We start from the raw sequence: 118,784 nt of genomic DNA, 5'->3' as shown, positions 1-118,784 counted from the left end.
CTGTTTGAATGACTGCTTCTTGGTCTATGAACAGATTCTGTGTGGGCACAATTAAGTGTTCTGGGATTCCTACTCTTCAAAATGTTATCCATAATTTGTTATGACCCACACAGTTGACTACCTTTGCACAGTCAATAAAACTCAGGTAAACATCCTTCTGGTATTCTCTGCTTTCAGCCAGGATCCATCTGACATCAGCAATGATATCCCTGGTTCCATGTCCTCTTCTGAATCCAGCTTGAATTTCTGGCAGTTCCCTGTCGATGGACTGCTGCAGCCGTTTTTGAATGGTCTTCAAGATAATGATATTAACGCTCTTGATCAATAATTTCCACATTCTGTTGGATGACCTTTCAGTGAGCACCAATGACCTTTGACCAGACGAGTTGCGGGATGACAGCAAGGACAGCATAAACGAAGAAAGCAAAAGGTCATTACAAAGACAGGAAAGAAAGAAAAGATCGAAATGGACGTGAGAAGAGACTATGAAACTTGCTCACGAATGTCGAGGAGCTAAAGCAAAAGGAAGAAATGATGAAGTAAAGGAACTGAACAGAAGATTTCAAAGGGCAGCTGGAAAAGACAAAGTAAAGTATTATAATGACATGTGCAAAGAGCTGGAGATAGAAAATCGAAAGGGAAGAACACACTCGGTGTTTCTCAAGCTGAAAGAACAGGAGAAAAAATTCAAGCCTCGAGATGCGATACTGAAGGACTCTACAGGGAAAATATGGAGCACTGGTGGTGGAGTGGTTAAGAGCTACAGCAAGCTATGGCTGCTAACCAAAAAGGTCAGCAGTTCGAATCCACCCGTTGCTCCTTGGAAACCCTACAGGGCAGTTCAACTCTGTCCTATAGGGTCGCTATGAGTCAAAACTGACTTGATGGCTCCTAAGAACAACAACAACAACAACATGGGCAAAATGTTGAATGATGCAGGAAGCATCAAAAGAAGATGGAAGGAATACACAGGGTCCATGTACCAAAAAGAATTCAACGACATACAACTATTTCAGGAGGTAGTAGAAGATCAAGAACCCATGGTACTGAAGGAAGAAGTCCAAGCTGTACTGCAGGCATTGTCGGAAAACAAGACTCCAGGAACTGAAGGAATACCAACTAGATGTTTCAACAAATGGATGCAATGCTGGAAGCGTTAACTCAGCTTTGCCAATAAGTTTGGAAGACAGCTACCTGGCCAACTGACTGGAAGAGATCCTACAGCCCAGGAAACCCTATGGGGCAGTTCTACTCTGTCACATAGGGTCGCTAGTAGTTGGAATCAACTTGACTGGCACCTAACAACAACAGATTAGCCCCACCCACGCATCTAAGGCCAGGCGATCTACTTCTGAAAATCAGCCAGTGAAAACTCTATGGATCACAACCCATCACAACCAACTGTGAGGATGGCATATGACCAGGCAGCACTGCTGTGCATGGTGTTGCCATGAGTCGGGCCAACTTCACAGCAGCTAACAATGGAGAGTGCTTATCTTCCACTCCCCACGTTTCCACAGACTGAGGGGACTTCCATGGAGTTGGGGGCTCTCGTGGTCTCTCACTCATACTTTAGGGCAGAAGGACCAGTCCTTGATAGGTCAGGCTGGAAGAAGAACTGAGCATGCTCTTTGGAGAAGCCTGGCCTCAGGAGACAGGTTTCCTCAGAAGCTCAAGTTTCAGGCATCTCAAGGGCTTAGATCCTCACCAAGGCCCCAGAGTGGGCTGGTAATGTGTTCACAGAGGCATACATTGCTGCAAATTTTACAACAGTCACATGTTTAAACTGCAGCCAGTTAAGACCACCATTTTCTTTGACTAAGGAGCCCTGGTGGCGCACTAGTTAAGTGCTAGGCTGCTAACCAAAAGATTGGTGGTTTGAACCCACCTGCAGCTCCAGGGGAGAAAGACCTGGTGATCTGTGTCCATAAAATTGCAGCCAAGCAAACCCTGTGGGGCAGTTCTACTCTGTCACGTGGGGGTTGCTTTGAGTCGGAATCTATTCAATGGCACCATAACCACAGCGATGTCTGTCTTATCAGGGACATTGGAGAGCCCATGGTCATGCTTGGGAGCTGGGTTACAGCAAGTTGAGTTGGGTTTAGTGGGATATTTTTGGGGTTCACACTGAGTACCGCTGTGTGTAGTTAAGTTACTGCTGGCCAGCCCAGTGTACACATGGCTTCTAGGAATACTCTGCCACCTACTGGTCAACTCACCCAGCATCAGGACACAAACGTGCAGGGCCAGCGGTTATCATGACACAAACGGTTCCCATGGCAACCAGCACCAGAAGTGTATGGGTACTGAGGAGTTGAGTATTGAAATGGACAGAGCCAGAAGCTCGTCTACGGAAAATCTCCCAAACACCAGATGCATGAAATTTTAAGTGAAGAAATATTAGAAGAAAAATATTTCAAAGGTGTGTCAGGCAATTCATTCACAAAGATGGATTTTTCATTTTGTGGGATTTGTTAGATTTAAAAATATATATAATTTGTTGATTTCTTCTCTGTTTAATCATACTTTTTGCAATTCTTTGCTTTTTATAAAGAACCTTTTCCCCCCCAGTGTACAAGTTCCAGGACCCACAGAAGTTGGGTCTCCCCGGCTTCTCCTTCCCTGCTGTGCATGAGCAGTGTCCCAAGGGTGAGGGCCTGGGATTGGGTCTCCACATCTGGGTGACTGGATGGATAAGTTTAATTCAGGGTTGAGTTAATTGAATTGTGGTGTTGGCAAAGAATACTGAATATACCGTGCATTGCCAAAAGAATGAACAAATCTCTCTTGGAACAAGTACAGGCAGAACGCTCCTTAGAAGCAAGGATGGCGAGCCTATATCTCACATACTTTGGACATGTTATCAGGAGGGATCAATCCCTGGAGAAGGACGTCATGCTTGGTAAAGCTGAGGGTCAGCCAAAGAGAGGAAGACCCTCAACGAGACGGACCGACACAGTGGCTCCAACAATGGGCTCAAGCGTAACAGCGATTGTGAGGATGGTGCAGGAACAGGCAGTGTTGTGTTCTGTTGTGTATGGGGTTGCTATGCATCAGAACAGACTCAACAGCACCTAACAACAACAGCAATTCTAGCAGCAAGACCTAGAGTGCTGGGAGTATAAAAAGGGGCCTGGTCTTGTCTGGGAGTCCCTGGGTCGTGCAAACTGTGAACATGCTTGGCTGACAACTAAAAGGTTGGAGGTTGGAGTCCATGCAAAGATGCCTTGGAAGAAAGAAAAATCAGTCAAGGAAAACCCTGCAGAGCACAGTTCTACTCCGACACACACGGGGTCACCATGAGTCCGAATTAACTTGACGCCCACCAGCCTGATGGTGCAAACAGTCAACATGCTGGCTGCTAACTGAAAGGTTAGACATTTGAGATCACCTAGAGGAGCCTCAGAAGAAAGGCCTGACAGTCTACTTCCAAAAAAATCCGCCACCGAAAACCCTACAGAGTGTGGTTCTACTCCGACACACATGGGGTCACCATGAGTTCAAGTCAACTGATTGGCGAGTTTTTTTGTTTTTGGTCTTGTCTGGGGGAAGGGATCAGAGAAGGCTTTATGAAGATGTGACCCCTGAATTGAGATGTGAAAATGGGCAGGAGCTAAGGAGGCCGACAGGGTGCGGAGGGGGCAAGGGTGTCTCAGGGAGAAGGACATCACGTGCAAAGGCCCCGTGGTAAGCAGGGGTATGGCCCATGGGAGGAAACGAGAGACAGCAGTGAGGCTGGGTAGTGTGAGGGTTGGGGGCAGGAGCTGGGCTGCAGGGAGGCTGATGCCAGATCTCACAGGGCCTATGGGCCATGCTAAAGACTGTGTTTTCAACCCTAATATCAATGGGATGCCACCAGAGAGGGTCACAGATTTGTGTGTTAGAAAGATCTCCTCGCTGCAGTGTGGTGAACAGATTAGAGGTGGGTGGGGCAGGTCGGAGGGATGAGTGGGACCAGTGAAGAGACTTCTGCACCAGCAGGATCAGCACCGCTCTCGTCAGGGGTTGCAGAGAAAATACAGTACGAGCCAGATACCAGGCTGGCTGGGAGACTCCTAAGAGAGTTTACTGACCTTGTGTTTGGATTGAATTGCATCTTCCAAAAATATGGGTTGGAATCCTAAATCTTTTACCTGTGGACATAATCCCAATTGGGAATGGGGTTTCCTTTGTTATGTTAATAAGGCCGTATCAGTGTAGGATGTGTCTTAGATCTAATTACTTTTGAGAAATAAAAAGAGAAGATTGGGCACGCAAATGGAGGAAAGATAGATGCCACGTGGAGACTGCCAAGGAACTCCGAGAAGGAAGCTAGAGAAGCTGAGACAAGAATCTTCCCCCAGAGCCAACAGGGTCTTATCCTAGTTCTGTTCTTTAAAACCATATAATTTGCTACCCTGTTACCACAGCACTAGGGAATTGTTACACTGTTGTAGTTGTGGTTGAGAGGACTTGGACTCATGGCGACCCCACCTGTGTGGAATAGAACCACACTTCATACGGTTTTCAAGGCTGTGACCTTTTGGAAGCAGATAGCCAGGCTTTACTTCTGAGGAGTCCCTGGGTGGGTTTTGAATATCAACCTTTTAGCTAGTAGCCCCGTGCTTAACCATCTGGTCCACTCGAGGACTCCTGCTAGCTGAGATGTCTTATAAACCCCAGGGCATCATCCTAGAGTCTCAAGTTCAGGCCAGTGTGTTTTCATATTAGAATTAATTCACTAAGCCCCTCATTATAGGCCATCCCTTTCCAGCTCTACTTCCTTCCATTGCCGTAACAACCACATTCCATAATAAGAACTAGGAGACGTAACCAAAAGGCGGGGAGACTTGAGATTTGTCGTGGGGCCTCATTGCTGATCTCATTCTTTCCCCTGGCCCTGGGTGTGCTGCGTTCATGTTGCCGTCCAGCCGATTCTGACTCACGGCGACTCCACGCGAGTTGGGGTAGAACTGTGCTCCATGGGATTTTCAATGGCTGATTTTTTGGAAGTAGATCGCCAGGCCTTTCTTCCAAGGTGCTTCTGGGTGGTCTGGGAACTCCAGCCTTTCTCCAAGAGCATGTTAACTGTTTGCACCACCCAGGGATTCCTCATCAGCTTCAGGGTGTCACACAGTCTGTGCCAGGACACTGCTGAGCACCGTGCATCTTCTGGATAGCCATGCTTGATTTTAATCAGGGAGACAATTCTAGTAGGAGTCAGTCACCTCTATGCTCCTGATCCTAATTAGAAGTGTCAATTTGTGATGGAAAAAAAAAAAAAATCAGCCCACAAGTGTTTATTTATGTGCCCCTAATGTGGCCAGACGCAGTGGGTTTTTTTTAACGTGGCCAGCACAACAGTTGGAATGAGGGTGGGAAGGGTACAGCTGCATGTGACACAGTCCCTTTGCTAAGGAGGTTATACTGAAGCAAAGCCAGTACCCATCCAACAGCCACCACGGCCAGAATCTGCTCAGCCCGGAAGCTGTGGGCAGGCTGAGGCGGTCAGGGTGACTTGGGAGGACAGGGGCCTGGGCTGGGCCTCGTGGTCTTTAAGTGTACTGAGACCCAGCTGCTGTCGAGTCAGCTCCCACCCATGGCGACCCCATGGGTTTCAGAGTAGAACTGAGCTCTGTAGGGATTTCAACAGCTGACTTTTCAAATGTCAGTCTCCAGGTCTTTCTTCCTAGGTGCCTCTGGGTGAACTCGAGCCTCCAGCCTTTTGGTTAGTAGCCAAGCGTGCTAACCACTCGCATTACCTAGCGACTCCGTTAAATCTACACTCACCAGTTACTCTCAGGGTAACTGGCCAGTCCTGGTATTGCCAGAGGGGGTGTCTGCATTTACAACACCCGTGACACCAAATCAGACATTCCCAATGAAGGAGTCATCCCTCTGGGCTGAGGACACCACGTGACAAAATAAAAGAGATTTCTGTGCAAACCAGATTCCGAAGGTATTGTACAAAAGAAGTGGTCACTTTTTAAAAAGACGACTCTGCTGAAGAATGGAATGTTTTATTTAGCCACAAGAGGGCGCTGTCGGTTCATTTGGGGGAAGCTGACTGGGGAGGAATTAGGGATTAGCAACGGGTAACCGTTAATGCTAAAAAATGGCATAAGTATTGCGGATTATTTTTTCTGTTAAGGAGCCTCTTCATTCCTGAATAAGAGAGTCTAGCTTAGGTTTCAAGAAATAAAAATTCAGGCCACAAATGGTCCAGAAAATCCCCGAGACAAAGGCCCCAACAGCTACGGAGCCAACCTTGTCCTGGGAATTTGTGGAAGGAGTGGGCTGGATTTGCCCAGGACATGCACGCTCAGACCCACGCTCCTCAACTGCGGGGTGTCCCCAGGGGGACAGGCGTCAAGGTCTGGGGACTTTTGCGGCTGTCACAATTTGGGGGTGCTCTGGTGGGTGGAGGCCAGGGACGCTGCTCAACACCCCACAATGCACAGGGCGGTGGTCCCTCATCTCTGCTGCAAAGAACTATCTGCCGAAAAGGTCCACAGTGCTGAGGACAAGAACCCCTGGTTTAGAAGCAAAAAGCAATTTTCTCTATGGGGAGGAAAGGCCGCTCCTGGCAGTGGTTTAACACGTGCGGCTGGGCTGGAAGCTTCTAGATGTTCTCACCATCCACTGGGAACCTCTGGCGGGGGCGGGGGGGATGGCTATGTGATGGAAGAGCTCACTCCCCTCCAAGGTCAAGTCCAAGGGCTGGGCCAGACCTCTCTCCAAGAACTTCAAGTGCTCCCAAGAGGAAAGCCTGCTACAGGTGCCATTATGGGTCTCTGGGTTCTCAGGCCCCAGGGTGTGGTCAGGACAGACGTTCAGGCCAGGGGTTCCTGGTCCCTGTCAGAGCTATTGGCCCTGAGATTCAGCCCCATAGTGGCCAGGCCTCAGCTACTGGATGAGCCAAGCAACGGAGAATGCTAAAGACGGGAATCCACTTGGTCAGGACAGGTAGGCAATGGCCATGCTGCGTGAGACAGTGGGGGTGACCAAGTGGCAGAGACAAAGGCCTGGAGACCATTCACTGGCCCTGGGGAGCTTCATGGAGAAGCCTGGAGAGCAGAGAGGTCCCAAGGCTGTAACCAGGACACCTGCAAAGGCAATGGGGTCAGCACCGCTCGGGGAGGGAGGTCCGGGCAGTGTCAGGACAAGGCGTTGTTGGGTGCCGTGGAGTCGATACTGACTCGTGGTCACCCCATGTGACAGAGGAGGGCTGTCCCACAGGGTTTACAAGGCTGTAATTGTTACGGGAGCAGATGGCCACATCTTTCTCCTGAGAAGCAGCTGGTGGGTTGGAACTGCCAACCTTTTGGTTAGCAGCTGAGCACTTAACCTCTGCGCCACCAGGGTTCAACATTAGTGGAGCGGAAACACAGGCCAGGGAAGCCCAACGAGATAAGAATGTGTTTCCAGGCAAAAAAAAATTTTCTCAGGGGAAGGGCAATCATACTTCTGCTTTTTGAGGCTCTCTGACACCCATGGCCCATCCACCCTCACGACACCCTGTCAGGCCCGCAGGGAGATCCCATCTTCACGAGGACGCCAGGGCTCCCATGTCCCCCCCCTGGTCTCCCGCATGGCTGGGGAGCAGGTGTGGGCTGGGGCCTTCAGAGTCTCAGCCAGGAGCCTCGACTGCTCCCCGTCACCGCCCGACCGGCCATAAACTACCAATTGCTTCTTTTCTTCAGCATCTTGTTTGCATCCTCAGCGTCTGCAGTGTCACCGTCTTGCTCACTCAGCCGTTTGCTGCTGCAGACACGGAAGACATGTCAGTTAGGACCTGTGGGGTCAGTCCCGACCACGTCTGCCCTGGTGCAGTCACTGGTCAACTGATCTGTGCTGGGCCCCTGAGAAGGCAGCGACAAGCCAGCAAAAGTTTTCTTTTTTAACTTTTTAAATTTATTTTTTGTACTGCAGTGAGATATATCCAACAGAACGTTTGTCATTTCAACCCTTTTCACATGTGTAATTCGGTGACATTAACGACGGTCGTCATGGTGTACAATCATCACCGCTGTTTCCAACTGCTCTCACCCCCTTCATGGAAACTCGTGGCCCCTCCCCTCCCACTCACCCCTGTAACCACGAGCGAACTTTGGTCTCTACGCATTTGCCTGTTCTAGAGATTTCCTGTAAGTGGGATCAGGGACGCCTTGGCTGGGCCTTACGTCTGTGATACCTGTCCTCTTGTGTCTGGCTTTTATTTCGCTCAGCACGGTGTTTTCAAGGTTCATCCACATCATAGCCTGTATCAGGACTTTCTTTCTTTTTTCTAGCTGAACGATAGTCCAGTGGCTTTCATTTTGATGTGGGTTGTTCAATAAATAAATAAATAAAGTTCCTCATTTCCCCGTGTTGGGTGGGAGAGCACCTAAATGCCATGAGACTAAAGGCATGTATGGCCACGTGACTGGGGTGCCCAGGGCTGACCTCCCCATTTTAAATCCCACAGCATCTTTAGCCAGCGGCTGCCCTGGTGGGAGAGGGGTTTGTCCGACTGGTCAGGCACGGAGCCCATCTAACCAAAATTAGATGTTAATCATAACAGTGGTGATAGGAGGAAAGGCCTGGCAATCTCCTTCCAAAAATCAGCCAGTGGAGACCCTATGGATCATAATGGTGCAGTCAACAACCGATCATAAGGATGGTGCAGGACCACGCAGGGTTTCGTTCTGTTGTGCACAGGGCCGCCACGAGTGGGGAGCCGACTTGATGGCAGCTAACAACAACAACTACTAAATAGTAATACTAACACAGTATTTCCCACTAACATCAGGGTTTACAGTTGCCGTGCCCCGTTACAGCCATCATTCCTTGGACCCTTGCACTAAATGGCCCTGAGAGAAGGGCTGGCCTTCCTGGCCAGGTATGGACACACGGCAGGTGAGCAGGAAGCCGGGGACCCCCTCATACCTGAGTGGTCCTGTAATGTGGCCCCCAGAAGCAGGGTCTTCGTCATTGGGCACCCCCGGCTCCCCTCTCTCCCGGGGAAGAGGCTTCTTTCTTTTGGTCCTCAGGGGCTTCTCTGCAGAGGACAGATGAAACCAGACACCGGTGCTGACTGTAGGCTAGGGGCACCTTGGCTGGGCCTCACTCCAACCTGGCTGGCATCTGGGCATCCTCTGTAGGGCCTCATGCCCATTTAATCTACCAGGAAACTGAGGCCCAGGGAGGTGCAGTGCTTTGCTAAGCCCACACAGCTAGAAGTGGTGGAGCTGGGATTGGAACTCTGGTCTCTCAGATCCCCCTCCCATTGTCTTACTACTACACCCAGCTGCCTTTAAGCCTCACAAGGCAGGAGGAAGCTGAGAACACAGTGCGGGAGCTACGCTTCTACTTTATTAGAGCTCTGCGTTTTCCCACCACTGTACTAGCCGTCATCTCGTTACACCTAACCTGTTGCCGTTGAGTCGATTCCGACTCATAGTGACCCTATAGGACAGAGTAGAACTGCCCCATAGGGTTTCCAAGGAATGCCTGGTGAATTTAAACTGCCAGCCTTTTGGTCAGCAGCCATAGCTCTTAGCCACTATGCCACCAGGGTTTCCATCATTCCACTAGCACCACTCTTTTCCTATACTGGCATCCTGGGGTCAGGTTTGGGCCACATTGGGGACAGCTGGTCACCCTGGTGGCAGAACTTGGATGAGGCACTTGGATTTAAAACTTCGGCCCCTTGCGGGGAGTGCAGGCTATTCCAAAGTGATAGATGGAGGACGAGCCAGGAAAATGGACACTGTGATGTCACTGAGGTTGTCACTGTTGGTCGAGGGGCTGAGAACAAGGACACTGTGATGTCACTGAGGTTGTCACTGTTGGTGGAGGGGCTGAGAACAAGGACACTGATGTCACTGAGGTTGTCACTGTTGGTCGAGGGGCTGAGAACAAGGACACTGTGATGTCACTGAGGTTGTCACTGTTGGTGGAGGGGCTGAGAACAAGGACACTGTGATGTCACTGAGGTTGTCACTGTTGGTGGAGGGGCTGAGAACAAGGACACTGTGATGTCACTGAGGTTGTCACTGTTGGTGGAGGGGCTGAGAACAAGGACACTGTGATGTCACTGAGGTTGTCACTGTTGGTCGAGGGGCTGAGAACAAGGACACTGTGATGTCACTGAGGTTGTCACTGTTGGTGGAGGGGCTGAGAACAAGGACACTGATGTCACTGAGGTTGTCACTGTTGGTGGAGGGGCTGAGAATAAGGACACTGTGATGTCACTGAGGTTGTCACTGTTGGTGGAGGGGCTGAGAACAAGGACACTGTGATGTCACTGAGGTTGTCAATGTTGGTGGAGGGGCTGAGAACAAGGACACTGATGTCACTGAGGTTGTCACTGTTGGTGGAGGGGCCAGGAACAAGGACACTGTGATGTCACTGAGGTTGTCAATGTTGGTGGAGGGGCCAGGAACAAGGACACTGTGATGTCACTGAGGTTGTCACTGTTGGGGGAGGGGCTAGGAACAAGGACACTGTGATATCAGTAAGGTTGTCGCTGGGGGAGGAGCCAGGAACAAGGACGCTGTGGTGTCACTGAGGTGGTCACTGTCAGGGAGGACGACGTGTCCCCACTTTACAGCTGAGAATACAGAGTCAGGGACGAGACACAGCTGGGAGGGGCCAAGCAAGGACTCGGAATTACCAACAGACTGGGGTTTAGACAGCCAGGGCCTGGGGTGTCCTTCCTGAGCCTGCTCACTACGGACAGGGATGCGGGGCCCAGCACCAGCTGCTTGACTACCACGCCCTTGCGTTCTGAGCCCGGAGCGCCTCCCTGCAGACGACGCCTTCTGAGACTTACCCAACAGCCCCCGCTTACTTGAGGACGAGTTGCTTTCAGCTAGGGGCACCCGGGCCAGTGCAGCCAGCTCCATGATGAAGCTCTGTTCGGCTTCCTGAGTGCAAAAGGGAGAGGGTCAGCTGGGCCCCCATCGCCCTTCTCCATCCCTCCACACCTCCCCACCAGAAGGAAATCTGACACCTCTGAGGATGGCCTAGGGACCACTCCAGGCTTGGAGGATCAATCACCATGAAGCATCTAGAAAGGGCTGGGCAGGGCAGAGACATGAGGGAGGGAGGGAGGGAGCTAACATTTACGGGCTCCTGCCAGACAACTGGCTCTCCTCACTCACACTGGTCATGGGCCCCCTTTTACAGATGAAAACACTGAGGTCGGAGGCTGAGGACCTGCTGGGGCCCTGGAGGTGGAAGCAGCAGAGCCAGGATCTCAACACTTCTGTTGGCTCCAGAACCTGAGATCTTAACTGCCACACCACAGTTCGACTGGACAGACCTGGATTCCAAACCTGTGGGTCCATGTCTTGTTAGCTGCGTGACACTGTCTCTAAGCCCGTTTCCCCACTGTAACTGGGACAATAACAGTAACCTCCTCCTAGGTTGTCGGCGGATGACATTGGACACTGCATGTGAAGCTCTCAGCCCAGTGACTGTTTCTAACAGCCCCTTAATAAACAAATGTTAACTAGGAGCCCTGGTGGTGCAGTGGTTAAGTGGTTGGCGGCTAACCAAACGGTTGGCGGTTTGAATCCACCAGCTGCTCCTTAGAAACCGTGTGGGGCAGTTCTACTCTGTCCTATAGGTTTGCTATGAGTCTGCATCGACTTGATGGCAACAGGTGTACGACTACTCTGGAGTCCCTGCGTGGCACAAACGGCTAAGGCGCTCGGCTGCTAACAGAGATTAGAGGTTTGAGCTCACCAGAGGCGTCTTGGAAGAAAGGCTTGGTAATCTACTTCTAAAAGGTCACAGCCTTGAAAACCTTATGGAGCACAGTCCTGTTCTCCGACGCAGGGTTGCCAAGATTCAACAGCAGCTGGCTTTTATAATCACTACATTCTTATACATATTCTTACGTATATTCATATATATATCTCGGAGCCCTGGTGGCACAGTGATTAAAAGCTCGGCTGCTAACCCAAAGGTCGGCAGTTTGAATCCACCAGCTGCTCCTTGGAAACCCTATGGGGTAGCTCTATCCTGCCCTATAGGGCTGCTATGAGTTAGAATCAACTCAACAGCATCGGGTTTGGTTTTTTGGTTTTATATTCTTTTATGACCGCCACCACTGGTGGTGACTACTCCCAAGGGCCCAACACTCTGTGAAATGCTTATATTCCGGGATATTTGATTTTTCCTTTAACGGCAGCCACTTTGCTTGACTGCCTCCCCTTACAAGCTCAGTAACAAGATGTTTCCGGGACGAACTATCCACTACACATAACGAGATCAGATCTGCCTGTATGTTCCAGAAAAAGTGCAAACTTCAGTTACCACCAAAAAACCAGCTGCCACTGAGTCAATTCTGACTCATGGGGACCCCATGGGTGTCACAGTAGAACCTCGATCCACAGGGTTTTCAATGTTGATCTTTTGGAAGGAGACTGCCAGGCCTTTCTTCTGAGGTGCTCAGGGTGGGCTTAATCCACCAACCTTTCGGTTAGTCACCCAGTGCTTAATCATTTGCACCATGCAGGGATCCATTGGTCACCAATGCTGCCTAAAGGCACTGCCCTCACCTCAGGCACCACCTGCGGCGAGAGCCACACACAGGGAAATAGTTGTCTCCCTTCCAGCTGAATCGACAGGAACTGGTCAGCTGCTGTGGGCCTGGCCCCAGCCGGGTGCAGCGGACACCCAGGGACTCAGCACAGGGCCTCGCTGCCTGCCTTCCAGGTGTTAACGGTCCAAGCTGACGGCCACCAGCCGGTGAGACTCAGCAGGCAATGAGGGACGTGCAGGGACCAGGGGGCCTGGGGAAGGGCTGGCGGTACGAGCCACGAGGTTGGGTGCCTTACTTCTCCTCTTCTTTCCCATGCCTCGTACCTGAAGCTGGGTCTCCAGCTGGCCTTCCAGGAGGTCCATGGCTCTGGCCCTTTGCTTCCCGGCATCTAGGCGTAGCTGCTGATGCACGGCGAACTGGGCCAGGAACCTTTTCTGCTGTGACAACATCCTGGGGGAGGGAGGAAGGCAGTCAGTGCCACCCATGCTGGCAGGTCAATCAGAGTCCCAGCACCAATCTTTGTGCAGGGCTTGCCAAGTTGTGACAACTAGACACGTGAGAGTTGAAACCGACTTGACCGCAATGGGTTAGATGCATTTGGGGGCCCTGGTGGCACAGTGGTTAAGAGCTAGGTTGCTAACCAAAAGGTCGGTAGTTTGAATTCACGAGCTGCTCCTTGGAAACCCTCTTGGGCAGCTCTACTCTGTTCTGTAGGGTTGCTAGGAGTGAGAATCGACTTGACAATAGGTTTCATGGATTTTTAGACACATTAGAGCCCTTGGAGCCATCGAGGAGGATGGCTGTCTTGGGCATGATTTATCGCAGCCATAGGCTGCAGACACAGCACGCGTCCCCCTCACCAGTAGGCTGACTCAGCATAATGGTGGACGCCGACTGATGAGTGTTTGGGAGTTTGCAGAGCTTCCACGTGCATGGTTTTTCATCTGATCCCAGGTGGCTCGGTGACATCAGCAGGACAGGGAGCAGAAAAGTCAGGGAGGAGGGAGAGGCTCCGAGGGACAGCCCTGAGGTTGCCCCGCTGCAAAGTGGCTGAGCAGCCAGCACATCTAGACCCCCTTGGCCTCCCAGGCCTGTCTCCTGTGAGAACAACATCATTCTCTTGGGAGAACACCATTACCCTAGGTCACTCCCTGTAAACAACCGGCACCCATGCCTCACCCCAGGCTCTGGCTCTGAGGCACCCAAAATCAGAACAAGAGGAGAGGTGCCATATCCTGGGCTGTGAGCACCACACCACAGCCGGCAGAGTGGGGAGGGGATGGCCTCTGGGGCTTCCACACTAGGCAGGGAGACGGGCAGTAACAGATAGCAAGCGCAGGTGCCAGACGCGGATCCGTGCAGCAGAGACGTGAGGGGACCCACACAAAGGTCATGAGCTCACCTCTGGTGGATGGCCTGGGGGGCGTCATGGGCTCCGTCTGCCATCTTGGCCCCCGATGAACGGTCACTGAGTTCTTGCTTTTTCCTCACCTTGAAGTTTTCCACTCTCTCACCTAGACCCATTGGACACACAACCATCAGGGGTGTGGATGAAGGACCAACTCTGCGCTGGGCCTGGGCGGGTGCTGGGGGCATGGGGGTGGGTAAGGCACACTGTTCTCCAAGAGGACACTGTCGCCTTCTCACCAGCATGCGGAATTCCACCCTTGGGAAGGGGATTCTGTGTGTATGTGTGAGGGGTGTGTGTGTGATGTGTATGTGTATGTGCGAGGTGTGTGTGTATGTGTGAGGTGTGTGTGTGATGTATGTGTATGTGTGTCGTATGTGTTTGTGAATGTGTGTATGCTGCATATGTGTGAGGTGTATGTGTGGTGTGTGTGGTAGTATGTAGTGTGTATGTTATGTGTGTGGTGAGAGATGTGTGTGCATGGTGTATGTGGTATATCTGTGAAGTGTATCTGTGCGTGTGTAGTGTGCATGGTGTGAGGAATGCGTATACGATGTGTGTGTGGTATGTGGTATATGTGTGTTGTGTGTGTACGGTGTATGTGGTATATGCGTGGTGCATATTTGTGAGTGTGTGGTGTGAGGAACGTGTATACAATGTGCGTGTGTAGTATGTGTGTGGTCTGTATGTGTGGTGTGTATGGTGTGAGGTGTGTGTGTGTGTGGTGTGTGTGTGTGTATGATTTAATTGAACACAGGCCTTGGTTTCCCCAGTATAGGGGAATAACAAAGGAGGCAGCTAAGCTCAGTTGAGAGAAATAACATTCACAGAAGACCACCCCAAGGACCTGTTGCCTGACCATTCTCTTGAAGGCCATTCCAACCCCAATCCTTGGAAAATCCAGTCAAACTCCATCAAAGAGCACAGAATTCCACACTGTTCTGAAGCTCCCAGATGTTGGGAAGGATATTACAAGGAGTGGCCTTCAAAAAATTGACTTTTTCATATTATTATGTACATATTATTGCTGGAATTGGGGATATTGTCCGTTCCTTCATTTGGGGTGGCCTTTTGTTAAAACCCATGTGTTATGGATTTAATTGTGTCTCCTCGAAAATATGAGTGGAAATCCTAACCCCTATACCCTGTGGATATAATTCCATTTGGGAATAGCATTTTCTTTGTTATGTTCATGAGGTCCCATCAGTGTAGGGTGGGTCCTAAACCTAATCACTTCTGAGATATAAGAAGAAGTCTAGACACAGAGATAAGGAAGCACACACTGGGGAAGACAGACGCCATGTGACAGAAGACAGAACCGAGGAACCCATGGGCTCCAGAAGCTGCAGGAGACAAGGGCTACTCCCCAGAGCCGACAAAGAGAGAGCCTTCCCCTAGAGCCAGTGCCTTAAATTTGGAATGCTAGCCTCCTGAACTATGAAAAAATAAATTTCTGTTCATTAAAGCCATCCCCTTGTGGTATTTCTGTTACAGCAGCACTAGATAACTAAGACATTGCTATATGCATGTATTTTTATAAGTGTCCCAAAAGCCCTTTGTTGGACAGAGCAGCAGACAAATAAAAACGTTAAAAAAAAAAAATTAGATTTCAAAAAATGGAATTAGAAAACCCTGAAATTCTACCCAGCCCCAAACTGAACTCAGCGTTTGCTCATCTCTCCCTGGGTTCCCCCCCGCGGCAGGTGCCCTACTCTGCAGGGTCCTCAGCTGCTGCAGTCTCCTCTCCTCGTGGTCTTGCATCACCTTCTCAACCTGCTGGTAGTACACCTGCACCAGTCGACTGACACCTGCGCTGGTCACATAGACGCTCTCTACGGCCGCCTCCATCAGTGATGTCTGTGGGGAGGACAGAAGGACTGTGACTCAGCAGAGAAACCATGTACGGGAGCACAGACTGACCCCTGTCTCCTCTTGCCCCGATTCATACCTTCCACTCCGCTTACCAAACTTGCTTGGCCAGAGAGCAGGCCAAGAGGCCATGGTTGGCTTAAAGCAGTCATGACAATCTTATTTCACCTGCTCTAGGAAACAAATCTGAACTTAGCAAAAGGAGACTTTATTCAAGAGATGATTGCAAGCCTGGAAGCTATTGCTCTCAGATAATCTTTAAACCTTAAACTGAAGCCTTCTTTGTACCAAAAATCAGCTTATCTTAATTAGCAGAGTACATCTTCTTTGAGCACTGTGTTCTTTTAAAGAATTATCTATTCCAAGTCAAATTGGCAATGGCAACTCGAAAGGTTAGATGAGCTTAGGGGGCAGTGGGTTTAAGTCAATGGTGGTAGGATAATGTGGAAAAGGACAGCAAGAATGGTAGCACAACCTGAAGAATGTAATCAATGTCGCTAGAGTGAACATGCAGAAATTGTTGAATGGTGTACCTTTGGCTGTATATACTTTTACCAAAAAAAAAAAAAAAAAAAAAAATTAAAAAAAAAGGTGATTACAAGACAGAGTCGGGGGAAAGACTATAGCAATAGGGAGAACACTCTGACTTTAAGATCGGCAATTGTCCCAAAGGTTATTTAAAAAGGGTTTTTCTTTTACAGAAATGACAATAAACTAGACTCGGAGAACCAGGTGTGGGAAAGTGGGATGAGAGGGGGGTGTGATGGCACAGTAAATCAGAGAATGTTTTTGGCTGAGTCCAGCTCATCCTCCAGGAGGGGCCCTGAAGGGAGGGTTGTATGTTGGCTCAGGCTGAGGGTGGCTGAAGTTCAGGGACCTGGGGGCAGGAGGGAAGTTTGGTTGACAAGCATTTTGTTCTGATTGATCAGTGGGGACAAGCTGTCCAGCTAATCATTTATGGGACCAAGAATGGGAATTGGGGCCCTGGGGGGTACAGGGGTTAAGAGTTCAGCTGCCAACTAAACAATTGGCAGTGCAAATCTACCAGCTGTTCCTTGTAAACCCTACAGGGAGGTTCTACTCTGTCCTATAGGGTCGCTATGAGTCGGAATTGACTTGACAGCAATGGGTTTGGTTTTTTTCACTTGGGTTTGGCTCAGGAGCCCTGGTGGCACAGTGGTTAAGCTCTAAGCTGCTAACTGGAAGGTTAGCGTTCAAATCCACCAGCTTCTCCGCAGTAGAAAGATGTGGCAGTCTGGTTAGGTAAATATTTACAGCCTTGGAAACCATATGGGGCAGTTCTACTCTGTCCTATAGGGATGCTTGCTATGAATCGGGATTGACTTGATGCAACAGGTTTGCTTTGGTTTTGGGTCTGGCCTGGGAGGAGGGAGGCAGCTCAGGCGAGCAGGACATGTTGGTTGTGGAGAAGGCCTGAGCTCCCATTCTGTCTCTTCCACCCACTAGCTGGAAGGCTGTAAATAGGTCTTTTGTCCAATCATGAGGCTCAGTTTTCCCAACTGTACAATGGGAACAAAAATTAGCCTTAATTGTGCAAGGACAGTAGTGAGACTCCCGTGAGATAAGGTGGACCAAAGCTGCTACAACTTAGAAGTGCACTGAGACACATATCAACCCTATGCACAAGAGAATGAAACACTGTCGGTCCAGCGCCATCCTCACAGTCATTACTGTGTTTGAGTCCATCGTTGCAGCCACTGTGTCAGTCCATCTTGTTGAGGATCTTCCTCTCTTTCACTGACTTTCTACTTTACCAAGCAAGATGTCCTCCAGGGATTGATCCCTCCTGACAACATGTCCAAAGAATGTGAAGTCTTGCCACCCTCACTTCCAAGGAGCATTCTGATTGTACTTCTTCTAAGACAGATTTGTTCATTCTGCTGGCAGTCCACGGTATATTCGATATTCTGCACCAACACCATAACTCAAAAGCATCAATTCTTCTTCGGTCTTCCTTATTCAATGTCCAGCTTTTGCATGCATATGTTGTTGTTGTTTTAGGTACTTCCTATAGTGACCCCGTGTACAACAGAATGAAACACTGCCTGGTCCTGCGCCATCCCCACAATTGTTGTTATGCTTGAGCCCATTGTTGCAGCCACTGTGTCAATCCATCTCATTGAGGGTCTTCCTTTTATTTGGCTGACCCTCTTCTTTACCAACCATGATGTCCTTCTCCAGGGACTGGGCCCTCTTAATAACATGTCCAAAGTATGTGAGATGAAGTCTCACCATCCTCACTTCTAAGGAGCACTCCGGCTGCACTTCTTCCAAGACAGATTTGTTCATTCTTCTGGCAGTCCATGGTATATTCAGTATTTTTTGCCAATACCATAATTTAAAAAAAATAAATAGGCATCAATTATTCTTCAATCTTCTTTATTCATTGTCCAGCTTTTGCATGCATGTGAGGCTATTGAAAAGACCATGGCTTGGATCAGGCACCCATTACTAGTATTGATTTTCTCATTATTATTTACCATTACTGTAAATACAAAGAGTAAACCACTGCCTATTCAGGCCAAGCCGAAGCTGGCTGCCGTTCTCAGCCCTTAGGGTCAATTCCATAAAGCCTCAGAGTCTCAGCAGAGGTGGCTGGTGTCAGGGACAGTACATGCCTCTCTGGGACAGGGGCTTGGGTTTGAATCCCGGCTTTGCTGCTGACTTGTCATGTGACTCTGAGCCAAACCACATTCCTCTAAGAGCTGTGACAGACGAAGCCAGTGTTTGGAACACATCTACCACAGTGCCTGGCACACAGCAGACAGAAACCTGCCATCCGCTATGAGCGGTGGTCACAGCTCTACGAGGGAGGCAGTCCCAGCTTGTTCTTATTAGTTGCCATCGAGTCAACTCTGACTCATGGCAACCTCAGGTACTACAGAATAAGACACGGCCCAGTCCCGTGCCGTCCTCATGGTCCCTGGCACGTCTGAGTCCACTGCTGCCTCTCAACCCGGAGAGCTCGCCTTTCAGCGCTACATCAGGTAATACTCTGTTGTGATCCACAGAGTTTTCATTGGCTAATTACCAGAAGTAGATCTCCAGTCTTCCTTCCTGATCTGTCCTAGTCTGGAAGCTCTGCTGAAACCTGGCCACCATGAGTGACCCTGCTGATATTTGAAAGACTGGTGGCATAGCTTCCAGCATCATAACAACATGCAAGCCACCCCAGTACAACAAGCTGACAGATGGGTGACAGAGTCCCACCTTACAGGTGCAGAAAGTGAGGCCTGGAGAAGTGAAGTCAACTCTGCAAGGCCACAGGCTCCCAGTGAAGGGGCAGCAAGAATCAGACCTGGTGTGCTGACCCCTAGGTGCTGCTCTTGCCTGCCCCCCACCCCCCCGCCACTTCACCCCAATCCCTCTTGCCACTCGGGTTCCCCAGGGACAGGTGGGCAGGTACCTTGAAGTCTTCCCTGTCCTTGGTCCGGCTCCTGGTGGCCGTGTTCCGTGCGTGTCCCAGCAGCGCCTGCCCCACGGCACGCTCTGTGTGCTGCTGCAGGAGCCGCCCGGCTTCCCGGGCCTCGGCCAGGAGCTGCTGGCGCAGCTGCAGCCGCATCTGCTGGGCCTCGTCCTCCAGCCTGCCGGCTTCCTCCAGGACGCGTGCCTCCTAGAGAGGAACGGGAGGCAGGGAGGGGCGTGGAGAAGCGCCGGCCAGGAGTTGTTGGCCTTGCCCCGGCCCCAGGAAGGTGTGGGAGGGGTGGGGAAAGGCAGAAAAGGGGCTTGCTATAACCAACAACGGATGAGCCTCAGTGTCTGTTGAAGGCTCCCCAAAAGCATTTATTGAGCACCAATTGTGTGCCCGGTGCCATCAGTGGTCCATCACATGTATAACAAGTTGCTAGAAGGCCATGAGGCCTGGACAATAGGACCAATGAGGGCACAGAGGCTCAGAGAAGTGACTTTCCAAAAGTCACACAGTGGAGACAGGGTTCAAAGCCAGGTCTGAGTCTAAGAGTAGTCTGGCGACATCAGGAAGCCAGGGCAGGGCACACAGGGCCTGGGGTTGCCTTTCTGTGGAGGAGGAAGGAGTCTGAGACGGGGTGAAGGAGCAACCAGAGCCACGGCAGAGCACGCTTTCCTGGGCAGAGCTGAGGAGAGGGTGAGCCTGTCCCTCGCCAGAGAGTTGAACACTGGCTGCCCCTGTAGCCTGGTGCCTCTGTGCAGACATGGAGCCAGCCTGCTTGGGTTTAAATCCCAGCTCCCCAATTTACAAACTCTTTCTTCAGATCAGATAAAACCTTCAAACAGATTAACGAGTTGCCGCTGAGTCCCCTCTGACTCATGGCGACCCCATGCATGTCCGAGTAGAACTGTGCTCCACAGGGCTTTTAATGGCTGATTTTGGGAAGATCACCGGACACTCTTGGGTGGATTTGAACCTCCAAACTTTCAGTTACCAGCCCATCTCGTTAACCAATTGCACCTCCCATGGATGCCTCAAACATGTTGCTGTTGTTAGCTGCCATCCGGTGGATTCCAACTCATGGCGGCCCATGTGCGTCAGGGTAGAGCTGTTCCACAGGGTTTTCAAGGCTGGGACCTTTCAGAAGCAGATCACCAGGACTGTCTTCCGAGGTGCCTCTGGGTGCCTTTGAGCTGCCAACCTTTTGGCTAGTAGTCAAGCGTTTAATCATTTGTACCACCCAGGGCTTCAAAACATTACAGGGGCCCTTACCACCCCCAGCCCCTGATATCAACTGTACCTATCTCCTATGAATTTTCTATTATAATTCTATCACTCACTTAGAGCCCTTCGGTACACTGGGTGGTCCCCTGTGGGGTGTCTCCACCCTGCAACAACACTGGGGAATAGGACTTTGGGTGTTGGCCAATGTGGTTGGGGCCGGGTGAAGGGGCATGGCCTGTCTGGGGTGCGGGCACAGCAGAGGCACCGTCCTAACACACCAAGGCTTTCAGCAGCTGCCACTGGTGCTCGTCCAGGCACTGGGAGGAGCCCTGCTCCAGGGCGTGCTGCTCGCGAAGCTCCTGGAGGAGGCTCTTCTTCCCAGACAGCCTCATCTGGGCCAGGGTGGTGATGGCGCTGCTGCGGAGTGCCAGCCTGCGGAGCGCCGAGCACAGGAGCAGGTCATGGCTCTGCAGGACACACCGCGTGGACCTTCGGGGAAGTGGGAGGAGGAGAGGCATCAGTCTCTTGGACTCACTAAGCTAGGAGAAACTCCCCAAACTGTCGTGCCCACAGGGGTCCTTTCTAAGAGGGACGTAGTTTGGAATCATCCCTTCCTCTTCTGTCTCTCTGTTATGGATTAAATTGTGTCCTCCTCAAAATATATGCTGGAATTCTGGCCCCTATACTTGTGGATGCAATTCCTTTGGGAACAGGGTTTTCTTTGCTATGTTAATGAGGCTGTATCAGTACAGGGAGTGTCTTAAGCCAATCATCTTTGAGATATAAAAGAAGCAGATTAGGCACAGAAGCAAGGATGCACAAATGGCGAAAGACTGATGCCATGTGGAGATCTCAAGAAACTGAGGAAGAGAAGCCAAAAGAGACAAGGATTTTCCCCTAAAGTGGACACAGAGCACCTTCCCCTACAGCCAGCACCCTGAATTCAGAATTCTAGCATCTAAATTTTAAGAATTGGTCAATGCTCAACCATTTTGGGAGGTGACATATGACCAGGAACTAATGGTACTGAAGGAAGAAGTCCAAGCTGCACTGAAGGCACTAGTGAAAAGCAAGGCCCCAGGAATTGATGGAATACCAACTGAGATGTTTCAACAAATGGACACAGCGCTGGAAGTGCTTACTCGTCTATGCCAAGAAATTTGGAAGACAGCTACCTGGCCAACTGACTGGAAGAGATCCATATTTATGCCTATTTCCAAGAAAGGTGATCTAACTGAATGTGGAAATTACTGAACAATATCATTAATAGCACGTGCAAGCAAAATTTTGCTGAAGATCATTCAAAAGTGGCTGCAGCAGTATTTCGACAGGAAACTGCCGGAAATTCAGGCCTGATTCAGAACAGGACGTGGAAACAGGGATGGATCCTGGCTGAAAGCAGAGAATACCGGAAAGATGTTTACCTGTGTTTTATTGACTATGCAAAGGCATTCGACTGTGTGGACCATAACAAATTATGGGTTACGTTTCGGAGAATGGGAATCCCAGAACACTTAACTGTGCTCTTGAGGAATCTGTACATAGATCAAGGGGCAGTTGTTTGAACAGAACAAGGGCATACTGCATGGTTTAAAGCCAGAAAAGGTGTGTGTCAGGGTTGTATCCTTTCACCATACCTACTGAATCTGTATGCTGAGCAAATAATCTGAGAAGCTAGACTCTATGAAGAAGAACGGGGCATCAGGATTGGAGGAAGACTCATTAACAACCTGCGTTATGCAGATGATACAACCTTGTTTGCTGAAAGTGAAGAGGATTTGAAGCCCTTACTGATGAAGATCAAAGACCACAGCCTTCAGTATGGATTACACCTCAACATAAAGAAAACAAAAGTCCTCACAAGTGGACCAACAAGCAACATCACGATAATAAAAAAAAAGACTGAGGTTGTCAAGGATTTCATTTTACTTGGATCCACAATCAACCGCCATGGAAGCAGCAGTCAAGAAATCAAAAGACGGATTGCATTGGGTAAATCGACTGCAAAAGACTTCTTTAAAGTTTGAAAAAGCAAAGATATCACCTTGAGGACTAAGGTGCAATTGACTCAAGCCATCGTGGTTTCAAACGCCTCATATGCACAGGGAAGCTGGACAATGAACGAGGAAGAGCGAAGAAGAACGGGTCTTCGAATTGGGGTGTTGGAGAAGAATACTGACTATACCATGGACTGCCAAAAGAACAAACAAACCTGTCTTGGAAGAAGTACAACCAGAATCCTCCTTAGAAGCAAAGATGGCGAGGCTATATCTCACATACTTTGGACATGTTCTTAGGAGGAATTGGTCACTGGAGAAGGACATCATACTTGGTCAAGTAGAGGGTCAGCAAAAAAGAGGAAGACCCTCAATGAGATGGACTGACACAGCGGCTGCAACAATGGGCACAAGCATAGCAACAATTGTGAGGATGGCGTAGGAACGGGCAGTGTTTTGTTCTGTTGTGTACAAGGTTGCTATAAGTCAGAATCGACTGGACAGCACCTAACAACAACAACAACAAACTGTGAGAAAATAAATTTGTTTTCTAAAGCCACCAACTTGTGGTACTTCTGTTACAGCAGCACCAAGAAACTGAGACATCATCCTCTTAAACACTGGTCTCACCAAAACACAAAACCCATTGCCATGGAGTCAATTCCAACTGATAGTGACCCTATAGGACAGAACAGAACTGCCCCATAGGGTATCCAAGGAGCACCTGGTGGATTTGAACTGCCGACGTTTTGGTTAGAGCTATAGCTCTTAACCACTGTGCCACCAGGGCTCCACTGGTCTCACCAGGGGTTTATAATCAGTCCTTTGCTTTTTTATCTTTTTAACTTTATCATATCCTCTCTCAAGTTTCAAATGCATATTATGTAGCTGCCTACAGTACATATCCATTTGAATTTCTTACATAACTCTCCAAATGCACACATCCAAAATGGAAATTGTGAACTAACCATGCTATTTTTGAGTTCCTATCTCAGTGACTTAAGAATACAAAAACAAAAACCTCAGTCTGCCAGAGAGGTCTGACATTTAGTTTTATAACCTCAGGTATTTGCTGAGAAGCTGAAGGGCTACACAGAGCTTTGGGAGTTTTATGGGATTTACCAGTTGCTGTCAAGTTGATTCCAACTCATGGCAACCTCATGTCTGTCAGAGTAGAACTGTGCACCATAGGGTTTTCAACAGCTGATTTTTTCAGAAGCAGGTCTCCAAGCCTTTCTTCCAAGGTGCATCTGGGGGATTCCAACTGCCAATCTTTTGGTTAGCAGCCGAGTGTGTTAACTGTTTGCATCACTGATTCCTTTATGGGATTCCCAAAACCAAGAACCAAACCCATTGGCATCAATTCTGACTCGTAGTGACACTATAGGACAGAATAGAACTGCCCTATAGGGTTTCTAAGGAGCTGCTGGTGGATTTGAACTGCTGACCTTTGGGTCAGCAGCCAAGCTCTTAATCACTGCACCACCAGGGCCCCTTTACGGGATTAGGGAGACAGAGATCAGAGTTCAGGACCTACCAAGGAGAGAGGACCTTGCAAACATCTCAGGGTTTCACACTGGGATCTCTGAAAGGTCCCATCCTAGGAATTAGGGTGGACCATCTCTTACAAAGGCTTAGCTTTGAATAGCTAAATTCCTAAATGGATGGAGTTGGTCTGCCACTATCTGAACTTCCTCCTAGAAGTAAGATAAATCCTCTCTGGAGGAAGATTTCATCAGTCAAAATCTTATCTCTACAAGATTTCATATACAGTGTTTGTCATTCAATAATCAGACATGTAAACAGAAATGAATTGCCCAAAAATCAACAGAATAAACAACAAAAACATACCCATACCCATAAGATATCAGCTATTGGAATAATCAGATGTGAACTTGAAAATACTTATGATTAATATGTTCAAGAAATTAATTGACGAGATGAAGAATTTCAGCAGGTAACTAAAGTCATCTAATGGAAATTCTAGAAATGAAAACACAGTAACTAAAGAACTCAGTAGATGAATTTAACAGCAGATAAAATATAGCTGAGGAGAGAGAAAGTGAACTGGAAGATAGGTGTTATGGATTGAATTGTGTTCTCCCAAAATGTGCATCAGCTTGGCTAGGCCATGATTCCCAGTATTGTGCAGTTGTCCACCATTTTGTGATCTGATGTGATTTTCCTATGTGTTGTAAATCCTACCTCTATGATGTTAATGAAGCAGGATTAGAGGCAGTTATGTTAATGAGGCAACACTCAATCTACAAGATTAAGTTGTCTCTTACGTCAATGTCTTTTGAGATATAAAAGAGAGAAGTGAGCAGAGAGACAGGGAGACCTCAAAACACCAAGAAATAAGAGCCAGGAGAAGAGCGCATCCTTTGGACCCAGGGTCTCTGTGCTGAGAAGCTCCTAGAACAGGGGAAGATTGATGACAAGGACCTTCCCCAAGAGCTGACAGAGAGACAAAGCTGGCATCCTGAATTCAGACTTCTAGCCTCCTAGAATGTGGGAGAATAAGTTTTTCTTTGTTAAAGCCATCCACTTGTGGTATTTGTTATAACAACACTAAATGACTGAGACAATAGGTCAAAAGAAAATACACAGACTGAGGTATAGAGAATAAAAGAATAAAAATACAAAATAGCATGTAAGAGACATACGGGGCAAGGTGAAAAAGTCTAATATATGTATAATTGGAGGAAAAAATTACTATCCCCATTTCATAGATAAAGAAATTGAGGGTAATAAATCTTAAGTAATCCGCCCAGATTAAGTTTGACTCCAAGTGTGAGCTTTTAACCATGGCATTCCACTACCACTCTACTGGACATTTGTACTTAAAATTTGGTTAGGTCCTCAAAAGCACACAGTGAGGAAGGAGGGTGGTGGTGAATGTGTCTACCTTATAGGTAAGGACATCAAGACTAGAATGGAGTATCATGCAGGACTTTCAGAAAGCTGTACTCACTCTTCACTGAGGCCGGTGAGTCGGTTCAAGACCCCATGGATGATGCTCTCGTGGTCTTCTCGCAGGTGTGTCTGCAGCACAGTGGATAATGCCTGCTCCTCCATCCACAGCTAGACACCAGGGAGAGAGGGCACATTTGGTTAATCCACTGAAGCTCATTTTTATCAACCATTGCTTTGTTGGATTTTGCCTTTTGTTTCTTTTTTTTTTTTTTTAATCATTTTTTCACATCAATTGGTCCCAACCCACTTTGGAGCAAAGAACACCAAAAACACAGGGAAAATATTAGCCCAAGACAAAAGGACCACATAAACCAGACTCCAACAGCCTGAGACCAGAAGAACTAGATGGTGCCCAGCTACCATCAGTGACTGCCCTGACAGGGAACACAACAGAGAGTCCCTGATGGAGTGGGAAAAAAATGTGAAGCAGAACGCAAATTCACGTAAAAAGACCGGACTTAATGGTCTGACTGAGACTGGAGGAACCCCCAAAGCTATGGCCCTTAGATGCTCTGTTAACCCAGGACAAAAACCATTCCCAAAGCTCACTCTTTGGACAAAAATTAGACTGGACTACAAAACATAAAATAATCCTCATGAAGAGTGTGCTTCTTAGTTCAAGCAGATAAGCGAGACCAGATGGGCAGCTCCTGTCTGGAGGTGGGATGAGAAGGTAGGAAGGGACAGGAGCTGGTTGAATGGACACACAAAACCCAAGGTGAAAAGGGGGAGTGTGCTGTCACACTATAGGGACTGCAACTAATGTCACTTAACAATATGTGTATAAATTTTCATATGAGAAAATAACTTGAGCTGTAAACTTTCACCTAAAGCACAACTAAAAAATATAAATATTTTTTGCCCTGAGACCAGAGGAATTAGATGGTGCTTGACTACCACTATCAATCACTATGACTGGGATCACAACAGAGGGTCCCAGAGGGAGCGGCAGAAAAACGTAGAACAAAAATTCAAATTTACAAAAAAGACCAGACTTACTGGTCTGACAGAGAATGGAGGAATCCCAAGGTTACGGTCCTAAGACACCCTTCTGACCTGGAACTGAAGCCATTCCCAGAGACCACCTTCCAGCCAAACAACAGGCAAGCCCAAAAAATACACAGTATACACCCAAGAGGAAGGTGCTCATTAGAACAATCAATTATATGAGATCTAAAGGGCAATATTTGCCCAAAAGCAAAGATGAGAAGGCAGGAAGCAACAGTAAATCAGGACAAAAAGAAACAGGGAAACCAGGGCAGCAATGGGGAGGGTGCTGACACATTGTGGGGAATGAAACCAAGGCCACGAAACACTTCATGGACAAACTATTGAATGGGAACCTAATTTGCTCTGTAAACGTTCACCTAACGCACAATAAAAAAAACTTTTTTTTTTTTTTTTGTAGTAAATATGCTGTTGTTGTTAGGTGCTGTCGACTCGGTTCCGACACATAGCGACCCTATGCACAACAGAACGACACACTGCCCGGTTCTGCGCCATCCTTAAAATCGTTGTAATGCTTGAGCTCATTGTTGCAGCCACTGTGTCAGTGCACCCCGTTGAGGGTCTTCCTCTTTTCTGCTGACCCTGTACTCTGCCAAGCATGATGTCCTTCCCCAGGGACTGATCGATCCCTCCTAACAACATGTCCAAAGTATGTAAGAAGCAGTCTCGCCATCCTTGCTTCTAAGAAGCATTCTGGCTGTTCTTCTTCTAAGACAGATTTGTTTGTTCTTTTGGCAGTCCACGGTATATTCATTATTCTTCGCCAACACCACAATTCAAAGGCTTCAATTCTTCTTCGGTCTTCCTTATTCATTGTCCAGCTTTCACATGTGTATGCGGTGATTGAAAATAGCATGGCTTGGGTCAGGCGCACCTTAGTCTTCAGGGTGACATCTTTGCTTTCAACACTTTGAAGAGGTCCTTTGTAGCTGATTTGCCCAATGCAACGCGTCTTTTGATTTCTTGACTGTTGCTTCCATGGCTGTTGATTGTGGATCCAAGTAAAATGAAATCCTTGACAACTTCAATCTTTTCTCCGTTTATCATGATGTTGCTCATTGGTCCAGTTGTGAGGATTTTTGTTTTCTTTATGTTGAGGTGTAATCCATACTGAAGGCTGTGGTCTTTGATCTTCTTTAGTAAGTGCTTCAAGTCCTCTTCACTTTCAGCAAGCAAGGTTGTGTCATCTGCATAACGCAGGTTGTTAATGAGTCTTCCTTCAATCCTGATGCCCTGTTCATCTTCATATAGTCCAGTTTCTCGGATTATTTGTTCAGCATACAGATTAAATAGGTATGGTGAAAGAATACAACCCTGACGCACACCTTTCCTGACTTTAAACCAATCAGTACCCCCTTGTTCTGTCCGAACTACTGCCTCTTGATCCATGTACAGGTTCTTCATGAGCACAATTAAGTGTTCTGGAATTCCCATTCTTCACAGTGTTATCCGTAGTTTGTTATGATCCACACAGTCAAATGCCTTTGCATAGTCAATACAACACAGGTAAATATCCTTCTGGTGTTCTCCGCTTTCAGCCAGGATCCATCTGACATCAGCAATGATATCCCTGGTTCCACGTCCTTTTCTGAAACCCGCCTGAATTTCTGGCAGTTCCCTGTCGATACACTGCTGCAGCCATTTTTGAATGATATTCAGCAAAATTTTGCTTGCGTGTGATATTAATGATATTGTTCTACAATTTCCACATTTGGTTGGATCATCTTTCTTGGGAATAGGCATAAATATGGATCTCTTCCAGTCAGTTGGCCAGGAAGCTGTCTTCCATATTTCTTGGCATAGACGAGTGAGCACCTCCAGCACTGTATCTGTTTGTTGAAACATCCCAATTGATATTCCATCAATTCCTGGAGCCTTGTTTTTAGCCAATGCCTTCAGAGCAGCTTGGACTTCTTCCTTCAGGACCATTGGTTCCTGATCATATGCCACCTCTTGAAATGGTTGAATATCGACTAATTCTTTTTGGTATAATGACTCTGTGTATTCCTTCCATCTTCTTTTGATGCTTCCTGTGTCATTTAATATTTTCCCCATGGAATCCTTCACTATTGCAACTCGAGGCTTGAATTTTTTCTTCAGTTCTTTCAGCTCGAGAAACGCCAAGCGTGTTCTTCCTTGTGGTTTTCCATCTCCAGCTCTTTGCACATGTCATTATAATACTTTACATTGTCTTCTCGAGAGGCCCTTTGAAATCTTCTGTTCAGTTCTTTTACTTCATCAATTCTTCCTTTTGCTTTAGCTGCTCAACGCTGAAGAGCAAGTTTCAGAGTCTCCTCTGACATCCATCTTGGTCTTTTCTTTCTTTCCTTTCTTTTCAGTGACCTCCTGCTTTCTTCACGTATGATGTCCTTGATGTCATTCTACAACTCGTCTGGTCTACGGTCACTAGTGTTCAATGCATCAAATCTATTCTTGAGATGGTCTCTAAATTCAGGTGGGATATACTCAAGGTCATATTTTGGCTTTCGTGGATTTGCTCTGATTTTCTTCAGCTTCAGCTTGAACTTGCATATGAGCAATTGATGGTCTGTTCCGCAGTCGGCCCCTGGCCTTGTTCTGACTGATGATATTGAGCTTTTCCATCGTCTCTTTCCACAGATGTAGTCAATTTGATTTCTGTGTGTTCCATCTGGTGAGGTCCATGTGCATAGTTGCCGTTTATGTTGGTGAAAGAAGGTATTTGCAATGAAGAAGTCGTTGGTCTTGCAAAATTCTATCATTCGATCTCCGGCACTGTTTCTATCACCAAGGCCATATTTTCCATCTACTGATCCTTCTTCTTTGTTTCCAACTTTCGCATTCCAATCGCCAGTAATTATCAATGCATCTTGATTGCACGTTCGATCAATTCAGACTGTAGCAGCTGATAAAAATCTTCTAGTTTTTCATCTTTGGCCCTGGTGGTTGGTGCGTAAATTTGAATAATAGTCGTGTTAACTGGTCTTCCTTGTAGGCGCATGGATATTATCCTATCACTGACAGTGTTGTACTTCAGGATAGATCTTGAAACGTTCTTTTTGACGATGAATGCAACACTATTCCTCTTCGAGTTGTCATTCCCAGCATAGTAGACTATATGATTGTTCTATTCAAAATGGCCAATGCCAGACCATTTCAGCTCACTAATGCCTAGGATATCGATGTTTATGCATTCCATTTCCAATTTTCCTAGATTCATACTTCGTACATTCCAGGTTCTGATTATTAATGGATGTTTGCAGCTGTTTCTTCTCATTTTGAGTTGTACCATATCAGCAAATGAAGGTCCCGAAAGCTTTACTCCATCCACGTCATTAAAGTCGACTCTACTTTGAGGAGGCAGCTCTTCCCCAGTCATCTTTTGAGTGCCTTCCAACCTGGGGGGCTCATCTTCCAGCGCTATATCAGACAGTGTTCCGCTGCTATTCATAAAGTTTTCACTGGCTAATGCTTTTCAGAAGTAGACTGCCAGTCCTTCTTCCTAGTCTGTCGTAGTCTGGAAGCTCAGCTGAAACCTGTCCTCCATGGGTGACCCTGCTGGTATCTGAATACCGGTGGCATAGCTTCCAGCATCACAGCAACACACAAGCCCCTGCAGTACGGCAAACTGACAGACACATGGGGGGTAGTAAATATATATGTAGCAAAACATTTGCTATTCTGACATTTTTCACAAATAAAGTTCAGTGACATTAACTTATATTCATCATGTTATTCAACCATCACCCTTACCTGTCTCCAAATTTGGCCATCATCTTTAACATCCGTGTCCCCTAAGCACTGAATTACTTTGTCTTGTTCAAAATTTTTTTTTTCTTACCCTGATTTCATTAAAATATTCTCCAAATTTCTTCTCTACCCTGTTTTCATTAACATTTTCTCCTATATTTTCTTGTAAATATTTTGCTATTCACATTTGGTCTTAAGGCATCTAAAACTTATTGTTTATGGTGTGAGGAAGGGATCCCATTTTCTCTAGATAACTAATGGTCCCAACACAGTTTACTGAATTACGTATCAATTTCTTAGTGGACTTTAATGTCACCTTTGTCTTACATAGTTCCTATATATCACACATCTATTTCCAGGCTCTCTATTTTATTCTATTGATCTGTCTGTTATTTCTGCACCAATACACACTGTTGTCATTGATACAGTTTATAACAAGACTGCATAGGTGGTAAGGCAAGCCCTCCTTTAGTCTCTTGTTCAGAACTGCTTGGCTGTTCTTGTTTGTCTTTCCTTTCATATGAATTTTAGGGTAAGTTTGTTAAGCTTAGCAAAAAAGCCCTTTTGGATTTTATTGTAATTAGGTTGAATTTATAGATTTGGAGAGAGTTGCCATCTTTTCAAAATTGAATTTTCCCATCAAGAATGTGGTATTTCTCTCTATTCAAATCATCCTTTATGCTTTTGGTAAGTTTTATAATCTTCTCCGTTAAGCTGTTGCATAGTTTGGTCAGAGTTATTCTTAGGCACCCTATAGTTCTTATTCTGAAGAGGATCATTATTTATGTTATCACTGGGTGTTGCCAGTAGGTAGGAAATCTACTGATTTGGGATATTTATTTTTTTATCCACCAACCTTGCTGAGCTCTTTCTTTTTTTTAAATATAATTTTATTTATTTTTGGTGCTTTTGTTGAGAATATGTACAGCAAAACATACACCAATTCAACAGTTTCTATGTGTACAATTCAGTGACATTGATTATATCCTTCAAGTTCCACGACCATTCTTATACTCTTTTTCCGAGTTGTTCCTCCCCCATTAATATGAATTCAGTGCCCTCTAAGGTTCTTATCTAATCTTTTGAGTTGCTGCTGTCAGTTTGATCTCGTACAGATAGTTCTTAAAAGAGCATAAAAAAGAAAACCAAACTCGTTGCTGTTGAGTCAATTCTGACTCTTAGCAACTCTATAGGACAGAGTAGAACTGCCTCCTAGGGTTTCCAAGGATTGGCTGGTGGATTCAAACTGCCAAACTTTTTGTTAGCAGGTGAGCTCGTAACCACTACACCGAGGCAGATTTTTTTTTTAATAGTTAGGTTAAAAAACTGTTTGATTTTAGGAAGACTTTAGGGGATATTTTTGGTTTAAGGTTTAAAGATTATCTCAGGGCAATAGTTTCAGGGGTTCATCTACCCTTCATGGCTCCAGAAAGTCTGGAGTCCATGAGAATTTGAAAATTTGTTCTGCATTTCCCCCCTTTTGATCACTATCATTCTATGGAATCTTTGATCAAAATGTTCAGTCATTATAGCTGGTCATCATCCAGTTCTTCTGGTCACATGGCAAAGGAGGTAGTTGTTCCTGGAGGCAATTAGCCACATATTCCATATCCTCCTCCTATTCCTGACTCTCCTTCTTCCTCTGTTGTTTCAGGTGAATAGTGACTAATCGTTGTGCCTTGGATGACCACTTGTAAGCTTTTAAGACTCCAGGAACTAGGCAACAAGTTAGGTGATAGAACACAAGCATTAAACATGTTGTTAGGCCAATTAAATGGAATATCCCATGAAACCATGACTCTAAACCTCCAAACCAATGAACCAAATCCCATGAGGTGTTTGGCTGTATGTAAGCAGCCTCAGCAGCTACTCTTCTTTCTGTGCTGTAAATATATCTATCACACAACTTTTGCTGATTCAATTTTTTACAAGTGTACAACTTATTCCAATAATTGGCTGTTCAACTCTACCCTTAGCCAATGCAATTTTTCCATCATGGTTAACACCGCCTTTTCCCCTCCTTCTCGCCCCTGGTAACCACTAATAAACTTTGGTCTCTGTACTTTTGCCTTTTCTCGTCTTTCTATACAAGTGAGGTCATATAATATTTGTCCTTTTGTGACTATTTTACTCAGCATAAAGTCTTTAAGCTCTATTCATATTGTAGCATGTATCAAGAATTCATTTCACCTACTGGCTGAGTAGTATTCCATTGCGTGTATGTATCACATCTTGTTTATCCATTCATATGTTGATGGGCATCTAGGTTGTTTCCACTGCTTGGATATTGTGAATAGCGCTGCAGTGAACACTGGTATACAAGTCTCTTTTTGAGTCTCTGCTTTCAAGTCTTCTGGGCATATACCCAATATTGGAATTGCTGGGTCACATAGTAGTTCTATTTTTAGTATTTTGAGGAAGTGCTATGCTATTTTCCGCAATGGCTCTACCATTTTTCACTTCCACCAGCAATGGATAAGGGTTCTAATTTCCCCCCATCCTCACCAACATTTGTTATTTTATTATTTTTTTTTAATCTTAGCCATCCTAGTGGAAGTGAAATGGTATCTCATTGTGGTTTTGATTTGCCTCTCTCTGTTGGCTAATGACGCTGAGCATCTTTTCATGTGTTTGGTGGCCAGTTGAAAGCCCCTTTGGTGAAATGTCTATTCAAGTCCTTTGCCCATTTTGTGATTGGGCTGTCTTTTTGTTGTTGCTGTTAAGTAGTCGAAGTTTTATACATGTTTTGATTATGAGAGTCTTATTAGAAATATGGTTTCCGAAGATATTCTCCCAGTTGGTAGCTTTTCTTTTCACTCTTTTGGTAAAGTCTTTTTATGAACAGAAGTTTTTAAATTTTATGAGGTCCCATTTATTTATTTTGTCTTTTGCTTTTATATTAGATAATCCATTGTTGAAAGCTAGGCCTGACAGTGTTGCCCCTGCATTTTCTTCTAAGAATTTTATGGTTTTAGTTTGTACACATTTAAGTCCTTAACCCATTTTGAATTTGTTTTCGTGTAGGGTGTGAGGCATGGATCCTGTTTCATTTCTCCGCAGGTGAAAAAATCAATTTTCTCAACGCCATTTATTGAAGAGGCTCTTCTTTTCTCATGGAATGGACTTAGCATCCTTGTCAAAAATTGCTTGACCATAGATATGGGAGTTTATTGCTGGACTCTCAATTCTATTCCATTGGTCTATGTACCTATTGTTATACCAGTACCAGGCTGTTTTGATTACTGTAGCCATATATTATGTTTTAAAATCAGAAAGTGTGAGTCCTCCTACTTTGCTCTTCTCTTTCAACACTGCTTTAGCTATTCAGGGCCTCTTGTCTTTCCATATAAAGTTGAGGATTGTTTTTTCTATTTCTGTAAAGAAGGCTGTTGGAATGTTGATTGGGATTGCATTGAATCTATAGATTGCTTTGGGTAGTACTGACATCTCAACAATATAAGTCTTTCAATCCATGAACATGGAACATCTTTCCATTTATTTACGTCTTCTTTAATCTCAGCAGTGTTTTATACTTTTCATTGTATAACTCCTTCGCATCCCTGGTTAGATTTCTTCCTAGGTATTTTATTCTCTTAGACTGTAAATAGAACTATTACTCTAATTTCTCTTTCATATTTCTCATTGCTGGTGTATAGAAATCCAAATGATTTTTGTTTGTTGACCTTGTACTCTGCAACTATGCTATATTTCCCTGTTAGCTCTAGAAGTTTTCTTGTGGACTCTTTGGCTGTATGTAGGATTATATCATCTGTGAATAGAGATAATTTTATTTCTTCTTTTCCAATCTGGATACCTTTTATTTCTTTTCTTGTCTTATTGCTCTGGCTAGGACTTCAAATACAATATGAATAGAAGTGGTGAGAGTGGGCACAGTTGTTCCAATTTCAAGGGAAAAGTTCTCAGGCTTTCTCCACTAAGCATGATGTTGGCTGTTTGCTTTTCATATATGCCTGAATCATACTGAGGAATTTCCCACCAATTTTCTTTAAGGTTTTCACCAAGAAATGGTGTTGGGTTTTATGCAATGCTTTTTCTGCATCCATAGAGATGATCATGTTGTTCTTTTCCTTTGTTCTACTTATGTGGTCTGTTACACTGATTGATTTTCTAACGCTGAACTATCCCTGCATTCCTGGAATAAAGTCCATTTGATTATGGTGTCTGAGTCTTTTAATATGCTGTTGGATTCTGTTCCCTGGCATTTTGTTGAGGATTTTTACACCTATATTCTTAAGAGATATTGGCCTGTAGTTTTCTTTTCTTGTGGTGTCTTTGGTTTTGGTACCAGGGTTATGGGGGCCTGTCCTGAGAGAGAGACAGAGAGACAGGGACAGAGAGAGAGAAGAGAGAACCCTGCATGGCTGAGAGAGCTGTCCTGCACCGAAGAAGGGAGACTCAGCCGACCTGCTTCCTGACCCTGATCCTGAGTTGTAGCCTGTTGATTCTGAACCTGAACTGTTCCCTGTTACTTCCTTAATAAACCACTTAATTGTGAGTATGGTCTGTGAGTTCTGTGTGGCCATTTCAACAAGTTTTTGAACCCAGCAGAGAAATACAGAGTGCTGTGGGAGGGATGGTTCGTGTCAGAATTGATAAAAAGATTGGAGGGTGGAGGTGTGTGTTGCATTCACTACCTACTAGGCATTTGTGCTCGACTACTAACCTAAAGGTTGACAGAACCCACCCAGCAGCACTGAGGAAGAAAGGCTTGGCGAGCTGCTTCTGTAAAGATTACACCCAAGACAACCCTATGCGGCAGCTCTACTCTATAATACATAAGGTTATCATGAGTCGGAATTAACTGGACAGCAATGGGTTTTTTTTTTTTTTTTTTTTGGTTTCGACATTGCTCCAACTTTTTTACTCATATTATCTCAATCATCCTAAAAACATTATTAAGTCAATACTGTAATCCCCATCCTACAGATGAGGAAACTAAGGCACAGGGAGGCTAAGTAATTTACTCAAGATCACACATTCAACAGTTCATCCAACAATTCATTCAATAAGTATTTGCTGTGCTTATATTATGTGTCAGGCACTGCTCTCAGTGCTTGGGGTATATCAGTGAACAAAACAGGTAAGACTCCCCAACTCAGTGTTTTTAACTTAATCACACCTGCCAAGTTATACGGTTTGCTGTGTAAGGTACCACAGTCACAGGCTCAGGGAATTAGGATGTGGATATATTTCAGGACCCATTATTCTGCCAACCACAAGTAAGCTAGGGAGAAGCCCAGAAACCATCATTTCAATAGTCACATTTTGAGAAACACCATTCTAAGACTTGTTGCAATCATACCATTGGTAACTTCCAGAATTCTTGATAACTTCTCTACGTAACAGGATATGAAATTAACAGGGCCCCTTGTGTAAAAAACTCATGAGTCGGAATCGACTTGACGGCACTGAGGGTTGTGTAAAAGGCTTGGCGATCTGCTTCTGGTAAAGAGGACAGCCAAGAAAACCCTATGGAGCATTTTTACTCTGTGACACATAGCGTTGCCACAAGTCAGAATTGACTCAATGGCAGCGGGTTTGGTTTTTGATTTTTGGTGTAGAAAACCTCGTGGGAAAGGCAGTTCGTAGTCTGGGTGTGTTTTTGATTCGCCATGAATAGTTTTGTGGGTGTTTTTCTTCTCATAACTAAATATTCATCTAAAGCACAGAAAGTTCATTTCTCATTTTTCCATCAACGAGTAAACGTGGTAAGTGGGCGAGAACATGGGTCTCTAAATATGGTAATTCAAAGCAATTGAACCATCAATTATGGCATATATACCTTGAGAAAACAGTCTGGAGTCAGACTTATTTAATCAGTTGATAATGTCATTACCTCTTCTGCTTGCTTCTTGCATGCCAAATCCTCTTGAAAATCTTCCCCACAGATCAACAAAAGTTCACACCAATATACACATCAAATAAGTAAATAACCATAAGAAACCGTAGCTATACATAGTCTGATGTTTGCCTAAATAATTTAAGAATCGTAAGTAGAGCATTTTAGATGAATTGGGGTGTTTGTTTATTCATTTATCAGAAATCAAATTCTGGATATCTTCAGCGTCAAGCAGGAAATCTAAAATGATGATGCTAACAAATGGACACCGTGTGAAATGTCCGGACGTGCAGTATTTCACGGGAGCCCTGCTGGCTGTTTTGATCACTGTTTTTCAGATGCAGAAGCTGGGGTTCCAAGACATTTACCAAGTTGTACAAAATCACAGAATTGCAAGAGGTCGCCAACAGGCTGAAGCTGCTCATCCCATTAATGCGCTTGCTCTGGACTCTGGTTCAAACACAAGGTGAAAGGCCATCCTATAAGACTGCAGTGGTCTCTAAGAGGCCCTCACACCCACTGGGTGCTCCACCCCAGAGACACATTAGATGCCCCTGGGGAGCCTTCTAAACCATGCTGCCAGGTCCCTGCCCATGAATTAACCGGCCTGGGTAAATTCACCAGGCCCAGGGATATCACTGCTGACATCAGGTGGATTCTGGCTGAATACCAGAATACCAGAAAGATGCTCACCTGTGCTTCAGTGACTATGCGAAGGCATTTGACTGTGTGGATTATAACAAATTATGGATAACATTGCGAAGAATGGGAATTCCAGAACACTTAGTTGTGCTCATGAGGAACCTGTACGTAGATCAAGGCAGTTGTTCAGATAGAACAAAGGGATACCGCATGGTTTAAAGTCAGGAAAGGTGTGTGTCAGGGTTGTATCCTTTCACCACACCTATTCAATCTGTATATTGGGCAAATAATCCAAGAAGCTGGACTACTTGAAGAAGAACTGGGCATCAGGATTGGAGGAAGACTCATTAACAACCTGTGTTACGCAGATGACACAACCTTGCTTGTTGAAAGTGAAGACGACTTGAAGCACTTACCGATGAAGATCAAAGACCACAGCCTTCAGTATGGATTACACATCAACATAAAGAAAACAAAAATCCTCACAATTGGACCAACAAGCAACATCATGATAAATGGAGAAAAGGCTGAAGTTGTGAAGGGTTTCACTTCACTTGGATCCATAATTATCACCCATGGAAACAGCAGTCAAGAAATCAAAAGATGAATTGCATTGGGCAAATCTGCTGAAAGAGACCTCTTTAAAGTGTTGAAAAGCAAAGATATCATCTTGAACACTAAGGTGCACCTGACTCAAGCCATGGTGTTCTCAATTGCCTCATATGCACCTGAAAGCTGGATGGTATATATAAGAAAGGCTGAAGAAAACCTGACACCTTTGAATTGTGATGTTGGCGAAGAATATTGAATACACCATGGACTGCCGAAAGAACGAACAAATCTATCTTGGAAGAAGTACAACAAGAATGCTCCTTAGAAGCAAGGATGGCAAGACTACATCTCACATACTTTGGACATGTTGTCAGGAAGGATCAGTCCCTGGAGAACGACGTCATGTTTGGTAAAGTAGAGGATCAGTGAAAAAGAGGAAGACCTTCAGTGAGATGGATTGACAAACGGGCTGCAACAACAGACCCAAGCATAACAAAGATTGTGAGCACAGCACAGGACCCGGCAGTGTTTCGTCTGTTTTACATAGGGTCACTATGAGTCAGAATCGACTCAACGGCACCTAACAACAACAACAACAGGACTTGGTATGAACTGGATGGATTCACTTCATTTAGACCACTTGGAAGAATAAAGGGCCAAGGACTCTGTGATAATTTCTGGAGCCCTGGTGGTGTAGGATTAAGAGCTTGGCTGCTAACCAAAAGGTCGGCAGTTCAAATCCACAGCCACTCCTTAGAAACCCTATGGGGCAGTTCTATTCTGTCCTACAGGGTCGCCATGAGTGATCATTTCTAAAGTTTCCTTATTCTTGTGTGAAATGCTGCAGAGTACTCCTGAGTACTTACACATCCCAGGCACCAGGCTTTGAATAAGGGGATGTAAATAAATATGAAAGAGGTCAAATTGGTGGTTTAACGGTAAAATTCTCGCCTCCCGTGAAGGAGGCCCAGGTCCCATTCCCGGCCGATGCCCCTCATGGCAGCCACCACCCATCTGTCAGTGGCGACTTGTGTGTTGCTGTGACTCTGAAAAAGTTTCAGCGGAGCTTGCAGACTAAGGTGGACTAGGAAGAAAGGCCCAGTGAACTACCGAAAATCAGCCAGCGAGAACCCTGCGGAACACAAGGGTCTGATCTTCAACCAGTCACAGGGATGGTATGGGACGGGGCAGTGGTTTGTTCCACAGTGCGTGGGGTTACAGTGAGTCAGGGGCAGACTCTACAGCTGTGACAACGACAAACATGGAAAAGCAGGGCTGCTGTCCTCAGTGAACTTACAATCAAATGCAGGTGATGCGCACGTTACCTGCGACAGGACAACGTGATGAAGTTTACGGGGGACTGGGATAAACGAGAAGGACTTGGACGGGCAGGAAACTAGGCTGTGTTCCCACCCCATGGCTCCCACTGGCCTCGTGTTTGCACAAAGCCTTCCTCTGTCTCCTTTGTACCTTCTGTTGTTGTCATCATGTGTTGTTGATTCTGACTCAGAGTGACCCCGTGTGACAGAGGTGAACTTCCCCACAGGGTTTTCTAGGCTGTAATCTTTACAGGAGCAGATCGCCAGGTCTTTTCTCCCATGGAGTCATTGGATGGGTTCAAATTGCCAACCTTTGGGTTAGCGGCAGACTGCTTAACCATTGTGCTACCAGGCTCCTTAGCAAACACATAGCAACCAAAAACTACTAAGGGTTACCAGGAGTGGGAGGAAGGGGAGAAGGGGGAGCTTCAGCTTCGAGAGCAGAGAATTTATGTTTGTGTTCACAGTGGGGGAATAATTTGGAAAAAGGTAGCGAGAATGGCTGCACAACTTTAAGAATGTAATCACGTCACTGACTCTTACGTGGAGAAATTGGTGAATTGGTGGATGTTTTTCTGGGTGTATTTTCACCACAACAAGACAAAAAGAAAAGAAGAAAGAAACAGGTTGTTTCTCATAACACGAATCTAGGAGTGGTGCCAGGGCTGGTACGGCACCTCCGCCACGTGATCCCGAGGGCTGTCCAGCTCTGCCCCGCCCTCCCTCAGACGTCAGTCGGCCTCCGCCCCGCCCCCCTTCAGACGTCCGTCGGCCTCCGCCCCGCCCTCCCGCAGACCTCGGCCTCCGCCACGCCCTCCCGCAGACCTCGGTCTCCGCCCCGCCCTCCCGCAGACCTCGGCCTCCGCCCCGCCCTCCTTCAGACGTCAGTCGGCCTCCGCCACGCCCTCCTTCAGAGGTCAGTCGGCCTCCGCCACGCCCTCCTGCAGACCTCAGCCTCCGCCCGCCCTCCCTCAGACGTCGGCCTCCGCCCCGCCCTCCCGCAGACCTCCGCCTCCGCCCCGCCCTCCCTCAGGCGTAGGCCTCCGCCCCGCCCTCCCGCAGACCTCGGCCTCCGCCCCGCCCACCCGCAGCCGTCGGCCTCCGCCCCGCCCTCCTTCACACGTTGGCCTCCGCCCCGCCCTCACTCGCGCGTCGGCCTCCGCCCCGCCCTCCCGCAGACGTCAGCCTCCGCTCCGCCCTCCCGCAGACGTCGGCCTCCGCCCCGCCCTCCCGCAGACGTAGGCCTCCGCTCCGCCCCGCCCGCCTGCACACGTCGGCCTGCCCTCCGCTCTCGTGCAGACCTCGGCCTCCGCCCCGCCCTCCCGCAGACCTCGGCCTCCGCCCCGCCCTCCCGCAGACCTCCGCCTCCGCCCCGCCCTCCCTCAGGCGTCGGCCTCCGCCCCGCCCTCCCGCAGACCTCCGCCTCCGCCCCGCCCTCCCTCAGGCGTCGGCCTCCGCTCCGCCCTCCCGCAGACGTCGGCCTCCGCCCCGCCCTCCCGCAGACGTAGGCCTCCGCTCCGCCCCGCCCGCCTGCACACGTCGGCCTGCCCTCCGCTCTCGTGCAGACCTCGGCCTCCGCCCCGCCCTCCCGCAGACCTCGGCCTCCGCCCCGCCCTCCCGCAGACCTCGGCCTCCGCCCCGCCCTCCCGCAGCCGTCGGCCTCCGCCCCGCCCTCCCGCAGCCGTCGGCCTCCGCCCCGCCCTCCCGCAGACCTCGGCCTCCGCCCCGCCCTCCCGCAGACCTCGGCCTCCGCCCCGCCCTCCCGCAGACCTCGGCCTCCGCTCCGCCCACCCGCAGCCGTCGGCCTCCGCCCCGCCCTCCTTCACACGTCGGCCTCCGCCCCGCCCTCACTCGCGCGTCGGCCTCCGCCCCGCCCTCCCGCAGACGTCGGCCTCCGCCCCGCCCTCCCGCAGACCTCGGCCTCCGCCCCGCCCTCCTTCACACCTCGGCCTCTGCTCTCAGTCTTATGAAGCCTCAGAGTCAAAAGCAGGTTTGTGCCGCTCCAGGCAGGAAGAACAGGCCAGGCCCAGGGAGAGGTTTTCTCCCAGCAAGACTTGGTAGTGCTTGGCTGAGATTCTGCACCTCATCTCCAGGCCAGAGCTGTCTACTCGGCTACTGCGGCTGTAAGGGATACTCGGGTCCGAGCACGTTAGGTTTACAGCCAGGTCTCTGGGTGGCACCAATGCTCTGTGCTCCGCTACTAACCTAAAGGTTGGCAGTTCAAATCCACCCAGTGGTGCCATGGAAGGAAAGCCTGGTAATCTGCCTCCATAAACGTTACAGACAAGGAAACCCTATAAAAAACACAAAACCAAACCCTCTGCTGTTGAGTTGATTCCGACTCATAGTGACCCTACAGGACAGAGTACAACTGCCCCATAGTTTCCAGGGGGTGCCTGGTGGATTTGAACTGCTGACCTTTTGGTTAGCAGCCGTAGCACTTAACCACCAGGGTTTCCGGTCTCCTATACAGTAGCTCTATTCTGACACACGTGGGGTTGCCACGAGTCGGAGTCCCTCGGCAGTAACTGGTAGTGGGTAGCGGGTAAGGGTGGAGGAAGGCACGGAGAAAGGACATGCAGGCAGCTTTGCTGTCTGTCCCATTTGGAAATTTTTTTCTTTAAAGGTATTTAATTTTTTAAATATAAAATTAATGTATATTGTATTTCCTGTTGTTGCTCTGAGGAACCTGGTGGCACAACGAGTAAGTGCTCAGCTGCTAGGCAAAAGGTGGGTGGTTTGAGGCCCCCCAAACAGCTCTGTGGAAGGAAGACGTGGCAATCTGCTGTTGTGAACATTATAGCCTGGGAACCCCTGTGCGGTGTTCTACTCTGTCACCTGGGGTCGCTGAGTCTGAATCCACTCGCCAGCACACAAAAACCACACTGCTGCTGTAACCCATTACCACAAACTTAGTAGTTTAAAATGCTACAAAGTTATTATCTTACAGTTCTGGAGGTCAGAGTCCAGAGCGGGTCTTGTTGTTGTGAGGACGAGTCAACTCCGATTCCTGGTGACCCCATGTAACAAGAGAACTGCCCTGTAGGGTTTTCTAGGCTGTGATCTTTACAGAAGCAGATCTCCAGGTCTTTCTCCCTCAAAGCGTACTAATGTGAGTATCTTTTCACATTTGTGTGTGTGTGCGTGTGTGTGTCTGCGTGCGTTAGATGCCACTAAGTCAGTTTCAACTCATAATGACCCCGTGTACAACACAATGAAACACTGCCTGGTCCTGTGCCATCCTTACAATCGTTGCTAAGTTTGAGCCCATTGTTGCAGTCACTGTGTCAATCCATCTTGTTGAGGGTCTTCCTCTTTTTGGCTGACTCTCTACTTTACCAAGCATGATGTTCTTCTCCAGGGACTGGTCCCTCCTAACTGGCTCTGTATATCGGCTCTGACAGGGCTAAAATCAAGGTGTTAACAGGGCTGCATTCCTCCTAGAGGCTCTGGGGGAGAATCCATTTCCTCGTCTTTTCCAGCTTCTGGGGTCCACCTGCATTCCTTGGCTTGTGGTCTCATCATTCCAACCTCTGCTTCCATCATCACATGGCCTCCTCTGACCCTGACCCTTCCTCTTATAAGGACGCTTGTGATTACATTGAGACCACTGGATAATCCAGAAAGAAATCTCAAAATCTGTAATTAATCACACCCGTAATGTCCGTGTCAGGTAACCCAGTCACTGGTTCCCAGGAGTAGGATGTGGACATCTCTGAGGGACATTATTCCATCTACCACACATCTACATGGCTTTAATCATCAGATAGACTCTCACTGAAAAACCCGAGTCCCATGTGGGCAGCCCTTCCCACCTGAGTCCTTTTCTCTTTGAACCACGTCCCTTTCTGTCACCTTTTTGTTGTCATTTTGTTGACTATTTACTTCCATCATTGTAAATAACATGCTTTGCTGGGCTTCTTTTTTTTTTCTCTTTTATTGTGGAGCCCTGGAAACCCTGGTGGCGTAGTGGTTAAGTGCTACGGCTGCTAACCAAAGGGTCAGCAGTTCAAATACACCAGGCGCTCCTTGGAAACTCTATGGGGCAGTTCTACTCTGTCTATAGGGTCGCTATGAGTCAGAATTGACTCGACAGCACTGGGTTTGGTTTTTGTTTTGTTTTGTTTTGTTTTATTGTGGAGCCCTGGTGGCATGGTGGTTAAGAGCTTGGCTGCTAACCAGAAGGTTGGCAGTTTGAATCCACCAGCCGCTCCTTGGAAACCCTATGGGGCAGTTCTACTCTGTCCTACAGGGTCGCTATGAGTAGGAATTGACTTGACGGCGAGTTTATATCTATATAAAAAAAAAAGAGAAAGAAAGAGTTCTACTCTGCACACATTGGGATGCCTTGAGTTGGAACCGACTCGATGGCAACTAACGACAATATATACGTGTAACAGGAATGTGCTATTTCCACGCTTTTTACATGTACACCTGAGGGCCATTAGTTGCGTTCATCACGTTGTGCAACCATCACCACTGTCCATTTCCGAATTTTTTCATCGCCTTTAACAGAAAGAAGCTCAGTGCCTCCCAAGCAATGACTCCCTGTCCGCACCCATGGCTCTACCTCTGGTAACCAATAGACTTTGATTGCTGCTCTTTCTTGACTGATCAACTTAAGACATTACCTACTGACTTCGTGTCCTGGATGATGAGGGCTCAGCTCTCTCACCCATTCTCTTGGTGGGCTGTTGTCAAAGTTGGCAACAATAATATTTGTAAAATGCCTAGAATAGGGGCTGCGAGATGCTCAGTAAACAAAATCTCCCATGATTCTTCACAAGTTCCAAAAATGCTGACCCCAGACCCTGTTTTACCAAATCCCGTACCTGCTTCTCTTGCTCCTGGACATCTTGGAAGAGTCTCCACTGCTGTTTCCGGAAGCGGTCTGACTTCCCCAGCTGTCGGGCAGCATTCTCCTGGACCTCCTGTCTCAAGTATTCACACTCTGCCTGGGATAGGCCGGTTACACCAGAGAGCGTCTGGAGGAATAGGACGTCCACAAGCTTCTGGAAAGTTCCAACGGTGCTGTGGTACAGTTCCTGAGGCCGAGAACCACACAGTGGGTTAGAGGTCACACTCTCACACTGCGAGGGGTCATGCTCTTTCCTTGGCCCCTCTACCACATGGTGCCCACATGGCACAGCCCTGACCAAAAGACTCTACAGAGGAACCCACACATCTTGGGAAATGCCTCCTACCTGAAGCAAGTTCCAAATCTTCCCTCCTGACCTGCCATGCCATTAACCTCTGGTGTCTCCTCTCAAAGACCATCTCTGGTTCTTCCGTCAGTCACCATCTAGATGACTTTCACAGCCCCTCAGGGGTCTCTCTACCTCCCCTCCATCCACACACTCAGGCCAGTTATGTGTGTGACCACAGATCTTATTATGAGTCTACCCTGCCTCAAACTCCTTTGAAGACCTGCCACCGTCTGTTACGAACTGAATTGTGTACTCCCAAAATATGTGTTGGAATCTGCACCTGTATGTATGACCTTGTTTGGAAATAGGGTTTTTCTTTTGTTATGTTAATGAGGCCTTACCAGTGTAGGGTGGATCCTAAACCTAATCACTTCTGAGCTATAAACAGAGCGAAACAGATGCAGACACACACAATGGGAAGACAGAGGTCACATGAGGACCACCTACAAACCAAGGAACTCCAAGGAACCAAGGAACACCTGGGGCTACCAACAAGGAAGGAATAGATACGGCCGATACCCCAATTTGGGGTCTGTTCTTTAAAGCCACCCATTTGTGGGATTTGTGGTATAGCTGCCCCAGGATTCTAAGATACCATCACAATGAAAATTACCACAGAGCCTGGTGGTCTTTCAGAATGGGGCTCTTGTCCTACCTCATCTCCCATCTTTCTGTTGTCTTCACTCCATCTCCTCCTGCCCCAAGGTGATGGACAGTCTCTTCATAAAGATTATTTCTTTAAGTTGTGGGGGAAAAAAACCCTCACAGATAATAATATAATAAAAACCTGTAACTCCACCACTCAGATACCCTGTGTATAAACTAAAAATATGAAATCTTATAAGTTGGAGTCCCCTATGTTCCTCCAAAATTCAATTCTCCCCCCGCCACCACCCTCCCCAGAGGCACCCATCCCGTGAATTCAGTGCCTGTCTCTCAGCTTGCTTTTTTCTATGCTTTCACGACATGTCATGTCCATCAACATGGCGTTCCAGCTTGGCCATGAGTTTCTCAGAGCGTAGCATTCTTCTGAGTTTGAATTAAATTCAGCTTACATTTATTGAGCACGCTGATTGTGACCTAGATACACTATACTAGATGCCGATCCTCCATATTTCATTAAAAAAAAAAAATTCAATTGTCCCTGTATCATACTGGTTAAGAGCATGAGTCCCAGAGTCTGATGGCCAGGGCCCACTGCCTACAAACTTGTTCAAGTTACTTATCATCTCACTGCTTCAGTTTTCTCATCTGTAAAATGGGGGTGTTTATAACAGAACACCTTCACTGAGTTGGTATAAGGACTGAAAAAGATTATAAAAGAAAGTGCTTTTGACATTGTCTGGCACTGGTTACAATTCCTAATTATTAAAAAGTATAGTTATTTATTACCTGCTGTTTGCCAGGTACTCTGAAAGGCCCTATAGATGCAAAGGTAGTAAGATAAGACTTCACTCTTAAGAAACCTTATGGTAGTCCATTAGAAAGACAATCAAACAACCAATGACCCAGAGGGTAGAAAGTACAAGGAGAGGTAGTAACAGACGAAGGATACCTAGGTCAGGGGCCCAAGACCACTGCAAAAGGTCAGCAGTTTGAACCCCCCGGCCACTCTGAGGGAGTAAGATGTGGCAGTCTGCTTCCATAAAGATTACAGCCTTAGAAGCCCTATGGGGCAGTTTTAGCCTGTCCTGTAGAGTCACTGTGAGTTGGGATCAGCTCGAGAGCAATGGGTCTTTTTTTTTTTTTTTTTTGGTTTGGCCAGCACACATGCTGTTGCTCTCGGCTGCCATCGAGTCAGCCCCCGACTCATGACAACCCCATGCACAACAGGACAAAAAGCTGCCTGGTCCATGATAGGTTGCAGACCAGATCATTGTGCTCCACAGGGTTTTCACTGGCTGATTTTCAGAAGCAGATCACCAGGCCTTTCTTCCTAGTCCATCTTAGTCTGGAAGCTCTGCTGAAACCTGGTCGGCATCATAGCAACACCCAAGCTTCTACTGACAGACTGCTGGTGCCTGCACATGAGATGCACCGGCTGGGATACGAACCCAGGTCTCCCACGTGGGCAGCGAGAATTCTACCACTGAACCACGAATGCTGTCACAGAGCACGTGGTAAGCACTTAATAAATGCTAGCTATCATCATCAGATGGAAGCTGGGAAAGTTGGTGTGTGAATCTCAATAGTTATCTATTATTATTTTCAGGTGCCTGGGTGGCGCAAACGTTAAGTGCTTGACTACTAACTGAAAGGTTGGCGGTTCAAAGTCACCCAGAGGTGCCTCGGGACACAGGCCTGGCAGTGGAGCCACTATGGGGGTACGGACCACACGGGCTGACACTGTCAGATGGGGTGACACCAAAATGTCTATAAAATTTTTGTGCAGTGTTTCAGCAGAAATTTATTATTTTTTTATTAAAATATTCCTGTAGTTAGTTATAACAACAAAAGCATTTTTTGCAAGCTCACCTGACATTTATCGATATATCTACAAGGTTAAAACTCTATGCTAATTTACTTTTTGAACCTTCTAATGCACTCCGTTGCCACTGAGTCAATTCTAACTCATAGTGACCCTATAGGACAGAGCAGAACTGCCCCATAGGGTTTCCAAGGAGCTGCTGGTGGATTCGAACTGCCAACCTTTTGGTTAGCAGCCTGAGCTCTTAGCCACTGCACCACCAGGGCTCTGGTCATCAAATTCCTCCCACAACCACTGCATACACAATACCATGACTAGTGTCACGCCCAAAAGTGGAGTAAAATTGTGTGCATGCGGGACAGGGCCTGGGACACAGCCAGCCAGGCTGTAAGGCAGGTTAACTGTGTGTGTGCTCTGTGAACACACACCCTCCTACACAAACGTGTTAAGTGCCTGCCGAGTATTGGATCATTTAGTCCTTACATTTGATCGTTCCCCTTCCTTTACAGAACAATTTCCTTAATATCACACACAAGCAAAATTTTGCTGAGGATCATTCAAAAACAGCTGCAGCAGCGTATCGACAGAGAACTGCCAGAAATTCAGGCCAGTTTCAGAAGAGGATGTGGAACCAGGGATGTCATTGCTGATCTGAGATGGATCCTGGCTGAAAGCAGAGAATACCAGAAGGATGTTTACCTGTGTTTTATTGACTATGCAAAGGCATTCCACTGTGTAGATCATAACACACTATGGATAACACTGCGAAGAATGGGAATTCCAGAACACTTAATTGTGCTCATGAGGAACCTGTACATAGATCAAGAGGCAGTTGTTTGGACAGAACAAGGGGATACTGATTGGTTTAGAGTCAGGAAAGGTGTGTGTCAGGGTTGTATCCTTTCACCATACCTATTTCATCTGTATGCTGAGCAAATAAGCTGAGAAGCTGGATTTTATAAAGAAGAATGGGGCATCAGGATTGGAGGAAGACTCATTAACAACCTGCGTCATGCAGATGACACAACCTTGCTTACTGAAAGTGAAGAGGACTTGAAGCACTTACTAATGAAGATCAAAGACCACGGCCTTCAGTATGGATTACACCTCAATGTAAAGAAAACAAAAATCCTCACAACTGGACCAATGAGCAGCATCATGGTAAACGGAGAAAAGATTGAAGTTGTCAAGGATTTCATTTTACTTAGATCTACAATCAACAGGCATGGCAACAGCAGTCAAGAAATCAAAAGACGCATTGCATTGGGCAAATCTGCTGCAAAGACCTCTTTAAAGTGTTAAAAAGCAAAAATGTCACCTTGAAGACTAAGGTGTGCCTGACCCAAGCCATGGTGTTTTTGATCGCCTCATATGCATGGGATATGATGAATGGATGATGAATAAGGAAGATGTAAGAAGAAGTGACATCTTTGAATTATGGTGTTGGCAAAGAATATTGAATATACCATGGACTGCCAAAAAGATGAACAAATCTGTCTTGGAAGAAGTACAACCAGAATGCAAGGATGGCAAGACTACATCTCACATACTTTGGACATGTTATCAGGAGGGATCAGTCCCTGGAGAAGGACACCATGCTCGGTAAAGTAGAGGTCAGAGAAAAAGAGGAAGACCCTCAAAGAGATAGATTGACACAGTGGCTGCAACAATGGGCTCAAGCATAAACAATTGTGAGGATGGCGCAGGACAGGGCAGTGTTTCGTTCTGTTGTACACAGGGTTGCTATGAGTCGGAACCGGCTCGACGGCACCTAACAACAACAGTGTGAAGAAAGCTTATTAGCCCCATTTTAACAAAGGAGGAAGCTGAGAGTAGGCCATCGAGAGACCGAAACCCTATAGCTTCTCATAGCCCGTCAGTGCCATTCTAGACTAGCCCCCATCATTTCTGGCCTGGACCATTGCACTGCCTTCCATCTGGTCTCCCGGCTGCCACCAGTGCCCCCTACTGTCCACTCTCTATACCGATACCGGGGATGCTTATAAAACATAACTCATGGCGCTTTCCTACTCAGAACACGCCAGCGACTTCCTGTCTCATTCAGAAGTAAATACAATCATCTTAGGATGGTCTCTAAGGCCCTGCAAGGCTTCTGACCTCATCGCCCAGCCCTCTGCCCTCCTCTCCTGCTCCCTGCTGTCGCCACCAGCAGCCTATGAGAACATGAGCGTCATCCATTGGTTTGCTGCTAAGCCCCAGTGCCTAGAACTTTCAGCAGTATGTGTAGTGCTCAGCAACATTCGTTGAAGGAATGAAAAAACATTCCCAAGGTCACCAGCTGGCCAGGGAGGGAGCTGGGGTCACACTAGGTCCCTGGACCCAGAGCTGGGCTCACACAAGTGGGTCCACGGCCTCCTGGTGAACAGACTGAGTGGTGGGAACCTTCTGAGGATTAAATGATCAAATACTCAGAAAGACCTGAACAAGGATGGGCCACAATCTTGATGTCATCCTCATGCGTGTCGCTGCCCACCTGGGGACATCTCCTCTGCAAACCTGGCTTGGGCATCACTTCCTGAGGCAGCTCCCACCCCTCCTCTTACTCTCAAGTTGTTGTTGGGTGCCACGGAATCAGCTCTGACTCAAGCGACCCACATATAACAGAGCAGGGCAAAGACTTCCAGTCCTGAGCCATCTTCACAACAGTAGGTATGCTTGAGCCCAGTGTTGCAGCCACTCTGTGGCAGCCACCATACTCACAAGTGGGAGTGTGATTACGGGAGCAGCAGGCACTGGGCACCTACTGTGTGCAGAGTGGAAGGGTTATTACGGGAACAGCAGCCACTGGGCACCTACTGTGTGCGGAGTGGGAGTATTATTACAGGAGTAACAGGTACTGGGAATCTACTGTATGCAGAGTAGAAGGGTTATTACGGGAGCAGCAGGCACCGGGCACCTACTGTGTGCAGAGTGGAAGGGTGATTACAGTAGCAGCAGCCACTGGGCACCTACTGTGTGCAGAGTGGGAGTGTTATTACAGTAGAGCAGGCACTGGGCGCCTACTGTTTGCAGAGTGGGAGGGTTATTACAGGAGTGACAGGCACTGGGCACCTACTGTGTGCAGAGTGGGAGTGTTATTACAAGAGTGATAGGCACTGGGCACCTACTGTGTGCCAGCAGTTGCATAAACCCCTCACGTCCACCACCTTGTCCAGGCCTCATGACACTGCTGTGATGGGCAGGGTCCCACACTGTCCCCATCTTACAGAGGGGGAGACTGAGGCCTAGGGAGGACAGCAACAGTCTCCAGGCCTCGCAGTGAGGAAGGGAAGAGCAGAAGCAGTGGGATGTTGAGTCCAGAGTCAACTGCTCCTGGCTCTGTCTACCATGATCACACTCGTAATGACCCTCTCCTAGCTCAGGGAACATGGTTCTGTCTTTTGACAGCGCTGGGTTCTCGGCTGTGTATCTTGTTTGCCATCACGTCCCCGTGGTCCCTTGCCACTTTGGAGGGCCCAGGGGCTCACATCCAGCCTGTGAGCCTTCATCTCCCCATTCCAGAACTGCATGAGGTTGCATGGAGAGAGCACTCAAACCCAGGCCTCCCCATGTCAAGCCCAGCATGCCTTCTGCCTTCATCCCTGTACACAAATGACTCCCACAAACATCAGCCTATTTTTTAGATGTTATGGATTGAATTGTGGAAACTCTGGTGGCGTAATGGTTAAGAGCTACGGCTGCTGACCAAAAGGTCAGCAGTTCAAATCCACCAGCTGCTCCTTGGAAATCCTATGTGGCAGTTCTACTCTGTCCTATAGGGTTGCTATGAGACAGAATCTACTTGATGGCAATGGGTTGGTTTGGGATTGAATTGTCCCCCCCACAATAAGTACTGAAGTCCTGGCACCTATACCTGTGTGTGTGATCATGTTTGAAAACAGGGTTTTCTCTGTTATGTTAATGAAGTCATACCATTGTAGCATGGGTTCTAAACCTAACTCCTTCTGAGTTGTGGGAAGAGCAGAAAAGACAGAGACACATACAGAGGGAAGACACATGCTATGCAAGGCTGGTTAACAAGGAAAGGAATATCAAGGATGGCCAGCAGACACTGAAAACTAAGAAAGAGGCTGTGGAAGGAATCAACATGCCCAAGTCCCTGATTTGGACTTTTAGCCCCTAGAACTGTGAGACAATAAATGCATGCTCTTTAAAGCACCCCAGAAATGGACAGGGCCTCACACGTGACCCAGACCAATCCCCCACATTCCAGTGTGGACAAAGGGGACCATTGAGAGGATATGACTTGACTGTGTCATATGGTCAATGACTGCCAGGGCTGGACCTGAACCTCGGTCCAGGAGGGGCAACGTTCTCACGTACCCTAAGATCCTCAGGCCTCTGTGCAGGCCCTGCCCTGAAGGCCACCCACCTGGCAGAGCACAGCCATGGCCTCTGTTGTTTTCATGTCTTCCTCTTCCTCCAGTTGGCTCCACGTCAGCCTGTGCCTCTCCAGGACCTCATGAAACGCCTGTGGGTAAAACGGGAGCTGAACCCTGTGGGCTTCTGGGTGGAGGTTTACTGACCTTTCTTTCTGGAAAATTCTCTCCACTGACCCTGCCTCTCAGATGGTAAGGTGTTCACCCTGGTTTGTACATAAGGAAACAAGGCACCGAGATGTCAACTGTGGCTGAGGCCTGCACCAGCAATCCTGATTTCCAGGTTTTCCAGGAAACCTACAGACTGTGCCTTGTTAACCCAAACTGGGAATCTCTTAGTATCAGGAGGGGCCACAGGTCACCCCCTCATTCCATCTTTCAGCCACATTCTCCCAACCTCACCCTCAGACGTTGGCTGTGGGGGACCACCGCCCAGACCCTGGAGACCACCTGGAGAAGACCGTGGCCTAGCGTGGTGATAGACACTGGGGGTCACAGGTCAGTGTGGTCAGCAGCCAGTGGGGCCTGGCCTGTCCATGCAGCTGGGCACTGGGAGGAGCCAGACACAGCCCTGTCCTGGGGCCCAGCCATGCAGCAGGGTGCAGGGGCAGACACCAGGAGTGCACTGGACGTTCTGGACGCAGTCAGGGAGCGTGTTATCAGGGGTGTCGAGACCGTGACAGATTCCCCGAAAGAAGGAGCTATGGGGGAAAACTGCCCGTGGGGGCCATGTTCAAGTCGAGTCTGTAAGCACGAGGACAGTCCTCTGGGGCAGATGGGAAGCCAAGGCCATCCAGGCTCAAGGGGTGACAGCAGCAAAGACTGGGAGGTGAAAAGCGGCCAGCTCTGGGGAAAGCTGGACGGGGTCCTACGTGATGGCAAGTTAGCAGGAGCCAGGAACAGACAGAGTGGGCAGGGGTGAAATGAGGCAGAAGGGCGGGATCAGAAATTGGGGGGTCTTAGAGGCAGTGCTAGAGGGTTTGGTTTCCATGCATCCCGCATTCATCCATGCATCCATCCATCTTTCGTTCATTCATCTATTAATTAATTAATTCATTCATCCATTTGTTCCTTCCTTCATTCATCTGTTCATTCATTCATCCATCCACCCATCATTAGTTCATTCATTCATTCATCCATCCATCTGTTCATTCATTCACTCTTCCATCCATTTGTTCATTCATTCAGCCCTTCCCTCCTGCATCCATTGTCCCCTAATGCCAGCGTGTGCCTGGCCTGTGCTGAGGTCCCGAGATGTAGAGACAACTCAGTTATCTTCTCTGCACTGGGGACTCTCACCAAACAATGTGACATACAAGGAGAGGGCCCAGAAACCTTGGAGTAACCAAGAGCTATGTAAGCTTATCTTCCTACTCTTATTTCAAAGGATAAGACAGCTACCCCCTGTCCTTGGCCCTTTCGGACAAATCCCAAGCTCCTCTCCCAGGTGGGGGCTCAGGAAGAAGGCTCCCTAGTGGGGAGGGGCAGGTGGACCAAGGGCTGAAAGGCCTTTCCTCTGTTTTTGGGGGGTCCCCTCCCTTGGCTTCTTACTGGGAGGATGCTGCCACCTCCTCACTAGCCCCAGGGAGGGGTCCCATGCCTGGGCTGAGTCTGGACCTAGACACTGTCCCAGGTGGAGCAGAGACGAGCTGTGCCAAACACTAAGACAGAACAGAGTGTAGAGGAGCAGGCTGCCCCTGACTTGGTCTCGTGGAACCCTAACAGCCCCATGAAGGAGGTACAATCATTCCCATTTCACAGATGAGAAAACCGAGGGGTGAGGGGTTATGCCATGTCCTCAAGGTCACTCAGCTAGTTAACACCAGTCAGCATTCAAACTGCAGAGCCCAAATGCTTGACCAACATGCAAGGTGGCCACGAATAAGTAGTCCCCTCGCCCCCTAGTTCCACCTCCAATTACCAGGGAAAACACACAGAGCAGTAACAGGTTTCTGGATTCTCTGAGATTGACAACCTGCGCTGACACCAGCTAATTTCTTCTCCCTCTGGAGGGTGACATCTGGCTTCCCGTCCTCCTGTGGGTCCCCTTATCCCCTTGTCCTTGTCCCCTTCCCATTCAAGGCCATCTCCCAGTCTTGCCCACTCATCCCAGGTTCAGGGCTGGGGGCTACCTTGCTTCCCTGGGACTTGGCACCTGACCAATGAGGGGCTTGTCCCTGTATGGGTGGGCCTACCCTGCATTCCACGACACGGTTGGTCCCCTCTGGTCCATACAACACGTTGCCGGTGCCACCATACACTGGCCACCTCTGGGGAGCCCCTGCTGTGTGCCAGCCCCACGTGAACCTTTCTCCACAGAAACCCAGGCCTGTATCTTCTGGCTGCTTGTCACAACTGGTGTGACCTTGACTAAGTCACGGGTGCCCTCTAGGTCTCAAGCACCAGCCTGCCCATATCCCAGGCTGGCACAGGAGCAGGAGTGTGGGGGACACCACCTGCGTGTGGACTCTCCCATCTAACTGAGGGTGCTGTTACACTGACCACTAGTTTACAGACGAGGAGATGGGGATGCAGGGACTAAGGGCTTGTCTAAGTCACTTGGCTGGCACGTGGGAGGTGAGGCATTCATCTCATGTCTGATGGGTGTCAAGGCCTCCCTCTTCCCAAGCATGGTAAGCGGACCAAGCCACCACCTAGCACTCCTGCAGGGCTGCACCCAGCGATGGGGCCTCAGCTATGGGCGAGAGTCAGGAGCAGGTCACCTTGAGGAAACCCTCTGCGTCGGCGGCCGGCTGAGCCTCGGCCAGGAAGCTTCTCCGCTCCTTGTCATGGGCCAGCGCAAGTCTGCTGGTGGCCTCCGCCTGGTGGGCCAGCGACGCCCTGACGAGGTCTTTGCCCCGCTGGACAAGCTCTGCAGTTGAAGGAAGCACACAACATCACAGTGCGCTCTTGGGCAAGACTTCCAGTGGCCTCTTCTGCCAGCACTGAAGACTTGGCGAAATGTGGGGCAAACCCCATTGTTATCTCAGTTTTGTCACTGAGGCTGGTGTAGGGAGTCCCTGGCCCCTCAAAGCCCCAGATCCCTCATTATTTGAAGGAACTCCCACTGCCCCTGGGTCCAGGGCTCAGGGTCCCACAAGAGGCTTCAGTTAGCTGCTGTGCAGAGTGTGACCAGGATGTAAATAAGATGTATTTTCCTGGGAAAGATGGAGAGGATATTAATTTTGGACAAAAAAGAGCTCGGGGGAGGGGCTAGGTGGGTGGGTGCAGGTGACCTGAGAGGGCAGACAAGAGTCCAAGTCTGCAGGGGAGACTGGAACATTCTAGACTTGAGTCGAGATTCAAAACCCACAAGGATGAGTGCTATGGATTAAATTTTATCCCCCCAAAATATGTGTCCAAGTCCTAACCACTATACCTGTGACTTTGACCCTGTCTGGAAATCGCGTTTTTTTTTTATGTAAATGAGGTCATATGGAGCAGGATGTGTCCTAAACCTAATCCTTTCTGGGTGGTATCTAACGAAAAGAGCAGAACAGACACAGAGAGAGACACAGGGCAAGACAGACGCCAGTGAAGATACATCTATAGGCAGCCAAGGAATGTCGAGAAACACCCGGGGCTACAGACGCAGAAAGAGACCAGGGGTCTTCCCCAAGAGCCCACAGGAGAGAGAGAGAGAGAGAGAGAGAATGAGAGAGAGAGAGAGAGAGATGCTAGCCCTCCCGATGCCCTGAACTCAGGCTCCCAGCCTCCGGAATGTGAGATACTAAATTTCTGTTGCTTAAAGCCACCCGCTCTGTGGTACTTTGTGACAGTGGCCCTAAGAGGCTAACTGTGCCCTGACAGACCAGGAGCCACAGCCCAGGCACTGTCTCATGGGCCACATGGCTCTACTTCTCCCGACATGTGGAAGTGCTGCCCCCAGCCCAGGCCACCCTGCCTCGGCAGCACTGCAGACCCCAGAAGGACCATGTCCCAGACCAGGGCGCCACAGTCCCGCCCACTCACCCCTGCTGAAGTGCTCGGCCTCCTCCCAGAAGGCCTTGTGCTGCCGGGTCAGCAGCTCCTCCTTCTGCTGCCCGGACAGCTTCCCCTCCACCGTCAGCAGCTCCAGGCTTTGGGAGATGGCGGCCAGCCGGCACCTGGTCTCCTCCTGGATCTGCAGCTTCAGGCACTCAATCATCTTGGCCATGTGCTCCCGTGCCAGGGTCCTCTCCAGGATGTCCTGGGGGGAAACAGAGAGACAGTGAGCTGGGGCATCCCGGTTTGTGCTTGATCATGGTATCTGGTTAGTGCATGACCCTAGAGTTGACAATTGGCTCCAACCCAGGCGTCCCACCTCCTTCTGAGCAGAGTGTGGACAAGTTCACAAAGACCTCCCTCATGAGGACACGGAGAGCTCACACAGCGCTCAGTACATAGTGAGTGCTCTGCAGAGCGTAGCTATGTGGGGCGGAATTCAGTCTCTGCATGCAATTAAAAAGGAAAAGCTTCTTTTTTTACAGTCATCCCCTCCCCATTCCGTCCCTGGGTGGCAAAAATGGTTTGTGCTTGCCTACTAACCAAAGGGTTAGCTGTTTGAACCCGCCCAGCGGCACCATGGAAGAAAGGCCTGGTGATTTGCTTCCATAAAGATCACAGCCAAGAAAACCCTATGGAGCAGTTCTACTCTGTAACACATGAGGTCGCCATGAGTCGGAATTGGCTCAACAGCAACAGGTTTGGTTTGGTTTTCTCCCCCCATTCAAGCTGGACCCTTGGCCTCCACAGTCCTGGAAAAGGATTGCATAGAAAAGCAACACTAGACCAAAAAAACCCAAACCCGTTGCCGTCAAGTCGACTCCGACTCACAGCGACCCTATAGACAGAGTAGAACTGGCCCATATAGTTTCCAAAGAGCAGCTGGGGGATTCGAACTGCCAGCCTTTCTGGTTAGCAGCCGAGCTCTTAATCACTGCGCCACCAGGGCTCCAGGATGCTCTTTAGACAAGTCAGAAGTGATTAGGTTTGGAACACTCCCTACATTGATATGTCCCCAATTAGCATAACAAAGAAAACCCTATTCCCAAAGGGGATTACATCCACAGGTATAAACAGGGGTTAGGATTCCAACACATTTGGGGGGAACACAATTCAATCCATCACAGCGGCCTTTCAGATGTGGACATGGCTCTGTCACCTCCTTACCCCAAACCCTGCACCCACTGTCCTCAACTCAAGGGCAAACTCCTGGGCATGGCTGCCAGGCCTCTCAAGACCAGGCCTGGCTTGGTCCCCAGCCTTATCCCTCCACGCCTCCCTGCTGCTGGCCCCCCACCCCCTGGACACCCTTGCTGCCTCCTTCCCCAGAGCCTTCTCTGATCTCTCTTCCCCCTACTAATTAGCCCCTCCTGCATGCTCCCACTGGCCCCCATGCTTCAGTCCTTGAGGAGGTAACCCCAGAGGAAGTCCTTGGTCTGAAAGTCCTTGAAGGCAGGGCTGTGCCTGGGTCACCCATGTCCCCACTGCCCAGCCTGGCCTGACAGTCACTCAGTTCGCTGAGCTGCACTGGTTCCTGTCCTAACAACGTGGGAACAGGCAAGGATAACGACCCCCTGGGCACAGACAAGAACACTGTGGATTATTCAGGAAGACCACTCCACAACTGATGGTGACTTTGAACCCTCCTTGCTTCAGGCCACAGCTGAAGCAAAAACAAAACAAAACAAAACCCAAATCCATTGCTGTAGAGTGGATTCCGACTCATAGTGACAAGCTGATTCTGACTAAACCCTACGGGGCAGTTCTACTCTGCCTTATAGGGTCGCTATGAGTCAAACGAAATCCACTTTACAGAAACGGGATTTTTTTTTTTTTTTTTTTTGCTTTAACAGTCCACCTGACAATAGTCAGCGTGACCACTAGAGGGCATGAGAGGATAAGCGCTGAGTGCCAGGTGCGGGCAGCAGGAAGGGCAGATCAAAATCCAGGGTGAGTGGCCAGGCTGGGTGGGGTAGGGGAGAAATGAGTGGACCATCCTGGCTGCAGCCACCCCTAACGCAATGCTGTGAGGAAACAAAAGCCAATGCAGGCCCCCACGGCTCAGGAACGAGAGCCCAGTCCATGGGTTCCTGTTCATGGAAAGATGGCGGTGGACAATGGGTTGAGTAGGGACAGGGGGCGAAGGCAGGAACCACCGCTCCTCCCAGCCTGCAGCAGAGTCTTTACAAGTGCCAATTCAAAGCTTTGCTCCACCCCTCGTGGCTGCATGACCTCAGACTCTTTACTTACTCTCACGGGGCCTCAGTTTCCTCAGCTGTAAAACCAGTAAACCAGTTGCCATCAAGTCAATTCTGACTCACGGTGACCCCTTGTGTGTCAAAGTAGAACTGTGCTCCACAGGGCGTCCAATGGCTGATATTTCAGAAGCAGATTTCCAGGGCTTTCTTTCAAGGAGCCTCTGGGTGGACTCAAACCGCCAGCCTTTTGGTTGGTAGCCGAGCAAGTCCACCATTGCACCAGCCAGGGGTTATTATTGTTATCACCTTTCACAGATGGGAGTCCCTGGGTGGTGCAAACAGTAAACACGCTTGGCTGCTAACCAAAAGTTGGAGGTTTGAGTCCACCCAGAGGCACCCTGGAAGAAAGGCCTGGTTACCTACTTCCAAGAAATCAGCCACTGAAAACCCTTTGGAGCGCAGTTCTACTTTGACACACATGGGGTTGCCCTGAGTCAGAATTGACTCTATGGCAACTGTTTTTTTTCTTTTAGTAACACCTCACTGATACCGCTCTCATGAAGATTACGTAAGTTAAAATATACGTTGTCATTATTGTTGTTGTTAATTGCCATCAAGTCAGTTCCAACTCATAGTGACCCCATGTATAACAGAATGAAACACTGCCCGGTCCTGCACCATCCTCATCATCGTTGTTATGCTTAAACCCATTGTTGCAGCCACTGTGTCAATCCATCTCATTGAGGGTCTTCCTCTTTTTCGCTGACCCTCTATTTTACCAAGTATGATGTCCTTCTTCAGAGACTGGTCCCTCCTGACAGCATGTCCGAAGTATTTGAGATGAAGTCTTGCCATCCTTGATTCTAAAGAATATTCTGGTTGTACTTCTTCCAAGACAGATTTGTTTTTTCTTTTGGCAGTCCGATATATTCTTTGCCAACACCACAATTCAAAGGTGTCAGTTCTTCTTCAGTCTTCCTTTTCATCGTTCAGCTTTCACGTGCATAGGAGGTGACTGAAAACACCATGGCTTGGGTCAGGTGTACCTTAGTCTTCAAGGTGACATCTTTGCTTTTCAACACTTTAAAGAGGTCTTTTGCAGCAGATTTGCCCAACGCAATGAATCTTTTGATTTCTTGACTGCTGCTTCCAGGAGTGTTGATTGTGGATCCAAGTAAAATGACATCCTTGACAACTTCAATCTTTTCTCCATTTATCATGTTTCCTATTGGTCTAGTTGTGAGGGTTTTATGTTGAGGTGTAATCCATACTGAAGGCTGTGGTCTTTGATCTTCATCAGTAAGTACCTCGAGTCCTCTTCACTTTCAGCAAGCAAGGTTGTGTCATTTGCATATCATAGGTTGTTAATGAGTCTTCCTCCAATCCTGATGCCTCATTCTTCTTCATATAGTCCAGCTTCTTGGATTATTTGCTTCGCATACAGATTGAAAAGTTATCGTAAAAAGATACAACCCTGACGCACACCTTTCCTGACTTTAAACCAGGCAGTATCCCCTTGTTCTGTTCGAACAACTGCCTCTTGATCTATGTAAAGGTTCCTCACGAGCACAATTAAGTGTTCTGGAATTCCTATTCTTTGCAATGTTATCCATAATTTGTTATGATTCACACAGTCAATGCCTTTGCATACTCAGTAAAACACAGGTAAACATCCTTCTGGCATTCTCTTTCAGCCAAAATCTATCTGACATCAGCAATGATATCCCTCCTTCTGCGTCCTCTTCTGAATCTGGCTTGAATTTCTGGCAGCTCCCTGTCGATGTACTGCTGCAGCCACAAGGTAAGATATATAAAGCATTTAAAATAATAGCTGAACACAGTAGGTGAGCCACAGACGTGGATATTTTCATAATTATCTAGGGCAAGTCCCTATATCCTTCTTGTACATCCCAGGAGACTGATTCTAATGACCTCTTGGGTTCCCTTCCAGTTTCGAGATTCGGAGATGCCATATGACCCATCACAGGTCCAAGTGCCCAGCCAGAACTGCTCAGACTCCAGCCCAAGGCTTTAAACTCCTCTAGAGTTTATCAATAAGGCAATCCAAGACACTGAAGCTTCGTCTGTCCTCTTGGGTACGTACAACACAGGCGGAGCTAACCCATCCCTCCTCTGTCCAACCCTAGATTGTAGCCTGCCATGGCTCGATTCGTGTACCCCAAAAACGACAGGCTCATGTCCTAACCTGGGAACGTGACCTTGTTTGGAAATAGGGTTTTTGAAGATGTTGGCAGTTAGGTTAACGTGAGGTCACACTGGTCCTCATCCCATATGACTGGTATCCTTATAAAGGGGGAGAGACACGGTGACAGGGAGGCGCACATGGTGGCAGAGACTGGAATGAGCCATCCATAAGCCAAGGAATTCCAAGGACTTCGGGGAACCAGTGGAAGCTGGGAGAGAGGCAGGGGACAGACTCCCTCAGAGCCTTCAGAGGGAACCAATCTTGCCAACACCTTGATTTTGAACTTCTAGCCTCCAGAACTGTGGGAGAATAAACCTCTGTTGTCCTAAGACGCTTGGTGTGCAGCCCTCAGGAATCTAACACACAGCCCTTTCCAGGAGTCATTGAAGTCATTACAGAGGCTTGTTCCTGTCGCTTCTGCCTGCTGACATGTGACCTGCAGGGTTCTAACAACTGACGCAGACTGGGTGCTTCCTACCTGCCAGGCTCTGTTACAAACGCTTCACTTTATTATTGATACTTGAACACTCTCAACCCTGTGAGACAGGTGCTATTATCACCCCCATTTTACAGATGATGAAACTGAGTCAGTGAGGTTAAGTAACGTGCCCAAGATCACGCAGCTCAGAAAGGGCAATTCGTGGTATGAGCTCAGGTTTCTGGCTCAAGTTTGCATTCTCAACCTCTGGGATAGGGTTTCCTTAACAGGACAAGGCATACAGTAGGTGCCCACTACCGGCCTAGCAATCTACTTCCAAACACCAGCCACTGGAAACCTGGTGAAGCGCAGTTCTTCACTGACACACATGGGGCCACCATGACTTGCAGTCAACTTGACAGCAGCTGGTTGGCCTGGTAGGAAGGTCCTACGGTTCAAACTGGGTGATTACTTGGAATAAACCATCTTTCTCTTTGGAAGTTATTGGCTAATATTTGGTCAGAGTCACCTAAGGATTTTTTTTTTTTTTTTTGGATCAATCGCCTGCTGACAGCAAAAATAAATAGATATTTAGATAGATAAATAATTAAATAAATAAGAGAGAGCAATGCCTCTCTATGCTGATGGGCATTAACACGTCTCAGGAGCCTTACCATTAATATCCAACTCGGAGGGGCCTGGGAGGAGACTGGGATCTCAGGCCAGGCTCAGCTGTGTCCTCAGACAGGATGGGGTATCGGGACCTGGGCTTAGCTGTCTCCTTAGACAGGATGGGTGCTCAGCTGTGTCCTTAGACAGGATGGGGTCTCAGAGCTAGTGTGTCCTTAGACAGGATGGGAGCTCAGGCCAGGCTCAGCTGTGTCCTTAGACAGGATGGGAGCTCGGGGCCCAGGCTCAGCTGTGTCCTTAGACAGGATGGGATCTCAGAGCCAGGCTCAGCTGTGTCCTTAGACAGGACGGGAGCTCAGGCCAGGCTCAGCTGTGTCCTTAGACAGGATGGGAGCTCGGGGCCCAGGCTCAGCTGTGTCCTTAGACAGGATGGGATCTCAGAGCCAGGCTCAGCTGTGTCCTTAGACAAGACGGGAGCTCAGGCCAGGCTCAGCTGTGTCCTTAGACAGGACGGGGTCTCAGAGCTAGTGTGTCCTTAGACAGGATGCGGTCTCAGGCCAGGCTCAGCTGTGTCCTTAGACAAGACGGGACCTCAGGCCAGGCTCAGCTGTGTCCTTAGACAGGATGGGATCTCAGAGCCAGGCTCAGCTGTGTCCTTAGACAGGATGGGATCTCAGAGCCAGGCTCAGCTGTGTCCTTAGGATGGGGTCTCAGGCCAGGCTCAGCTGTGTCCTTAGGATGGGGTCTCAGGCCAGGCTCAGCTGTGTCCTTAGGATGGGGTCTCAGGCCAGGCTCAGCTGTGTCCTTAGACAAGACGGGAGCTCAGGCCAGGCTCAGCTGTGTCCTTAGACAGGGCAGGAGCTCAGGCCAGGCTCAGCTGTGTCCTTAGACAAGACAGGACCTCAGGCCAGGCTCAGCTGTGTCCTTAGACAGGATGGGAGCTCAGGCCAGGCTCAGCTGTGTCCTTAGACAGGGCAGGAGCTCAGGCCAGGCTCAGCTGTGTCCTTAGACAGGGCAGGAGCTCAGGCCAGGCTCAGCTGTGTCCTTAGACAGGGCAGGAGCTCAGGCCAGGCTCAGCTGTGTCCTTAGACAGGGCAGGAGCTCAGGCCAGGCTCAGCTGTGTCCTTAGACAGGGCAGGAGCTCAGGCCAGGCTCAGCTGTGTCCTTAGACAGGATGCGGTCTCAGGCCAGGCTCAGCTGTGTCCTTAGACAGGGCAGGAGCTCAGGCCAGGCTCAGCTGTGTCCTTAGACAAGACAGGAGCTCAGGCCAGGCTCAGCTGTGTCCTTAGACAAGACAGGAGCTCAGGCCAGGCTCAGCTGTGTCCTTAGACAAGACAGGAGCTCAGGCCAGGCTCAGCTGTGTCCTTAGACAGGGCAGGAGCTCAGGCCAGGCTCAGCTGTGTCCTTAGACAGGACAGGAGCTCAGGCCAGGCTCAGCTGTGTCCTTAGACAGGACAGGAGCTCAGGCCAGGCTCAGCTGTGTCCTTAGACAGGGCAGGAGCTCAGGCCAGGCTCAGCTGTGTCCTTAGACAGGACAGGAGCTCAGGCCAGGCTCAGCTGTGTCCTTAGACAGGACAGGAGCTCAGGCCAGGCTCAGCTGTGTCCTTAGACAGGGCAGGAGCTCAGGCCAGGCTCAGCTGTGTCCTTAGACAGGACGGGAGCTCAGGCCAGGCTCAGCTGTGTCCTTAGACAAGACGGGAGCTCAGGCCAGGCTCAGCTGTGTCCTTAGACAGGACAGGAGCTCAGGCCAGGCTCAGCTGTGTCCTTAGACAGGATGGGAGCTCAGGCCAGGCTCAGCTGTGTCCTTAGACAAGACAGGAGCTCAGGCCAGGCTCAGCTGTGTCCTTAGACAGGGCAGGAGCTCAGGCCAGGCTCAGCTGTGTCCTTAGACAGGACAAGAGCTCAGGCCAGGCTCAGCTGTGTCCTTAGACAAGACAGGCGCTCAGGCCAGGCTCAGCTGTGTCCTTAGACAGGGCAGGAGCTCAGGCCAGGCTCAGCTGTGTCCTTAGACAGGGCAGGAGCTCAGGCCAGGCTCAGCTGTGTCCTTAGACAGGGCAGGAGCTCAGGCCAGGCTCAGCTGTGTCCTTAGACAAGACAGGAGCTCAGGCCAGGCTCAGCTGTGTCCTTAGACAGGGCAGGAGCTCAGGCCAGGCTCAGCTGTGTCCTTAGACAGGGCAGGAGCTCAGGCCAGGCTCAGCTGTGTCCTTAGACAGGACAGGAGCTCAGGCCAGGCTCAGCTGTGTTCTTAGACAGGGCAGGAGCTCAGGCCAGGCTCAGCTGTGTCCTTAGACAGGGCAGGAGCTCAGGCCAGGCTCAGCTGTGTCCTTAGACAGGGCAGGAGCTCAGGCCAGGCTCAGCTGTGTCCTTAGACAAGACAGGAGCTCAGGCCAGGCTCAGCTGTGTCCTTAGACAGGGCAGGAGCTCAGGCCAGGCTCAGCTGTGTCCTTAGACAGGGCAGGAGCTCAGGCCAGGCTCAGCTGTGTCCTTAGACAGGACAGGAGCTCAGGCCAGGCTCAGCTGTGTCCTTAGACAAGACAGGAGCTCAGGCCAGGCTCAGCTGTGTCCTTAGACAGGGCAGGAGCTCAGGCCAGGCTCAGCTGTGTCCTTAGACAAGACAGGAGCTCAGGCCAGGCTCAGCTGTGTCCTTAGACAGGGCAGGAGCTCAGGCCAGGCTCAGCTGTGTCCTTAGACAGGGAAGGAGCTCAGGCCAGGCTCAGCTGTGTCCTTAGACAGGACAGGAGCTCAGGCCAGGCTCAGCTGTGTCCTTAGACAAGACAGGAGCTCAGGCCAGGCTCAGCTGTGTCCTTAGACAGGGCAGGAGCTCAGGCCAGGCTCAGCTGTGTCCTTAGACAAGACAGGAGCTCAGGCCAGGCTCAGCTGTGTCCTTAGACAGGGCAGGAGCTCAGGCCAGGCTCAGCTGTGTCCTTAGACAGGACAGGAGCTCAGGCCAGGCTCAGCTGTGTCCTTAGACAAGACAGGAGCTCAGGCCAGGCTCAGCTGTGTCCTTAGACAAGACGGAAGGAAGCTCAGGCCAGGCTCAGCTGTGTCCTTAGACAGGATGGGAGCTCAGGCCAGGCTCAGCTGTGTCCTTAGACAGGATGGGAGCTCAGGCCAGGCTCAGCTGTGTCCTTAGACAGGATGGGAGCTCACGCCAGGCTCAGCTGTGTCCTTAGACAGGATGGGAGCTCATGCCAGGCTCAGCTGTGTCCTTAGACAAGACGGGAGCTGGGGCCCAGGCTCAGCTTTGTCCTTAGACAAGATGGGAGCTCAGGCCAGGCTCAGCTGTGTCCTTAGACAGGATTGGAGCTCAGAGCCGGGCTCAGCTGTGTCCTTAGACAGGATGGGGTCTCAGACCCGGGCTCAGCTGTGTCCTTAGACAAGACAGGAGCTTAGACCAGGCTCAGCTATGTCCTTAGACAGGATGGGATCTCAGAGCCGGGCTCAGCTGAGTCCGTAGCCAGGATGGGAGCTTGGGGCCCAGGCTCAGCAGTGTCCTTAGAAAGGACGGAATCTCAGAGCAGGGCTCAGCTGTGCCCTTAGACAGGATGGAAGCTCGGGGCCCAGGCTTAGCTGTGTCCTTAGACAGGACGGGAGCTCAGGCCAGGCTCAGCTGTGTCCTTAGACAAGATGGGAGCTCAGGCCAGGCTCAGCTGTGTCCTTAGACAGGATGGGAGCTCGGGGCCCAGGCTCAGCTGTGTCCTTAGACAGGACAGGAGCTCCGGCCAGGCTCAGCTCTGTCCTTAGACAGGATGGGAGCTCGGGGCCTAGGCTCAGAGTCATCTGGGGCATTTTCAATCTGGAGATACCAGGGTCCCCACTACAGTCTCATCAGATCGGAATCTCAGGGGTGAGGCCTGGGCACTGCAGGTGAGTTTTTAAAGCTCCCCAGGGAACACGGTGTGGTGAGAAAAAACCTACCCGTCTCTGCCAGTGGGTATCCACCATGGCTGCTCACTGTGCTCACTGGGGCGTGCTAAGACCCCCCAATGCTCAGTTTACGCCTAGACTAGTTAAGTCTATATCTTTGGGGGGACCAAGTGGGGACTTTTTAAAGCTGCCCCGATAACTGCAAAGTGCAACCAGGCTTGGGAACCAGTAATACCCGTCTTCTGGCTACCGGTACCACTTGTCATCAAGTCAGCTCTGATTCATGGGGACCCCATGTGTGTCAGAGTAGAAATGTGCTCCACAGAGTTCTCAATGGCTTATCTTTCAGACATAGACGGCCAGATCTTTCTTCCGAGGACCCTCTGCATGGATTTGAACAGCCAGCCTTTCAGCTAGCAGCTGGGTGTGTTAACCGTTTTCTCCACGATAGCTTCTCTATTTACCAACTGAATGAATGCGTTGCTCTTTTTCTGCAGTATGAAGGGGTTTGGCTGATCACTTGGAGGCTCTCCAAGCCTCGGGATGCCACACCGGTCCTGGGAACATCTCCGTGCCCATCCCGGCCCCGTGTTACCAGAGCGTGCACGTCCTGAGATTCCTGCAGTAACCCCTCGACTTCGATCATTCTTTCTGTTAGAGTCAGCAAGAGCTGCCGGGCTTTGGAGCTGGAACACTTAAACTGGTCCACCAGAAAGTGTGGGATGTTTTCCATCTGTTTCCAGAAAGCTTCCATCTGTGGGAGGAGAGAGAGAAATAAGAGGTGGGGGAGCAAACCTACTTAAGAAAATGACATGGTTTTACTCGGGGATTATAATTCGCTCCTTATCGCAAGTGGGCATTCTAAACAATTGGTGGTGAGTTTATTTTGGCGATCATCGCGTTCTGTGGAGAGTTTCCTCCCTGGGCCACCGTTGGTGTCAATCAACTTGGAGACGGCTTTTCAGTGAACACCAATGCCTTGCTGATGCGGCAGGAACACTGAACTCAGCCAGCTTCAGCGGCTTAAAGACAGGTAATCAGATCCTGGCTGCTACACGGGGGATGTGGGACACGTGATGTTGTCTTGGGAACTTTGGGACCTTTCAAGGGGATTATACATGTTCTGAAAATAAAGGCAGAAAAACTATTTAAATATAGTTGTTACCGTAAAAGTATAAAAAGAATAACATCGCAGAGATGGCACCAGCCATGAACACATTTTGCTTTGAGATCATTTTCCTTTTTCTCCCCTTCTTATCGGGGGCAGAGCTGGGAATCGCCAAGTGGCTGAGAATGCCGGGGGCTTAACGGGAAGCTGAAGGAGCCCTGGTGTTGCAGTGGTTAAATGCTCAGCTGATAACAGCAAGATCGATGATCCAAACCCATCAGCTGTTCCACGGGAGAAAGATGTGGCAGTCTGCTTCCGTGAAGATTATAGCCTAGGGAGCCCTACGGGGCTGTTCCACTCTGTACTACAGGGTCGCTCTGAGTCAGAATTGACTTGACAACAGTTTTTTTTTTCTGGGTAATGTGAACCTGTAATCCCAGCTCTGAAAACGACAATGCCAGGAATCATAGAAGCTTTCCTTTACGGTACGCCGCTTGTGTGCCAATATATAAAATATGTATCGGGAGGGCACGGCACAAACGGTTAAGTGCTCGACTACTAACCGAAAGGTTGGCGTTCAAACCCACCCAGAGGCGACTTGGAAGAAAAGCCCTACTGATCTGCTTCCAAAAGGTCACGACCTTGAAAACCCTGGAGCACGGCTCTACTCTGCAACGCACGCGGTCCTTGTGACTTGGAATCAACTTGATGACAGCTGGTTTGGTTTAGGGACAGGCTCAGAGTAGTCAGGTAACTTCTCACAGGTCGTGGAGCTAACGAGAAGCAGAATTTGATGGAGGTCCATGCTGTGAGGCTGAGATTTTCTCTCCATTTTGGCTCTGCCTCCCAGAAGTGAAATGAACACTTCTCCTTGCTGGACAGGACATGGGAGAGGACAAGGGTTAGTGGCACCAAAACCCCATACTGATCTTGCTGCTGTTGTTGTTAGGGGCCACAGAGTCGGTTCCAACTCATAGTGACCTTCTGTATAACGGAAGGAAACGTGCCTGGTCCTGCACCACCTCCAGGGTTCTCGGTATGTTTGCGCTCGTTGTTGCAGCTACTGTGTCAGTCCATGTCATTGAGGGTTTCTTTATTTCACTGACCCTCTACCTTACTGAACAGGATGTCCTTTTCTAGCCAATAGTCTTTCCCGCTGACACAGCCCAAGTAAGCGAACTGATGTCTCACCATCCTCATTTCTAAGGGTCATCCTGGTAGTAACATTATTTTGCTGCTAAAACCCACTGCCATTGAGTAGATTCTGACTCATAGCAACCCTGTAGGACAGAGTGGAGCTGCCCCATAGGGTTTCCAAGGCTGTAATCCTTACAGAAGCAGACTGTCACATCTTTTTCCCATGGAGCCACTGGGTGGGCTCGAACAGCCGACCTTTCTGTTAGCAGCCAAGCACTTAACCACTGCACCACCAGGTCTGATTTGGTTGCTGCAGCTACATAAAAATGACAATTCCGCTCTGTCAACGTTAAACACCCAGTCATTCAGACCGTCCACCTCCCAGGAGCTGGGCACTGCCAGGAGAAGGCCCACACCTGCAAGAAATGGCACCTCTCTGAAAGTTTGGCCCCCTGTCACGGGGACTCACTGCAGCTTAGTAAGCCCTTTATCTGCCACTGCTCAGCTCCTCACCCCATCCCCACCAGGAGGGACTTCAGACCTAACCGCAACCCTCAAGCTCTCCAAAGGCTCTTGCCCCTCTCCCAACAACAGGTAACACACCTTCCAATTGTTGTATGAGAATGTGGACTATCAGCTAAGCTACTGACCATGGAGGCAGGGGTGGCTCAGTGTTAGGACTCTTGTCCTCCATGAGGAAGCCTGAGGTTCGAGTCCTGGCCAATGCACCTCATGGGCAAACACCACCCATCTGTCGGTGGAGGCCTGTGTGTTGTTACAATGCTGAACAAGTTTCAGTGGAGGTTCCAGACTAAAACAGACTAGGAAGAAAGGCCTGGGGATCTACTTCTGAAAATCAGCCCATGAAAACTCTGTGGAGTGGGCGAAGCAAGAGGGCAAAGTGAGTGGTCACTCTCATTTACTCCCCTAGCAACTAGCCCACTGAACAATGAATTAAAACAAGCACAGACTGAGATCTCAGAAATTCAGATGGCAGCTGAGGTGTTGGAGAATCGGGGTGAGTCCAGAAGTGGTGGAGAGGAGGAGCGAGGGCAGCACAGAAGCTGGGAGAACCTACCTGCTAACATTTGGAGCGCTAGCTTATTGCAGCCATTTTGGGATGTGGGTGGGCAAAACCCGAAATAGGTAACACAGAAGAGGAGCTAACCCGAGGAAACCTGAGTTTGAAAGGCAGCACAGGTTGGCCACGTGGGTTCAAGGGCCGCACAATTGGTGGGGGGCAAAGGGAGACCTTGGCACTGTGAGAGAATGGTCTTGTATCTTACCGAGGTCCGAGACGGGCAGACACTAGGACCAGGAGGAACTGCAAGGGCTTCAGGACGAGAGGAATGCACTGGATGGTAACACAGAGGGCAACAGTTGGTTCTCTGCCCACAGAGGGACACTGTGGGAGCACCTGTGCAGGAGTCCATGCGAGGGAAAGACATGGAGAGCCCCCAACCTTCTCCACAGGAAAGCCGAGCCCCACCACTGCTTATGTCAGCATCTGCGACCAGCTAACCCCCAAACTGTGCATGCGTACTGAATTCCAGAGATCAAGTATCCAGAACTCCTGAATCAGCAGTGGAAAAAAACCTAAGGATTAGAGTGCCTTCTAGTGGTTCAAAGGAGAAGATACAAAGTCCGCTGCTGGTGGATCCATTCTGACTGGTAGCAACCCTGTAAGGCACAGTGGAGCTGCCCTCTGGGGTTCTCAGGGCTATGAGTCTTTGCAGAAGCAGGCTGCCACATCTTTCTCCCATGGAAGAAATACAAAAATATGAAAGAAATACAAAAAGATCAACTCCACATCATATCTTAATAAAATTCTTGAAAACCAAAGACAAGGAGAGAATTTGAAAGCAGGAAGAGAAAAACACAATAGAACATACCATGAGTCTTTCATAAGAAACAGTGCAGATTTCTCCCCAGAAATTCTACAGGCAAGAAGACAATGGAGCCACAAATACAAAATACTGAATGAAAGCAATTGCCAACCAAGAATTCTTTATCCAGCAAAGTTGTCATTCAAAAACAAGGGAATAAATCAAGACATTCCCAAGCAAACAGAAGCTCTGGGAATTTGCCACTACCAGACCAGCTCTGCAAGTATTACTCAAGGGAGTGCTCCAAAGGGAAAGGCAAGAGCATTAAATAAATACTAGTATCTATACATGAGAAAAATAAATAGATGAAAAATAAGAGAGAAAGAGAGCTCTTTGAAAAAATACTGCAAAGTGGGCAATCACAAGGACCAACTATATGATATTTTCAGGAAATAAACTCAATAATTAGATTCTACCAACAATACAACATCAAGTTGGTAAGAAACAAGTACACAGTACACTTATGGGCTATAGGTGGTATATTGATGCTAACGGAGACATACCTACAGAAATGGGGAGGGAGAAGCATATCAGGAATAGATTTAATATGTTAAGGTTGTATGTTAACTGTTGTTCATATGTTAAATGTTACAGTTGTAAGTTGTGTAATATATGTGGTAACCACTAAGAAATCACCCAAAAAAAGGACTCATAAGAAATGAAGGAAGAAGCAAAAAGGCTCATCCCAAGAAAGCAGCCAAATACAAACAAAATCAGAATAAAAAAGAAGATAGGAAACACTCAAAAAACAAGTTGTAAAACGAGTGAGGTAGACAGTTCATTTTCAGCAATATCCTTAAACGGAAATGGTCTAAACGCTCCATGCAAAAGGCAGAAGTGGCAGAATGGGTTAAAAAAAAACATAATCCATCCTTTTGCTGTCTACAAGAAACACATCTTAGACATAAGGACACAAATAAACTGAAAATAAAAGGATGGAGAAAAATATTCCATGCAACCAGTAAACAAGAAAGATCAAAGGGGGCCATACTGATAGAAGATAAAATACTTCAAATCAAAATCTGTTACAAGAGATAAGGAAGGTACAGGTCAATTCAACAAGAAGATATAACAAGTATAATTATACATGCACCTAACAGAAATGCTCCAAAATACATGAAATAAATACTGATTAATATGAAAGGAGAAATAGACATCTCCACAATAAGACTAGGGGATTTCAACACACCACTTTCAATACAGGTAGATCATATAAAAAGGAGATCACTAGGGACCATGAGAACTTAAATAAAACCATAACTGCTGGTGGGACTGTAAAATGGTACAACCACTACAGAAAACCGTGTGGAGCTTTCTCAAAAAACTAGAAACGTAACTACCCGATGATCCAGCAATTCCACTCCTAAGTATATACTCTAGAGATCAAAAATAATGACATGCACAAAAAGATGCACACCTATGTCCACTGCTGCTTTATTCACAACAGCAAACACATGGAAACAACTAAAATACCCACCAACGGATAAACGATGAGCAAATTGTGGCACATACGTACCATGGAACACTACGCAACCATAAAAAACGATGATGAGTCCGCCAAACATATTACAACATGGATGCACCTGGAGGGCGTAATGCTAAGTGAAATAAGCCAAGCATATAAGGACAAATATTGTATGATCACTCTTTTATAAGAAGACAAAAATAGATATATACAGAGACAGCAATCTTCATTGGTGGTTACTAGGGAGAGGTGGGGGAGGGGAAAAAACACTTTGGATGGTAGAAACTTGTTATTTTTGGTGACGAGAAAAGTGGCACCAAATGTGGATGGAGCGAGCACAGCACAACCTAAGTAAGAGATGTCGCTGAGAAGCACTCAAGAGAAAAAGTTATCTGTACTAAAAAATTGGACATATACAAGATGGCAACAACTCCAACAAAGACCAAAAAATGAGTGGTATCTGGATGGGAATAGGCACAACGATATATGGGTAGGTACAGGACTATACATAAATGAGAAAAGAGAAAACTATGTTGTTGCTGTTAGGTGCCATGGAGTCAGTTCCGACTCATAGTGACCCTGTGTACAACACAATGAGACACTGCCCGGTCCTGTGTCATCCTGTTATGCTTGAGTCCGTTGTTGCAGCCACTGTAGAACTATCTGTAGGTATATTTAAATACAAATACATAGGTGCAGGCCCATATATTTATTTAAGACACAAATATGGATACTCCTCAAATATAACCAAATACCTTCCAAGATTGGTTTTCTGGGTTTGAAAACTTAGGACCGTAGTCTCATGGGACGACTCAGTCAATGGGCATAGCATAGTTCATGACAATCATGCTCTGTATCCTAGTGAAGTAAGTAGCACCTGAGGTCTTAAAAACTTGTGAGCAGCCATCTAAGTTACAACTGCCGGTCTCTACTTGTCAAGAGGAATAGAGTAAGAAGGTAACCAAAAGCTCAGTGAAGAAGTAAGTCAACACAAGCCATGACTTCATCAACCCTGAGATCAGAAGAACTAGATGGTGCCCAGTTACCATCACTGACCGTTCTGACTGGGATCACAATAGATGGTTCTGAATAGAATCAGAGAAAAATACGAAGCAGAACTCAAATTCTTAATTAAAAAAAAAAGTCAAACTAGAACAATAGAGAACAGAGGACTCTCTGAGACCATCACCCTGAGACACTCCTGAAACCTAGAAGCCAGCCTATCCCCCAAGATCACCTTTTAGTGAAATAGCAGAGTGGCACACAAAATAAAAGATATTACCTGTAAGATCAGTGCTCTACTTAGAAAGCATATGTATGAGACCAAAGGCTCAACAATTACTCCAAAGAAAAGATGAGAAGAGAAGGGGCAGAGAAGCTAGAGCACTAGAAATAGAACAACCAGAACACAATTAAAGAGAATGTTGACACACTGGGAAAAATGTAACTAATGTTACTGAACAATTTGTGTGGAAATTTTCAAATGGGAACCTGATTTGCTTTGTTAACTTTCACCAAAAACTCGATAAAATATTATTAAAAAAAAAACCCTATGGGTCATAACGGCCTAATCCACAATCAATCACAGAGATGGCACAGGACTGGGCAGCCTTTTGTCCTGTTGTGCACGGGGTCTCTATGACTCGGGGGCTGACTTGCTGGCAGCTAACAACATTGAAGTTGACAAGGATTTCACTTTACTTGGATCCACAATCAACACCCATGGAAGTAGCAGTCAAGAAATCAAACACATTGCACTTGGGCAAATGTGCTGCAAAGGACCTCTTTAAAGTGGTAAAAAGGAAAGATGTCACCTTGACGACTAAGGTGCACCTGACCCCAAACTATGGTGTTTTCAATCACCGCACACACGCATGTGAAAGCTGGACAGTGAATAAGGAAGACCGAAGAATTGATGCCTTTGAATTACGATGTTGGCAAAGAATATTGAATAGACCACAGACTTCCAGAAGAATGAACAAATCTGTCTTGGAAGAAGTACAGCCAGAATGCTCCTTAGAAGCAAGGATGGTGAGACTTCTGAGGAAGACCCTCAATGAGATGGATTGACACAGTGGCTGCAACAATGGGCGCAAGCATAACAACAATTGCGAGGATGATGCAGGAGCAGGCAGTGTTCTGTTCTGTTGTGTACTGGGTCACTATGAGTCATAACCAACTTGATGGCACCTAAGAACAACAACAAAAGAGCTAGCAGATATTGGGTGCACTTTCATGGGCTATGCAAAGCAGGCAGGCTCTAAGTGGCTAAAAATCTACTTATTTGGGCTATTTTTAAACACAGCTGGATGTGTACCAATTTGAGTTTGGTGCCCGTGGTCTTTTTTGGGCCCACGGGCCTCAGCTTGCTATGAAGAAGTAAACAACTTGGGGCCAATACAGAGAGGCCATCCTTGACTCATCTACAAAACTGGTCCCTTCAAAATAGAAACTGGACCAAGCCACCCCCTGCATGAAGCCTACGAGAACTTCTACTAGCCTCCAGCTAAAGTGCAACCTCTCTGGCGTGACATGGAAACCTTCAGGCCACATCTCTTTGGCTTTTTCTTCTCTCCCTGTTCCCCATAGCTGCAACAATGGACTCAAACATACCAACGATCACGAGGATGGCAAAGGACTGGGCAACATTTTGTTCTTTTATACATAAGGTCACCATGAGTCAGACAGAGCTCACTAGACAGCAACTAACTACATCAACAACCTGCTCTCCAGGCCTCTCTGCCTCCCTCTTCTGCCCAGCCATCAACCAGCGTCCTTGCTTCTTCCAACTAGCCTTTGGATAGTCCTTTCTCTATGGAAACATTCCTGGCTCTGGGGTAAAACGAACTCTTCTCTGCCCTGTGCCTCGGCCTTCCGTGGTGCTTGTATCTACCACGGCACCTGGAACCCCAGAGAGTCATCATTTGCTTATCGTTGGTCTCCACCACCCTGGCTATGAGCATGTCTTGGGCACGGCCAAGGCCAAGTTCATTTTGAATCCCCAGTGCCTAGCACAATGCTTGACAAAGAGTGGGTGCCAAGAAAATGCTTTTAAATAAATATCATCAGAATACTGAGGAACGGACTAGGGGTGGTGCAGCCCCAAAGGGAAAAAGATCTTTTTGGGAAAACCATCCTTTCCAGAATTTACAACACGCTTCTGTGAGTGATGCCTGGCATTTGAGAAGTTAGTAGCTAGCATCAGCTCTACTCCACAGGGCAGTAATGACATAGAGGGTTACACCAAGCTTCACATTGAATGATAAAACGATCAATCTAAAATTTAAATGAAGGAAATTCATTAAAAAGCTTCCTCTGTAAATCCGCTCCTAAATTACACTTTCTCTATCCCTTCACTTCGGAAACTGGATTTCTGCTTCCAGGGCAGAACACGACAGGGAATTCACGTATTAAACAGGCGTCTCAGTATCATTGCTTTAATCTAACCAATTTGACTGTCCCAGAAACTGAGGTTTTTTTTTTTTTTTTACAGAAAGAAAATCCATCACATACGTTATCTATTAGCTGCTCAGAGTATTCTCTCTCCTTCCTTTCCACGTCGGCCAGGGTGATGTATTCAGAGTCACAGGCACCCAACATTTCCGTGTTTGACAGCTTGGTCTGAAGTTCCTTTTCTAATTCCTCCAAGTCCTGAAAAAAAGAAAGCAAGTAGACAGAATAATCTCATGTGTCTTAAGTTCTAGGAAGATCAAGGCTTTTCTTCTTCACATTATCACGAAATTTAACCATAATTAAATCCTCTCTGTGCGATGTTCTACTTAAAATTTGATAATAAAAATCTACTTTTCTAATTTAATATCGAGCATCAAGAATAATGGATTATTTTCTTCTGAATAAAAAAAATTAGACTGTATATTGAACAAAAAACAAAAGTTTATCTTTCAGAACTTATGGAGATCTGGAAAATGTCATTTTAGGGGGCTGGGAAGGAATGTTTCTTCAATACTTCCCCGATTTCCATGGGGAACGATTACTCACTGCACCCCAGGGGGAGGAAGCGCTATGTATTTGATTGATGGATTCCAGAGCAGGAAGTGAGCACAGTGGTCCAACCCACCCAGCCTCTCCCTCTTCAGCATGGACCCTCCAGAGAAGGCTATTGCTCTGGTCTGGCCTCAGCCCACAGAAAGCCGGGCAGCAAAGACGCTGGGTCCATGTAAGGAGGTCCGAGGTGGCCCAGCGTTGCCAGTAGGTGATTTAGTTAATTCTGGAATTCAGTATTAGGAAGTCATGTTTCTGCACACTTAAGCCTCGTCCTCCAAGCTGGCCCCTATCAGTAATAAGGCTGACGTTCCCATATGCGTCTCATTGACTCCTGGTCTCTCAATTGATTCAGAATACAGGAAGGAAAAGGGGGAGCCCTATCTTTGGAGCCTTTAAACCCCAACATGGAGAGTGGAAGGCAGTCCTATTTTCTCCAGAGCTGTGCTCTTTGGCATGTAACCAACACAGGTATAAGCCCAGGTTGACTAGGAAAGGTAACATCGATAAAAAGTGCTCTTAAGTATCTAAGCACCTGGTGGATTTGAACTGCCGACCTTTTGGTTAACAGCTGTAGCACTTAACCACTACGCCACCAGGGTTTCCATCCAAGCAGAGGCCTTGTGTAATTTCTAATCCTCAAGGCATCTCGACAAGAGAGAAATCACGGCCCTTTTCCAGAGAAGGAACCTGATATTTGGGAAGATAAGACATTTTGTCCAAAGTCTCCAGGTAGGAAGTGGCAGTGCTAGGCTTCTCACTTGCCCCGACTGTCTCTAGACATTCCATTGCCCTTCCAAACACATGCATCACACCACCTCTCTCCAAGGAGCAGCTGCCACTTCAGAGCACTTGTTCTCTTCTGTGCTAGAAGCTTTAGGGCCTTTGTGAGCATTAAAGGAAAGCATGCATATAAGCCCTTGGCCACACTGTTGTTAGCTGCTGTTGGATTGGTCCCCTGTGCACAATGAAACTGGACCCTTGTGATCCACAGATTTTTCACTGATTTTTCGGAAGCAGATTGCCAGGTCTTACCTCCTAGTTTGTCTTAGTCTGGAAGCTCTGTTAAAGCCTGTTCAGCATCCCAGCAACACACAAGCCTCCAGAAACAGATGAGTGGTGGCTGTGCTTGAGGTACACTGAACCGAACCCCAGTCTCTCCAGGTTGTTAGCTGCTGTCAAGTCATTTCCAACTCATAGCAACACTGTGTACCACAGAAGGAAACACTGCCCTGTCCTGTGTCACGCTCACAATCGTTATGCTTGAGTCCATTGTTGCAGTCAATGTGTCAGTTCATCTTCTTGAGGCTCGTCCTCTTTTCCTGTGACCCTGTACTTTACCAAGCATGATGTCCTTCTCCAGGGACTGATCTCTCCTGACAACATGTCCAAAGTTGCAGTCTCGCCATCCTTGCTGCTAAGGAGCACTTTTGTTGTACTTCTTCTACGACCGATTTGTTCATTCTCCTGGCATTTCGTGGTATAGCCAATATTCTTCGCCAACACCACAATTCAAAGGCATCAGTTCTTTTTTGGCCCTCCTTATTCATTGTCCAGCTTTCTCACGCATATGAAGCGATTGAAAATACCATGGCTTGGGTCAGGTGCACCTTGGTCTTCAAAGTGATGTCTTTGCTTTTCAACACTCCTTTGCAGCAGATTTTCCAAAGCAATGTGTCTTTTGATTTCTTGACTGCTGCTTCCATGTAAATGAAATGAAAGTAAAATGAAATCCTTGACAACCTCAATCTTTTCTCTGTTTATCAAGATGTTGCTTATTGGTCCAGTTGTGAGGATTTTTGTTTTCTTTATGTTGAGGTGTAATCCATACTGAAGGCTGTGGTTTTGACCTTTATTAGTAAGTGCTTCAGGTCCTTTTCAGTTTCAGCAAGCAAGGTTGTGTCATCCGCATATCACAGGTTGTTAATGAGTCTTCCTCCAATTCTGATGCCTCCTTCTTCTTCATATAGTCCAGCTTCTCAGATTATTTGCTCAGCATACAGACTGAATAGGTATGGTGAGAGGATACAACCCTAACACACATGTTTCCTGACTTTAAACCACAGAGAGCAATTGTCCGAACAACTGGCTCTCAATCTATGTACAGGTTCTTCACGAGCACAATTAAGTGTTCCAGAATTCCCATTCTTTGCAATGTTATCCATAATTTGTTATGAACCACACAGTCAAATGAATCAGTCAATAAAACACAGGTAAACATCCTTCTGGTATTCTCTGCTTTCAGCCAGGGTATGTCTGACATCAGCAATGATATCCCTGGTTCCACATCCTCTTCTGAATCTGGCCTGAATTTCTGGCAGTTCCTTGTCAATATACTGCTACAGCTGCTTTTGAATGATCTTCAACAAAATTTTGCTTGTGTGTGATATTACTGATATTGTTTGATAATTTGTGGAAATTCCCCTTCTTAGGAATAGGCATAAATATGGATCTCTTCCAATTGGTTGGCCAGGTAACTGTCTTCCAAATTTCTCGGCACAGACGAGTGAGCACTTTGAGTGCTGCCTCTGTTTGCAGAAACATCTCAGGGGATAGTCCATCAATCCCTGGAGCCTTGTTTCTGCCAATGCATTAGTACTGCTTAGACGTCTTCCTTCAGTACCATCGGTTCCTGATCATATGCTACCTCTGGAAATGGTTGAATATCGACTAATTCTTTTTGGTATAACAACTCTGTGTATTCCTCCCATCTTGATGCTTCCTGTGTCATTTAATATTTTCCCCATGGAATCCTTCACTATTGCAACTCGAGGCTTGAATTTTTTCTTCAGTTCTTTCAGCTTGAGAAATGCCAAGTGTGTTCTTCCCTTTGGTTTTCTATCTCCAGCTCTTTGCAGGTGTCATTACAATACTTTACTTTGTCTTCTCGAGCCTCCCTTTGAAATCTTCTGTTCAGTCCTTTTACTTCATCATTTCTTCCTTTAGCTTTAACTACTCGATGTTCAAGAGCAAGTTTCAGAGTCTCTTTTCTGACATCCATTTTGGTCTTTTCTTCCTTTCCTGTCTTTTTAACGACCTCTGGCTTTCTTCATGTATGATGTCCTTGATGTCATTCCACAACTCTTCTGGTCTTCAGTCATTAGTGTTCAATGCATCAAATCTATTCTGGAGGTGGTCTCCAAATTCAGGGGGAATATACTCAAGGTTGTACTTTGGCTCTGGTGGACCTGCTCTGATTTTCTTCAGTTTCAGCTTGAACTTGCATATGAGCAAATGATGGTCTGTTCCACAGTCAGCTCCTGGCCTTGTTCTGACTGATGATATTGTGCTTTTCCATCGTCTCTTTCCACAGATGTAGTCAATTTGATTCCTGTGCATTCCATCTGGCGAGGTCCATGTGTACAGTCACCGTTCATGTTGGTGAAAAAAGGTATTTCCAATGAAGAAGTTGTTGGTCTTGCAAAATTCTATCATGCAATCTCTGGCATCATTTCTATCACCAAGGCCATATTTTCCAACTACCGATCCTTATTCTTTTTTCCAACTTTCATATTTCAATCACCAGTAATCATGAATGTATCCTGATTGCATGGGCAATCAGTTTCAGACTGCAGAAGCCGATAAAAATCTCAAATTTCTTCACCTGTGGCCTTAGTGGTTGGTGTGTAAATTTGAATAATAGTATTAACTGGTCTTCCTTGCAGGTGTACCAATATTATCCTGTCACTGACAGTGTTGTACTTCAGGACAGATCTTGAAGTGTTCTTTTTGACTATGAATGCAAAGCCATTCCTCTTCAAGTTGTTATTCCCGGCATAGTAGATCATATGATTGTCCCATTCAAAATGGCCAATACCAGTCCATTTCAGCTCACTAATGCCTAGTATATCGATGTTTATGCATTCTATTTCATTTTTGACGATTCCCAATGTTCCTAGATTCATACTTTGTATGTTCCAGGTCCCGATGATTAATGGATGCTTGCAGCTCTTTCTTCTCATCTTGCGTCCTGCCACATCAGCAAATGAAGGTCCCAAAAGCTTAACTCCATCTACGTCACTAAAGTCAACTCTACTTTGAGGAGGCAGCTCTTCCCCAGTCATCTTTTGAGTGCCTTCCAACCTGAGGGGCTCATCTTCCGGCACTGTATCAGACAATGTTCCGCTGCTATTCGTAAGGTTTTCACTGGCTAATGCTTTTCAGAAGTAGACTGCTGGATCCTTCTTCCTAGTCTGTCTTAGTCTGGAAGCTCAGCTGAAACCCGTCCTCCATGGGTGACCCTGCTGGTATCTGAATTCTGGTGGCATAGCTTCCAGCATCGCAGCAACACGCAAGCCTCCAGAGTAGGACAGACTGACAGACATGTGAAAGGCGAGAATTTTACCACTAAACCACCACTGTCTTCTTTGGCCAGCCAAATACCAAAACCAAACCCAACCCGACCCATTGCTGCTGAGTAAATTCCGACTCATAGCGATCCTGTAAGGCAGAGTAGAACTGCCCCTTTTGTTTCCAAGGAGCCACTGGTGGATTCAAACTGCTGACCATTTGTTTTGCAGCTGAATGTTTAGCCACTGGGCCACCAGGGCAGCCTAAGTCTCCATAATAATAGCCATTATTATAATTAAGATGCTTGCCCAAGGTCAAACAGTTCTGTAAGTGGTGGAGGTGGGGTTGGATCCCAGGCTCTCATTCTTTCCATTATGACACTAGGCATTGTTTCATTATTACTGGCATAATTATATCATTACCATTATCATTATTTTACCATTGGAAATTTATCTAAAGTCATCAAACCTCAGTTTCCTCAGCAGTAAAACAAAAATAATAATTCCCACCCCCAGGGGTGTTGTGATGAGTAAGTGAAACAGTGCATGGAAATCACCGACTGTACTGCCTGATGATTGTGGTGGTGGTCCTGGGGAGATGACAGGGACCGTGAAATGATGAACTATCACCCCCTAGGATGCGTGGGGGAGAAACATTTCCTCCCGACTGCCCAGATTCCATGGTGGCGCTAATGAGGATGATGATGAAGAAGATGGTGGTGGAGATGGTAGTGATGGTGATGATGATGATAGTACTGGTGGTGGTGGTAATGGGATGATGATGGTGGTGGAGACGGTGACGATGATGACAGTGGTGGTGGTAATGAGGATGGTGGCAGCTATCATGTTCTCATGGATTATACCTCAACATAAAGAAAAAAAAATCCTCACAACTGGGCCAATAAGTAAGATCATGATCAATGGAGGCAAGATTGAAGTTGTCAAGGATTTCATTTTACTTGGATCCTCAATCAACAGCCATGGAAGCAGCAGTCAAGAAATCAAATGATGCATTGCAGTGGGCAAATCTGCTGCAAAGGACCTCTTTGAAGTGTTAAAAAGCAAAGATGTCACTTTGAGGACCAAGATGCACCTGACCCAAGCCATGGTATTCTCAATCGCCTCATATGCACGTGAGAGCTGGACAATGAATAGGGGAAGACCAAAGACAAATTGATGCATTTGAATTATGGTGTTGTAGAAGGATATTAAATAGACCATGGGCTGCCAGAAGAACAAACAAGTCTGTCTTGGAAGAAGTACCGCCAGAATGCTCCTTAGAAACATCTCACGTACTTTGGACATGTTATCAGGAAGAACCAGTCCCTGGAGTAGGACATCATGCTTGGTAAAGTAGAGGGTCAGTGGCTCTCGATGAGATGGATTGACACAGTGGCTACAACAACGGACTCAAACATAACAAGATGGTGAGGATGGCACAGGACCGGGCAGTGTTTCATTCTGTTGTGCACAGGGTCGCCATGAGTGGGAACGGACTCAAAGGCACCTAACAACAACAACAGCATGTACTCGGGGTCTAACTATTACTTTTCTAGTAGTAGTTCACACATATTCTTTTATTTTTTATACAACCATTTCACACAGGAAGAAACTAGGATTCCGAGAGCTTGTAAGAGACAGAACCAGGATACAAACCTCTACCATTCTGACTTCAAGCCCTGCCTCTTTTTGCTGCTACAAATGAAACAGTATAAACTTTTTATAAGAGACTGAAAAGAATATGATACAAAGTAGTATAAGCAGTGACAACCAACAAACTATGTATTTAAGAATACCCCAAACTTGTGCAGAAAAAGCCATAACAGTGGTTGTCTTTGACTAATGGACATGGCCAACATTCTTCTCTTTCTTTGGCTTTCAACCTTTTCCAAATTTTAATGATATACATTGTTATATTTTATTATTTCTATGCATACTTTATATATCATTATCTACTGTTCAAAGTGTATATTGTAATAAACTAGTTTTATCCATTAAAGCAAAATACTTTCATGCCATAAGTTTTCGATATTGTAATATACTATTTTTTAAGTTACCTTGAAATAAAAGTTGAAGACTGACTTACATTTTCTTGTTTTGAAAGAATCTTCTGGTATAACTCATCATCAGACTTCTTTTTTGGAAGAAGGTCAAGGAGGCACATTTTAAAAATTTGAATAAACATCTGTTGCCAAAAAAGAAAACATGAGAAAGGTTTTAACAATCCTTTTGCAAATGGGATCTTACTCTCCCTTTTTCTCTCTGTCCCTCCCTTTTGCGTTCTCTCCATATCCATCATCTATCTATGTATTTACCTACCTGTCTACCTGCCTACCTACCTATCTACCTACCTGTCTACCTGCCTACCTATCTACCTACCTGTCTACCTGCCTACCTACACATAAACTTTTTGCTATAGGAAAAGACCTCAGGTTTTAAATCATACCACAACGGCCTATCACAGATTGCATTTTCATGAAGTTTCTTAAAAAACCCGCTGCCATCAAGTGGATTCCAACTCCTAGCGACCCTATAGGGTAGAGTAGAAACCATAGGGTCTCCAAGGAGTGGCTGATGGATTCAAGCTACTGACCTTTTGGTTAGCAGTCTTTTAGTAGCCGAGCTCTTAACCACTGCACCACCAGGGCTCATGCTTTATTTCTTCTTCATTCATCCATTCAACAAATAATTATTAGGTGCCCACTCTGTGGAAGGAAACCCTGGTGGTGCAGTGGTTAAGAGCTATGGCTGCTAACCAAAAGGTCAGCAGTTCGAATCCACCAGGAGCTCCTTGGAAGCCCTATGGGGCAGTTCTACTCAGTCCTATAGTGCTGCTATGAGTCAGAATCGACTCAACAGCAATGGGTTTGGTTTGGTTTTTTTACTGTGTGCGAGGTCCCTGGGTGGTCAAATGGTTTGTGCTCAACACAACTGGCCTCTGGGGTGGGGGGCAGGGACACCCTCTAGTTCTGGGATTCTTGGGTGATTTGTGGTTTCAAACACCGGCACCGTTCATGAGGTCGGTCCTGCTCCCAAGGAGCTTGGATTTTTTTTTTTTTTTGCTACATCCCCAATTTGAAAGTCTTAAATCTCCAGTTGACAATGAGGTTGCCCCATGGGGACATCTGTCTGCCTGTGTCTCTATTTCTATGTCCCTTTCCATCTCTCTTTCTCCTACTAGGCTGTCTCTCCCCCTCCTGTAGGTCTCACCCCTCATTCAGTATTTCAGAGGATGTGCCTCTGGGAGACACGATTCCCCATTTGCACTCCTTCCTCATGGTGTCTGGCTACACCAACCAGGAACTCTGTTCCCACAGTGAGGCCTCGCCCTCTGACATTGTAGCTCAGGTCCAATGTTTATTCGATCACATTTCATGAAGGGCCATGTGTCTCTGGCAGGGAATGTCTTTGTTTTTCTAAAGCGCAATGGCCCTGATTTCTCATTATTCAATCACTGAGTACCTGAATGAGTATCTGCTTCAAAAAGGCACTAAACTTCTTATCTTGGCCCCACACTTACAGCTCTATGACCTTGGGCAAGATCCCCCTCTCTGTGCCTCAGTTTCCTCATCTGTAAAGTAGAGAATAAAGGCAACCACCTTGCTGGGTTGTGGTGGTGAGGTTTAAATATAGTCATCCATATAACACCCCCAGGGCCTAGTACACTGGAAGCACTCATAAAGGTCAGCACTCATTAATACTATTGTCACTGCAGTAGGGTAAACTGTGACCCCCCCAAAAGATATGTCTAAATCCTTACCCCCAGGACCTGTGAATGTGACTGTCTTAGCTACCTAAGGCTGCCCTAACACAAATACCACAAGGGGGTGGCTTTAAAGAACAGAAATTTAGTTTCTCACAGTTCTGGAGCCTAAAAGTCCAAATTAAGATCCTGGCCATGTCAAGTCCTTTCTTTTTGGTAGCCCTGGGTGTTGGCTGGTGCCTCGGCTCCTTGGCTTGTAGATTATCTTCACATGGTGTCTGTCTTCCCCCCGTGTATGGGTGTGTCTAATCTGCTCTTTTTATAAATCAGAAGTGATTAGGTTTAGAACCCACCCTACTTGGGTTAGTAACATAACAAAGAAAACCCTATTCCAAACAGGATCACATCCACAGGTATAGGGGTTAACATTCCAATACAGTTTTGGGAAGGACACAATGTAATCCATAACAGTGACTTCTTTGGAAATAGAGTCTTTAAGGATAGATGTAATTAAGGATTTCAAGATGAGATCATTCTGGATTTAGCGTGGCTGCTAAATCCAATACCTGGTGTCTTTATAAGGCAAACAAGAGAGAGAGCTCCGAGACAGAGATGCAGAGAGAAGAAGACCATGTGAAGACAGAGGCAGAGGTTGGAGTAATGAGGCCACAAGCCAAGGAATGCTAAGGATCACCAGCAGCCACTACAGGTGGCAAAGAAGGATCCTCCCCTTGAGAACTCTGGAGGGAGTGTGGCCCCACCAACACCTTGATTTCAGACTTCTGGAATCCAGAACTGAGAGAGGATATAGTTCTGTTGTTTTAAATGTACCTAGTTTGTGGTAATTCATTATGGCAGCCCTAGGAAATTCATATAATAATTATTCTCATTCATTTAAAAATATCATTCTCTTTGAAATTTCTTTTATCTCTTGTCTCCACCATGAGATGTACTCCAGGCAAGCACCCATTCATCTGTCTTCTTAACCCCTACAACTGTGGTTAGAGTAAGGGTATTCTGAGAACAGAAGAGTAATCCTCCTAACATGAGGCATATAAAAAGAACCATGCCCAAAGACTAGAGGTTGGCCTGTATGCTGAAGAAGTACTTTACCCAAATAATTTGGGTTTTGTTGCATTTTCCAGGGAAGTGACTTTTTTAATTTCCCTAACGATTTGGTGGTTAGAATGTCTCTGTTATTCATACAGGGATCCAGACCACCTAAGAGTTTGAGATAACCTGATGATTCAAGGTGGGAGGGAACCATGCCAGACAGACCCTCTGTGTGGGAGAGCCCAACCTCAAGGGAGAGATGGGGTGGCTGGAAAATGCATTCAATCATGTGGCCAGTGATTCCAGAAATCACTCCCAGTCAAGAAATACTCAGGACACCAAAGCTCAGCTGAGCTTCCTGGTTGGTGATACACATCGGTGCACTGGGAGAGTAGTGTATACCCAGGACATGAAAGCTCCTGGAACTTTTTCTACGTGTCTTTTCTTTGGTATCTTTCTTGGTATACAAAACTGTAATCATAATTATTTAAAAAAAAAAAAAGGGCTGTACCCTTCTCGGCAGGCCTGGACCTCTTCTCCATTCTGCTCTGATGTCTAACCCCGCTTTCCCTGCCCTAGAGTGAAGGTATCCAGTACTCAGTGTACACAGACAGCCTTGTTGCCCAGCCCATCCCCAGGACAAGGAGATAAAACAATGTCTCCACCTACCATATGCTTTTCCTGCCTCAGCGCCGAGTCCAAATGCAGCAGGTCTTTTAAGTGAAGGTTGTAGGCACACAAGTTAATGTCTACACTGAAAAATAAAAAGACAAACAGAGAGGACTTGTAGAGCATTTGAAGTGAGAGATGAGGGTACAAAATATCAGCACATTTCTACTCAGTACAGGTCACAGTAGCGCTGACTCCAGGTGGTAATTCTGCAGTGTGCTGATAGTCCCAATATGATAGGAGGGGAACATATGACATGTGATATGACGATATCATCGCTGATGTCAGATGGATCCTGACTGAAAGCAGAGAATACTATAAAGATGTCTACCCATGTTTTACTGACTACAAAAAGGCATTTGACTGTTTGGATCATAACAAATTACGTGTGATATTGTGAAGAATGGGAATTCTGGAACACTTCATTGTGCTCATGTGCAACCTGTATATAGATTAAGAGGCAGTTGTTCGAACAGAACAAGGGGATACGGCACGGTTTAAAGTCAGGAAAGGTGTCCATCGGGCTTGTATCCTTTCATCATACTTATTTAATCTACATGCTGAGCAAACATAATCCGAGAAGCTGGACTATATGAAGAACATGGCATCAAGACTGGAGGAAGACTCATTAATAACCTGTGATATGCAGATGACGCAACCTTGCTTGCTGAAAGTGAAGAGGACTTGAAACACTGATGAAGGTCAAATATGATAGCCTTCAGTAGGGATTGCACCTCAACATAAAGAAAACAAAAATCCTCACAACTGGACTAATAGGCAGCATCACGAAAATTTGAGGTTGTCAAGGATTTCATTTTACCTGGATCCACAATCAATACCCATGGAAGCGGCAGTCAAGAAATCAAATGATGCATTGCATTGGGCCAATCTGCAAAAGACCTCTTTAAAGTCTTGAAAAGCAAAGATGTCACCTTGAGAACCAGGGTGGACATGATCCAATAGCCTCATAGGCATGTGAAAGCTGAGCAATAAACAAGGAACACCAAAGAATTGGTGCCTTTGAACTATGGTTTTGGTGAAAAATATTGAATATACCATGGACTGCCAGAAGAATGAACAAATCTGTCCTGGAAGAAGTACAGCCAGAATGCTCCTTAGAAGTGAGAATAGAGAGACTCCATCTTGCTTAGTTTAGACATGTAAGCAGGAAGGACCAGTCCCTGAAGAAGGACATCGTGCTTGGTAAAACAGAGAGTCAGCTAAAAAGAGGAAGACCCTCGATGAGAAAGACTGACACAGTGGCTGCAACAATGGGCTCAAACATAGTAACAACAGTGTGGATGGCGCAGGACCGGGTAGTGTTTCGTTCTGTCGTGCATGGGGTCCCTATGAGTTGGAAGTGACTCGACAGCACCTAACAACAATGGTGATAGGGATGATAAACCCACCCAAGGTTTATAAGATGGAATCAAATGAGCTAAGAGACACCCACTAACGACCAGAAGGGGACAGTCAGTGTAAGAGACACAGCTGCCTGTGACAAGAGAGACAGAATATATGAAGAGAAGTAAGGTGAGAGGAAAGAAAAATGGTATTTCCTTCTTTGAGATTCTCATGTCTATCATCACATGTCCGCCGCCTGGCTGTCAGTTTGTCATACTGTGGTGGCTTGGGTGTCACTGCGATGCTGCAAGTTATGCCACTGGTATTTCAAATACCAACAGGGTCACCCATGGTGGACGGGTTTCAGCCGAGCTTCCAGACTAGTACACACAAAGAAGAAAGTCCTGGCAATCTACTTCCGAAAATTAGCCAGTGAAAACCTTACGGACCACAACAGAACACTGTCCAGTATAGTGCTGGAAGAGAAAACCCTACGGACCGCAACAGAACACTGTCCAGTACAGTGCTGGAAGAGAAAACCCTACGGACCGCAACAGAACACTGTCCAGTACAGTGCTGGAGGAGAAAACCCTACGGACCGCAACAGAACACTGTCCAGTACAGTGCTGGAAGAGAAAACCCTACGGACCGCAACAGAACACTGTCCAGTACAGTGCTGGAGGAGAAAACCCTACGGACCGCAACAGAACACTGTCCAGTACAGTGCTGGAGGAGAAAACCCTACGGACCGCAACAGAACACTGTCCAGTACAGTGCTGGAGGAGAAAACCCTACGGACCGCAACAGAACACTGTCCAGTACAGTGCTGGAGGAGAAAACCCTACGGACCGCAACAGAACACTGTCCAGTACAGTGCTGGAGGAGAAAACCCTACGGACCGCAACAGAACACTGTCCAGTACAGTGCTGGAGGAGAAAACCCTACGGACCGCAACAGAACACTGTCCAGTACAGTGCTGGAAGAGAAAACCCTACGGACCGCAACAGAACACTGTCCAGTATAGTGCTGGAAGATGAGCCCGCAGGTCAGAATACACTGCATAGTGGCCGCAACAATGGACTTGAGTATTCCAACAATCACGGAGATGGTGCAGGACCAGGCTACATGCCGTTCCGTTGTGCATGGGATTGCCATGAGTTAAAGCTGACTCGGTGACAACTGAAAACAACAATGATCGCATACGGTCTTTCCTTGGTGCCTGATGTGAACTTCTTATTCCCATATTACAGATAAGGAAACTGACCCAGGATACAGATGCCCAGAGAAGTCAAGGCAAGCAGGTAAGTGGGGAAGTGTAATAAACGTCTTTGGCCTTATTTCCCTCATAAAACCAAAAACCAAACCAGTTGCCTGCCGTCGAGTTGATCCAACTCAGGGTGCCCCCATGGGTGTCAGAGTAGAACTTTGCTCCACGGGGTTTTCATGGACGGGGCCTTTCAGAAGCAGATCACCAGGCCTATCTTCTGAGGAGCCTCTAGGTGGGTTTGAACTACCAACCTTTTGGTTAGTAGCCAAGCACTTAACTGTCTGCACCCCTCAGGGACTCCTTATTTCCTTCGCGTTATTGTTGCTGGTTGCTGTTGAATTGATTCGGACTCACAGTGGCCTCATATGTTACAGAGTAGAGCTGCTCCATAGGGTTTTCTTGGCTGTAATTTTAACGGAAGCAGATTGCCAGGTCTTTTCTTCTGTGGTACTGCAGGGTGGGTTCGAACTAGCAAATGCATTTTAAATAATGAGCTTTATACTCCAGTGGTTACAAGTCATTCAAATCCACATGATGACAAACAGCCTGTCCAACCCAAGAAGGCTTTTTTTCAATAAAGTCTCTTCCTCCCTGGGCCACCTTCAGGGTCAACACCAAGCTCGAGGCTCCGAGCCTGTTCTTTCCGCGGCCCTGGGCCATGGTTGTGCCCTGGCTCACCTCACCCAAGGTCCCCTGCACTCCCTGAACTTTAGGGCAGAATGAGGCCTGGGGGCCAATGTACAAACCTGCCAAGGCTGAGTTTCTTGAGCACCAATCACACGCTGAGCTCTGCTCTGGGCTGTAGAGTTTGGGGGTCCAGAGAGCAGACTTTGGGATAAGGTGGCTGGGTCACAACCGGCTCTAACACTCATTCGCTATGTGACCTTGGGAAGTAACTGAGCCTCTCTGTGTCTCACTTGATTCTTTGTAAAATGGGAGAAATAATAGTACCTACCCCACAGGGTTGTTTGGAACCCTGGTGGCACAGTGGTTTAAGAGCTCGGCTGCTAACCATACGCTCGGGAGTTTGAATCCACCAGCCGCTCCTTGGAAATCCTACGGAGAAGTTCTACCCTGTCCTACAGTCACCATGAGCTGGAGTTTGTTTTTGTTTTTCCACAGAGTTGTTAAGCCAGTTGCCATCGAGTCAACTCCGACTTATGGTGATGCCGTGGACATCAGAGTAGAGCTGTGCTCCCTAGGGTTTTCCATGACTGATTTCTCAGAAGCAGATCACCCGGCTTTTCTTGCAAGGCACTACTGGATGGACTCAAACCACTAACCTTTCGGTTAGCAACCAAGTGCTTGACTGTGCCACCCAGGGACTCCATAGGGTTCTTAGGAGGAATTAATAAATAATTAATACGTATTTATTGATCACTGACCCTGGTCAATTGCTCCCAAGGCTAATAGGGACACGCCAGCAACATGGTGGAGCTAGTCCTTGAACTCACGAGGTAATCCATGTAAAGGGCTTAGCTCTCTGCCAAGTACACACACACACACACACACGCACACACACACACACAAAAGAAAAACTGCTTGCTGTCGAGTAGATTCTGAATGGTGCTTAATCAGTGCCAGCCAGTGCTATGCAATGCACAGGTCGTATCAGCAATTCAACAAGGAGGCTCCCTTGACATCTCTGTAGCCCTAATCCCAGCAAACCCCACATGTTGTTGTTGTTGTCAGGTGCCGCCAAGTCGGCTCTGACGCATAGCCACCCTACGTGCGAGGGAACCAAACACTGCCCAGTCCTGTGCCATCCTTATAATTCTTGTTATGTTTGAGACCATTGTTGCAGCCGCTGTGTCCATCCATCTCACTGAAGGTCTTCCTCTTTTTCACTGACCCTCTTCCAAGCATGATGTCCTTCTCCAGGGACTGATCCCTCTGACAACATGTCCAAAGTATGGAGATGCAGTCTTGCCATCCTTGCTTTTAAGGAGCATTCTGGTTGTACTTCTTCCAAGACAGATTTGTTCATTCTTCTGGCAGTCCACGGTATATTCAATATTCTTCACCAACACGGTAATTCAAAGGCATCAATTCCTCTTCCGTCTTCCTGTTCACTGTCCAGCGCTCACGTGCACATGAGGCAATTGAAAACACCATGGCTTGCATCAGGCGCACCTTAGTCCTCAAAGTGAAATCTTTGCTTTTTAACACCTTAATGAGATCTTCAGCAGCAGATTTGCCCACTGCAATGCATCATTTGATTTCTTGACTGCTGCTTCCATGGGTGTTGACTGCAGATCCAAGCAAAATGAAATCCTTCACAACTTCAATCTTTTCTCCATTTGTCACTATGCTGCTTGTTGGTCCAGTTGTGAGGATTTTTGTTGTCTTTATGTTGAGGTATAATCCATACTGAAGGCTGTAGTATTTGATCTTCATCAGTAAATGATTCAAACCCCATACAGTGAGAGACAACGCATCAGGAGCCCGGCTCTGACATTAGTCTGCTGAGTGTCCTTGGTTATGTCAGTCAACCTCTCTGAGCCTCGATTTCCTCATCTGACAATGCTATAACCCACTGGCTGGCTCAGAGAGAGCCGGAGGCCCCACCTCCCCCCGCCGCCCTCCTTATCTCTCCCAGGTCAGCACCTCACGGAAGGTGTCCACCCAAAGGCTCTCCCCATACCCCACCACCCTCCTTACCTCTCACAGGTCAGCACCTTGGGGAAGGTGTGCACCCGGAGGCTCTCCCCATACCCCACCACCCTCCTTACCTCTCACAGGTCAGCACCTTGGGGAAGGTGTGCACCCAGAGGCTCTACCCATACCCCACCACCCTCCTTACCTCTCGCAGGTCAGCACCTAGGGGAAGGTGTGCACCTGGAGGCTCTCCCGATACTCCACCACCCTCCTTATCTCTCACAGGTCAGCACCTCGGGGAAGGTGTGCACCTGGAGGCTCCCTCCATACCCCACCACCCTCCTTACCTCTCGCAGGTCAGCACCTCAGGGAAGGTGTGCACCCGGAGGAAGGAGCGGCTGAGGAACCTGTCGTCACTGGTGGCTGAGTGGATGGTGGACGAGGAGCTGCCATCATCCTTGCCGGCCTGGCTCAGGCTCCCCAGGCTGCTGGAGGGGGAGGCCTCTGTCACTTGGTTTGGGAGAGCCACCACCTGCTTTAGGTTTTCGTGCAAAGATGGGTTGGACGAACCGTCAGCAAGAGGCTGGGGCAGAAGAGAAGTCACGCTTGGTTAATTCAGGAGGCCACGTGATGGCATCGTGGGGATCTGACATCAGTGATGCCTGAGGTGGCCCACGGAAGAGCTGGTAGACAGACTGGTGATGGGTGGATGGGCAGGATCCTGGCTACACCTATGCTCTGGGGCCCTGGTCACAGCTGTCCCCACGAGGGCAGCCCCTGTGCACTGGTGCTTCTACCCTTAAACTCCTACCCCTAAGCTCCTACCCCTAAGCTGCCCACCATCTGTGCTGCTGGCCCGGACCCTGGGCCTGCCCTGTCTGCTTAGGTCCTGGCTGACCACCCAGATCCTTGCTGACCACCCAGATCCCTGCTGACCACCCAGATCCCTGCTTACCACCCAGCTCCCTGCTGACCACCCAGCTCCCTGCAGACCACCCAGATCCCCTCCACCGACACTGACGTGCCATCTCCTCCTGCCCTCAGCCTTCCAGGTGGCTCCCACTGCCCCCAGGACAGGCTCAAAGCTCCTTAACAAGGGACTCGAACCTCCAGGCACTGCTGTGTGACACGGGTAAGAGCTGGTACCTGGCATGGCCGGGGTCTCAGCAATGCTGGCTGCCACCTGTGCCCAGCCCATCGCCGGCTGCTCCCTAATATGCGGCCTGAGCAGCACTGAGCTGGCTGCCAGCTCCAGGCCCTTCTCGTCATCTCATCCTTCTGGCCTTCCCAGGCCTGCCTGAAATGCCCTGCCCTCAGGGTTTGCTGGGCTGGACTGTCCACCCAACACCGATCCCAGAGTCTCCCTTGATGCCTGGGCCCACCCCACGCTGGTCCTGCAGGCCCCTGGTTGTTCCTATGTCACCTGCTACCATGTGCTGCCTCACTGTGAGGTCTCCAGGGCTAGGACAAGGCTTCCTGAGCCCTACCTAGTCTCCAGACCCCCTGTGGGGCCTCATGGGCTGCTGGGCGGTGTGTGGGGTGGGTGAATCTAGCCTGGAAGTTTCACTCCTTCATCCACTCATCAGACAGCAAAGCCAAGGAGGGGGTTCCCATTGTGTGTTCCAGGGAGCCACTCCATGAACGATAACCAGTTACTCCTCACAACAAAGGTTCCTTGGAGAAAATGCTTTGGGAAAGGCTCGGTTCACCAATACGAAACAATGTCTTCAGTGCAGGAGTTCACAGACCCTTCAATGTGCTCTGAGTCTCTTCAAAGGCAAATAATAATTAAAAAAAAACACAAAAACCCAAAATCCTAACAAGGACCCAGTGTTTATAGTATTGCACACATGTGCTAAGGCCCTACATATATTGTCCTGTTTAACCCTCACAACGCCCAGTGACATAGAAGCCTCACTCTCCCCATTTCACAGGTGAAGAAACTGAGGCACCAAGTTCGGAAATGGCTGAGATGGGAACGAGAGTCGAGGCAGCATGACTCCAGAGCCTGCCCTCTTCAACGCCAGGAGCGTTGGCAGCATCTTCCTAAATTTACTTGCCCGGGAACCTCTTTTTCCCCAGATTGGCTCATGGGCCGAGCGCTCCCTGTGGGACCATGGAATATACGGATCTCTGCGAAACTCCCAGCCACAGGTGTGAACTCCTGGCTCAAGGTGTGAGAGGCCTGGGTTCAACTCAGGCTCTGCCACTACCTACTATGTGGCCTTGGGCAGGTCATTAGCCTCTCTGGGCTTCAGTTTCCCGGCATGTAAAGTGGAGATAATGATATTATTTACCTTGTAGGATTATTGGAAGGTGGGAAGGCCTGAGGCATGACAAATATTTAGCACTCTGCCAGCCCCACAGGCAGTGTTCAATAATGTCAGCTGCTGGTATTCCTGCAGCCCTGGGGTCTGTGAACGAGGGCTGATGGTAGTAACTTTGCCAGTGTCACTACCTGTATTAGTGTTAAAAGAACAGGGTGGTGCTGGCATGTGCTTCGGTGTGGCTGCCCTACTGTGCTGTCTCCTGGTGTCCCTGGGGACAACAGAAACTACAGCAGTTCCTTACCGTAATATAACACGGGCATACCCTGTTTACTGACAACGCTGTCGTAACATGGATTAACACTGAAGCTTGCCTCCATTACAAAGCCCCAACACGACCTTATTAACATGCCATAAAACCATCGAATAGGATCTAAAATTGTGCGTTTAATGCCCCAGTCCCACCTGAATCTCTAGTACATTACTGAATGACTGCATTTCTAAAACAGAGCTCTGAACTCTCACCCGGAATTTCTGGTTGATGGGATAGACGACTTTTGCCTTCAGTGCAAATGCTGTGATGTTGCTGTTGAAAGACGGCTCACATTCCTGGGGAAGAAAGAGAACAAACAACGTGGGATGCTTTCCATAAAATGAGGGGGAGCCAACCAAGTATTGGCAAAGCACCGCATTCCATTTGTAACAGTGACCTCAGAAAGGGGCCATGATAGGCACACTCAGGTCCAAGTAAGTGCTCACTTGCCAGAGGATGGATGGATGGGTGGATGAATGGTTGATTAAATGGGTGAATAGATGAATGGCTGGATGGTTGATTGGATGGCTGGATGGTGGACCAATGGTTCACTGAATGGATATATGGATGGTGGATAGAGGAGTGGATGGGTGAGTGGATGGATGGATGGATGGACAGTGGATAGATGGATGGGTGGATGCATAGAGGTAGATGGATGGTGGCTAGATGGATGGGCCGATGAATGGATGGATGAGTGGGTAGATGGTGGATGGATGAGTGGGTGGATGAACGGATGGATGGATGGTAGACTGAATGGATGGGTGGATGGATGGATGGATGGATGGATGGTTGGTTGGTTTAATAGATGAATGGATGGATGGATAGGTAGATGGATGGGTAGATATATGGACAGGTGGATAGATGGATGGCTGATTGAATACATGGATGGATGGGTAGATGGATGGGTGGATAAGTGGATGGATGGTTGATTGAACAGATGGATGGATGGGTAGATAGATGGGTAGATGGATGGATGAGTGGATGGATGGATGAATAGACATACAGATGGTCACTAGATGCTATCAAAAGAAAATGACACATTCTTCATTTAATTCTAATTCTTCAGCTTTGGAAGAAATAAAAATTTGAATAACATGACAATAATTAATAAGAGCCTTTTTAAAAACCATAAATCACTTTTTTGTGGAAAAAGCAAACCACGACATAATTTTAGCATTGTCAGGGGTATGAGTGTGTACACTGACAATATACATGCAAGGCTTTGGATTAGGTCCTTAAACAAAAATAGGTGGTTGGGCAAGTTTTTTTTTTAATGGTTGTAAAAATATATATAATACAACATTTGGCAATTTAATATTTTTCAAATATACCATTCGGTGACATCAATTATATCAATCATGTTATGTAACCATCACCAGTATCTACTGTGGGTGAGCAAACCCTTTAACTTCTCTGAGTCTTAGTCTTTCCAGTCAGTGAACAGGTGTGGAATTCCCCAACCAAGGAACAGAAAGATAAAGCACCCAGCTGAGTTGCTACAACAGAGATACTAAGCAATGGGTAGCTGTGAATAGTGGTAGTAACAAGCTGCTCTCAAAGCCTGCTCATGAATCACCTCCACCAAGAAGTCTTCCCTGACTGCAGCCAGATGGACATATGCATAACCTGCCCCTCCATGCCCACATCATCTGCCTATCTGTCTCCTTTGAGGGCAGCCCCGTAGTACTCTGCAAAGCCAGTGCTGAAGAAATGCTCTATAAATAGCCATTTTCAAGGGAATGGAGACTGGGAGGCTGGCCAGGTGCCTGGAACTCTAGACCATGAGAAATCTCTACTCAACAATTCCAAACAGGTGGACTGATGAAAACTGCATTGAAGTCAACTTCCGTGCTTTTCACTAAATCTTGATGAAAGAGATCCATAAGAAATTATTGATTCCCAATTGCTAAGTTCACCTTGGAACAGGACACCCTATCATGGGGAATGCAAATGATTTATTTCTTCTTCAATGTGGGGCGTTTAAACAGTATCTGCCGGAGCTGGCAACTTGGCCTATATACGTCCCGAGAGAGTTTCACCTTGATGCCCTTCTGAGTGAACAGTGAGGGAAGCTATGTAGCAAGAGCCTAAGCGTTTCGATCTATACCTTATGACTTGCAAAACCCGATTTAGATGACAAGAACGTGGAAAAGCCAGAACATGGGTTACCTTCTGTCTTAGTCTCTTGGGCTGCTATAACAAAGTACCACAGACTGGGTGGCTCGCAAGAACAAAAGTGTATTGTCTCACAGTTCTGGAGGCTGGGAGTCCCAGACCAGGGTGTTGGCAGTGTTGATTCTTTCTGAGGCTCTGAGAGAGAATCTGCTCCATGCTTCTCTCCTAGCTTCTGGTGACAGCCTGCGATCCTTGGTGTTCCTTGGCTTGTAGACACATCATTCCAATCTCTGCCTCCATCCTCACACGCTGTCTTCCCTCTGTCTCTTCTCTTTTATAAGGTCAACACTCATATAGGATTAAGGAGTCTTGGTGGTGCAATGGTTAAGCTCTTGGCTGCTAACGGAAAGGTCGGTGGTTTGAACCCACCAGCCACTCTGCAGGGGTAAAGACATGGTGATCTGCCCCCATAAAGATTACGGCCGAGGAAACCCTATGAGGCAGTTCTACTCTGTCCTATAGGGTCGCTATTGACTAGAAGGCACACAACAACAACAACATATAGGATTAGGACCGACCCTACTCCAGTATGACCTCATGTTAACTGATGACATCTTCAGAGGCCCTATTTCCAAACAAGGTCATGTCCACAGGTAACGGGGGTTAGGACTTCAACCGATCTTTTATGGTTATTCAGTCTACAATACCTCCTTAAGCTTCTAAGAACCCTGGCAGAGAGGTTCTGGTCTCCATTTATCAGATTAAGAAAATAACACTCAGAGGGGTTAAGCCACTTGCCCAAAGCCACACAGCTAATAAGGGCCAGAACCAGGATTTGAGCTGAGATCCCCTGGTTCCAAATCCCATGCTTTTTAGCTGACACCACGCTGTCTCCTTCAACATCATGCAAATTGGAACAAGAGTAAGAGCCATGAAGATAAGAGAAAGTGCAAGCTCGGTACACAGGGCCCCGCAGTAAGACAGCTGCTGGGCTTGGCTTCCCCACACCCCAGGACCACGGGCCAGACACTGTCACTCCCGCACCCCAATCAACCACCTCATCCATTTCACCGCTTATAAATAACTTCTCCAATCCAGAGCCCTGGTCTAAACCTCCACCACCTTTACCTTGAATGGCTGCAATAGCCTCTGGCAGGCTCCTCACTCATGAACTGAAGGCCTACTGTGTGCCGGCGCAATTGGCCCACGATCAGCCACTAACCCAAAGGCTGGTGATTCAAAGCCACCCAGCAGCACTGCAGAAGAAAGCCCCGGCAGCCTGCTTCTGTAAAGACCACAGTCAAGAAAACCCTATGGAGTAGCTCTACTCTGTAACACATGGGGTTGCCACGAGTTGGAACTGGCCCGACAGCAATGGGTTTCTTGGTTTACTGTGTGCTAGGTGTTTTACATACATTTGCTCATTTATTTATCGCACAAAGGCAGCTTAATGAAGTACATATTATTATTATTATACCCATTTACAGAGGGACAAAACAAGGCTCAGAGGTTGTTGTTGGTGCTGGTGCTGTTAGTTGCCATTAGGTCAGCCCTGCCTTATGGCAACCCCACACACAAGAAAAGGAAAAGCTGCCTGGCCCTGTGCCATCCTCATGATTGACCGAGGATTGGATGGTTGTGATTCGGTGGGTTTTCACTGGCTGATTTTCAGGAGCAGACCACCAGGCCTTTCTTCCTAGTCTGTCTTAGTCCAGAAGCTCTGCTGAAACCTATTCGGCATTATAGCAACACCCAAGCCCCCACTGACAGACGAGTGGTGACTGTGTGTGAGGAGTACTGGCTGGGAATCAAACCCAGGTCTCCCACATGGGAGGTGAGAATTCTACCACTGAGCCACACCTTCTAACTCACTCTCCCCATGGCAATCGGATGGCTTTTTAAATATATGCAATCCCCATCACTGCCTGGTTTGAAATCCTTTCTGGGTTCCCTTTGCTCTGAGGGTCCAGAGCAGGGCCTGTCCCCAACCCCCACCTCCAGCATCCTGTCCCACTCTCTGCTTGAAGCACTTTTGCAGAACTGGGACAAAAGCTGAGAATGGCAGTAAGATGAAAATAGCTGACTTTGGGACCGGCTCCTCATTAGCGGAGCCAGTGCAAAATGAAAATGGGGGCCCCCCTCTTAAAAACCATTAAGAATTTCAACACAGCAACAGCAGAGCCCAGCAGCCAAGTGTGGGTCCCCTCTCAGCATGGGTCCTGTGTGAGTGCCCAGGCCGCAGCCTGGGTTGGATCACCCAGTGCGAAAGGTAGACACAGGCTTACTTACTAATCTGTAGGGACCAATTTTCCACATGGGTTTCACCATAGACTGGTAAGCACAAGTAAGCCCATGCTTACTCTGCTTACTGAAAATCCATCCCTGATAAAACCCAGGGACTGTAATTTGAAAAAAAGGCTTTGATTCTGTAGGAAGGTGCTGTGGGGTTGGGAGAAAAACAGATGCTAGCCATACCTAGAAGCAGAATCTTTTTTTTTTTTTTTTAGTTGTGCTTTAGATGAAAGTTTACAGTTCAAGTTAGTTTTTCATACAAAAATTTATACATTAGTTGCCATCCCCACAATGTGACTGCACACTCCTTTCCACCCTGGATTTCCTGTGTCCATTCAGCCAGCTCCTGTCCCCTTCTGCCTTCTCATCCTGCCTCCAGACAGGAGCTGCCCATTTCATCTGATGTGTCTACTTGAGATAAGAATCACACTCTTCGTGAGTATTATTTTATGTCTTATAGTCCAGTCTAATCTTTGTCTGAAGAGTTGACTTCAGGAATGGCTTTAGTTTTGGACTAAAGGAGAGTCCAGGGGCCATGCCTTCCAGGTTCCCTCCAGTCTAAGTCAGACCATTAAGTCTGGTATTTTTACTAGAATTTGAGTTCTGTACCTGACTTTTCTCCTGCTCCATCAGGGACTCTCTCTTATGTTCCCTGTCAGGGCAGTCATTGGTGGTACCTGGGCACCACAGAGTTCTTCGGGTCTTGTTGTTGTTGTTAGGTGCCGTTGAGTCAGTTCCGACTCATAGCGACGTTATGCAAAACAGAATGAAACACTGCCCGGTCCTGCGCCATCTTTATAATCGTTGTTATGCTTGAGCTCATTGTTGCAGCCACTGTGTCAATCCACCTCGTTGAGGCTCTTCCTCTTTTCCGCTGACCCTGTACTCTGCCAAGTACGATGTCCTTCTCCAGGGACTCGTCCCTCCTGAAAACATGTCCAAAGTATGTAAGACGCAGTCTCGCCATCCTTGCCTCTAAGGAACATTCTGGCCGCACTTCTTCCAAGACAGATTTGTTTGTTCTTTTGGCAGTCCATGGTATATTCAATATTCTTCGCCAACACCACAATTCAAACGCGTCAATTCTTCTTCGGTCTTCCTTATTCATTGTCCAGCTTTCACACACGTATGATTTTTTTTTTTAATAACTTTTATTAAGCTTCAAGTGAACGTTTACAAATCCAATCAGTCTGTCACATATAAGTTTACATACATCTCACTCCCTACTCCCACTTGCTCTCCCCCTCTTGAGTCAGCCCTTTCAGTCTCTCCTTTCGTGAGAATTTTGCCGGCTTCCCTCTCTCTCTATCCTCCCAGCCCCCCTCCAGACAAGAGTTGCCAACACAATCTCAAGTGTCCACCTGATATAATTAGCTCACTCTTCATCAGCATCTCTCTCCCACCCGCTGACCAGTCCCTTTCATGTCTGATGAGTTGTCTTCGGGGATGGTTCCTGTCCTGTGCCAACAGAAGGTCTGGGGAGCATGGCCGCTGGGATTCCTCTCGTCTCAGTCAGACCATTAAGTTTGGTCTTTTTATGAGAATTTGGGGTCTGCATCCCACTGATCTCCTGCTCCCTCAGGGGTCCTCTGCTGTGCTCCCTGTCAGGGCAGTCATCGATTGTGGCCGGGCACCAACTAGTTCTTCTGGTCTCAGGGTGATGTAGGTCTCTGGTTCATGTGGCCCTTTCTGTCTCTTGGGCTCTTAGTTGTCGTGTGGCCTTGGTATTCTTCATTTTCCTTTGCTCCAGGTGGGTTGAGACCAATTGCTGCATCTTAGATGGCCGCTTGTTAGCATTTAAGACCCCAGACGCCACATTTCTCAGTGGGATGCAGAATGATTTCATAATAGAATTATTTTGCCAATTGACTTAGAAGTCCCCGCAAACCATGTTCCCCAGACCCCCGCGCTTGCTCCGCTGACCTTTGAAGCATTCATTTTATCCCGGAAACTTCTTTGCTTTTGGTCCAGTCCAATTGAGCTGACCTTCCATGTATTGAGTGTTGTCTTTCCCTTCACCTAAAGCAGTTCTTATCTACTGATTAATCAATAAAAAACCCTCTCCCACCCTCCCTCCCTCCCCCCCTCGTAACCACAAAAGTATGTGTTCTTCTCAGGTTTACTATTTCTCAAGATCTTATAATAGTGGTCTTATACAATATTTGTCCTTTTGCCTCTGACTAATTTCGCTCAGCATAATGCCTTCCAGGTTCCTCCATGTTATGAAATGTTTCAGAGATTCGTCACTGTTCTTTATCGATGCGTAGTATTCCATTGTGTGAATATACCACAATTTATTTACCCATTCATCCGTTGATGGACACCTTGGTTGCTTCCAGCTTTTTGCTATTGTAAACAGAGCTGCAATAAACATGGGTGTGCATATATCTGTTTGTATGAAGGCTCTTGTATCTCTAAGGTATATTCCTATGAGTGGGATTTCTGGGTTGTATGGTAGTTCTATTTCTAACTGTTTAAGATAACGCCAGATAGATTTCCAAAGTGGTTGTACCATTTTACATTCCCACCAGCAGTGTATGAGAGTTCCGATCTCTCCGCAGCCTCTCCAACATTTATTATTTTGTGTTTTTTTTATTAATGCCAGCCTTGCTGGTGTGAGATGGAATCTCAACGTAGTTTTAATTTGCATTTCTCTAATGGCTAATGATCGAGAGCATTTTCTCATGTATCTGTTGGCTGCCTGAATATCTTCTTTAGTGAAATGTGTGTTCATATCCTTTGCCCAGTTCTTGATTGGGTTTTTTGTCTTTTTGTGGTTGAGTTTTGACAGAATCATGTAGATTTTAGAGATCAGGTGCTGGTCGGAGATGTCATAGCTGAAAATTCTTTCCCAATCTGTCGGTGGTCTTTTTACTCTTTTGGAGAAGTCTTTAGATGAGCATAGGTGTTTGATTTTTAGGAGCTCCCAGTTATCGGGTTTCTCTTCATCATTTTTGGTAATGTTTTGTATTCTGTTTATACCTTGTATTGGGGCTCCTAATGTTGTCCCTATTTTTTCTTCCATGATCTTTATCGTTTTAGTCTTTATGTTTAGGTCTTTGATCCACTTGGAGTTAGTTTTTGTGCATGGTGTGAGGTATCGGTCCTGTTTCATTTTTTTGCAAATGGATATCCAGTTATGCCAGCACCATTTGTTAAAAAGGCTATCTTTTCCCCAGTTAATTGACACTGGTCCTTTGTCAAATATCAGCTGCTCATACGTGGATGGATCTATGTCTGGGTTCTCAATTCTGTTCCATTGGTCTATGTGTCTGTTGTTGTACCAATACCAGGCTGTTTTGACTACTGTGGCTGTATAATAGGTTCTGAAGTCAGGTAAGGTGAGGCCTCCCACTTTCTTCTTCTTTTTCAGTAGTGCTTTGCTTATCCGGGGCTTCTTTCCCTTCCATATGAAATTGGTGATTTGTTTCTCTATCCCCTTAAAATATGACATTGGAATTTGGATCGGAAGTGCGTTAAATGTATACATGGCTTTTGGTAGAATAGACATTTTTACTATGTTAAGTCTTCCTATCCATGAGCAGGGTATGTTTTTCCACTTAAGCATGTCCTTTTGAATTTCTTGTAGTAGAGCTTTGTAGTTTTCTTTGTATAGGTCTTTTACATCCTTGGTAAGATTTATTTCTAAGTATCTTATCTTCTTGGGGGCTACTGTGAATGGTATTGATTTGGTTATTTCCTCTTCGGTGTTCTTTTTGTTGATGTAGAGGAATCCAAGTGATTTTTGTATGTTTATTTTATAAGCTGAGACTCTGCCAAACTCTTCTATTAGTTTCAGTAGTTTTCTGGAGGATTCCTTAGGGTTTTCTGTGTATATAATCATGTCATCTGCAAATAGTGATAACTTTACTTCTTCCTTGCCAATCCGGATACCTTTTATTTCTTTGTCTAGCCTAATTGCCCTGGCTAAGACTTCCAACATGATGTTGAATAAGAGCGGTGATAAAGGGCATCCTTGTCTGGTTCCCGTTCTCAAGGGAAATGCTTTCAGGTTCTCTCCATTTAGAGTGATATTGGCTGTTGGCTTTGCATAGATGCCCTTTATTATGTTGAGGAATTTTCCTTCAATTCCTATTTTGGTAAGAGTTTTTATCATGAATGGGTGTTGGACTTTGTCAAATGCCTTTTCTGCATCAATTGATAAGATCATGTGGTTTTTGTCTTTTGTTTTATTTATGTGATGGATTACATTAATGGTTTTTCTGATATTAAACCAGCCTTGCATACCTGGTATAAATCCCACTTGATCAGGGTGAATTATTTTTTTGATGTGTTGTTGGATTCTATTGGCTAGAATTTTGTTGAGGATTTTTGCATCAATGTTCATGAGGGATATAGGTCTATAATTTTCTTTTTTTGTAATGTCTTTACCTGGTTTTGGTATCAGGGAGATGGTGGCTTCATAGAATGAGTTGGGTAGTATTCCGTCATTTTCTATGCTTTGGAATACCTTTAGTAGTAGTGGTGTTAACTCTTCTCTGAAAGTTTGGTAGAACTCTGCAGTGAAGCCGTCCGGGCCAGGGCTTTTTTTTGTTGGGAGTTTTTTAATTACCGTTTCAATCTCTTTTTTTGTTATGGGCCTATTTAGTTGTTCTACTTCTGAATGTGTTAGTTTAGGTAGGTAGTGTTTTTCCAGGAATTCATCCATTTCTTCTAGGTTTTCAAATTTGTTAGAGTACAATTTTTCATAATAATTTGAAATGATTCTTTTAATTTCATTTGGTTCTGTTGTGATGTGGTCCTTCTCATTTCTTATTCGGGTTATTTGTTTCCTTTCCTGTATTTCTTTAGTCAGTCTAGCCAATGGTTTATCAATTTTGCTAATTTTTTCAAAGAACCAGCTTTTGGCTTTGTTAATTCTTTCAATTGTTTTTCTGTTCTCTAATTCATTTAGTTCAGCTCTAATTTTTATTATTTGTTTTCTTCTGGTGCCTGATGGATTCTTTTGTTGCTCAGTTTCTATTTGTTCAAGTTGTAGGGACAGTTCTCTGCTTTTGGCTCTTTCTTCTTTTTGTATGTGTGCATTTATTGATATAAATTGGCCTCTGAGCACTGCTTTTGCTGTGCCCCAGAGGTTTTGATAGGAAGTATTTTCATTCTCGTTGCTTTCTATGAATTTCCTTATTCCCTCCTTGATGTCTTCTATAACCCAGTCTTTTTTCAGGAGGGTATTGTTCATTTTCCAAGTATTTGATTTCTTTTCCCTAGTTTTTCTGTTATTGATCTCTAGTTTTATTGCCTTGTGGTCTGAGAAGATGCTTTGTAATATTTCGATGTTTTGGACTCTGCAAAGGTTTGTTTTATGACCTAATATGTGGTCTATTCTAGAGAATGTTCCATGTGCGCTAGAAAAAAAAGTATATTTTGCAGCAGTTGGGTGGAGAGTTCTGTATAAGTCAATGAGGTCAAGTTGGTTGATTGTTGTAAGTAGGTCTTCCGTGTCTCTATTGAGCTTCTTACTGGATGTCCTGTCCTTCTCTGAAAGTGGTGTGTTGAAGTCTCCTACTACAATTGTGGAGGTATCTATCTCGCTTTTCAATTCTGTTAAAATTTGATTTATGTATCTTGCAGCCCTGTCATTGGGTGCATAAATATTTAATATGGTTATGTCTTCCTGATCAATTGTCCCTTTTATCATTATATAGTGTCCTTCTTTATCCTTTGTGGTGGATTTAAGTCTAAAGTCTATTTTGTCAGAAATTAATATTGCTACTCCTCTTCTTTTTTGCTTATTGTTTGCTTGATATACTTTTTTCCATCCTTTGAGTTTTAGTTTGTTTGTGTCTCTAAGTCTAAGGTGTGTCTCTTGTAGGCAGCATATAGATGGATCGTGTTTCTTTATCCAGTCTGTGACTCTCTGTCTCTTTATTGGTGCATTTAGTCCATTTACATTCAGGGTAATTATAGATAAATAAGTTTTTAGTGCTGTCATTTTGATGCCTTTTTATGTGTGTTGTTGACAATTTCATTTTTCCACATACTTTTTTGTGCTGAGGCGTTTTTCTTAGTAAATTGTGAGATCCTCATTTTCATAGTGCTTGACTTTATGTTAGTTGAGTCGTTACGTTTTTCTTGGTTTTTATCTTGAGTTATAGAGTTGTCATACCTTTTTGTGGTTACCTTATTATTTACCCCTATTTTTCTAAGTAAAAACCTAACTTGTATTGTTCTATATCGCCTTGTATCTCTCTCCATATGGCAGTTCAATGCCTCCTGTATTTAGTCCCTCTTTTTGATTATTGTGATCTTTTACCTATTGACTTCCATGGTTCCCTGTTATGTGTATTTTTTTTTTTTAATTAATCTTAATTTGTTTGTTTTTGTGATTTCCCTATTTGAGTTGATATCAGGACGTTCTGTTTTGTGACCTTGTGTTGTGCTGATATCTGATATTATTGGTTCTGTGACCAAACAATATCCTTTAGTATTTCTTGTAGCTTTGGTTTGGTTTTTGCAAATTCTCTAAACTTGTGTTTGTCTGTAAATATCTTAATTTCACCTTCATATTTCAGAGAGAGTTTTGCTGGATATATGATCCTTGGCTGGCAGTTTTTCTCCTTCAGTGTTCTGTATATGTCGTCCCATTCCCTTCTTGCCTGCATGGTTTCTGCTGAGTAGTCAGAACATACTCTTATTGATTCTCCCTTGAAGGAAACCTTTCTTTTCTCCCTGGCTGCTTTTAAAATTTTCTGTTTATCTTTGGTTTTGGTGAGTTTGATGATAATATGTCTTGGTGTTTTTCTTTTTGGATCAATCTTAAATGGGGTTCGATGAGCATCTTGGATAGATATCCTTTCATCTTTCATGATGTCAGGGAAGTTTTGTGTCAGGAGTTCTTCAACTATTTTCTCTGTGTTTTCTGTCCCCCCTCCCTGTTCTGGGACTCCAATCACCCGCAGGTTATCCTTCTTGATAGAGTCCCACATAATTCTTAGGGTTTCTTCATTTTTTTTAATTCTTTTCTCTGATTTTTTTTCAGCTATGTTGGTGTTGATTCCCTGGTCCTCCAGATGTCCCAGTCTGCATTCTAATTGCTCGAGTCTGCTCCTCTGACTTCCTAGTGCGTTGTCTAATTCTGTTATTTTATTGTTAATCTTTTGGATTTCTACATGTTGTCTCTCTATGGATTCTTGCAACTTATTAATTTTTCCACTATGTTCTTGAATAATCTTTTTGAGTTCTTCAACAGTTTTATCAGTGTGTTCCTTGGCTTTTTCCGCAGTTATCCTAATTTCATTTGTGATATCATTAAGCATTCTGTAAATTAGTTTTTTAGATTCTGTATCTGATAATTCCAAGATTGTATCTTCATTTGGGAAAGATTTTGATTCTTTTGTTTGGGGGGTTGGAGAAGCTGTCATGGTCTGCTTCTTTAAGTGGTTTGATATGGATTGTTGTCTCCGAGCCATCACTGGGAAACTAGTTTTTCCAGAAAATCCACTAAAAAAAAAAATGCAGTCAGATCCCTATCAGAGTTCTCCCTCTGGCTCCGGCTATTCAGATGTTAATGAAGCCGCCTGGGGAGGGTGGGGGAGGGAACAGAGAGATAGGAGAGTAGCACCTCAGAATATAGCCAGAGTTGCTTGTCTTGCTTGGAATGACTATTATATCTGAGATTCCCGGGGGCGCGTCGCCTATGTGTGCTGGCTGTGTGGAGATTGCCCCCAGGGGGTCTGGCCCGTTGGAGTCACGGTCAGATCCTCCGCTTCCAGCCCCACGCCCAGCGTCAAGGCTCCCCTACTGGGACGGTGCACTCTCGACTCCAAAATCAGTCGCTGCCTATCAGTCGCTGCCTCCCGGGGACTTCTCGTCCCTCCAGCCGCGTGGCCGTGCCGCCCCCGAGAACCAGTTGGGGGTTAGTTCAGATGGGTGGAGCAGCTCCCCGTGCTTGTGCCGTGACCGAGTGTCCCGGCTGGGACGCTGTTCTCCCTGCTCCAATACCAGTCGCTGCCTCCCGGGGACTTCTCCTACCGGCTGAGTCCCATGCCACCCGCGCGACCCGGCTGGTCCCCTTCCCAGGGTTAGTTCAGGGGGGTGGAGCAACTCTCCGTGTTTATGCCGTACCTGCGTCCAGTCCAAATCCCTGCAGGACGGTTCCCCGGCTCGGACGCTGGTCTTTCTGCTCCAAGACCAGTCACTGCCTCCCGGGGATTTCTCCTACCAGCTGCGTCCCATGCCGCCCGTGGAACCGGCCTGTCCCCCTCCCGGGGTTAGTTCAGGGGGGTGGAGCAGCTGTCTGTGCTTGTGCCGTACCTGACTGGTACGCTGGCTCCAGGCTCTGGAAACAATCGCTGCTTCCCCGTATTAGTTCGTTCTCCGTCTCTAAATCTGTGTTTGTTGTTCAGGGTTCGTAGATTGTTATGTATGTGATCGATTCACTTGTTTTTCCGTGTCTTTGTTGTAAGAGGGATCCAAGGTAGCGTCTGCCTAGTCCGCCATCTTGGCTCCGCCCCCCACACACATATGATTTGATTGAAAATACCGTGGCTTGGGTCAGGCGCACCTTAGTCTTCAGGGTGACATCTTTGCTCTTCAACACTTTGAAGAGATCCTTTGCAGCCGATTTGCCCAATGCAACGCGTCTTTTGATTTCTTGACTGCTGCTTCCATGGCTGTTGATTGTGGATCCAAGTAAAATGAAATCCTTGACAACTTCAATCTTTTCTCCATTTATCACGATGTTGCTCATTGGTCCAGTTGTGAGGTTTTTTGTTTTCTTTATGTTGAGGTGTAATCCATACCAAAGCCTCTGGTCTTTGATCTTCATTAGTAAGTGCTTCAAGTCCTCTTCACTTTCAGCAAGCAAGGTTGTGTCATCTACATAACGCAGGTTGTTAATGAGTCTTCCTCCAATCCTGATGCCCCATTCTTCATATAGTCCGGCTTCTCGTATTACTTGTTCAGTATACAGATTAAATAGGTATGATGAAAGAATACAACCCTGACGCACGCCTTTCCTGACTTTAAACCAATCAGTATCCCCTTGTTCTGTCTGAACAACTGCCTCTTGATTTATGTAAAGGTTCCTCATGAGCACAATTAAGTGTTCTGGAATTCCCATTCTTCACAATGTTACCCATAGTTTGTTATGATCCAGAGTCGAATGCCTTTGCATAGTCAATAAAACACAGGTAAACATCCTTCTGGTATTCTCTGCTTTCAGCCAGGATCCATCTGACATCAGCAGTGATATCACTGGTTCCACGTCCTCTTCTGAAGCTGGCCTGAATTTCCGGCAGTTCCCTGTTGATTTACTGCTGTAGCCGTTTTTGAATGATGTTCAGCAAAATTTTGCTCGCATGTGGTATTAATGATATTGTTCTATAATTTCCACATTCGGTTGGATCACCTTTCTTCGGAATAGGCATAAATATGGATCTCTTCCAGTCAGTTGGCCAGGAAGCTGTCTTCCATATTTCTTGGCATGGACGAGTGAGCACCTCCAGCGCTGCATCTGTTTGTTGAATCATCTCAACTGATATTCCATCAATTCCTGGAGCCTTGTTTTTCACTAACGCCTTGAGAGCAGTTTGGGCTTCTTCCTTCAGTACCATCGGTTCCTAATCATATGCCACCTCTTGAAATGGTTGAATATCAATTAATTCTTTTTGGTATAATGACTCTGTGTATTCCTTCCATCTTCTTTTGATGCTTCCTGTATCGTTTAATATTTTCCCCATGGAATCCTTCACAATTGCAACTCGAGGCTTGAATTTTTTCTTCAGTTCTTTCAGCTTGAGAAATGCCGAGCGTGTTCTTCCCTTTTGGTTTTCCATCTCCAGGTCTTTGCACATGTCATTATAATACTTTACTTTGTCCTCTCAAGAGGCCCTTCGAAATCTTCTGTTCAGTTCTTTTATTTCATCAATTCTTCCTTTTGCTTTAGCTGCTCGACACTCAAGAGCAAGTTTCAGAGTCTCCTCTGGCATCCATCTTGGTCTTTTCTTTCTTTCCTGTCTTTTCAATGACCTCTTGCTTTCTTCATGGATGATGTCCTTGATGTCATTCCACAGCTCGTCTGGTCTTCGGTCACTAGTGTTCAACGCGCCAAATCTATTCTTCAGATGGTCTCTAAATTCACGTGGGATATACTCCAGGTCATATTTTGGCTCTCATGGACTTGCTCTGATTTTCTTCAGCTTCAGCTTGAACTTGCATATAAGCAATTGATGGTCTGCTCCACAGTCGTCCCCTGGCCTTGTTCTGACTGATGATATTGAGCTTTTCCATCGTCTCTTTCCACAGATGTAGTCAGTTTGATTTCTGTGTGTTCTGTCTGGTGAGGTCCATGTGTATAGTCGCCATTTTTGTTGGTGAAAGAAGGTATTTGCAATGAAGAAGTCATTGGTCTTGCAAAATTCTATCATTCAATCTCCAGCATTGTTTCTATCCCCAAGGCCATATTTTCCAACTACTGATCCTTCTTCTTTGTTTCCAACTTTCATATTCCAATTGCCAGTAATTATCAATGGATCATGATTGCATGTTGGATCAATTTCAGACTGCAGCAGCTGATAAAAATCTTCTATTTCTTCATCTTTGGCCTTAGTGGTTGGTGCATAAATTTGAATAGTCGTATTAACTGGTCTTCCTTGTCGTATGGATATTATCCTATCACTGACAGCTCTGTACTTCAGGATCAATCTTGAAACGTTCTTTTTGACGATGAATGCAACACCATTCCTGTTCGAGTTGTTGTTCCCAGCATAGCAGACTATAGGATTGTCTGATTCAAGTGGCCAAAACCAGTCCACTTCAGCTCACTAATGCCTAGGATATTGATGTTTATGCATTCCATTTCATTTTTGACGATTTCCAATTTTCCTAGATTCATAATTTGTACATTCTAGGTTCCGATTATTAATGGACGTTTGCAGCTGTTTCTTCTCATTTTGAGTCGTGCCACATCAGCAAATGAAGGTCCCAAAAGTTTTACTCCATCCACGTCATTAAGATCGACTCTACTTTGAGGAGGCAGCTCTTCCCCAGTCATCTTTTGAGTGCCTTCCAACCTGGGGGGCTCATCTTCCAGCACTATATCAGACAGTGTTCCACTGCTATTGATAGGGTTTTCACTGGCCAATGCTTTTCAGAAGTAGACTGCCGGGTCCTTCTTCCTAGTCTTAGTCTGGAAGCTCAGCTGAAACCTGTGTTCCATGGGTGACCCTGCTGGTATCTGAATACCAGTGGCATAGCTTCCAGCATCACAGCAACACACAAGCCCCCATAGTACAACAAACTGACAGACACATGGGGGTCTTCGGGTCTTAGACTGATGGAATCTCTGGTTTATGTGGCCCTTTCTGTTTCTTGGGCTAATATTTTCCTTGTGACTTTGGTGTTCTTCATTTTCCTTTATTCCAGGTGGGCTGGGACCAATCGATGCATCTCAGATGGCCACTTGATAGCTTTTAAGACTCCAAATGCCACTCGCCAAAATGAGATGAAGAACATTTTCTTAATACACTTTGTTATGCTAAGTGACCTCTCGAACATTTATTGTCTTTTTTGGATTAATGCCAGCCTTGCTGGGGTGAGATGACATCTCATTGTAGTTTTGATTTGCATTTCTCTAATGGCTAATGATTGTGAGCATTTCCTCACGTACCTGTTAGCAGCCTAAATGCGTTCTTTGGTGAAGTACCTGTTCATATCCTTTGTCCATTTTTTTATTGGGTTATTTGTCTTTTTGTGGTTGAAGTTTTGCAGTATCTTGTAGATTTTAGAGATTAGACCCTGATTGGATATGTTGTAGCCCAAAATTTTTTCCCAGTCTGTAGCTTGTCTTTTTACTCTTTTGGTGAAGTCTTTCGATGAGTGTAAGGGTTTGATTTTTAGGAGCTCCCAGTTATCTAGTTTCTCTTCTGGTGTTTGTACACTGTTAGTAATGTTTTGTATTCTGCTTATGCCATGTATTAGGGCTCCTAGCCTTTTCCCTATTTTTTCTTCCATGATCTTAATCATTTTAGATTTTATATTTAGGTCTTCGATCCATTTTGAGTTAGTTTTCGTGCATGGTGTGAGGTATGGGTCTCGCTTCATTTTTTTGCAGGTGGATATCCAGTTACGCCAGCACCATCTGTTAAAGAGACTGCCTTTTCCAGGCTAACAGGTTCTAGGCCTTTGTCAAATATCAGCTGCTCATAGGTGGTTGAATTTACGTCTGGCTTCTCAATTCTGCTCCACTGGTCTATGTATCTGTTTTACCAGTACCAGGCTGTTTTGACTACTGTGGTGGTATAACAGGTTCTAAAAATCAGGTAGAGTGAGGCCTCCCACTTTGTTTGAAGCAGAATCTTTGATGTGATGAAAAAAATGCAAAACTGTTCACTATAGATGATCTGGTAAGTGAGGTAAGCACCGTGCTTACCTTGACTATTGGACAATCCGCCCCTGGCTGGACCCCACAAGCCGGCCCCAGGTGATGGTCAAGTGAAAGCTCATTTGCTCAAGAAGAAGGTGAAGAAGCAGAAAGAACAGTGTGCATTTTGCACTTCTTCCAAATAGAGGGAAACGAAAGGGCAGATGGAAGGTGTGGGGAGAGTGAGGAAGGTATGGTCTTCTGCTCCCCAGGGGCTCATCTTCAAGACACCAAACGACAACTGCACTTAACTGCAATTCATGTGAAAAGATGATAAGAAGAAAAGGACGTAGGTGCTTGGTACCACCTGACACCCACAAAAGGAGGACCTGGGGGGGGCTGGACATGTGCGTTCAAAACACAGTCCCAAGCTGATAATGAGCCCGGGAGTGGCACAAATAGTTAAGCACTCGGCTACTAAGCGAAAGGTTGGAGGTTTGAGTCTACCCAGAGGTGCCTCAGAAGAAAGGCCTGGCAATCTGCTTCCAAAAGGTCACAGCCATTGAAAACCCTAAGGAACACAATTCTATTATGCAACATACGGGTCACCAGGAATCAGAGTCCACTCGCCGGCTGATGGCACTCTTGCACCCGTGTGGAGACCCTCTGACTGCAGTCCCCTGGAGGTCAGGTGCCGATGGCAGCGGTGGGTTTGCAGGAATGAAGGATGGGGAAGCACTTGGCACACGGAGTCAGGCGTGAACTGGCTTCTGCTACCTGAACAGCATTCTCTGCTTTCGTTTTGTCTTTTTAACGGCTCTTCTTATTAAGTTCGGATGTCCTCCACGCTCTAATAACCTCCCTCGCTGAAGCAGTACAATTATTCAGAAAATCGGCTGCAGCACACATTTACGATGTAAAACTTCTTCAGCTGGAGCAATGCAATTATTCAGAAAATTGGGTAAAGCACAATTGTAGGGGAAAAAAAGCCATTTCACTGGGCGACAGGAAGGTGTTCTTTTCAGAGATGGCAGAAATGCATCCCTCACCAGCCTGTCCCCTTCTCCCTCGTCCAAAGCAGAACAACGGGGGAGAGAACCCAGGCTATGGGGTAGCATGCCTCAGAGCCTTCTGGAATTTTCTGTTTGTTCTGGCTGAAGGGCGCTCTTGATCAAAACAGAGTTCGTTCAAGGAGCGGCTCGGACCACGGACACCTTGATTTTCTGCACACTGGAGGGCAGTGGGGTTATAGCTCAACTCACCCAGCCCAAAATAGTCCTGCCCACCTTGGACTGACAAACTCAGACTGCCAGGGGCGGTAAACACAGTATGCGCCAGCTTATAGCAAGCAAGGAACCCATGGGCTTGTGTTTACTTGCTATTCTGTAGTGCACATCTTTGACGGTGAAACCCAGGTGAAATCGTGCACCACAGGTTAGTAAGTAAGCACAATTAAGCCCGTGCCTGCCTTGCTCGCTGGTGACCCGTCCCTGCAGACTGCCAAAGGCTGCGGCATTCCGGCCAAGCAGTCAGTGGAAGAGGGAGACCTTTAACTTGACTCTTGGCAATGATTAGCCTGACAATGGGGCGTAGCTAAATGGTTAACAGGTAAAACATGCCTAGGCGCAAAAGCTGAGTTCGCTTTCCTGGGGAGTGGAAAGTCTTGGGCTCCACTGCCAACTCTGAGCAACTGTTGTGTGGCAGGAATGTTCACCTGGGCTAACTCCGTCCTGGGTGGCCCTGGGACGGGGGTTGGTAGCCTCATTACTGTCATTGCCACGGTGAGAAACTGGAGGCTCGGAAGGGTTACTTTCTCGTCCAATATCACACAGGAAGCACATGGCAAAGCTGGGCCTGGATTCCAGGACTCTGGATCCCAAGGCCAGAGTTCTTCTCATCACATCCAAAGCTGCCCTAAAGGAGCCCTGGTGGTGCAATGGTTAAGTGCCTGGCTGCTAACGGAAAGGTTGGCAGTTTGAACCTACTCATCAGCTCCACGGGACGAAGACCTGGTGATCTACTCAGGTAAAGACTGCAGCCTAGAAAACCCTGTGGGGCAGTTCTGCTCTGTCACATGGGGTCACTATGAGTCGAAGGCACCTAACAACAACAAAGCTACCCCGGGGTGAGCAGGGGTTAATAGTATGGAGCGAGGGGGACAGGGAAGTAGAGATGGATAGATGGGGGCGTGTTATGGGTTGCCCCCCAACCCCAGCTGTGACCTTGTTTGGAAATAGGGTCTTTGAAGATGTTACCAGTTAAGTTCACATGAGGTCAGACTGGAGCAGGGTGGTCCTAATCCTACATGACAGGTGTCCTTATAAAGGAGGAGAGACACAGAGACAGAGCGGGGACAGCCATGTAACGACAGGCAGAGACGGCAGTGATCTAGCCACAGGGAACACATGGACCACCAGAAGCTACAAGAGGCAAGAGAAGGTCCTCCCCTAGAGCCTTCAGAGGGAGCGCAGCCCTGCTGACACCCTGGCTTCAGACCTCCGGCCTCCAGCACGCCAGAGGACATGTTTCTGTTGTCTTAAGCCCCCCAGTCTGTGGTACTTTGTTAGGACCGCCCCAAGGCAGTGCCACAGGTGGAAGGAAACCAAGAGAAGGGAGGCACCACACACCCACAGACTCACATGCACTGTTACACACGCACACACAACAGTGATACAGGTGGAAAAAAGGGAGAGAGAGAAACCCAGAGGGGGAGACAGCACACACCCAGAGACTCACATGCACTGTTACACACACACAGGCATACACACACACACACACACACACACACACACACACACAGACTTACAGGGCCGTACAGGGGAGAGGTGCAAACAGAGAGGGGTGGACAGAAGGATTTATTATTCATTGCCACTGAGTCAATTCAGACTCACAGTGACCCTACAGGACAGAGCAGAACTGCTCCAAAGAGTTTCCTAGGCTGTAATCTTTACGGGAGCAGATCACCGGGTCTTTTCTCCCAAGGAGCCTCTGGTGAGTTTGAACTGGTGACCTTTTGGTTAGCAGCTGGGTGCTTAACCGTTGTGCCACTAGGGCTCCTTATCTTATATATACACACATACACATATATACACATATACGTGTACATATACAGAGACATATATTTATACACACTTCCACTATCCTGCTCTCTGGAGCCCTGGAGGAGCAGCGGTTAAGCGTTTGGCTGCTCACCAAAAGGTCAGCAGTTTGAATCCACCATCAGCTCCTCAGAAACCCTACGGAGCAGTTCTACTCTGTCCTACGGGGCCGCTAAGAGTTGGAATCGACTTGACGGCAATGGGTTTATTCTGTTTTCTTTAGTAATTTTTAACAAAGACAGAAAAATGACAATTTGTAGTTAATTTTTAAAAGAAATTATACTTTTACGAGTACTTCTGTGTAGTGTACACTTTGCTTTATTCATTTATTTTTATTGCGGTGAGTATATCTACAAAAATAACAAAATTTGCTGTTTCGGCATTTTTTAGGTGCACAATTCAGTGACATCCAGTGCTTTGATCATGTTGTGCAAACATCACTACTACTTGTTTGCAAATCTTCCATCATCTTTAGCGGAAGCTCAGTGACTCCCAAGCAACGACTCCCCCTTCCCCAACCTCCCAGCTCTGGGAACCACTGGTAGACGTGGGTCTCTATACATTTGCCTGTTGTAGATATTTTATGTAAGTGGGCTCATGCAATATTTGCCCTTTGGTGACTGGCTTATTTCACTCAGCATAATGTTTTCAAGGTTCATCCATGTTATTTTTTAACTTTGGGTGGTTGAGCCTGAAGTACTGAAGTCTGCAGTACCTTCTGGGAGACCAGGAAGTGACTAGAAATACCACAAATTTGGAAGAAACACCCTGTCTTAGTCATCCAGTGCTGCTATAGCGGAAATACCACAAATGGATGGCTTTAACAAAGAGAAATGTATTCTCTCACAGTCTAGGAGGCTACAAGTCCAAATTTAGGGTGTCAGCTCTAGGGGAAGGTTTTCTCTCTCTGTCAGCTCTGGGGGAAGGTCCTTGTCATCAATCTACCCCTGGTGGAGGAGCTTCTCGGCACGGGGACCCTGGGTCCAAAGGATGCGCTATTACCTGCCTCTTGTTTCTTGATGGTATGAGCTCCCCATGTCTCTCTGCTCACTTTTCTCTTTTATATCTCAAAAGAGATTGGTTTAAGATGCAACCTAATCTTGTACATTGAGTTCTGCCTCATTAACATAACTGCCTCAAATCCTGCCTCATTAACATCATGGAGGCAGGATTTATATCACATAGGAAGATCACATCGGATGACTAAATGGTGGACAATCACACAATACTGGGAATCATGGCCTAGCCAGGTTGACACACATTTCTGGGGGACACAATTCAATCCATAATACTCTCTGTCCACATAGCTCACATGGGGAGCAGTGCTCTGGGGAGTAGGTGCAGGGCTGGGCAGAATGAGGGTGCCAGAAAGTGGAGAGCAGAGAGAATCATAGCCTCAGCCTTTTAACGTCCCTGCCAGAGACCCAGCAGCCCCACTCCTAAACATTTACTTGAGAAATGAAAACAAAAGACTCGCACATAAAGGTCCATAGGAGCCTCGTTCATAAAAGCCAAACACTGGGAACAGCCCAGTCCATCTCCCAAACGTGCACCAGCTGGGGAACGGATAAGTGAACCGTGGAGTATCTGCCCAGTGAGATACAGCTGTCGGTGCGGTTTGTTGCTGTCAGGTCAGCCCCAACTCACGGTGCCCCATACGCCACAGGACAAAACGCTGCCCAGTTCTGTGCCATCCTCGTGATGGGGTGTGGGTCAGACTGTTCGGATCCACAGGGTTCTCCCTGGCTGATTTTCAGAAGCAGACCACCAGGCCTTTCTTCCTAGTCCCTCTTAGTCTGGAGGCTCCGCTGACACCTGTTCAGCAGCTCGGCAACACACAAGCCCCCGCTGACAGATGGTGGTGGCTGCACATGAGGTGCACTGGCTAGGAATTGAACCCACGTCTCCCTCATGGGAGGCGAGAATTCTCCCACTGAACCACCACTGACCCCATTCAATGGACTACGACTGAGCAATAAAAACGGATGAACCACTGAGACACACATAAGAGAGATAAATCCCGAAATCGCTATGTTGAGGGAGAGCAGACACAAAAGCAACACACAATTCCATTTATATGAAGTTCTAGAACACGTGAAATGAATCCCTGGTGACGGAACTCCCAGCAGCGGTTACCTCCGTAAGGGCGGAATTTGCCGGAAGGAGCACCAGGGAACTTTCTGGGGCAACGGATGTGTTCTTGATTGGGGTGTCAGTCACATGGGTGTGTACATTTGTCAAACTCATCAAACCATAAACTTACAACCTCTGCATTTCATTATATGTAAATTATACCTTAAAAAAGAAGGCTACTGGAGAAGAGAATTTCAAATTCTCATGGAATCCAGACTTTCTGGAGCCATAGAGCCTGGATGAACTCCCAAAACTACTGCCCTCAAATAGTCTTTAAACCTTAAACCAAAAATATCCCCTGAAGTCTTGTTAAAACCAAATAGTAAAAAAAAGTCTAGCTTAACTAGTAAAAAAGTTCTGCCTTGAGCATTGTGCTCTTTAAGAACTATCTATATGGTATCAAAGTGATAACAGCAACTAGAAAGATTAGATAGGAACTGTCAGGGATTGAACTGTGTCCCCCCAAAATATCTGCCCACTTGGCTAGGTCATGATTCCCAGTATTGTGTGATTGTCCACCATTTTGTCATCTGATGTGATTTTCCTATGTGTTGTAAATCCTATCTCTATGACGTTAATGAGATGGGATTAATGGCAGTTATGTAGACTCAATCTACAAAATAAATCTACAACTAAAGCCAATCTCTTTTGAGATATAAAAGAGAGAAGCGAGCAGAGGGATGGGGGACCTTTATACCGTCAAGAAAGTAGAGCCAGGAGAAGAGCGTGTCCTTTGGACCTGGAGTCCCTGTGCTGAGAAGCTTTTAGTCCAGGGGAAGACTGATGACAAGGACCTTCCTCCAAACCTAACAGAGAAAGGAAGCCTTCCCTCGAGCTGATGCCCTGACTTTGGACTTCTAGTCCACTAGACTGAGAGAGAATAAACTCCTGTTTATTGAAACCATCCACTTGTGGTATTTCTGTCACAGCAGTGCTAGATGACTAAGAATTCTTAGGGGGCAATGGGTTTATGTTAGTGGGGAAGGAAGAACTCAGAAAGGGAGAGTGAGAATGCTTGCATGACTTGAAGAATGTAATCAATGTTGCCCAATTGTACACGTAGAAATTTGAACTGGTGTATGCTTGTGCTGTGTACATTCTCAACAACAACAAAATAAAATAAATTATTCTAAAAAATGCTTGAAAAAAAAAAAAAGAAGCCTATTGGGGAAAAATATCTGTCAGAGCCTCCTCTGGATGACAGCTGTGCTGCCAGGTGGGACATTCGACACCACCCTGCACCCTGGCAGATGAGTGCATTCAGAGAGCTTACCTCCAGCACCCCAGCATCCTTGGATGGCTGTGCTTCCCTCCTCCTCCTCTTCCTTGATGGGGAGCCCGTTCCCGAGGGGGTCTGCACACCACACTCCAGGTTCTTGAGCAGACTCTGAGTGTCGTCTCTCTAAAATCAAAAGGGGTGGGGCACAGCACTGAAGTCAGTCAGCCTGGTACCCTCCGGTGACATAGCCCTCAGCTCTCTGTCTCTGTCCCCTCTGCTCATGTCTGAGCCTTTGCAGGTGTGGCCCTGTGTCTGCAATGCCCTCTTTCCACGCCCACCTGGAGCTGCTACACAACCTTCAAGACTGTTCAGGCATCCCCCTCCCAAGAAGCCTGCCCCGACGCCCCCAAGACAGGAGCTGTCCCATCTCAGTGCACCCTCAGGACTTGGAGGAAAGAGTCTGAGCAAAGCTCATTCCACTTTTCTCTTGGCTCTGTGGCCCGTGTGAGACTGTGAGCTCCGGCAGGGTGATGGCTTAGCATAGGAAATGGCACACAAGTACTGAGTCTCCTCTCATCCACCATAATTTCACTGGATTACTCTTAAGGAAAGGAGTCCCTAGATGGCACAAATGGCTAAACACTTGGCCATTAACCAAGACGTTGGTAGTGCAATCCACCTGGAGGTGCCTTGGAAGAATGGCCTGGCAATAAGATCCAAAAAATCAGCCATTGAAAACCCAGTGGAGCACAGTTCTACTTTGCAACACATGGGTTGCCATAAATCAGGACTGATTCAACAGCAGCTGGTACGTATATATGTATGCATTCTTAAGGCAGTACCTTGTTGTTAGTTGCTGTTGTTAGCGCAAATGGTTAACGCACTTGGCTGCTAACTGAAAGACTGGAAGTTTGAGTCCACCCGGTGGTGCCTCCAAAGAAAGGCCTGGCAATCTACTGTCAAAAAAAATCAGCCACTAAACACCTATGGAGCAGAGTCCTACTCTGACACATGTGGGATTGCCATGAGTCACAAATGACTTGATGGCAAAAACAAAACAAAAAACTATTAAATTATACAGTGGTTTCTGTTGTGAAGTACTTAAACTCTTATGCCTGAGACCTTCATCAAGTCCCTCTTTGACCACTAGCTGTTTACAGATATAATCTTTGATACGGGAGAAATACCACCAGTTTGCCACTGAATTAGTCAGTAATTATTACTGAGCATCTCCTGTACGCCAAGGAGCCCCGGTGGTTCAATGGTTAAGCACTCCACTGTTACCCAAAAGGTTGGTGGTTCGAATCCATGAGTCACTCTATGGGCGAAAAAACCTGGCGATCTTCTCCCATAACGATTACAGCCTAGGAAACCCTGCAGTGCAGTGCTGCTCTGTCCTCTAGGGTCAGTATGAGTCGAAACCAACTCAATGGCACCCAACAACAACAACGAATGTGCCAAGTCTTGTTCTAGGCACTGGGAATAAAGTAATGACCAAAATGTACAAAGTCCCTGCCCTCACGGAGCTTACGTTCTAGTGACAGAAGACCCACTGCTGTTGAGCAGAATCCAACTCGGAGACGAGAAATGTAAACAAACAAATACATGGCATGTCAGGGGTGAAGAGTGTCATAGAAAAATAACAGAGGATGGGGATGGAGAGGGATGGGAGGCGAAGGCCTCTTGGATAAGGCAGATTTGGGAAGAAACTTGAAAAAGGAAGGGAGCAAGCCATTGAGATACTTCAGGGAAGAGCATTCCTGGGAGGGGGAATGGCAAGTGCAAAGGCCTTGAGGCAGGTGCGTATTCAGCACGTGCAGGAGGCCCCTGTGGGGGTTGTCAGGCACAGAGGGGTAGACGATGGGGCTGGAGCGATGGCAGGGACTAGATCATGTAGGGCTTCCTAGGCCATGAGAAGACCTTGGATCTGACTCTGAGTTCGAGGGGAAGCCTGCAGAATATCGTGAGCAGAGAAGCGGCACGATCTGACCAGTCAGATGTGCCCTGTGAGGGCACCACGTGGAGTGCTGGCTGGAGAACACAGTCAGAGGCAGAGCAGCTGGCTCCTTAGGGAGAAAGTGGGTGCAGACCAGGGTGTGTGCCGGGGTGCAAACAAAGAGCCAGGCTCTGCATATGTTTTGACGACAGAACCAACAGGATGTCTTCCTATCAGACGAGATGCCAAGGGAGTGGGAGAGAAAGCGAGGAGTCAGGGATGAGTCCAAGGTTTGGGTCTGAATGGCCAGACAATGGTGGCACCAGTGATCTTATGTATTCTCCACCTTTAAAGGCAAAACAACAGAGACAGTACAAAGATCAGTGGCTGCCAGGGGCTCAGGGGACGCGGGAAGGGATGACTAGGTGGAGTACTGTGCACTTTTAGGGCAGTGAAACTATTCTGCATGGTACTGTCATGGACACATGATAATGATTTGTCAAAACTCATGGGACTATACAACACAAGAGTGAACCCTAATGTAAACCACAGACTTTATGTAGTAACAGTACATCAATAGTGGTTCATCAGTTGTAACACATGAACCCAGGAGTGCAGGGTGTTGATAATAAAGAAACCCCGGACAGGGGGCCGAGGGGGCATATGGGGACCCTCTGTACTTTCTGTTCAATTTTTCTGTGACCCTAAAACTGCTTTAAAGCATAAAGTCTAAGTTTTAGGTATCTCTATGAGCATTTGCCTGCTCAAACTCACCAGCTACTCCATAGGAGAAAGATGTGGCAGTCTGCTTCCCTCAAGATTACAGCCTTGGAAACCCCATGAGGCAGTTCTCTTCTGTCCTACAGGGTTGCTATGAGTCAGAATCAACTTAATGGCACACAACAACAACATGTTTAGACGTGCCACTAACTGAAAGGTTGGAGGTTTCAGTCCACCCAGAGGCACCTCAGAAGAAATGTCCGGTGATTTCTTTCTGAAAAAATCATTCATTAAAACCTTATGGAGCACAGTTCTACTGTGACACACATGAAATCAACTCAAAGGCACCTGGTGATGTTTCAATAGTCTATGTTTAAAGTCACTGAAGCTCTAAGAGCCTCAGTTTCTCCACCTGTAAAATGGGATTGCTAATACTGCCACTAATATAAGTTGGAAGGACGGGTTTAAGAAGCTCTATATGCCAATAAGCGTGTTCCCTACTGTGTTTCCTGCCAACAAAACTCTTTGATGGAGCTCTGATCTTAACCCCACAGAGCAGCTGAACAATGGGTGTGAACTTCCCATCAATTTGAGAAGAAGTCTGTGCCCAGTTGAACAAAGGACTTGCTGGGGGAAATCAGAAGACCTGTCCTCATCCTTGAGGTTCTTATAAGGCACACATGTACTTTCTGATCCTGATTCATCCTTTCTATTGAACCTCCCTGCTCTGCCTCTGACTCTACCCTCCATCCAGGATTCCCAGGTACCAAAGACAGAAGAATCCATTGCCATCAAGTCAATTTCAACTCAGAGTGACCCTACAGGACAGAGGAGAACTCCCCCATGGGGTTTCCAAGGCTGTAATCTTTACAGAAGCAGTCTGCCACATCTTTCTCCTGTGGAAGGGCTGGTGGGTTCAAACTGTCGACCTTTCAGTTAGCAACCAAGCAATGTAAACACTGCACCACCAGGGCTCCTCAGAGACAGAAGTTTAGTAAATGTTCACTGCATAATTAAAAGTAAACTCCTACTCCTGGGTGTGTACATACGGGTGCCTCACACATCCCCACGTTTCCCTGTGCCCCGCAAGTCCCTGGCCCAGGGCAGGTGTCCAGAAATGCAGGACAGTGAAGCAGAAAGGCCACTGATTGAATCATGCCAAGCTGAGTCTGGTTGGGGCCCACTGTGTGCTCACGCAGTGGGATTCAGAGGGGAGGGAGGGCAGGGTGCTTTGTGAGGTGTGGGGGACACCAAGACACTCCTTTATTCATCCAACATTTACGGAGTGATGATGCCGCCTTTCAGACATACAAATTCTCAAAAGAGCTGTATCCATCCCTTTCTCAGAAAGCTACTGTAGGATGCGCTTCATCTGTGTGAGGAAGTTGGCCAAGAAAGACAAGTGCACGGATCCCTGAAACAGAGGCTCCAGCCCAGGAGAGAAGTGAGGAAGTTCCATCATTATGGTCCTGAGAGATCTCAACGGTGACAGCTAAAACCTAGAGTAGCTCTTCTCTAACTTTTAAGATCACAGAACTTACCAGGAGGACTTGCTAATAAGCCCAGCTTCTCCAGAGTCTGATTCAGCAAGGCTAGGGTAGAGTGCAAGAATTTGCATTTCTAACAAGTTTATGGTGATGCTAACGCTGCCGGTCAGGGCACACTTTGAGTATCTGTGGTCTGGACAGGTGGGAAGGTCTGAGGAGAGATTTTTTTTCAAGATGATAAGATTGATCACATATGAAATATTGAGATGTACTGAAAGGCAATGTACATAAACGGGGGAGAGATGGTGGTAAATGAACGATAGCAGATGCTGTCGAGTCACCTCTGACTCACGGCAACCCAAGGTGTGGCAGAGGAGAACTGTACTCCATAGGGTTTTCAGTGGCTGATTTTTCAGAAGTAGATTGCCAGGCCTTTTTTCTGAGGTGCCCCTGAATCTCCAGCCTTTCAGTTAGCAGCAGAGCATGTGAGCCATT

At 47.1% G+C, this 118,784-nt stretch overlaps 1 protein-coding gene across 1 annotated transcript; it reads right to left on the bottom strand.

Annotated features, from left to right (window-relative positions):
* Positions 1-5,983: 5,983 nt before the first annotated feature.
* Positions 5,984-117,866, bottom strand: EVC (EvC ciliary complex subunit 1). Its single transcript, XM_064286326.1, has 21 exons — positions 117,852-117,866; positions 114,201-114,329; positions 91,180-91,263; positions 88,735-88,970; positions 83,179-83,263; positions 79,840-79,938; positions 72,976-73,113; positions 64,462-64,620; positions 54,536-54,752; positions 53,287-53,435; positions 50,557-50,655; positions 43,361-43,573; positions 25,417-25,526; positions 20,724-20,934; positions 19,219-19,425; positions 15,635-15,779; positions 13,917-14,028; positions 12,838-12,964; positions 10,796-10,889; positions 8,908-9,019; positions 5,984-7,743 (listed from the first exon to the last, which is right to left on the bottom strand). Exons 1-21 carry the CDS (start codon positions 117,864-117,866, stop codon positions 7,659-7,661), a joined length of 2,826 nt encoding a protein of 941 aa, XP_064142396.1. The 3' UTR covers positions 5,984-7,658.
* Positions 117,867-118,784: the final 918 nt, after the last annotated feature.

This window comes from Loxodonta africana, chromosome 5, assembly GCF_030014295.1.
Source record: "Loxodonta africana isolate mLoxAfr1 chromosome 5, mLoxAfr1.hap2, whole genome shotgun sequence".
In the NCBI taxonomy this organism is placed as follows: Eukaryota; Metazoa; Chordata; class Mammalia; order Proboscidea; family Elephantidae; genus Loxodonta; species Loxodonta africana.
The sequence above is the reverse complement of the archived record's forward strand: the minus strand, read 5'-3'. Positions and strand labels throughout refer to the sequence as shown.

Excerpts from the sequence above, each read along its gene's own strand:
- EVC (XM_064286326.1), bottom strand. Across the intron at positions 88,971-91,179 it reads CCATCAACCAGAAATTCCGG|CCTCTTGCTGACGGTTCGTC; the intron begins GTGAGAGTTCAG and ends CTTCTGCCCCAG. Across the intron at positions 9,020-10,795 it reads AAGTAAGCGGGGGCTGTTGG|AGAAGCCCCTGAGGACCAAA; the intron begins GTAAGTCTCAGA and ends TGTCCTCTGCAG.